Genomic DNA, 144,179 nt, shown 5'->3' with positions numbered 1-144,179 from the left:
AAAAAAAAAAAAAAGGGAACTTCCACTAAAAATAGGTTCTAGCAGGCAAAGTAGGCTATTTTTGGCATTATTCAATTTGATCAGTTACTACCTTTGCTAATGAAATGTTGACATTACATGTTCTCCCTGAAATGTATGCAAAGAAAAAATATTTTGACCAAAAATCTAGCGTTAGATACGTTAATTTATATAAAATCTGGAAAACAGGAGCTTATTCAGTGAGCCGTCTCCTGTATTTATCGCTAGTTTAATTAGTTTGTAACGGCAATATTATAACCATGGGACGTCAAACTTGTGTTGCGTTCTTCAAGGTTTAAAGTTTTTAACATCTTTCGAATTCTATCGAGAATCAAATTCGTATATTTCAAGGTGAAGTTTCCCTATCTATTCAAGAAACTTGTATTTTAGCATATAAGGTCAAATATTTTTGCTAGCTTCAAATACCCTGCATTTCATTGCACTTTATTTTATTATAAAGTATTGCTTATTTCTATTATAGAATTGTTCATAATATTTGTCATATTATCTTCGATACTTTCAAGTATAAATGTATTATTTCTTTTCATTTTTTTATATAACGAATGTAATGCCAGTGACGTTTGGCACTATGCTCTGTTTCGTTAAGAACTAAAGGTGAGTATTTTATATCACCTGAGATGATGGAAGCCAATGTGCTGATTACATACAAAACAACTGAAATCCATCTCCTTGATCATAGCTAATTATCGACTACAATTGAAGAGAATTCAATTTATTTTTGAGCTGCAAACTTATTCATAGTTTTTATTAATAGTAAAATCTAGAAGTTTCACGCTTGTAAAATTCTACTTCATCTTGTTCGCTTCACAATAAATATATAAATAAATACTTGCAGAATATCGAATAACACCTTAAACTGTAACCATATTTTCCCTTTTTACTGTAGTCCTACCTGATCAATGAAATAATAAAAATAAAAAAAGTAGTAGAAGGAAGATTCAAACACGGGTCGCGGGCAACGGCACTAACTTTCCACAATTTATGTAGGTGCAATGGCGGGACGTGTTAACTTATATGTTTTCAGGAAAGTCTCGATAGTTGATTGATTTATTTTTAGTTTAAATCTTTTATGAACACTGGCATAAAGGGCTGTGCTGTGATAAAATAAAATATACCGGTACTATAGGGATGGGTTGGGAATACCTTAGGTCAGTCGGTGCAAGAGAAATGGGAGTAGTAATTGCAGCACCTGACCACACTCTTAATAATCCAATTTTGGGGCCACATGGACCATAGTGAAGGAATCAGGGATGCTTTGGCCCGGGATTGCGTCACCTATTGAAATTTTGCTTATGCTTAATCAGGGGCCATGCACGCTGGTACGAGTCAGAGGTACCTTGGCCCTGCTATGACGTCATTGAATTGGGAGTTTTGGATCAGAGGTTATGATGATTCTTTAAAATTACTAAAAATATGGTCTTGATGATTCATTACGTTATGAAAGAGTACAGGTTTACGAATGCTTTTTTATTTTTCGTTCCCTTTTATGGCATAAAATTTGGAGATTGTTATCCCTTTGATGAGATGGTCCATTACCTTTCATAAGACATGGGTATATTAATGCACCCCTTGAAAAATTTGGGAGGGGTACCTTGGCCCACCCCTTAAATTTTGGAAATTGCCCATTTTACACATTTGGTATAATAGTATAGGACCCTAATATATATTACTATAAATTTGGGTGGTCCACCTCGTTCCCTTACATAGGTACGAAATTGCCAAATTTTAGTACAACCACGTGTTCCGTTTTTGACCTAATTTATTGCCTTTGATGAGGTGTTATTATCCTATATAGTTATATGGTCATGCATAGGGGTCCATTACCTATCATAAGACATAGGTACATTTGTGCACCCCTTTAAAAAATTGTTAGGGGTACCTTGGCTCACCCCTTTAATTTTGGAAATTACCCATTTTATATATTTGGTATAGTATAGGACCCTAATAGAGATTACTATAAATTTGGTGGTTCACCTCGTTCCCTTTCATGGGTACGAAATTGCCAAATTTTAATAAATCACGTGTTTGGTTTTTGGCTCAATTTATCCCCTTGGATGAGGTCCTATTACCTTATATGGTTATATGGTCATGTATATTGGTCCATTTCCTATTATAAGACATGGATATATTGATGCACCCCTTTAAATTTCGATTTAAGCATTCGGTATTATAGTACAGGACCTCAACATGTATCATGATAAATTTGGGTGGTCCACATCCTTCACTTTCATGGGTAAAAAAATTGCCAAAATATAAACATAAGCTATATGTTCTACCACGTGTTTGGTTTTGGCCCAATTTCTCCCCTTTGATGAGGTTTTATTACCTTATATGATTATATGGTCATGTATATGGGTTCATTTCCTATCATAAGACATGGGTACATTGATGCACCCTTTAAAAAATTGGGAGGGGTATCTTGGCTCATCCACTCAGTTTTAGAAATTGTTTAATATAAGCATTTGGTATCATAATACAGGTCTTCAATATGTACCACTATAAATTTGGATGGTCCATCTCGTTCCCTTTCATGGGTAAAGAACTTCGGAGGTTATTGACCCCGTTTGATAAGGATTTAACACGTTATATGGGTATGTACAGAGGTTTATTATCTTCATATGTTTATGTTCCCTTTTAAATTTGGGGATTATCAAATAACAAAATTCGGTAAACGTTTTCTAGGACCCATTGTAGATGTTGGTGTTCCTCTTATGGCCAAATATTCAAAATTTAAAGGTTATTGACCGGCTTTATTATTGAATAAGTACAGGATTTATTACTTTTTCATAAGACACAGGTGTATTTGTGTACCAATCTTAAATTTTGGGAGGGGTACATTTCTTATTGTCGTATCAATAATTGGTAATTGTTCTTAAAATTGGATAGTATCTCATTCATTGGGTAAATCATTGTCAAATGTGAGTATGATCACGTGATCAGTTATTGACCTATGATGGGATTAGGAATCCAGGACATTGGTACATTGAAATTTTGTAGGATAATTTGAGAATTGTCAAATGAAATTACGTCATTGGTTTTGATTATTCCAGCCTATGGACCAAATATAAACGTAAGTAATACGATGTACCACCTGATTGATCTTGATGAGGTAGTGTACAGGGATTCATTTCCTTTGTTGTGGTACTTCTTTAGTTTGAGTACACACACTTGCAGAAAACAGTAGGTTCTACTCAGGTAAACAATTGACGGATATTATTGCCCTTATTGAACATAATGATATGATTAATTCTAAGACTTAGGTATATCGAGAGAAGTATTCTTTAAATTTGGGACTTGTGGTAAACAGAACTTTAACATAAGGCGCGAAATTTGAAACAATACTTTGAACTTTAGTCACAGCTCATAGTCTAAGATCATTTGTGGTGATTGATTTGACCTTGAGCTTTATAAATCTGATAGCTAACCTTATTGAATCTTGACTCGTAGTCTTAAGGGAATAAATGCTACAACACTGAAATTTAGTCACAATGTGACGTAATCTGACACTAGCAAAGTTATTGTTGATGCAATTTGATTGGCTGATCACTATCTTTCATGCAATCTGATTGGTTGATCACTGTCTTTCGCGCAATCTGATTGGCTGATAATTTTCAAATCTTTGCTGCATTCAGTTTTAAGTTTTGTTTAAGATTTAAAAATCTTGGTTTCGTTCAACATTTTGCACTCACTGATGAATATGATCAAAACCGTTTATTTGTTAATCGAATAGTTAAAAACCGGATAAAGTTAGACGGTTAACCGTAAAACGTAAAATTTTTAGTTTGACATTTTTTTGTTTGAAACTTTTTTTTTGAAAATTCTTGTTTTAAATTTTTGTTTGAATTTTTTGTTTCAGAATTTTGTTTGAAATTTTTTTACTTTTGTTTCATTTTTTTTGAAATTTTTGTTTCAAAATTTTTTGTTTGAAACGTTGGTTTGAAATTTTTTCGTTTGAAATTTTTAGTTTGAAAATTTTTTGTTTCAAAATTTTGGTTACAATTATTTTTTATTTCAAATTTTTTTCGTTTCAAAAATATTGCTTCAAACTTTTTTTGAAAATTCTTTAGTTTGAAATTTTTTTCGTTTTAAAACTGAAAAAATTTTTGTTTGAAATTTGTTTTAAAAAATTATTCGACTTTTTGTTTGAAAATTTTTTGTTCGAACATTTTTATTTCGAAATCTTTGTAAAATTTTGGTTTCAAATTTTTAAGTTAGTGCACTCATTAGTGAAGAACCGGAACTGCTTAGAAGAAAATTTGGTTTGAAATTTTTTCGTTTGAATTTTTTTGTTTGAAAATTTTTGTTTCGAAATTTTTGTTTGAAAAATTTTTTGTTTGAATTTTTTTTCAAAGTTTGGTTTGACATTTTTAAAAGTTTGTGCACTCATCAGTAAAGAACCGGAACTGTTTAGAACAAAAACCTCTGGCCACATTGTTTATCATGGTGCAATAGTACACGTCAGAATATGATAATGCAACGTCATCAGTTTTGCATCATATATAAGTATCGTTCGAGTTAGTATTCATAATAACATCATCATGGCTACTTGTCTGCAGTTTCTAAACACACGTGATGTGATGAAATCATTTACCAAGATTACTGATTTACAACAGAATGTACTTTATAGAATCTTAGCTAGCCAAAAAATTCCTACAAAGTTTGTATTAAGAATTGTAGTGAAGCTTGAAAATGATAAGAATATAAGTTTACCAGCAAGATATTTACCCATGGAAGCATCAAAACAAGAAGAACTGCTGCGTTTCTTAAATACTGGATCTGTATCTTTGTTACAAAGGATTCTTGGGTCGAAGTCATCAATTTGAATTTAGTACACAGCAGGATCAGTGAATTTGGTTTCGTCAGCAATTGTGATGAGATCGTACATTCAAACGTCAGCACATTCCTTTGACATCAGACGTAGTTGTATGCTGAATGCAATCTATGAATTTGGTTGATCAGCATGACGTCAGCAACTGTGATGAAATCATGAATTCAAACGTCAGCACATTTCTTTCCAATGACGTCAGCAATAACTCTATGAAATCAGCAAATACAGTATCAGCCCATGAAATCATTTGAGCAAGTGCGTTTCAGGAGGAAAGATATGTACTTCTAACGATAAAGAATTCCTCTTCGCAAGCTATTATCCAATAAATATATTTAAAACAAAACATGTGATGATTGGTATCAGTGCTAGAACATTTGAACCAGTGATTCGATTGGGCAAAGCAGAACAATTTGGTGTACAACTGACCTGTGAAGAATGGCAAATATTATGTTTACGAATCGACCAAATGAATGATTATTTTCATGATGAGCTAAATGTGACCATAGTCAAATCATTAGGCTCAAATCATGAAGTGGTGTTGCGTACAGTCCTCGAAGAGAAGATGGTGCTGTTACGTAAAAAGAATACATTGCATGTCCCTCGCAACATGGTGTATCTAACGCAAACGGAATGGAACAAATTTATCAACGTATTCCAGTGTGTTAAAAATGCAGTGGAAGCGTGCAACAAAACAAGTATATTCCTAAAAAGTACTATTTTGAGAAATGTGTCATGCATATTGTGCAACATGTATCTAGATGTTGTGATGGTTGTCAACATCGTTCGTGGGTGCATACCTGTATTGATAAACGGTTTATTTGTGATCAAATGGACATTGAGTTTCCACCAATTGATATTGCAATAGACCTTAAAAGACTTCAATTGGAATTAAAATTATACGCTAACGACAAACTAGTGCAAGAAGTTCAAAATACATTGTATCGACAATATCCAGGTGCAATAAAATGATCCATTTCAATGAATTGTGTTTTTTTCATTTCAAGTACAGCCATAGGCGCCTGAGCCATGGGGCAAAAGGGGTCATTTGCCCCCCCCCCCCCACTTCCCAGACTGGGTGGGCAAACATAGCACTTTGCCCCCACTTTCGGGGCACCAAACAATACCCAAAAAGTCTTGCCTTTCAGGGAAAACTACCTCTCAAATACAAAGCACTGAAATAAATTGCTGTGTTTATCATTTTTAATTCTCTCTCTCTCTCTCTCTCTCTCTCTCTCTCTGTATATATAAATGTGTGTGTGTTTTAATGGTGTCAGGTTTTCATCTATAATGTTCAAGATGCATATGCTTGGGTCAAAATTAGTGAACCATACATAGGCAACAGCTGGAAAAGAAAAATTCAAGATTCTCAGATTTTGGTAAACCATGGATACAAAGAGCTAGATTCCAGCATTATTTTAATGCTAGGTCACTTTTAAAATGCGCATGTCCAAAACAATGTGGAGGATTAAAACAACTGCAGGTGGAAAAGTGGGTACAATAACCTGCCAATCACATCCTCAGGGTGTCCCGTGCCGCATTAGAAGAAAGAACATGGTAGAAAAGCGAGGTAAGGTCAACTTCTGCCGGCATCTGTGAAGCCAAAGAAAAGTATAGGAGGAGGGTGGGCACTTGTGCTATAAAGTGACAGTCCATGTTGATCTGTTGATCTTTTAACTTCCGAACAAAGCATGCTTTTAATGCTAGGTCAGTTTACGGTACGAGAGACTCTCACCAATCTTTGAACAGATGAACATTTTGACAGGGTTTGGACTAATGCAACGACAAAAAGAGAGTTGTTAGGCGTGGAAGAACCAATTCTGCCGCGTCAGCGAAAATTCCTAGACGACTGGACGATGGCTCTCCAAACCACACTTTTAATGATGTGAAACACTTATATAAAGTAGAAATCTGGTATAGACTATTGGATATAGTTTGTGGTGAGATCGAAAGACGGTTTGACCAACAGGACGTGAATACAGCGTTACACACAGAGAAACTTATTGTGAAAGCCGCATGTGGTATACAATATGAAGGAGAACGGAGATATGTACTTGATACATATAACGATGATTTGAACGAAAGTAGACTTCGAGTTCAGCTAAGAATGTTCCGTGATTTCGTTATAAACGATGCCAGAGATGTTGTTTCAGTGCAAGACGTCGTTGATATTTTAAGTAGCATGGGGAATATGTCATACCCCATGCTACTGTCTTCTCTAAAATTAAAACTTTGCTGGAACTACATTTACTTTTACCCGCCACAACGGCTACTGCTGAAAGATCGTTTTCATCTCTGCGTCGATTAAAGACCTATCTTAGAAGCACTATGACTCAGAGTAGACTTAATCATGTTGCTGTTCTTCAGATTCACCAGGAAAGACTTGACAAATTAAATGTGCGTGATACAGCATATGAATTCGTATTAAAGACAGAAATCCGCAGAAAAACATTTGGTTGTTTCTGAAGCCAAAACTATTGTGTATATGTGGTGTGTTGGAAACTGCGAGTGATAGTGATATAGTTTTTGACTTTTTTTATTGTATAAACAGCTTCTACTGTACCTTAAAGATTTCGAATATTTGGTGTTTATATATATTTTTACAAGACCAGGAAATGATCATTTTCAAGAAAGAAATCTTAAATTTACGTAAGTAAAAAACATATTACTTTTTCACCATGGTAGAGCAATGCAGTAATTTAGTATATAATTAGTTCGTTCTTGTATAATGCTTTCAAAAGGCAAAATTCATTTCTAATTTGATTAGCAATGGTTGTTCATATTGCTGTTCATAGTGAAAAATTGTTTTGACTTGTGGGCGAGTATTTTTTGTTGTGAAATTCATCGAATTATCGATGCCTTATGTAGTAAGAGAGTTCCGTGAGGATTTTTTTTCGGTGAAATCTCCCAATGTTTTCGGATAATGTTCCCATTAAGGTGTCGAAAATTTTAATCAACCGAAAACCACTAGTAATTGAGGTTAGCGCAATTTATTTGTTGATTGCACAATTTAATGTCATTGTTATCAGAACATTCATTTACAATAATGTGTTTTCTTCGTTGGGGTCTTATGTAGCGCAATTTGTAGTCTCCCTTCCCGATAGTCTTCAGCAGTGATCGTCTTCTCGTACGAACAGCAACCATGATTGCTGTAGACCACAAATAAAAATTGAAGCTATGCTTATCCTCAAAGCCAATGACAGAAAGAATTATTATTTTAATAATAATAATAATAATAATAATAATAATAATAATAATAATAATAATAATAATTATTATTATTATTATTATTATAAAATTCACTTAATCTTTATTGGCCAATTTTGCCCCCCCCACTATTTACATGTGTTAGGCGCCTATGAGTACAGCCCCATGTTCGGACGTGTACTATTGCACTATGATAAACAATGATGCCAGAGGTTTTTGTTCTAAACAGTGCCGGTTCTTTACTAATGAGTGCACCAACTTTTAAAAATGACAAACCAAACTTTGAAACAAAAATTTCAAACAAAAAATTTTCAAACAAAAATTTCGAAACAAAAATTTTCTAACAAAAATATTTCAAACCAAATTTTCTTCTAAACAGTTCCGGTTCTTTACTAATGAGTGCACAAATTTAAAAAATTGAAACTAAAACTTTCCAAACAAAAAATTTAAACAAAAAATTCGAACACTTTTTAAGCTAAAATTTCAAACAAAAAAATTTTCAGTTTTGAAACGAAAAAAATTTTAACAAAAAATTTCAAACGAAAGAATTTCAAAATTTTGAAACAAAAAATTTACAAAAAAAATTAAACAAAAATTTCAAACAAAAAATTTTGAAAAATTCAAAAAAATTTCGAAAAAAATTTTCAAACTAAAAATTTCAAACGAAAAATTTTGAAACAAAAATTTCAAAAAAAATTCAAAAAAATTTCGAAACAAAAATTTTTAAACTAAAAATATCAAACAAAAAATGTCAAACCAAAGTTTCAAACAAAAAATTTTCAAACAAAAATTTCAAAAACTTTTTAAATGTTAAAACAACTGAATGCATCAAAGATTTGAAACTCATCAGCCAATCAGATTGCACGAAAGATAGTGACCAACCAATCAAATTGCATCAACAATAACTTTGCCAGTGTCAGATTACATTACCTTGTGACTAAATTTCAGTGTTGTAGCATGTATTCCCTTAAGACTATGAGTCATAAAATTCAATAAGGTTAGCTATCAGATTTATAAAGCTCAAGGTCAAATCAATCACCACAAATGATCTTAAACTATGAGCTGTGACTAAAGTTCAAAGTATTGTTTCAAATTTCGCGCCTTATCTTAAAGTTCTGTTTATCACAATTCCCAAATTTAAAGAATACTTATACCCGTCTTAGAATTAATCATATCATTATATGTTCAATAAGTTCAATAATGTCCGTCATTTGTATACCTGACTAGAACCAACTGTTTAAGTGTGTACTCAAACTTAAGAAGTACCACAACAAAGGAAATGGATCCCTGTATGCACCACAACAAAGGAAATGAATCCCTATACACTACCTCATTAAGGTCAATCACGTGGTACATCGTATTGCTTACGTTTATATTTGGTCCATAGGCTGGAATAATCAAAACCAATGACGCAATTTCATTTGACAATTCTCAAATTATCCTACAAAATTTCAATGTACCAATGTCCTGGACTCCTATCCCATCGTAGGTCAATAACTGATCACGTGATCATACTCATATTTGACAATGATTTACCCAATGAATGAGATACTATCCAATTTTAAGAACAATTACCAATTATTGATACGACAATAAGAAATGTACCCCTCCCAAAATTTAAGATTGGTACACAAATACACCTGTGTCTTATGAAAAAGTAATAAATCCTGTACTTATTCAATAATAAAGCCGGTCAATAACCTTTAAATTTTGAATATTTGGCCATAAGAGGAACACCAACATCTACAATGGGTCCTAGAAAACGTTTACCGACTTTTGTTATTTGATAATCCCCAAATTTAAAAGGGAACATAAACATATGAAGATAATAAACCTCTGTACATACCCATATAACGTGTTAAATCCTTATCAAACGGGGTCAATAACCTCCGAAATTTGATTTTTGGTAGTTCTTTACCCATGAAAGGGACCGAGGTGGACCATCCACATTTATAGTGATACATATTGAAGTCCTGTACTATGATACCAAATGCTTATATTAAACAATTTCTAAAACCCAGTGGATGAGCCAAGATACCCCTCCCAATTTTTTAAAGGGTGCATCAATGTGCTCATGTCTTATGATAGGAAATGAACCCATATACATGACGATATAACCATATAAGGTTATAGAACCTCATCAAAGGGGAGAAATTGTGCCAAAAACCAAACACGTGGTAGAACATATAGCTTATGTTTATATTTTGGCAATTTTTTACCCATGAAAGTGAAGGATGTGGACCACCCAAATTTATCATGATACATGTTGAGGCATGTACTATGATACCGAATGCTTAAACTGGAAAATTTCCACAATTTAAGGGGGGTTGACTATGGTACCCCTCCCAAAAATTTAAAGGAGTGCATCAATGTACCCATGTCTTATAATAGAAAATGGACACCTATACATGATCATATAACCATATAAGGTAATAGAACCTCATCCAAGGGGATAAATTGAGCCAAAACCAAACACGTGGTTGTACTATAATTTGGCAATTTCGTACCCATGAAAGGGAACGAGGTGAACCACCCAAATTTATAGTAATCTATATTAGGGTCCTATACTATTATACCAAATGTGTAAAATGGGCAATTTCTAAAATTTAAGGAGTGGGCCAAGGTACCCCTCCCAAATTTGTAAATGGGTGCACAAATGTACCTATGTCTTATGATAGGGAATAGACCCCTATACATAACCATATAACCATATAAGGTAATAGAACCTCATCCAATGGAATAAATTAGGTAAAAAACGAAACACGTGGTACAACGTATTGCTTACGTTTATATTTTGGCAATTTTGTACCCCTAAAACGGAACGAGGTGGACCACCCAAATTTATCATAATACATGTTATTGTCCAGTACTATAATACCAAATGTTTAAATTGGGCAATTTCTAAAATTTAAGGGGTGGGCCAAGGTACCCCTCCCAAATTTTTAAAGGGGTGCACAAATATACCCATATCTTATGGAAGGGAATGGACCCCTGTACATGACCATATAACTATATAGAATAATAACACCTCATCAAAGGGGATAAAATCGACCAAAAACCAAACACGTGGTATAACGTATTGCTTACGTTTATATTTTGGCAATTTTGTACCCCTAGAAGTGAACGAGGTGGACCACCCAAATTTATCATAATACATATTAGGGTCCTGTACTATAATACCCAATGTTTAAATTGGTCAATTTCCAAAATTTAAGGGGTGGGCCAAGGTACCCCTCCCAAATTTTTCAAGGGGTGCATTAATATACCCATGTCTTATGAAAGGTAATGGACCATCTCATCAAAGGGATAACGATCTCCAAATTTTATGCCATAAAAGGGAACGAAAAATAAAAAAGCATTCGTAAACCTGTACTCTTTCATAACGTAATGAATCATCAAGACCATATTTTTAGTAATTTTAAAGAATCATCATAACCTCTGATCCAAAACTCCCAATTCAATGACGTCATAGCAGGGCCAAGGTACCTCTGACTCGTACCAGCGTGCATGGCCCCTGATTAAGCATAAGCAAAATTTCAATAGGTGACGCAATCCCGGGCCAAAGCATCCCTGATTCCTTCACTATGGTCCATGTGGCCCCAAAATTGGATTATTAAGAGTGCGGTCAGGTGCTGCAATTACTACTATGGGTTCAAACCCGGGTGCAAACTAAAACTCCTTTGGGTGCGCCGCGACTACAAGATTATTTGTGTTGGTGCCGGAGCCACGGAGCACCCACGTAGTCGGTGCTCATGGTCGCGGGAATGGGAATTCTACACGGATCCATCGAGCTACGGAACAAGATACACAAGTCAAGCACTCTATAAATATATGGCGATAACTGCAAGCTTCATGCTGTGAAAGAACTTTGTTATTTTTCCCTTTTTATTAAGTTTTACGGTATTTCTGTAGTGTCTTGTGTTAACTGCAAAGAGAGAGAGCATGCAGTTATCGATTTGGTTCGGGATTGAGCTTATAAAACCTTTAAAACATTTAATGAAATCGTGACGTGGTAGCAAGGAATGTGTACCGATTTCATTCTCATAGTAAGGGGCAAAAGATACTATCCCGAGGAAAATATGCATAAACTTCTGTGACAGAGAATACATCGGGATCATCACAAACCTTGGCCTGATGTTATCACGGATTGCCTCTCTGTAACTCACATCTGTACAAGAATCTGGCTTTTCCCTTTTATGACATCCAGGGAAAATAGCAAAACCGATGTCGTGGGCCAAAGCTTGGTTCAGTTCTCGCAGGGTTTCCTAGGTTTCTTGACGAAGGACTGCGCCAACATTCCTTAAAGAGTCTATTTATCATGAGGATTTGTCAATTGTTTGTTTCATGTTGTGCTGCATAAAACGAGGGCTTATGAGACATCTTATTACGTTTCGCTGCACACAACGAAAACTGGATATTTAAAATTGAGGAAGAAACTTAAGTAAAGATAGCCTCAAACGAATGACGCTGTCGAGTAGGTATAGCGCTACAGGGTGTAATTCTTAATCGCCAGACTTCCTTTACAAAAAGTGCTAATGCTAAGGCAGCCTCTAGCAGCACAATTGATAGCCTAACGTCAGGTAACGCTTGGCATGGATGAAATTGATAATTACAAAAGTAAAGTTGAAAAATGCGTTGTCTCAACGTAATTTAAAGTATATGTTGACCAATCAACAATACCCGTAGTTTATCCAACAGATTTAACCTCGCCCTTTTGCTTTGTTTTCAAATAGATTACTTCTGAGGTTGGTGGCAAGTGCTCGGCAAAATGACCGATTATGAAATAGAACCAGCTTCGGCAGGTTGACCTACATGTACACTTAGTGGTGCTTATATATATCTTATATATATATATATAGGGGCGGATCCAGGATATGATGAAGGGAGGGGCTAAAGCATATTTTGTCGTTTTATCCAGTGTACAGCAGGATTGAAGTCCCATTTTATCCAGTGTATACCTGAGCGTCAAGGGGGGGGCTATAGCCCCTATAACCCCCTCCTTGGATCCGCCACTATATATATATATATATATATATATTGAGAGAAAGAGAAAGAAAGAAAGTAAATTGATAGGTAGGTAGAAGGATATAACTGTTAGGAAGAAAAAAAACATAATCGGTAGAGAAAAGCAAGAAAAGCCCTAGAGAGCATCCGAACACAAGGTGGTGTGACGAAATTAGGTAGCACTGTGAATATTTTTGAAAGAACTTATCTAAGATAGATGCTTGTCCAAAAGTATTGAAAAGATCTTAATTCAAGAATGGATCAACAATTGTTGATAATGATATATATGCGTTTCAAATATAAATAACCATTATCACTGATCCTCCTTCTCGTTCTTGATACTCTCGTTCTGAGCATTTGAGATTAAGAAATAAAACTTATACCTTGTTCTGAGAGATCAAAGTTTAACCTTGTAGCTGTAAGGACTTCTAAAAACAAAGATACTTAAACTAAAATTCACTGATCGTGGGTATAACAGGGTAAAAAATACTGTTATCTGTGGGTATAACAAACGGGTCTGCGAACTCGAAATATTTTAACAACCGGCGCGAGCCGGCTGAATAGCACCACTGGTACATTACCACTTCTCCTTCATCCCCTTCTCTTTCATTTACTGTTTTCTTTCTACTATACCCCTGATATTAAAAGCGTGCTCTTACGTCATAACGGCTAGATATAAGCGACTGGTCTAAAGTATTAAGCTGCTGACTACAAAGCCAGTCTGTGGTAAGTTTGAACAGCGTTCAAGGCATGAGTTTTACGTAATGTCCTTCCTTCTTTCGTTTGATTATCATCATTCATTTCCCGTCGTCCTCCTTTGCTTAAAGAGCAAAAACGTGCGGTGTAAAACTCTTATATAAATAATTAAAACTTGGTATCAAATAAGAACAGTGATTAGCTCAGAGTTAAAAGCAAGGTACAAGTAAAGCTAACTCGATTGATGTTTTGCCTCTTCCTTTGGATAGCCTTGGTGGTGCTGAGTTAACTTAATACTTGAAGAAGCTTTCTCTCTATGTATGATATGCAAAGATTTGCAGATTTGTATCCTCAGGATCAATCGAGGATATTATAAGGGCCGAATTAGTTAAGAAATTTCACAACTTTTCCGTATCTTCTGTTCCGGCTAAAAAGGCAGAAATTGAACAATTTTACGTACTTTTACCCGTCTGAAAGAAACTGGCAAGCAAATCTTCTGCACCAAAAACATATCAAGAGAAGAGTTGCAAACTACGTAAAGATTGGAGTGCCTTGATGATGAAGAGTTTGCAGAAAACATTGTTTCTCTGACAAAAGATGTACGAAAATGAATGACAATAACTCCACAGATATTTCCAAAACCACACCTTTTCCCATCTCAGATATTATTTCAGATCTTTCACACGCTAACTCGTCCCCTCGTACAATCCTAGTCCTTCTAACAGCTGCAGACAGTGCAATGTTGTAATGCAGAATTTACCCTTGAGAGAAACAATCACACATCATTTGGAGCATACTTGATGTGTCCAGAAATACCAAAGTGTAAAAGTAAACGCTATGTTCAAAGATTTCCATTTGTTGTTAGTTCTAAACTATATCAACAGATGTTCCATGAGAAGGAAGCGAAGAAGCAACAACAAGAACGTGAAAAACTTGAGCGAAAGCGTAAACGGGAGGAGGTCAAGACTGCAAAAGAACTAACAAACCTTTGTAAGTATGGAAGGAAAAGTAACACGTTAGTAATGCGTCACGTACGCCAAAGCAGACTATTGAGAAAAAGAGACTACATGAGGAAAATAGTGATAAAATTGATTCTGGAACACTAAATCTTTGTTTTACATCCCTCGGTTATATCGTGTAGGCTAAAGGAGACGGTGATGAGAAATGAATGAAATGCTGGAATGAAAAAAAGTGTGAGGAAATGGGAGAACCCCGAGAAAACCCACCAACACGGTGTTTGTCCACCACAAAGTTCACTTGGCTTGAGCAGGTATAGAACCAAGGACCCTACGTACCAGAGGTAAACGCACTACCAATGAGCCACCGCAGCCCCTCGAGATGGCGAGACTATTCAAAATGTAGGCCTATTTGGAGATAAAACTGTGATCTCAGGACCTTACTGTTATCCGAAAATCATATGTTGTAGCACTTGTTTGCTCCTTGCACAATCTTCAACTTGTGCAAAAATAATTTCATCTATATTGTATTCCAAAAGAAAATAAGGGTCACATTCCCGACGACAACAGTGAGGATGTTTTGTTTATTCTATTTTGAGTATTGCTTACAAAATTAAACTAGGCTAATATGGAGAAATATCTTCATTTCCATATAAGATACTAGGTGTGATCAAAAAGTACGGTGAATGTAGCTGCACAGTGCCATCTATCGATGTTATCCATTTCAACTTGAAAGCCGGATAGCCTAAACCTTTAGTATAGTCATTGTCGAGTTTGAATGAGTTATGACATGTTAGTTGGCTTACAGAGGCAATAGAGAAATTACGTGTTAAGAGTGGCTGTCGTACGCCAATATTAAATTTTCTTCCAAGCTGCAAAAAATTGCCAAAGAAGCTCACGAAATGTCAAAATCAGTGTACTGCAATGAAGCGGTGGCATTGAAGACTGTTTACAGTGGTATTGATGATTCAAAAGCGGCAAGGAGTCGGTTGAAAACGAGTAACGATCAAGACGTCCTTCGACGTCAGAAACAGATGAAAACGTGCAAAAAGTGGCACAAAAAATTTGTTCAAACAGGCGAATGACTATTCGAGAGCTTTCCGAAGAACTAAACATCTTATAAGGGTCTGTGAAAAGTATTTTAACCGCCGATTAAATGGGAAAATTGCTTCCTTCTTCACCACGAAAACGTGCCATGCCGCACCTTGCTTTTAAATCCACGAGCTTTTGGCCGGAAAAAAGTGTTCCTGTCAGTCCACATCCATCTTTGTCATCAGATTCAGCACCATGCGACTTCTGGCTCTTGCCAAAAATTAAATCAGTGCTTAAAGGCAAATATTTTGACACCATTCTTGACATTGAGAGGGCCATGAGCTAAACGCCCTTCTAGAAATCTTCCAGTCATGGACTCAACGCTGGGATAAGTGCATTGATAGCCAAGGACAGTATTTTGAAGGAGATTAAATCAAATTTCTTATAAGTTTATTGCTTTGTTTCTTAAAAAATTACTCTACTTTTTGATCACCGTGTATATTTAAATTAAATATAGAATAACTACAAAATAATTAAATCTAAGTAACTGAAAGTAAAAATTTGTTTCTTATTGATATGTTGAACAAATATTTTTATCTACTCTTCAAATTAAATTGACCTGTATTAGAAGTTAAAGTAGAATACCAATTACTGTGTGTTGCAATGCCAATAACTGTGTAAAAAGTGTCAGTAACTCCAAATTTTCTCACTTTCAACAAAATTATTTTTCAAAAACATGATTCCAATTATTTCCAAAATTTGATGTTAGCATTGTAAAATGTATATTTCAATAAATATGTTGAGAAAAAATTTCATCTATTGAATTTTTCTTTATTTAGCGTCAAAAATAAAATTTTCGTTAAAGTGCCAACTATTGTTTATCCTATACAGAGATTTTAAACAAGCTGTAGAACGAAAGTTTTAATAGAGTATGTTATGAAAAAACATGCAATTTTAAGAGTTACCTCTTTTCAAAATTCGTGGCGACACTCCTGTTTTATCGCGAACACGAAGTTAAAAATACTCTCTGCATGCACAGAACAGGAGTAGTAGTCCCCGACGTATGGCTTAATGGCTCAAAGGTCAAAGGTCAATGACCTTGGCCCGGGGTCAATGACCTAGGGGTACCTAGGACCACCCCCTCTAAATTTTGGCAGGGGTACCTTGGCCCCCCCCTAAATTTTGGCAGGGGTACATAGGACCACCCCCCTTAAATTTTGGAAATTGCCCAATTTAAAAATTGGGTGTGGTAGCCTAGGACCATAGTATGTACCTCTATCAGTATTGGGTGTCTATGTCGTTCCCTTTTATAGGTAAAAAATTGCCAAAAATTTAAATTTCGGGGGTTTTTGACCTAATTTATCCACTTTGATGAGGTATTATTACCCTATATAGTTATATGGGCGTATACAGGGGTCCATTACCTTTCATAAGACATGGGTATATTAATGCACCCCTTGAAAAATTTGGGAGGGGGTACGTTGGCCCACCCCTTAAATTTTGGAAATTGCCCAATTTAAACATTGGGTATTATAGTACCGGACCCTAATATGTATCATGATAAATTTGGGTGGTTCACCTCGTCCCCTTCTAGGGGTACACAATTGCCAAAATATAAACGTAAGCAATACGTTGTACCACGTGTTTGGTTTTTTGGTTCACCCCTTTGATGAGGTGTTATTACCCTATATGGTTATATGGGCGTATACAGGAGTCCATTACCTTTCATAAGACATGGGAATATTAATGCACCCCTTTAAAAATTTGGGAGGGGTACCTTGGCCCACCCCTTCATTTTTAGAAATTGCCCAATTTAAACATTTGGTATTATAGTATAGGACGCTAATATGGATCACTATAAATTTGGGTGGTCCACCTCGTTCCCTTTTAGGGGTACAAAATTGCCAAAATATAAACGTAAGCAATACGTTGTACCACGTGTTTGGTTTTTGACCTAATTTATCTCCTTGGATGAGGTCCTATTACCTTATATGGTTATATTGTAATGTATAGGTGTTCATTTCCTATCATAAGACATAGGTACATTGGTGCATCCCTTTCAATTTTAGGAGAGGTACGTACCTTGGCCCACCCCTTCATTTTTAGAAATTGCCCAATTTAAACATTTGGTATTATAGTACAGGACCTTAATACGTATCATGATAAATTTGGATGGTCCACATCGTCCACTTTCATGGGTACGAAATTGCCAAAATATAAACGTAAGCAATACGTTGTACCACGTGTTTAACATTTTGACCCAATTTATCTCTTGGATGAGGTCCTATTACCTTATATGTTTATATGGTTATGTATAGGGGTCTATTCCCTATCATAAGACATAGGTACATTTGTGCACCCCTTTAAAATTTGTTAGGGGTACCTTGGCCCATCCCTTAAATTTTAGAAATTGTTCATTTTATATATTTGGTATTATAGTACTGGACCCTAACATGTATTATGATAAATTTGGGTGGTTTACCTCGTTTCTCTTTCATGGGTACATGTTATATGGGTATGTACAGAGGTTTATTACCTTTATATGTTTATGTTCCCTTTTAAATTTGGGGAATTATCAAATAACAAAATTCGGTAAACCTTTTTCTAGGACCCATTGTAGATGTTGGTGTTCCTCTTATGGCCAAATATTCAAAATTTAAAGGTTATTGACCGGCTTTATTATTGAATAAGTACAGGATTTATTACTTTTTCATAACACACAGGTGTATTTGTGTACCAATCTTAAATTTTGGGAGGGGTACATTTCTTATTGTCATATCAATAATTGGTAATGGTTCTTAAAATTGGATAGTATCTCATTCATTGGGTAAATCATTGTGATCACGTAATCAGTTATTGACCTATGATGGAATTAGGAGTCCAGGACATTGGAACATTGAAACTTTGTAGGATAATTTGAGAATTGCGTCATTGGTTTTGATTATTCCCGCCAAATATAAACGTAAGCAAGACGTTGTACCACGTGATTGTCCTTGATGAGGTAGTGTACAGGGATTCATTTCCTTTGTTGTGGTACTTCTTAAGTTTGAGTACACACACACTTCTAGAAAACAGCTGGTTCTACTCAGGTAAACAATTGACGGACATTATTGACATTATTGAACATATAATGATATGATTAACTCTAAGACTTAGGTATATCAAGAGAAGTATTCTTTAAATTTGGGAATGGTGATAAACAGAATTTTAACATAAGGTGCGAAATTTGAAACAATACATTGAACTTTAGTCACAGCTCATAGTCTAAGATCATTGGTGATGATTGATTTGAAATCTGATAGCTAACCTTATTGAATCTTATGACTCATAGACGAAAGGCAATACATGCTACAACACTGGCAAAGTTATTGTTAATGCAATTTGATTGGTTGATCACTATCTTTCCTGCAATCTGATTGGTTGATCACTATTTTTCGTGCAATCTGATTGGTTGATGATTTCCAAATCTTTGCTGTATTCAGTTTTAAGTTTTGTTTAACATTTAAAAATCTTGGTTTCGTTCAACATTTTGCACTCACTGATAAATATGATCAAAACCGTTTATTTGTTAATCGAATAGTTAAAAACCGGATAAAGTTTGACGGTTAACCGTGAAACGTAAAATTTTTTTAGTTTGAAATTTTTTTTGCTTGAAACTTTGGTTTGACATTTTTTCGTTTCCAAATTTTTTTGTTTCAAAATTTTTTGTTTCGAAATTTTTGTTTGAAATTTTTTTCGTTTGAAATTTTTTGTTTGAAACTTTTTGTTCGAAAATTTTGTTTAAAATTTTTTGTTTGAAATTTTTCGTTTCCAAATTTTTTGTTTGAAATTTTTTGTTTCAAAATTTTGTTTGAAATTTTTTTCGCTTCAATTTTTTTGTTTAAAATTTTTTGTTTGAATTTTTTTTTCGTTTCAAAATTTTGTTTCAAAGATTTTTGTTTGAAATTTTTGTTTCAAAGTTTGAGTTGACATTTTTAAAAGTTTGTGCACTTATTAGTAAAGAACTGGAACTGTTTAGAACAAAAACCTTTGACAACATTGTGGTGCAATAGTACACGTCAGAACCTGGGGTTGTACTTGAAATGAAAAAACACAATTCATTGAAATGGATCATTTTATTACACTCCACATACATCCATACCAGATAGTGGTTCTGGATATTGTCGATACAATGTATTTTGAACTTCTTGCACTAGTTTGTCTTTAGCGTATAATTTTAATTCCAGTTGAAGGCTTTTAAGGTCTATTGCAATATCAATTGATGGAAACTCAATGTCCATTTGATCACAAATAAACTGTTTATCAATACAGGTATGCACTAGCCGGAACTGTTTAGAACAAAAACATCTGGCAACGTTGTGGTGCAATAGTACACGTTAGAACATGATAATGCAACGTCATCAGTTTTGCATCATCGTTCGAGTTAGTATTCATGATAACGTCATTATGGCTACTTGTCTGCAGTTTCTAAACACACGTGATGTGATGAAATCATTTACCGATTTACAACAAAATGTACCTTATAGAATCTTAGCTAGCCAAATGATCCCTACAAAGTTTGGATTAAGAATCGTAGTGAAGCTTGAAAATGATAAGAATATAATTTTACCAGCAAGATATTTACCCATGGAAGCATCAAAACAAGAAGAACTGCTGCGTTTCTTAAATACTGGATCTGTATCTTTATGTTATAAAGGATTCTTGGGTCGAAGTCATCAACTTGAATTTAGTACACAGCCGGATTCGTCAGCCATTGTGATGAAATCATGAATCAGCACATTAGACATAGTTGTATGAATTTGGTTGGTCGGCATGACGTCAGCAACTGTGATGAAATCATGAATCAGCACATTCCTTACCAATGACGTCAGCAATAACTATAAACCAGCAAATACAGTGTCATCCCACGAAATCATTTGAGCAAGTGCTCTTCAGGAGGAAAGATGTGTACTTCTAACGATAAAGAGTTCATCTTCGCAAGCTATTATCCAATAAATATATTTCAAACAAAACATGTGATGATTGGTATTAGTGCTAAAACATTTGAACCTGTGATTCGATTGGGCAAAGCAGAACAATTTGGTGTACAACTGACCTGTGAAGAATGGCACGAATCGACCAAATGAACGATGAGCTAAATGTGACCATAGTCAAATCATTAGGCTCAAATCATGAAGTGGTGCTGCGTACAGTCCTCGAAGAGAAGATGGTGCTGTTACGTAAAAAGAGTACATTCCATGTCCCTCGCAACATGGTGTATCTAACACAAACGGAATGGAACAAATTTATCAGCGTATTTCAGTGTGTGAAACATGCAGTGGAAGTGTGCAACAAAACTAGTATATTCCTGAAAAAGTACTATTTTGAAAAATGTGTTATGCATATTGTACAACATGTATCTAGATATTGTGATGGTTGTCAACATCGTTCGTGGGTGCATACCTGTATTGATAAACAGTTTATTTGTGATCAAATGGACATTGAGTTTCCACCAATTGATATTGCATTAGACCTTAAAAGACTTCAACTGGAATTAAAATTATATGCTAAAGACAAACTAGTGCAAGAAGTTCAAAATACATTGTATCGACAATATCCAGAACCACTATCTGGTATGGATGTATGTGGAGTGTAATAAAATGATCCATTTCAATGAATTATGTTTTTTCATTTCAAGTACAACCCCAGGTTCTGACGTGTACTATTGCACCACAATGTTGTCAAAGGTTTTTGTTCTAAACAGTTCCAGTTCTTTACTAATAAGTGCACAAACTTTTAAAAATGTCAACTCAAACTTTGAAACAAAAATTTCAAACAAAAATCTTTAAAACAAAATTTTGAAACGAAAAAAAATTCAAACAAAAAATTTTAAACAAAAAAATTGAAGCGAAAAAAATTTCAAACAAAATTTTGAAACAAAAAATTTCAAACAAAAAATTTGGAAACGAAAAATTTCAAACAAAAAATTTTAAACAAAATTTTCGAACAAAAAGTTTCAAACAAAAAATTTCAAACGAAAAAAATTTCAAACAAAAATTTCGAAACAAAAAATTTTGAAACAAAAAAATTTGGAAACGAAAAAATGTCAAACCAAAGTTTCAAGCAAAAAAAATTTCAAACTAAAAAAATTTTACGTTTCACGGTTAACCGTCAAACTTTATCCGGTTTTTAACTATTCGATTAACAAATAAACGGTTTTGATCATATTTATCAGTGAGTGCAAAATGTTGAACGAAACCAAGATTTTTAAATGTTAAACAAAACTTAAAACTGAATACAGCAAAGATTTGGAAATCATCAACCAATCAGATTGCACGAAAAATAGTGATCAACCAATCAGATTGCAGGAAAGATAGTGATCAACCAATCAAATTGCATTAACAATAACTTTGCCAGTGTTGTAGCATGTATTGCCTTTCGTCTATGAGTCATAAGATTCAATAAGGTTAGCTATCAGATTTCAAATCAATCATCACCAATGATCTTAGACTATGAGCTGTGACTAAAGTTCAATGTATTGTTTCAAATTTCGCACCTTATGTTAAAATTCTGTTTATCACCATTCCCAAATTTAAAGAATACTTCTCTTGATATACCTAAGTCTTAGAGTTAATCATATCATTATATGTTCAATAATGTCAATAATGTCCGTCAATTGTTTACCTGAGTAGAACCAGCTGTTTTCTAGAAGTGTGTGTGTACTCAAACTTAAGAAGTACCACAACAAAGGAAATGAATCCCTGTACACTACCTCATCAAGGACAATCACGTGGTACAACGTCTTGCTTACGTTTATATTTGGCGGGAATAATCAAAACCAATGACGCAATTCTCAAATTATCCTACAAAGTTTCAATGTTCCAATGTCCTGGACTCCTAATTCCATCATAGGTCAATAACTGATTACGTGATCACAATGATTTACCCAATGAATGAGATACTATCCAATTTTAAGAACCATTACCAATTATTGATATGACAATAAGAAATGTACCCCTCCCAAAATTTAAGATTGGTACACAAATACACCTGTGTGTTATGAAAAAGTAATAAATCCTGTACTTATTCAATAATAAAGCCGGTCAATAACCTTTAAATTTTGAATATTTGGCCATAAGAGGAACACCAACATCTACAATGGGTCCTAGAAAAAGGTTTACCGAATTTTGTTATTTGATAATTCCCCAAATTTAAAAGGGAACATAAACATATAAAGGTAATAAACCTCTGTACATACCCATATAACATGTACCCATGAAAGAGAAACGAGGTAAACCACCCAAATTTATCATAATACATGTTAGGGTCCAGTACTATAATACCAAATATATAAAATGAGCAATTTCTAAAATTTAAGGGATGGGCCAAGGTACCCCTAACAAATTTTAAAGGGGTGCACAAATGTACCTATGTCTTATGATAGGGAATAGACCCCTATACATAACCATATAAACATATAAGGTAATAGGACCTCATCCAAGAGATAAATTGGGTCAAAATGTTAAACACGTGGTACAACGTATTGCTTACGTTTATATTTTGGCAATTTCGTACCCATGAAATTGGACGATGTGGACCATCCAAATTTATCATGATACGTATTAAGGTCCTGTACTATAATACCGAATGCTTAAATCAAAAAAATTCCAAAATTTAAGGGGCGGGCCAAGGTACGTACCTCTCCTAAAATTGAAAGGGATGCACCAATGTACCTATGTCTTATGATAGGAAATGAACACCTATACATTACAATATAACCATATAAGGTAATAGGACCTCATCCAAGGAGATAAATTAGGTCAAAAACCAAACACGTGGTACAACGTATTGCTTACGTTTATATTTTGGCAATTTTGTACCCCTAAAAGGGAACGAGGTGGACCACCCAAATTTATAGTGATCCATATTAGCGTCCTATACTATAATACCAAATGTTTAAATTGGGCAATTTCTAAAAATGAAGGGGTGGGCCAAGGTACCCCTCCCAAATTTTTAAAGGGTGCGTCAATGTACCCATGTCTTATGATAGGAAATGAACCCATATACATGACCATATAACCATATAAGGTAATAGAACCTCATCCAAGGGGTGAACCAAAAAACCAAACACGTGGTACAACGTATTGCTTACGTTTATATTTTGACAATTTTGTACCCCTAAAAGGGAACGAGGTGGACCACCTAAATTTATCATAATACATGTTAGGGTCCAGTACTATAATACCAAATATATAAAATGAGCAATTTCTAAAATTTAAGGGGTGGGCCAAAGTACCCCTCCCAAATTTTTAAAGGAGTGCACAAATGTACCTATGTCTTATGATAGGGAATAGACCCCTATACATAACCATATAACCATATAAGGTAATAGAACCTCATCCAAGAGGATAAATTGGGCCAAAAGACCAAACACGTGGTACAACGTATTGCTTACGTTTATATTTTGACAATTTTGTACCCCTAAAAGGGAACGAGGTGGACCACCCAAATTTATCATAATACATGTTAGGGTCCAGTACTATAATACCAAATATATAAAATGAGCAATTTCTAAAATTTAAGGGGTGGGCCAAAGTACCCCTCCTGGGGGTGCACAAATGTACCTATGTCTTATGATAGGGAATATACCCCTATACATAACCATATAACCATATAAGGTAATAGAACCTCATCCAAGAGGATAAATTGGGCCAAAAGACCAAACACGTGGTACAACGTATTGCTTACGTTTATATTTTGACAATTTTGTACCCCTAGAAGGAAACGAGGTGGACCATCCTAATTTATCATAATACATGTTAGGATCCGGTACTATAATACCAAATGTTTAAATTGGGCAATTTCCAAAATTTAAGGGGGTGGGCCAAAGTACCCCTCCCAAATTTTTAAAGGAGTGCACAAATATACCCATATCTTATGAAAGGTAATGGACCCCTATACATGACCATATAGGATAATAACACCTCATCAAAGGGGATAAATTGAGCCAAAAACCAAACACGTGGTATAACGTATTGCTTACGTTTATATTTTTGGCAATTTTGTACCCCTAGAAGGGAATGAGGTGGACCACGCAAATTTATCATAATAGATATTAGGGTCCTATACTATAATACCTAATGTTTAAATTGATCAATTTCCAAAATTTAAGGGGTGGGCCAAGGTACCCCTCCCAAATTTGTCAAGGGGTGCATTAATATACCCATGTCTTATGAAAGGTAATGGACCCCTGTATACGTCCATATAACTATATAGGGTAATAATACTTCATCAAAGGGGATAAATTAGGTCAAAAACCCCCGAAATTTGAATTTTTGGCAATTTTTTACCCATGAAAGGGAACGACATAGACACCCAATACTGATAGAGGTACATACTATGGTCCTAGGCTACCATACCAAATTTTTAGATTTGGCAATTTCCAAAATTTAAGGGGGGTGGTCCTATGTACCCCTGCCAAAATTTAGGGGGTGGTCCAAGGTACCCCTGCCAAAATTTAGAGGGGTTGGTCCTAGGTACCCCTAGGTCATTGACCCCGGGCCAAGGTCATTGACCTTTGACCTATGACGTCACAAAAATTTTTGCTGACTCGGCTCAATATACGTCGACCCCTACTACTACAGGCTTTCTTCCAGAAAATTTTGTCCAGGTGGCCAAAATCAAAGTTTGAGGAGGCTGTAGTGGGACACTATTTGCTAATGAGGAACTCTGCACAAGAGTGACAGGAATTCCAGTTTTATTTACCTTAGCTTAGCTTAGTTTACCTTGGTCAACTCCGATGGGCTTCAGGTTGTATGCTTGCAAGAAACTGTGCAGTAAAATAATTTGGTGACTGTCCCGTTCTTTTTATACTGTATATAGATACAGTAGGTGAACAAAAAATAGGTAGGTGAAATGCACATACTACCTTTCATTCTTGAAGTTGTATAATAATAATAATAATAATAATAATAATAATAATAATAATAATAATAATAATAATAATAATAATAATAACTTATTTTTACTCCATTCTTTAATTTCAATGTTGGGACTGAAAAGTTAATTCATTTGTACTCAAAATATTGTTTTCCTTTCACGGAGTTGAAATAAAGAAAATTTCTTCTATACAATAAAGAATGTGTACATAAAAAATCTAAAATTTGAATAAAATACTAAATTTTGAAAAAAAGGTTCCGGCCGGGAACCGAACTCTAGGTCCTTAGAGATGTCAAGCTGCCCAATCGCAGTAAATGAATTTAATTTAGGTTGGCACACACAGACACACATAGCAGTTTCTTGACTTTCAACTGATTGAAACCTAAAACATTAACACATCACAAATAGTTAAATAGAGAAATAATAATGCAATATTTAAATGTGTCTTCTTTTATCGTTTAAGCATGTAACTAAAGAATTTTACATTTCTGATAAAGCAACTTTCGTATTTTAAAAAAAAATTGCAGACAACAGCTATAGTCTCGCGGCGCTCACATCGAGTTAAAGAATTTTCTCCAGCAACATGGTCGATTTTATATACCAATTCACATTTGAAATGAACCTTATGAAACTTCACTTATTTTTCTTTCCTAGCAAGGAGTCGTATTACACAAGAAAGTACTTTGATGAATGCTGTTGTAATCAGTTGTCAGTTGCCAAAAGGGTTTTCGAATGCTTTGTATTCACATTTTAAATACAGAAAATAAAATATTCTATTATCACAGTTTCTGAAACACCAGCTCGTTGTACCATAAAGGTAGCGGGATACCTAAATTAACAAATTATCTCCCAAAATAAAATTTATGAATAAGAAATATTTAGCGTGTTGATTTATTATTTGTCCCTTTTATATGACAACACACACATGAAACAAAATACACTTTAAATAAAAAACAAATAGATCATAACCCCCTTTGAGAATAACAACTCTCACAAAAGCTTGGAACTTAAAATTACAATATAAAATTATCCAAAAATAAAGGGGGTACGTTCATACGCTACATCATACACATATATATAATCCACCAAAACATTGTAATATTTCATAGAGACTACCATGATATACTCAAATACGCTTTACACACTAAAGAGAATGAAATATATGGGAGAGTTAATCATTCAGTATCTTTATAAATTATCACTATAAGAGTGTAGTTAGACAGTCATGCAAATGGTGGAGGAAACTGTAATGCCAAAATTGATGCTACAATAGTTCAAAACAAAGGAGGATTTTAAAATACACACTTTAAAAAATCATAACTGGTGTTCTAAAAAATCAAATAAAGTTAAAACTTATAAAATTGTGTGTGCCTAGTTTTCCATAGTCACATGATGAGACAAGCAACAGAAGAAAACGAGATGGACCTAAAGCCGTATAAAATTTTGTTATGTGATGGAGCCCCCCTTAGGAGGGATAGCCAAGAGCTAATTTAAGACTCCATAATGTTTACTAAATTTACCACCATTAGAAAGAAGAGTTCCAAAAAAGAAAAGATCACATTTCTTGTGTCAACGCCCAATTCACTGAAGAATAGAGAAATTACAACATTACCTATTCTGCTGCGTTGAACATCAGAATACATACAGGTTACAGGTCATGTATTTCACTTCACTCACTGCCCAACTAATCACTTCCTTCTTCCTGTAAAATCCAGTATAGAGGAAAAAGGGAACACCACACACAAACAAATGAATCACCACGTGTCTCGGAGATTGAAATCCTAATAATTGTAGAAGTTTCTTGATACTTCATAGAAGTCCAAAATCTTCTTGAGGCGAGGATCGAACACCTTTTCCCAAAAGATTGTTAATGTTTTTTTCAGATTAGATTGAACGATAACAAAGACTTTCGTGAAGCATAGCTCAGTCGACTGGAAAACAGTTTACATCAGCCTACCTCCACATGGTGCTCCAAAAGATAATTAAATTTCAACCGTGCCGCTGAACTAAAATAGTAGATTTTACTAAACGTAGCGATTTACATATTCAAGTCCTATGAAGACATCTTCACCAAAGTCGCAATTTCGATTGCAATACACTGAACAGTTTTGGCTTATAAGTAATAGTTCGAACAACCTTCTCATACAATGTGGCTTTTCAGCAAGTGTGCCAGACATCGGTAGTGAATTCATGAACCCAGATAGCCTAACTGAGGAGTGGAGATTAAAATTCTGCATTCAAACAGCATTATAAATACGTAAGGCACCAAGAACAATTTAGAGTTTTACAAAGAACCTAATGAATTTATAGAAACAAATTTAGATATCCGATGACCATTTTATAGATCAATTACAGATTTGGCAATTAATTTCGAGAATTAGAGAGAGTAAAACTAGCTGAAGTTCCTTTTACGAGGGTTTGAGAGATTAGGCGGGAAAATAGTAAAAATATGCTCTCTATCTGGTCGAAAGAACGAATAAGGGCGACAATGATTTAGAAGTTTATGAAATGTGAGACTTATTGACAAAAGGAGGAAAATTTTCTCGGTTATCTTTTTTCTTTGGAAGAGGAAACAAGTTTGCTATTGAGCATTTTTCTGTTATGAAACTAAATATATATGTTGAATAAAATTTAAAAGCAGCCATGTTTGTTCCAAAGTAATAGAAAATATAGAATATAATAATCGATAATAAAACGAAAAAAATCAGAAAATTACGAAACAAAAACTATAATGTAAAATAGTAGAAATAAATAAATGTAACTATCCTGAAAAGGGTAGGGTACATCGCCCTGTTCATTAGACAAAAAACGAATGATGAATGGGAAAATATAAATGAAATTATTTTCTTAGGAACATGAGTTCTTTTAGCATATAAAGAAATATGTAATATAATATAATGAAAAGTAACCTAAAATAAATGCTTAAAAAGAAATCAAACGTAAAGTAAAATTGTGAATGAAATTAAATTTGAGTGACATAAATGAAATTAAATGAATACAAAAATACAGCTATTGTTGTCATACTGACTTAATAAGATACAAACTTATCAGCAATAACGTATAAAAATATGCTATCGTTCGCAGCATTCACCTGCAGAACGAAAAGCTGAAGAATAAACTACTATCGAAGATTTATAAACCAAGGATTAAGTAAATAAGATTTTTATGATAATAAAGGATATACCAAAGACAGTAAACAGAAATCTACAAAAGCAAACGACGAGGATAAACAATAACTTAAATAAAATAACCAATAATAAGAACAAAATGAATAGTGTATCCAACTATGATGCAGATGATAAAAAACAATAAGTTCTATGTACAAACATTCAATTGAAAGATACGTTGTTCTCATGTATGGAAATTCAAGGCCCCAGTAAATTTTCGCAATTTCGTGTCCCTCTTTTCTTCTGTAGGAATTGGAAGAATTATACTGAAGGTTGGTAATTTTGTAGCATTTCTTTTTCTTTTCTGTTCAATTGAACAAATTCAGATTCCTAAAGTTGTGGCATCCTATGGATTTTCCAGTTAGATCATGCAAAATGAAACTATTACGTGAAATGGTGTGAACTACATATGGACCTGTGTATATTTCCATAATTTTTTGAGTTAGTTGCTTGACTGCTGAAGAGAGGGAATGCGTCTTTACCATCACTAAGTCCAAAGGATGCAACTTTACCTCTTTCCCTATTAATTTCATGCGTTTCCTGTTTTTCTTGGTGGGCACATTGAGATCCATTTCCAAGTATCTGTCTTCTGATTTAACTTGCTCCAGCTCCTGCGGCTGACTGCTGTCGTTTAAAAGTGTCTATAGCAGAATGGGATAGTAAAATTGAGCAGACTCATATCCTATGGATTCACAATATGAAAAGTTTAACATTCTTTGAATTGCGTTAAACTGCTTTGACCATTTAGTATGATCATCTCGGCAACTGATAAGAAGGAAGCGGTTCAAATATTTGTTCCTCAATTCTACAGTACCGTTGGCCCGTGGGGAGTAAGGAGATGTGATGAAATGCTGAATGTCACTTTTAGCGCAATAAGATTTCCAAACGTGAGACGTAAATTGGGTCCCACAGTCGGAAATAATGGAAAAGGGATAGGGAAAAGAAACATAGTTTTGCAAGAACTGTAATTATTTCTTTGGTGTTGGCGTTTTGCAGAAGAAAGAACGACACAAATCTAGAGAACACGTCTATAACGGAAAGAATGTAACTGTAGTTCTCACTTCGTGGTAACTTTCCGGTAATGTCAATAGAAAGTCTGTCGTGGGCCTTCTTCGCCTGCGATCAAACGGTTCGAGAATCATGTTTCCGCACATCGTATGCAGTTTCTGATATCATCTATCACTTGCTGCTCCTTATGTTTCCACACAAAAGGTTTGTTAATAAAAATCATACACTTTTGAACTCCGATTTGTCCAGCTTCGTAAATCCTTTCTAATAATTTTGGAACTAATTTCTTAGGTACAATTAATTTGCAATCTTGAGTAACTGAACCATGAGTATAGAAAATACTATCCTGACAGCACAATCGATCATATTCGCCTGCAGCTGTTAGTGTTTTCTTCAAATTTTGACAAAATTCATCAGTACATTGTATTTCTTTCAATTCTTCAGGCTCAAAAAGATAGTTTTCATGGGAAATGAATTTATAAGGTGAAACTATGGTTTGCCATGATATCAGGATAACGACTAAAGGTATCTGCGGCAATCTTTGCCTTAGTGCTTAAATGGACGAATTATAAATCATAGCGCTGGAACTTTAATAGGATGCGCGTGGTGCGAGGGTCCAGATTTATTAACATAAGAGCATGCTGAACATCAGCATTGTTACACTGTACGGTTATTTTTCGACCTAGTACATAGCATGAAAAATGTTCACACAAGAAAAGAACAACATGAAACTCTAACTGGAAGATGTTGAAACTAAATTCATGGGATTTAATACGTCTACTAGCGTAGGCTATGACGTTAAGATCTTGCTGACCAGGAGGATGCTGTCCGAAATAATCTGCTAAGTTTTGGGCACTGGCATGCCTAAATAACTGAAATTTCCACTCAAAATTCGGTTGTTGAAGAGCTTCAGGTTCGCTCATAATACACAATTCTCGAAACAGGTCTTTGAGTTCAAGAGTGAAGATGAACTTGTGATCCTTCTTAAGTAGATCAATAAAGGGAGCAGTTAACTCAGAAAAATGAGGTAAATGACGGAGTCTCCAAAATATCAAGCCGAGGAAAGTTCGAAGTGCTTTCTTAGAAGACGGAAGAGGAAAATAACGAATAGATTCCGAGTGCTTAGGATTTACTTTAACTTCTTCGTTACTGAGAAGGCTTAGGAAATTCCAAAAGATTTTTTACGAACTTCTGAAAGATCCAATCGACTCTTCACTACATAAGGAAGGTCGGCCTCACTAATACAAGGATTCTGATCTGATAAATCTGAAGATTCAGTAGAGACAGACACTGAATGAACATGAGAATGTGATAGGTCTACAGTGGCAGATTTCGACAAATTGTCAGTTAAAACTACTTTAATTCGCACAATTTAAAATAGCCTGATGTTTAACAAAGGAAGGATATCCGAGTATAAGTTCATTTTTTAAATTCTTCATGATATACACAGGAAGGTCGAATAAGCCACCTTGTATCACAATATTTATAACAATGAATTCTCTCACTGTAAAGTTTTCGTTTCCCTCAAAGAAGGAAAGTTCACTGAGAAGAAGGGAAGTTGCTGGCCTAAATTTAGTCGACGGAAACTTTCGTATAATCTGAACCCAAATGAAAGAGCAATAAATTTAGATCAGATCCAGAATCTAATAAACATCGATGGGGAATGCCCCTAACAAGACAATCTAAAGATGGAGAGGGGTAAGTATCTAAAGATTTATTTGAATTTTCGTCATCTTCCTGAATAACAAAATAAACAGGTAACTAACTCTGTTTCTGATTCAGAAACGTTAATAAAATTCAAAGAATCCTTTTCAGCAGGAATTTTGATAGCGCAAGACTGAGAAGAGAATTTGTTATTTAAAATTAAGGGCGAGGGGTCCTTCTTCTCTTTATTGCAACTGCTTTCCCCTACATTTTCAAACAGTTGCACATTTAATTTTCCTGAGAGGTGTTCATAGTTTTAACCTCATTCTGTGAAGACGAATTAGATGCAGAGAAACTGTTCTTCTGAATAGTACTCCTGTTAGATTGAAAAGGCGGTCTAAAGGTGGTGGGTAGTTCGATCAGGTCAAAGGAGGAAAAGGAGGAACTATAGGACCGCCCAACTATTATTGTTTTTGCTTCTGTATCATTATTGTATTTTCCTTTAGAATGACTCTTATTTTTAGAGAACTGATATCAATTTCTATTTCGATTCTGATAGACATTGTTACTATTACAGCCATTAAGTTTGCAGCTTTCTTTTTCTTTATATCCCATCCTTTATCATTATTTCTGCCACTCGAGTCACTATTTCTGAACGTTTAGTATTCTGATTGCTATTATTGTTCTTTGAGACTGTATCCTCATCTCCACTTACATCTGTTTGGGACGAAGTGCCAACACGAACATTTTTTGTCTTGCCTTCAGAATAAACATTAGACACCAAAGCACGTTTTACGTTTGGTGGACTACATTCGATAGTTGTGTCATTGGCTTTAGTTATTTCTACGATTTTAGTAGTGAATTCCGATAGAGAGGAAATCGAAGCAACTCTTAACACATTAGAAATTGAATGAGGGAGAACATAAAAAAAGGTCGATGATTTTTGGTCAGATGGAGAGGAGACAACTGAATAATAATTCTCAACAATGTCGGAAGTATAATCAATTATAGAAGTATACTTGTATCTGTCATAACGGGAAGCTTGAAGTTTCCTAATATGAAGTTTTCCAATCTTTTCGTACAATATTGTGCACGGAACAAAAGTACAAAATCATCAAAGGTATGGATCGATTTATGCATGGTACGATACCATAAATCAGTCATACCAAAAAGTCTACGTCTTGCAATTGAACCCCGATCTGATTCAGGAACTTGAAACAAATCCATAGATTGGACCAGTTCTTTAATAATTTACTGGCTTGCTCATGAACTAGAGCCTTCAACTTTTGGAAATTCTTTATGATCACTAGGCCTAATCATGAACAGTAGTTTTGAACAAGATGAAGTATTAATGCAAGGCTTCTCACCCGAAGTCAAATTTGGCGCAAGTGAATTATAAATTAGATCCCCTGTGTCAGATGGATACAAAGTCTGAACTTTTGTCTGTTCTTTAATAACATTTGTGTTCGGAAAATAGGCCTATCGACATTACATAAGTCAAGACCAGTGGCAATTCTAGGGACTGAACCAGCAAAACTAGTACTGTATAGATGAGGTTCTTCTGATAACAATTAGTAGTTGTGACTGGAAGTGAAAGCAAATGGATTGGTACTCAACATTACAAATAAAAAATTGTTTTCATCATCGTTACTATCAGATTCAGTTTCATCATAAATCTAAAACATATTTATCTCTACGATTAGATTGTAAGTTTTACGCTTAATTCCTCGCGGACCACTAGGCAAGGGCACACGTTCATCAGTTTGCAATTCCTCAATGATCTGAACATGTCTAACAGGGACACTTTTCTCAAGGCAAGAAATCCTACTTCCTATAGTTTTGAAACTATTGAGCGACTCGAATTCAAAAAAATTAACTCATTAGCATTACATTTTAATATATCATCCGTAGCTGTCATTTCTTGTGATAATTTATTTAAATTTTCATTACCGGATGACGAACTCTCTACAGTAGTTTCCAATATTCATAACTTTTCTGTATATTGTGACATATCATTACTAGCAACACTGGCTTTAACAACAGTAATATCGGCATTCAAATTTAATATTTTTGTCTACATGAACTCTTAAATCTAAAATTTCTTCACTGACATTGTCAACCTTACTTGAAAGATCCTTATATTGCGCTTCTAAGTTATTTACACTAACAGTAAATTCCATATTTTGATTCTCAAATCTATCCTCGAAATTATTTTGATAAAGCTGCAAAACAGATAATCGGGAACCTAACTTACTCATTTTAGTTTCAAGATTTTCACTGACAGATTTGATTTGAGATTCTACATCTATTCTTTTGTTCAAGTTTTCAGTAACGCTCTGCATTTTCTGAGATAATTACTATAAATATTATTTATTTTCTGAGTCAGACTAGCATTAACATTTTTCAATTCAGTTTTCAAACTAGCATTATCGTTTTTCAATTCAGCTTACAAATTCTCATTGCTATTAGCCACCTGCTGAGATAAATCAGCTCTCCAACTACCATTGTTATTAGCCATCTGCTGAGATAAATCAGCTCTCAAATTATCGTTATTAGCCATCTGCTGTCACAAATAAGCTTTCAGGCTACCGAATTGTGCAATTAATAGAGACATATCCGTAGCTGGCAACACTGCTGAAGCAGTGGTAACACTTACTGAAGTGACATTCGAAGTTTGAACCAAGTCATCAGTTTCAATACCAGCAGCCTTAAAGCACCTAATGCTACCCCTACGTGTAAACCGCTTTGCTCATGAAGAATCATAAAGTCACTACTCGTTTCCACATTACGTTGATATGCGCTTACACATTCAGGACAAAATCATTTAAATTCATCTTGCCTATACTGTTCGGCTTTTCTGTCTCTGATATCTGACCACAGCACTCCTGATAGCCCTTCGAGCATGTAGCACACGTGATAACAGAACTGTCTTTTTGCTCTTTACAAAAGTTAGAATTATTGAAGGTAACTTAATCTTACGAGGTTTCAACATTTTGTGAATATCTTCGTACAATAACAACTACACGTACACTATATATATATAACATTCATTTCGGCTCTCCCCCCTTTCGGGAAAAGCTTCCACCACATAACACAGTTCATGTTTACGTCCTCTCGCTTAACCCATACGTATAACAGCGACTAAAATCTATACTGTAGAAAACTTCACATGCTCGCATTTTGGCTGGGTCGCCAATTTGAAATAAAAATCTATCCTATACAATAAAGAATGTGTACATAAAAAATCTAAAATTTGAATAAGATACTAAATTTTGAAAAAAAAAGGTTCCGATCGGGAACCGAACTCTAGGTCCTTGAGATGTCAAGCTGCCCAATTATAAACCAGTACAAAAACCCAGTTAATGAATTTAATTTAGGTTGGCACACACAGAAACACATATCAATTTCTTTACTTTCAACTGATTGAAACCTGAAACATTAACACATCACAAATAGTTAAATAGAGAAATAATAATGCAATATTTAAATGTCTTCTTTTATCGTTTAAGCATGTAACTAAAGAATTTTACATTTCTGATAAAGCAACTTTCGTATTTAAAAAATTGCAGACAACAGTTATAGACTCAAGACATTAATAATAATAATAATAATAATAATAATAATAATAATAATAATAATAATAATAATAATAATAATAATAATAATAATAACAAGAGTTATTTCGCTCACAGCGAGTTAAGGAATTTCCTTTAGCAACATGGTCGATTTTATAGTAATCAAAGGATGGTAAGCATTAAAATTATACATTTATCATTAAAATACACATAATTCATATAGTAGAGTTTTCTTCTGCCTCAGGAGGATAAGGCCAGACTGAGTTTGTAAAAACACATTTGTTTCCGCTCTAGAATACTAGGGGACTGGAACGAGTGAATTGAACTTAATACCTTTTGATCTGAAAGCTGATCTTAAAAGGCCTCGTATTGGGGTCTATTCTTTTATCTTCATTGAATCTATTCCTAGTTAATTTTGTTAGATAAAATCCCTTTTTCCGGGCCATTCTTCGCATAGGTATAGGTCAGATGCGGATAAGTGATGAAGGCACCTTTAGAATTGTTAATTAATTCACTTTATCAGCTTGAGAAAAAAAAACGCTTCCTGAGTGAACCCTGATAAGTGCATTAGTGAACATTTTTATGTATTTTGTCTTAATGACAGAGACAGGAAAAATTTAGGTCTACTATAGTAGGAACTAATTTCCTATATTTTGGGGGATTAGGATAGAGAAATTCTTAAGTCCTATTTAGTCTCCGGGAGGGAAAGTACAGACAGATTAATACTTTATCTAGATATCCTATACCTTCGAAGTTACTCATCTTCAGAGAGATTATCATTTTATTGCAATGAAGATATCTTGAAGAGGAAACCTGATGAGTTTTGATTTAAATTTGAGTCTGGTATGTAAGTAGAAGTAAGAACACCCCTAGGTTCTTCCAATTAAAGTAAATGATTACTTTAGAATTGGTTGATAAGAAAGATTGTTCGAGAATATTTATAAGAATTAGAAAATATTTAACTTAATTTCCTCTCTCTGCCTCCATTGTCTAAGTTGAAGGAAAAAGGGAGAGAGGAAGACCTTAAACCGTCTTGACTGAAAACAACCTTAGTGAAGTTAATTATTTGAAATTAGTGATTCTATTATTCTTCTCCAGAGGAATGTTGTTTTGGAATAATTGGTGTTATCTGATAGGTGTGATACTGTGAGAAATTACTTTAGATACTGTAAGACTTGTAATAGTACTCTCACGCAGAGAGGTTCGCCCGTAACAGCGAACCAAACAGTGAGGCGCGTTTATAGTCTTACAAAGAGGGGATCGTTTCTCGCTTTACACCGAATTTAGGAGTTGTCTGCTGTCGGGGTGGACTTTTTGGGGTTTGGAATACCCCACAGTCGAGTGGGGCTCCGGGAGTTTTCCCGCAGGAAATTAAAATCCTCATTCGGTTTTTGAGCATTTTCGTGTATAATTCTTTATAATACTACATAAGAGGGCATTTTTTATTTTCTCAGAACGTTGTTAGCGGAGGATCAAAGTCTCTTCTTGTGACTTCCCCCGTAACTACACAGAAGTTCTTCAATGGTTTTCAGTTATTATGTAAATAGAGATGCATTCTTTTAGGCAACATACCCTCACTGTATTTTAACATTTAGGTAGCCGGTATGTCGAGTCAAAATCGTAATAAAATATACTGTCTCTGTTTTTTTTCTTTCACTTCGAACACCCACCAATAGTACTAGTAAATTTCTACCACTTTCGGATTTAGTACAGTATTATGGGTGGACATGATATCTTTTCTTGAGACGCTGAATAACTTCTTTAAAAACCGCTTGCCGCTATCTGTGACCATTTTTTGCTCTATAGAGATCAATATCGAAAGAAAGTAGTAGAGCGCTCTTTCGGTTTCAGTAGAGCGTTATAAGTAGGCATGGTATGTTTTCTTGAGACTCGCAATCCGACTACAGAAAACTTCGTTGTCGCTATCTGTTACTGTTTTCGTTCTATGGTGATCAATGCTGAAACCTACCAGGATAACAGGGGATATGAAAGCTTTCCTTGGAACTCTGAATTGATTCCTCAAAGACCGCTTTACGATGTCTCTGACCGTTTTTTCTCTGAAACTTGTCGACAGACGGACGGATATAGAGCCGTTTTATAAAACTTTCCATATGTACTTATGCATATGATAGTATGAAATTCTGAAACTTTTTTTTTTTTTTTTTTTACTATCTTTGCATTACCGTTTATCCACCATGTCAACCATCACCATGACAATGAAAATAGAGCTGAAACTTATTCTTGGGACGATCGATGATTAATCCGTACCAAAAAGTTATTTCTTACTATCGTTTCGTTTACCATTTTCGTTCTATGGAGAAAACACATTGAAACCTAAAGTAGTAAATTTCTACCATTGCGATCTTAGTAGAGAGATACGAATGGCGATCGAATCTATTATTCGGGTGCTGAATCAATCCCCCCCCAAAAAAAACATTCTAGCTATATATTACTATCTTTTTAAATATACAGGGTGACCCAAAAGTAGGTAGGCTCTACACCTCTGCATTTATCAAGTATAACATTTAGTTTATGGGCTTATTTGCTTTGATCCTTCCAAGCTTAATATGTAAGTAAAAACATTAACAACAAATAATAAAGAAACCATGTCTACATGTTCGATAACAAAAATGCAATACTGATCAGTACGGTACTGTATACCTACTTTTGGGGCACCCTGTATATTACTATGTTGATCAACGTTAAAACTGAAATGGCTGTTTTTTCAAATAACTTCTGGTTTGAATACAGGTTAATGGAGAAGATAGAACCTACCCTTCGATCGCTGAATGGATTCCGAAAAACTGCTTCTATTTCTGCTCTGACACCTGTTGATGGACGGACAGAGCTGTTTATAAGAGTTTTCGTACATGAGCTCCCGCCGGGAATCGAACCCGTGTCTCCTACACAAAAGGCGCGTGCACTCGATAACCGCTTAACCACGAAGGAGTTCGAAAATAAATAAATAAATTGGTGTACAATGCACTGTCTACAGACTAAAATGTTTCATTGCGAAATTACTATGTCTAAAACGGCATGACGTTTGTAAGTGTTAATTAGTTGTGTGAAAATAAAAACCAACGCTCCAGACTTCACGATTCGTTTATGATGTATGAAATGGAAGTTCTGTATATTCATCCTCTTTGTCATCTATTTGTAAATGTCACGTCTAAAAATCTTGGTGGATGTATCGAAATAGTAATTGTTGTTGAAGTCATACCGAGAAATTTCAGCTTCATATCAAGGGCAATAGCTAAACAACGTTTCACTTTACAATCAACAGATCTCAGATTCGAATCTGACAACCGTATATTTTGACTGTTTTTTTTTTTATTTTCAGATTTTCATGCGTAAGGGGCGGCTTTAGGATATTAATTTTGGATAGGCCCACTCCTCGCTTATGGATACATATACACACTTGATTGATTAATGGCAGTAGGAAATTAATTTTACAGTAGTGGTTGATGCTATTTGTTGAATACTTATTTACCATTAATATAAATAGTGGAAAATATATTTACTGTTTATTGTATCTTTCAGCGTTTATACATATTTTTAAAATATTTTTCAGGTAGGCCCGTGCCTGCCTGGCCTACCCGCTAAAGCCGCCACTGTTCTGGGTTCCATCAAAAATATATCGGCCTTCTCCCAATTTTTTTCTTTCATTTTTAATGTTTTAAGAATTCATGTATTAGGATTAAACAATTCTTAAAATTCTATTCTAGAAATAAATAGAAAAAGAAAAAAAAACATGCGGCATTCGCTGCTTATATATAGATGGTTTTGGTCTTCCCAATGAAGATATCTTTCCTCTCTCACTCCCTCTTTTAACTATGTACAAAGTACAAATATTTTCTTAAAAACTCAAATCCCTCGAAAAAATTCTGTGCGCGTCCTTCGTTATTACCAAATTTATCTTTCATACCAAACGGTTGGAATGTTAACGTCTTTAAACAAGAGATACAAAAAAAAAAAAAAAAAAAAAAAACCGCCCGAGTCCCGAGTATCATCACTGTTATTATTTTCTAGATAGTTCGTTCTCTAATTAGCACAAACTTACTGTGGGGGCAAAATAAAACTACTACATATTTTTTTTTTCTAAAGAGCCTACGGCCAGAAGAGGAAGTTCAATTCTGATTTTTTTTTAAAAAAATTATCTAATATTGTCATTAAGATGTAATGATATGAATGGGGTAAAGAAGAAATCCTAAGTTGGGACATCGTACAATTATTGAATCTTTTGTCTGTGATTTGGGTTACACAAAATAGTACATAAGTTCAAGTCGAAATTTAAGAATTAAATATAGGTATGCTATTTTCAAACAGAGAAAAACTTGCTTCAAAGGAAACAAAAGAAAGGGATGTGAACTTTTTTCCAGCAGTGATTCCACATCGAGGATATGCCTTTATAATTTTTTTTAATACTATTGATAAATATTTAATCCAATTACGCTCTCCTCTGTTAGGTCGCTAATCGCTATTATCTTTGATGATCGTTTCTCCGTTATATATGCCAATGGCCGTAGTTAGTTATCAACATTTATCAACAGATGTCTCTAGTAAACAGTAATACGAAGGGCAGGTCTGTCTGGATTTTAGCACGACCAGGCTTACGTAGTTGGCCTAGGCTAAAGCCGTGGGCATTGGATATAGAAGTTGTTCAATCGAGTTTCTTTTTAACATGATTGCATTTAGCCAGTTGAGAAAATGCCATTATAAAACTTTATCATAATAATAAACACTGTGCTGTCAGGCGTTTTTGTTTTTTGTGTTGTGTGAGTGCTAGTGTTGACTTCTGTTGAATTGGAAGTAGAGAAGTTGTAAATGGCGACCATGTTGTCATGAAGATTCCTACTAGTTACGATTGTGGTGGCCCGACTATGGAAGAAAGCTCTCCATCTCAAAATCTTAACGGACAGCTGGGCCCTACAAGTAGTGGAATTGTTGGAAATAAACAAAATGATGAAGGGAACCAAAGAACACAGTATTCCATTCCTGGAATACTACACTTCATTCAACATGAATGGGCAAGGTTTGAGATGGAGAGGTCACAGTGGGAAGTGGAGAGAGCGGAATTGCAGGTAAAGTGATGCAAATAGTATCCAAATAGATAACTGTATCCTTGAAACGGTGACATGTAAAGGTGTGCAAAATTTAAATTGTTATGAATAATAGTAGAGTAGTGACGTTGATGAATCGTGCGTTTTGCATGACAATTGCCATTAGTAAAGGAACAATAATACTAAATTTATTTTTGCTAAGTTGTTTCGATAGTTCTTTGCATTCAGGTAGTAGATAAGTAACTTTAAGGTAGTTGTATTTAGCGTCATGTGTTTTATTAAAACAACTTTCTGTTCAGTATGCGCGTGCAGCAGCTGGCAGTTAATCGATGATCAGCTTTCGTAATTAATTACAGTACACTTATATCTGATAATCGACGACTAACACATCTGAAAGTATTTTTGTTCGTCTCCTATGTATACTTATTGACAAGACGTAAGCGTATACTAAAATTGGTTGGCATTTATTACATTAGGCCCCGCCAGCTTTTCAACATTTCAATAATTACTGGTGAAAAGGTTAGATTAGATTAGGTTTGGTTTCGTTCATTTACTTAGACATAGATTTGGCCAGGCAAGCTTACCAAAACTGAACGCGATTTATATAGTAATTTTAATCGATTAACTTCTCATGAAGTAAACGCTGTATAATCTGAATTATTTTATCAAATGTATGCTTCAATAAAGAATACGTAAGCTTTAATAAAGGACAACTTATTTAAAAGTTTAAAGAATTCATGCACAGTTTCTTACTTATTAGGTAGTTTGTAGTAACAGTCTTCAGTATTTTTTTTTTTTTTTGTATGTATGTATGTGTGTGTGTGTGTGTTTATTGTAGTTACTAACCTGTTTTCATAATATAGTTCAGTTTATTGGCAATGCGAAGATAATATGCACTAATTTTTTTTGAGAATTATTAATTGCAAATTGAAATTTTGAATTCGTTAATATTAATACTTGACAGTAGTTTCTACATTGTGTCGAGTTTGCCTTTATATCCTAGTAAAGTATATATATGTAATTAAGGACTACCACCCTAGCAACAGCCTTTTGTCTATATGGTACAAAACACCACAGGAAGCTTAATGATGCGTGTCATTGCATAAAACTTAGTCTGCGTCTACGCATAGGTAGAGAATGCAAAGTACGTAGGCTGAGCAATGGGTAGATGGACCGTGCTCTGATATAGGTTGTTTTCTTTTGCCAATCTGCTTGCTTTAAAGCAAATAACCTGTATAATGATGATTTATAATGCTGTTGTGCCTCGCTCTTCTTGCATAACATAGAGATTGTTTGATGATTTGTCTGCCGATATTATTTGATGCAGTGTCTCTTAGTTTGGATTCCCATTAATGCTATGATCTAATCTAAGTTATTAGGTCAACTAACCAGAAGTGTTTATAGTAGTCATTTCAGTTATGACAACACCCTTCAAATTTCACGGCTATTCCAGTTTAGGGGAACGTTAATATGTAAAATTTACAGTTTCAAAAGAGGAAAATATAAATACCGTAATCAAAATATATGAAGATCTTGTCTCTGACATATTTGAAAATGTTAAAACACGTAATTCAAAGTGTACACCTGCAACCACTTAATAATTCATACGGAAGCCATGATGAATTGGATTTGTATGTGAATCCAGTATATTAAGTCATGATCCGTAACAATAAAGCTGTCTAACACGTAAGGCATCTCTGCTTCCTAGGGACACGCTACGCACGGGTCCATCAGCTTCGCCCTGCACTGACTGAGGTGGAATTGGTGCTTTTAGTGGCCACCTAGCACAAGTTTGTTTTTGGGGGTGAACTTTACAATACACGCTCCAGCTGCGCACCGATAAGTAGGACCGTTTAGAAAGGTATAGTAGAGTAGGGTAGGGTAGAGTGAGATAGGGATAAGTAGGGTAGGGGTAGTAACGGGTTAGTTCAAGGTTACATAAGTTTTGACCAATTTTCATAAAATTAATAGGGTGTAATTTCTCGTTTCTGAGTGAGTATACCAGCTGGATCTGGCGTTGTAACGTTAACCTGTTTTTTGCGCTGCAGTTTTTATGGCATATGTCTGGAAGCTATGTTTATACCCACAACAGTTAAGCTCTTGTAAAGTAAATCAACACCGAGAATAGTGTTGTGAAGGCTTGGAAAGAAACGGTCAAAGACTTTTTTTTTCCCTCAAGCTTGAAAAAAGGGGGAAAATTTGGGAAAAATTGAAATCTTCGAATATTTTACTATATTATGCTTTTAAAGTGAAAGCTATTTTATATTTACTAGTTTAGGGTTAAAATAATTGAGTACTTAGTTTCATGTATTAGAATGGGGAAATTTTGTGGCAACAGATATATGTACACCACTTACCCAAACACTTTAAATATAGCACCGTGATAGAATGGAGTTATGGCTACAAAAGAAACTACAATATAATCCTAGTTATCTTTATTAGTATAGACGCTTTAAATTATCTTAAGCAGTCTTATGAAGGTCCCGCTTGATCGCAGTGTTAAAATAACGGCGCCAGAATCATTTTAGTTAATATGTTAAAATCAGGTATATATATTTTATAGAGATATCTTCCTTGTGCTGTGTAAAATTTCCGTAATTTTGAACCCATTATAAGAAATCGTTTGTTCGGAAATATTGACAAAAATCGGAAAGTATAATTTAAAAGCTATTTTTTCGCTTAATGCTAGAGGGGGAAATTTCTAGAACACAGGTCCCCCCCATATAGATTAATATCTAATTTATTTCTTTTCTGCACCAACGTAAAGAAATTAATTCACATAGTATTGCCGAGCGAGCGCTAGCGAGTGAAGGCGGGAGGGCACGTTATTTTTTGTCTTTATTACAGCTAAGTGGGAAGGAGGACCTGTGTTCTAGAACCTTGCCATGCTAGAGCGTTCCTATTTCAAGTATGTTCCTGCTGGCGCTACTGTCAATGTGTGTTTTCTTATACCTCCCTCTAAAGACGCGAGATGCAAACGGGGTTCTTTCTCCAAAGCAAAGAGAGGGTTTCCTCCGTAGGAGGTCGGAGAAGGTGAGGCCGAAGATTGTTTTACTTTTTCTCCGAGGATACGCTTGAAATAGAAAGACTCTAATCTTACTTGCTGTAACTTGTCTGCAGCATATATATTGTCTGCAGCTAATAGGAAAAATACTTAAAGCAACAGTTTTAATATTACTTTTTAGTTTTCTGATTTCTGATGAAATCCCTTTTTATTATTTGTATATTTTTCGAATAACTCAAAAAGAGACATGATATTATTTACACATACACCGCACAAGTGAGTACATTTGAGCAGCGAGATATATATTGAAGGGATGAAGATATGAAACTTCCGTTCGTTATTATTACAGACTAGCAGAATACCCGTTCTTCGCACGGAGAGGATGCGTTTCATTTTGGGCGTAAAGGGCACCAATACCGTTACCAATCAACTTACGAACCCCCAAAACTATGAATTCAACACTAATATCGGTCATTTCCAATTATCTTTACATGTTACCATCCCCCCTTAAAGGCTAAAGTTGGATTTTAAAGGCATCGGCAGTTCAATTTGAGCGACCCGGAAAACTATGGCTTCGACACTAATAACAGCTTTTTTCGATCTACCCGTATATGCATGCCATATATATATACCCCTCCCTCCAAGTTGCGGGGATGAGTTGGGATTTATCTCAGTGACCCCGGAACTTATGGATTCGATTCGACTGATACTGGAAATACTTGAATTTACTGGAATTTAATTTTGTTACTGGAAATAATGGAATTTTGATGCACATACTGGAAAAATGAAACTTAATTTGTCAACTATCTTTTTTTTTTTTTTTTTTAATTGTTTTAATGGTCTTAGAAACAATCTTGTATCCATTGAGATTGTAAATTTTTTCAAAGCAAGAGTTGTATACTTTTTGTAAGTAGACATTTAAAGCAGTGGGTGGACTGGAGGGCTGTGAGGGGAGTTGGGAGGCCCTTTAAAAATGTTGAAAGATCATTGTATTTCAAAAAATCAGGGCTAACTAAATTTATTAAAATTAAAATATTTTTTTGATGGTAAAACAAGTACAAACCTGAAATCATGAAGAGTGTGGTTATTCCTAAAGAAGTTTTAAAAGGTCATTATATTATGTATTGAAATTTTGCTGATAATTATACTGAAAATATGCTGGAATTTTGAAAATGAAATTCGATAGATACGTTAAATACTAATATCGGTCATATTTGATATATCTATCTCTTCCCCTTCCCGAAAGTAGCGCCTTCAAAGAAATAACTAAAACCATCCCAAACCTCATCTATGTTGGAAATTTTATTAAGGTCTGTCGGGTCGGTTGTATGGAACTATAAAAGTTCTGTAATTAATGCACATCCACGAATAAACGACTAAAATGTACATAACGGAAATGAGTACAGACTATTAATTTTCAAGAATAATTGCTACAGTTTTATTTCAGATTGCTATTTTTTTTAAATCGCAATATTGAAATTTCTAAATTTACATATTTCACGCATTCGAAAAAGAAACTGTTCCATTACTAGTAAAATTAACCTAATACAAGTATTTTTATTTTTCCCAATTTTTCCGGAAAGAAACCGGGAAAAAGTTGTTTTTTACCAAGGGGTTCAAAATTTCCGGAAATTTTGCAACTCACCCAAGGTATCGAGGAATGCAACCCCTTCGGCAATAAATAATTCATAAGGAATGATTTATGATTAATAGAATTTCACACACATTAATTTGCAGGAAATGCATTTTTATGTGAATGACTGAATTTTGCTGCAAATAGCTTTTGGGCGTTTTCTAAATCATGTACTGATATTTAAGTTTCCTGTATATACAATACCGGTATAAGAGGCATTTTATTATTATTACGTATATTATTGTGATTATAGCTGTATACAGGAGAATCATTTAATTTTGCAGTTCCCTATAATTGTTTCGAGTAATTGACAAGAACGAGGCTTACTTTGTGTTTTTAGTTTAATTAGCATTTATATCCTACAAGGTAATGAAGATAGGTGTAGTCGGGAACAAAATTCTTAGTAATTTTATTGCCAGTCATTCATATAAGAAAAGTTAGCAAGATAAACAGATTTATACCTAGCAAAGTTCAAAGGAAACTTATATGACATAATTGTAGATGAAGCAAGGAGATATAAGGTTTACTCATTTCCGGTGGCGATAAACAAAGAGATGTCATATCCCTGATTACTTAGTTTACATGAAAATTATAACATAAACATCTGATTGAGGATATGTAGTCTACCAAACAGGTTTACTGATACGTTTTAAGTAGTCAGAACTTATGCATATCAGAAGAATATTTCACTTCACCTATGTAAGTAAATGTTTGTAAAAGAAAATTAAATTTAGAAAAAGGACAACATAATAAGTGTTCTTGTATAGGTGATGTCCTTAGCATACTTTCCAGTATCTTCCCTTCATTTTGATTTTTTCAAGATATTACATAAACCACTTTATGATCGTTTCTCTGCGCAATTTTCTAGTAAATGCTTTTAGGATGGTAATTTTTTTTTTTTCTTGCTCAGTTCATCATTTAAGCAAGTGACATCATAATTGATTTGAAGACTTCTTCTTGGACGTTGAGAAATAAGTCGGCAGTACGACCCGTTTCGATAAAATAAGATAGATAATGCCTATTATGTAATGTTACTTCATTATGTATTGAAGAAATATTACATGTGAGTCAGTATTATTATTATTGTAGATGTGTTCCATGCGCTCAATAAGTAACTTAGATAGTGGCTTTGATCCTAATGGACGTGTTAAGCAATTTCATCATCTCCACTGTCGGTCTAGGTGCAGAGTTTCCACAGTCACATGGTCGGTCCTAAACAATGCATCTGGTAGATTCAACCGGCGTTTGTATCACTTTTTTTTTTATTGGAATACTAATCATTTACTCTTCAAAACTTCATTCTTGCGAAAATTTAACCAAAATTTACATTTCTGCATTTTGTTGTAATACAAGTCAACACATTGTAATTGCTTAATGATGCAAACATCGAAAATAGTATTAAACGGCAGTGACAGGTATCTTCCTTATGCATGCTTTTTTTTTTTTAAAAAAAATTAAAAAGTATGCTACTTGTAGAACTATATATTTTCGTTAATTTTCTCCATTATAGGGAAAATGTTAATGTTTCTTGAATCACTGCTAATTACAATTTCTTGTCAAACGTTTCTTCTCCCCCTTCCCACTTCTCCAAAAAGACAAACCGAGTAATATCTATCTATGTTGGAATAAATCGCTTACTATTTATTTTAGTAGTTTAACGTACCGCTTCGAGGTTTAGGTAAACTGCTGTAGTAATAATGACAGAGATAGTGGAATGAAGAAAGTGGAAGGGAACGAGAGAATCCTGAGAAAACCCCTCAAATTGTTTGTCCACCACAACTTACTTGGCGCGAGTTAGGATCGAACCAGGGACCCTGCGCCGCAGATGAGCGCCGTACTACTGACCTACCATGGCCCGAGATGTGAATCTTATTTTACGTTTTTGTATATAACCTTTAATACTACGGGCCGGTAAGACGTACATCTGTGCTCTATCCCTTCCACCTTCTTACCAGTTTCTCCAAACAGAACAAACCAAGAAACCCTGTGTCCCGCTAAAAAAAAGTTCTTCACATTCTGCGTTGTTTATCGGAGAAGAGCTTTTTGACAAGGGCAGTGATTCAAGAAATATTAACATTTTTTTCTGCAACAGTGGGGATGAAGAAGACTGGTAAAAATATGTAATCATACAAGCAGCGTACTTACTTAACAAAAACCACTTATTAAAGTGATCACAATTTGTAGTTAAAATGTAACATCAAATTGCCGTTTTACCATTTGGTAGCTCATGTCTTTTTAACCCACTGAAACAGATGTGGTTTGAGATACTGGTTGAAATAAGTCGTACTCACAAGCAAACGTGCTGGTGAGGCATATTAAAAAAAAAAAAAAAAAAAAAAAAAATCAGTATCTCAAAACTTTCGGATTCATTATGTCAAAATTAGTGCTTGTGCAAATTTTCGCAGCTTGACCGCCATTGGTTTCTCAGAAAAATATATTTAAAACTTACACTAAATGAATGTAACTCAAGCCCTAATTAAAGTAGAAATATGAGTTATACCTCATTTGAATTGTAATTATAAGTTTAGTTTGAATACTGTCTTAAACAATGAAATAACAGAGGGAAGTTTTGAAAACTTTTCCCACAAAAAAAGTCTGTTTTCTAATTTTATTAGCTTATGACTTGGAAACACTTCTTCAGGGACAATCAAAAAAGAATCGAAACACATCCCATTGCATTTCAAAGATCCTGTGAAAATGATGTGTTCATTGGTCTAATAATACCTGACACACACACACACACACACACACATATATATATGTATATATAAACTTTTACTGGCAATGAATAAGGTAGAAAATTGAAGTTAGTACAAAATAAAGATACTGAGTAATAATGTTCACTCAAACACGTTCTAATTAGAGTATAAGTACAATTTTTACCTTTTTTTGAATTGCAGTTGCGTGAGTTTTTTTAAAAAAGATATTCTATGCTCAGACACACATTTGAAAAAGAAGCAATAGAGGGATATTTTTAAAATTTCAGAAGGAAAATCCCACGTTCATAATTTATTCGGTTATTATTTTGCAGCCATGTCTCTATGACACGTAAAACAATTAGGGAATATCCCTCTTATATCACAAATGTATTCTTTTAAGTTTTGTGTTGATAGCTCTAATAGCGGAGGAAAATATATATAGATTATTCGCATTACATTGCTATTTTGGCACAAATTGTGTTGGTAGAGTAGGGAAAAGGTAGTGACTGTTAGTGGAACTCATTGGAACAACAATATAAAACGTAACATTTACGATTTTTTTACATAAATGTTAGATTTCCTATATATTTGCTAAAAAAATATCTCAAGTTGTAAGCGACTAATTTAGGAAACGAGAATTCTTGTGGGGAAAATTTTAAAAGTTCCCTCTCTCTTTTCCCATTTAATCCATGATATCACTGTGTTGCCATATGGCAACGCAAAACTCGTGCAGGGGAACATGGTTAAATATTAGCTCTGCGTTCAGTTTGACTCGGCAACATTGTAAAACAGTAGAAACTTGACACCGGATCTGCGTCCGTGTTGTAATCTGCATTGGGGTTATGAATGCCGTCACAGCAATTCTTTAGTTGCAGGTCTTGAACAATGTTCGAGTAGTTTTAAATAAATGGTTTCTAATATTCTAATTTATTTATTGTTGTAGTAGTCATATTGCTTCGTATTTGAATGTTATTTTTTGAAATGTAATATATTTCCTAACCTCTCATATTATGATGGGGTAATCCTGTAAATTTAGTTATTGCCATGTTGCAATGCGGGGCTATTCCACTACCATGATTTATGGAATTCATTACTATCTTTTTTTCCAAACGTGTGCTCACAATGTAGACACTATACATCGCATTTGCAGAAGCGTCGTATTAGTGGATAAAGACTCAGGTGACGAAGCTCAGGTTGCGGTGGGGTAACTTCTCATGAACAAAATTATTGACAAATGTGGAAATAAATTTAATATCGATTCTAGTGTATCATTGGAAGATATAATTATACTTATTGAAAGAAATAACGTAGACGAGAAATTTCAATCATTGACTATTCACTCTTGCACATGGAAAGCATGACTTTCACCAGTCACAGTTGTAACTTCTCCATTGATCTTTTACAATCTACAGGTTCTGCCAATACTAATGTTTGTTCAACCTATACTGAAGTGCAGGGCTCGTAGCAAGTCACTTTTTTATGTGTATATATATAACTAAGAGTTGCTTTTTGGGAGGTAAAGTGAATTTTCGTGTGATTTATGTTTTGCATTGTCAGTTTTCTAAGAAAAATATAAAAATAAATGGAAAAAGGCAGAAACTTGTTACTCATTACTCTTCTGAAAGCTTCAGTACTTGCTGCCACATGTGAAACAGTCAGCTTTATTCTCACTTCAGCTTTTATTCTTTCTAAAGCACAGTGGATGGTTGGTGGATGCTTTAGCTCTTAAAGTGGGGTTGAGAACCCTTTTGTCTATTCTTTCTTCTATCATAATCTTTTAGTTTTCTCTCGTAATAGTTAACGCTCCGTTCAACGTTGTGTGGGTGTGTTTGTGTGGTTCGTTTTGTGTTATGCTTCTTGTATGTTCTTCTTAAGAGTAGGTGATGAATTTGAATATTTTACGTTTTTGAGAACTCTTAATGCGAAGTTAAATATAATATCTGGGATGAAGAAATTCGGAAATAGGCTAGAACTGGTTCCACTTACTCAGAAGCTTTATACATCTGCTAAGTCTGCTTACCGCAATTACAAAGCATACTTTGAAAACCTAAGAAAGGAGGAAGCTCAAAAAGAAGTAGTAAAGAAGAGACAAAACAACAAACAAAGAGGGAGGTGATGGAGAAATTGACAAAGGAAAAAAGGGGCATGATGAGATTTTGTTGACTTTTTCGTGTGCTTTTGGTTACTTTTCAACTATTTACAAGAGACCAGATCATTATGAACCCTGGAAGACAAGCAATTATTAATAAAAATGGTGAATTACTCTCTAGTGAAGAATGGTAACCGCAGAAAAAAAAGTGAAAACGTGACGGATTGGTTTAAAAATTGAGTCATTTACGTCACATGATGTGTAGACAGTGGCGTCGTTTTAATTTATTACCAAGAAATTGAACCTGTGGATACTGTCAAGAAGTATTCTCAAAATTGAGAAAATAAAAAAATTTCAAATATCCCGACCTGCACTGGTTTCAGGGTGCAATGAATTTACGGACGAAACTGACAGTATACGAAAACCCTTCTTCCTACCGTATCATGAATAAGGAATGGTATTGACCGTTGATGACTTCGATAAACAATGCTAGCATCCATATTGCGTAGGTTCTAAGAAAGTCTCGTGTATGGGTTCAGTTGCAACTGTCATTTAGGCAAGAATTGGCTCTTATATTATGAACGTTTAGGAACAAGAAGAGTTGGTCTACAATTTCTAGCGAAGAGACCTCTATTCATAAAATAGAGTACTCAATGACCCAATATATCATGGCTGAAACTATCTGGTTAGCCCGGTTCCTCAGAAAAAGAAATGGAGGTGAGCGGGGAAGAATGCTAATCATTCATGTGCAGAAGGTGTAAAAACTGCAATATCGTCAGTTGTACATTGGATCTTTTTTTAAAATTATTATTATTCCCATTATATCACTTACTGAATGGGAGCGATTTGTCAGTGAAAATTGAGTGTAATTCATCACATGCAACGTTTTCTTAAAAATTATACATGCATTGGTATTTACTTAGTAATACCAAAAAGATGTATTACTATATATCTATTAAAATGCTACAATAGCAATAGAAACGCATGAGCCCCAACTTCTAACTTTTGATTTCAACCCTTTGATTTACGGTTATTTGTGATTTCACGTTTAACAAAGACGTGAATAAACTCAGTTTCACGTACTTTAAATAAATTATTTAAATACATCTTTTTCATAAAGTTTGTTTTAAAATTATTGTTCAGAGCCTTTGCATTTTAATAAGCCTTTTCCAAAATCAATGCAAATGATCTGTGCTGCCATCTTTGGAGTTCTTTTAGACTATATGTTTGTGCCCAATCCTTTCGACAATGGGATCTCGGAAACTACAGGCTCTAGAAAGTTGATGTTTTCACTGATCGATTGCAAATTTTGCGTAGATTGTCCAATTCTAATTGAATATTCAAAAAACATGGCCATTATTTCTTTATTACATTTTTACGGGTACGCTGGAAGTGTTGAAATTTGAAAAAACTAAAGCATATCCTACGCATTATACATTCCAATACCATATAGTTGTATATTGGGGTTGTATATGTCTCAGGCGTTTGTTACATAATGAAAAAGGAAGAACAATAATTTCTCCAGTCTAAAATGGGTCTTTACTTTTGGGATGTTTTGCCCAATGAACACCATATATAACTGACATTATAATTAATTGTGTATTGAATGTATTTGCTTATTACATACTGCATGCAAGAAGAAAGAAAACACTGGTCATACATATATTAGAAACTCCAACCGGGAGTAGGCTCAAATCTTGCAAACGGTGCGAGATATTGAGAAAAAAATCGAAAAAACTCCCCCTGTAAGACATATACAGATGTTGTGAGGAATGAGAAGGAAATTTATGCTCATATACGAATGATGCGCTGTGTACAGAGTGCAGGTTCAGCTTGTCTATCTATTAAAATGCTACAATAGCAATTAAAATCGCCTGAGCTCCAACGTATAACTTTGGCTGTCAAATCTTTCATTTACGGTTATATGCGATTTTACGTTTAGCAGAGATAAACATTTTGAATGTGTGTACTTTAAATATTAAATAAATTATTTAAATACTTCTTCTCCAAAAAGTTTGTTTTAAAATTATTGTTCAAAGCCTTTGCATTTTAATAAGCCTTTTCCAAAATCAGTGCAAATGAACTGTGTTGCCATCTTTGGAGTTCTTTTAGATTATATGTTTGTGGCCAATCCTTTCGACAGTGAGATCTCGGAAACTACAGGCTCTAGAAAGATGACTTTTTCACTGATCGATTGCAAATTTTGTGTAGATTGTTCAGTTCTAATTGAATATTTAAAAAACATGGCCATTATTTATTACATTTTTACGGGTACACTGGAAGTGTTGAAATTAACAAAAACTAAAGCATATCCTACGCATTATACATTCCAACACCACATAGTTGTATATTGGGGTTGTATATATATCTAAGGCGTTTTTTTCATGGCCAAATAATAATGAAAAAGGGAGGATAACCATTTCTCCAGCCTAAGATGGATCTTTATTTTTGGAGTGTTTTGCCCAATGAACATCATATATAACTGACATTGCAATTAATTGTGTATGTAATGTATTTGCTTATTACATACTGCATGCAAGAAGAAAGAATTCACTTATCATACATGAATTAGAAACTTCTGCCGGAAGTTGGCTCAAATCTTGCAAACGGTCCGAGATATTGAAAAAATAATCGAAAAAATTTCCCTTTTATAGTATCCTTTATGATTTTTATCACGACGTCTTTAACTTTTGTCTGTAAAGGGACATGTACAGATGTTGTGAGGAATGGCAAGGAGATTCATGCTCATATGCGAATGATGTGCTGTGTAGAAAGCGCAGGTTCAGCTAGTCTATATTAAAATGTTAGCTTTGTATATTTGTCTCCAGTCCTTTCGATAATGAGATCTCGAAAACCACAATTGCTAGAAACGTGCTGTTTTCACTGGTCGATTCCAGATTTTGTGTAGATTGTCCAGTTATAATTGAATATTAAAAAAAAAAAAAAACGCGGCATTTATTTCTTTCATTTTTAAGGGGTACACTGGAAGTGTTGAAATTTTAAAAAAGTAAAGCATCATACCCTATGAGTTATACATTCCAACATAACTTCGTTGTATGTAGGGGTTGTATATCTCAGGCGTTTGCTTTATGGCTAAATTATAATGAAAAACAAGGGATAACGATTTCTCCAGGCTAAGATGAATCTATTGTATGGAGTGTTTGCCAAGTGAACGCCATATATCACTGACATAATTAATTATGCATATAATGTATTTGCTTATTACTAGAGACCGGATGTTAGGCAAAATGCCTATTTTTTTATTATTAATGATATGATCAAAAATAACGTTTTAAAGTTTATATGGGGGTTTATACTTTCGATTTAAGCCAATTTTATTTTGCCTATTTTGACCTTTAGTGCCTAAATAATTGCTTTAGTGCCTAATATTGCCTATTCTATGCATTTTCTTCAAAATAAGCCTTCATTGGGAAAATATATAATTTATATAACATAAATAATACACACATATTAAGTGTTTGTAAACACAAGCACGTGGTACGTTACGATATATATACATGGTGAACTTCAAAGATGTGCACATACTTCGGGAGGTGATTAGTAATATCAAAAGAAGACAAAATGTTTTCTTGCATTTTGTCGAATTCTGTGTCTTGCTACGACTGACACAGTGCCAATTTGGTATTGAAAATTGAATCCTGACAATTGGAACAGAACCAAAGGATGTGCACATACTTTGAGAGGTGATTCGTGGCATGAAAAGAAGACAAAAAGTCCTCTTGGATGTCACGAATCACCTCCCGAAGTATGTGAACACCTATATGTCTCGTTCCAATTGTTAGGATTTGATTTTGGATTCCAAGTTGGCCCCCCTGTCACTCGTACACGACGCAGAATTCGACAACATGCAACAGGACTTTTTGTCTTCTTTTGATGTCACGAATCAGCTCCCAAAGTATGTGCACATCTTTCAGGTTCACCCAGTATGTATGAAATGCATAACAAGCTTCGTTTTTATATATACAATAAAATATTAACAAACAAGTATGTTTCTATATTCTTTGAACATTATCTATGACTTGAATCTATTTTTTAATGGTATTGAGTATTTATCTTCATTATTTCGAGTTACATTTTAGTGTCTATTTTACTGCCTATTTTTTAAATTTTTAGTGCCTATTTGCGTGCCTATTTTCCAGGTTTTTAGTGCCTAAACATCCGGTCTCTACTTATTACATACTGCATGCAAAAAGAAAGAAAACACTGACCATACATGGATTAAAGACTCCAACCGGAAGTAGGCTCAATCTTGCAAACGGTCCGAGATATTGAAAAAAATAATCGAAAAAAATCCCTTTTATGATACCTTTTGCTGATTTTTATCAAGACATCTTTCACTTGTGTCTGTAAAGGGACATGTGCAGATGTGAGGAATGACAAGGAGATACCTGCTCATATGTGAATGATGCACTATGTAGAGAGTTCAGGTTCAGCTTGTTTTTCATTAAAAATAAATTTTGTATTTTCATTATCCTAGAGAATCGTCAGTGTCATGAATATTTACAATCATGACAAACTGAAATAATTGCACTTTTAAAGTTATAAACACACTGAAAATAATAATATTGTTTTACGTTCCCATATTGTAGGATATATATATATATATATAATCACACAAAATTACGCTAATTTTAATTTTGTGAATGACAAGGTATGACTGGAAACCCTTTCTAGAGCCATTCTCCCGAAATCCAGCATAACCGAAGGAGAATAAGCTGCTCTTAAGTTGCTTCGTGATAACGCATACATAATAATACTGCGAAATGACAAGGATAATGCTACCACCCTACTAAGCGAGCTTTGTAAGTAGCTGGCTGACCTGCTAGACGAACTAGCTTACAGAAAACTAACCAAAGATCCGACATCAACCGTTGAGAAAATACAACCTGTTGCTGAAGATTTCCCGAAGATCTACTCAAGAGCCTATCCACATACGAAGGTTAACCACTTCGACTCTATGGTTTACCAAAACCTCAGGGCTAGGAGAGCCCGACCTATCGCCTCGCAAAGTACCTGACGTTAATTTTAAATCCGATAATTAGAAACTGTGAACATCACCTCAAAAACTCTCTTTTTGTTGATCCTGAAAAACTTCAAAGTGAAAAGCCAAACATAATTTCGACGTTCACATGAGTTCCTGTCAAGGAAGCTATGGAGCTGATAGGAAATCACTTCAGCCCTTAACTAACGGAACTTTCGCCGTACACTGGCCCTCACTTACATTTTTAATCAGGATGTTACTATGGAGTCCTCTCTCTCTCTCTCCAGCCATTCTTAACTTCTATATGGAATTCTTTGGACACGAAGCTCTTGGTGTAGCGGTTCAAGCCGTCCTATTTTTTTTCAGATACATTGACAATACTTTTGTGCTCTGGCCACATGGACCTGGAACGCTACAGGTTTTTTGGAAACTTTTCAACGGTTACCCTCTGATCAAATTCATCATGGAACTGGAGCGGAATTGAGGCATTCTTTTCTTCATATTCTTGTTCACCGTAAACCTGATGGAACATTACTACTAGTGCTGTCGAAATCGGTTTTTGAAAAAACCGAAAACCGGTTTTTCAAAAAGTGAAATTTCATAAAACCGAAATGTCGGTTTTGAAAACCACATTTTCGGTTTTCAGAAAACCGGTTTTCTCAAAAACCGAAAACCGCAAATGTCACAAAAATTCGACAGCACTAATATCAAGTAACGACGACAAACAGCAAATAATCTTTCCCCACTTCGGCTCACAGTTGCCAGAGAGGAAAATATGCTCAAAATTTGCAGAGGGGAAAGAAGGTATTTTTTCTTAATGTCTTAAAGTGTAGAGAAATTCTTGATGAGTATACTTTTACAATTGGCAGAATAAAAAAAAAAAAAATAAGTTGCAATTTCTCACAAAGAGGCATGGCTATAGTTATTGCGAAGTAAAAAGATACAGAATAAAACATGATCGGTGTTTCCTTCACGTATAAACTATTGCATGTGTCTGGGACTTACGATAAGAAACCAGTCAACACATGCAAAACCACAACATTCACAGTTATCGGAGTGGAAATAAATCAACAATAAAATTGTGTATTGCGATCTAGATTTTCTTTTTTTTTTTTTTTTTTTTTTAAGGGAGGTGGTGCTTTTTTGTTAACAAACGAGTGGCACTACTATTTTTAAAAACAAGGGGAAAGAGTATTAATAATATAAAAGATCTCAGTCTAAGTAGATGAGATTTCAAATTGAATTTCATGAGTTGAATGTGTAGTGATCTTAAATAGGGATATACCTTATTTTCTATTTAGCTTAGTGTTGCCATTTTAGCCGGTAAAACCCGATTTTCAGGTTCTATATTCGTCCCCCGCTTAAACATATCTTAATCACGAAAAACCACCCGCTTCGTGGGATTGGAGAAAAATCTGAGATGACTTAGTTGATAAAGTGTTTGTATATTAAACCGCTACACCTCTGACAATCTAAATCGCGATTGAGTTAAATTTGGACTCAGGCTCAGGCTGTGGACTATCTGAGCAGTGCGCGTATGCAAGGCTATTTGCTAATAAGAGATCTGCTTTAATGCACAATGGTTTTCTTTCTGTAGTTCATGTGTTTTTAATGTAATGTATTGAAGATTCTGTTCGAATGAATATTCGTTTGTAGATGTTGCGACAAACATACTTGAATTATTCATGTGGTTTAGCAAGTTTAAGGACGGTGACGAAACATTCACGAAAGACCCACCACGTGCCGGAAGACCAACACATGTACAAAATAAAGATCTTCAGGTAGCAATTGAGGCGAACAGTGGACAGACATGTGAGGAACTGGGGCTAACATTCAATGTGAGTGGAGGAACCATTCAGCATCACCTCCATCAACGTGGGAAGCACTACAAGTTGGGTCTTTGGTTCCCACATGATTTGACTCCGGGCCAGAAGGCTACGCGAGCAGACACCTGTGTTTCTTTGCTGTCTCGTCAGAGGAAGAAGCCATTTCTGGACAGGATGTTGACATGTGATGAGAAGTGGGTCCTGTACGAAGCTTTATGGCGTCATCATTGGTTAAAATTCCATGAACCGGTTCCAAAACAGCTGAAACCAGTAATGCAGCAGAAAGTCCTCCTGTGTGTTCGGTGGATTGCTTGCGACATCGTGCATCGGGAACTGCTACCGGCTTGTCAGAGCAGAACATCAATGCAACTGTCTACTGTCCGCAGTTGAGCCGTGTTCAAGAAAAACTCAAAACTCTGGAGCTAGCACTCCTCAATCGCTAAGGGGTTCTCCCGTTACCGGACAACGCTAAGCCCCACATGGCTAGAATTACCCGGGACACCATCCTACGCCTTGGATGGGAAATGCTATTGCATCCGCCATACTCCCTGGACATTGCACCGTCCGATTATCATCTGCTCCATTCCTTGGACACTCACCTTAGAGGACTCAGTTCAACTCCGTAGTAGAGGTGCAAAATGCACTTGATACCTTCTTCGCTTCACGGCAAACCAAGTTCTACCGCGAAGGAATCCATGCCCATCCCGAACGTTGGCAGAAGGTCGTTGATGTTGATGGGTACTATTTTTGATCTTCCAGGTACGTCTTAGGTGACATATCGATACTCAAAGATGATAGGTCAAAAACTGATAGAACTTTCTTCGTTACTTTAATACATACTATATAAAACTACTGTATAAGTTCTAATATCTCGAGTTCGGGAAGTCGGAATCTCAAAATTCCTTCACAGTATTGCTCATTATGGTCTAGTTTACAAAATATATAAAAATCAAATGGGGTCCCTTTCGCTTCCACAATTCCTTCAGATTCGTGTTCCTCGTGGTCTAATTTACAAAATATATAAAAATCAGTTGGGGTCTAGTTTGCTTCCATGGTCACTTTATGTTCGAATATCTCGAGTTCCGACATTTGAAATGTCAAAATTTCTTCAGATTTGTGTTCCTCGTGGTCTAATTTGCAAAATATATTAAAATCAGGTGGGGTCCAGTTTGCATCCCTGCAGCCGAAAGTTTGATTTGAAGAGTCATCAAAGAAATAACTATATATATTAAAAAAAAAAAAAAAGTGCGAGGGATCCCACGTCAGTACTTACGGTTTAGAACCTCCCACTTTTCTGATTTTAAAATATGGCAACCCTAATTTAGCTGTGACTTGTACAACCATCGAACTATTCCTTTCGCACAGTGCTGCACCTATTACCATAATAGTCTTAAAGCAAATAAATAAAGTTAAAACACATATAAATCAATACAATTGTCTCGATTAATAGATGCTGTTCACAATTATAATTAAAAACAGCAAACATTGTTTCTGCTTTGAAAAGGACGAAGATGGTTTCGCTTATAAAACTGCAAACACGGTTTCGGGCGGCTTTCGCTTTCGAAAAGAGCTTTTGCGGTTTCCGTTTGGAAATCCGCTTTTGCGGTTTCGGTTTTGAAAACCGCAAATGTCACAAAAATTCGACAGCACTAATTATTACACAGCGTATATAGAAACCTGACCCGACACACATGGATTTTTAGCTGATTGCGAGCAGCTGTCATCACAAGTTACAACGTCTTACACTTCCAAACATCTTGGCCCACAGAGACCTCCCCTTAAGAGACCAAGAAAGTTTAGAAAAGGAACGCAGTCATCTTCGTAGGACACTACAAGAGAATGGCTACAGTCTTAGATATCAACATGGTATTAAAAAAAAGTGCTGGTACTACGTAATGCAGAGCGATCGGAAAGTCAAGAGTAAGAATTCTGTCTCCATTATCGTATTAGCCATCTCATATGAAAGCAAGAATCTCAGAAGGAGACTTAAGGAAGTATCACTCTTCGATTTGAATGAAACTTTGCACATTTGTAAAACATCAAAAAATAATCGACATGTATTTTTTTTTTTTTTTTTTTTTTTTTCGGCAATGGTGCGGGTTTAAGGGTAGAAACCACACCTTGAACTGTTAGGGATGGTCTGGAAGCATATACAGAAAACGATCATTTAATGTAGAAGAAAACACAATGCCAGGGAGTTTTAAAACAGCTGATTCAGAATCTGACGTCAAATTTACGAAATACAAAATAGCGGATCCAATATGGCGATTACAATTACATAAAGTCTTCTGGTTTGAAATGCTGTACTAGCCAAAAACAGTTATAGTTGGCAGGGATTACTGCGAGGAGGTTGCAGACCGATTTGAAACGTCTTTCTGTACTTATTTTAACATGAAACTTTATTAAAGTGAGTCTCTGCACCTCTCACTATTCGGGGTGCTCATGTATAGTGAGGGACCACGGTGGCTCAGTGGTAGAACGTTCACCTCTGATACAAGGAGTCCCTGGTTCGGCCCCAGCTCGCGCCAAGTGAACTTTGTGGTGGACAAGCACCGTGTGCGTGGGTTTCCTCGGGGTTCTCCCGTTTCCTCCCAGTTTCTTCATTCCACCATTTCATTTAATTTTTCTTATCACCGTGTCCTTTACCGTAGCCGACATAACGGTGGGACGTAAACATCAAAGATTTCATTTCATTTCATTTATGTATAGTGAGTCCCCTCGCCTCTCACTGTCAGAACTTCATAGTCTATACTCAATTATTATAATTATGAATTTATCGAAAAAACGTTTGCAGTAATGATATTCCGTAAAAGCAAGTGTGTGATGTATAAACATTGTTTACATCACACACACCTTATTATGGCAATAACTGTGCCCAAATCGCAAAGTGCTGCACAATCTTTGAAACAACATTTTATGTGATTTTCAAATGCATTTTTTTTTTTTAACTCTTTTGTACCACGAATACCTAATAAGATTTGCAAATTTGGGAGAATAATACTGATTTTCAATCAGTGATTGGATCTTAGTTATATTGTTACGGAGATATAAAGTCATGTTATAGTTGTAGAGAAGGACAATATCAGGAAAGTGTCTCAAGAAGTTTTTTCTATCGCCTAAAGAACAACACATCAAGAGGCTGAATCTTACTAGTTATTCCTGCAGAAATGGTTTCTATTTTGTGGTCCTCTTTTGTTCTTAAAATAAGTTCAAAAGCTGATGAATTGTGACCACTCCACGTATCTAATAACAAAATCGACTTAGCATTAGACGCTGGAATAAGCATCTGGAATAGTAAGAGGAAAGGAGACTAACTTTGAATAAGCACGCGGAATAGTGAGAGGAGAGGGACTCACTTTAAATATGCACCCCGACTAGTGAGAGGGGAGGGAAGTCGCTTTCAATAAGAGCCCCGAATAGTGGTAGGCAACGGGACTCCCTTTAAATACGCATCCCCAATAGTGAAGGTAGAGAGACACACTTTAATCAAGCATCTCGTTAAAATAAGTACAGAAAGGGGTTTCAAATCGGTCTGCAACCTCCTCGCAGTAATCCCTGCCAACTATGATTGTTCTTGGTTAAAAGTACAGCATTTGAAACGAGAAGACTTTTTGTAATTGTAATCGCCATTTTGAATTTTGTAATTTTGACGTCATATTCTGAATTAGCTGTCCTAAAAACACCCTGGCAGTATGTTTTCTTCTATATTAAATGATTGTTTTCTGTATATGCTTCGATACCTCCCTAACGTTCAAAGTGTGGTTCCTACTTAAACCCGCACCATTGCCAAAATAAAAAAATACGTGTCGATTATTTTTCGATGTTCTACAAATGTGCAGTTTCATTCCAATCGGTGAGTGACACTTCCGTAAGTATCCTTCTCAATAGAGACAATGAGTTTCAACTTAGTCATATCTGGTCAACTCTGTTCAGGAACTAACAGGCGTTCAACAAAGGCACTTCTCGTAACCACAACAGCCAATCAGGAGTTAGCGCTTCTCAATCAATCACATGCCCCTATTCATAGCTTCGCCTCTACATAGTCACTATATATACACTACATAGTAAAATCACGTCGCCAGAAAAAAATTCAGTTCTTTTTTCGTTGGGTGTTTTATTACAATGTTATATGACTTGGACAATTTCTTTCTACTGGTAATGAGGTTTTCGTAATAAGCGTGACCTTTAACTTCTGTTTCCTTTTATAAGCCAGAAACCACAGAATCTTCTTTTATTTCAGTTCCTATATTCTTCTTAGTCATCCTATTAGATTAGGATTTTTGTACTAAAAACGTGATATACTATATCTGTTATTTGACTCGTGGCGGGAACAAATAATCTTGTATATGACGTCACGATTAAATCCTAAATGTACCTTTTGCTTGATCTTTTGCTGCCAGAGACCAGATGTTTAGGATTTTTTTTTTCATTTGTTTTTATTTATATGTTTCTTTTTCATTGACACGTGAGATAGAAGTCCTCTTTCGTTCAGTTATTCAAAAATATCGAAGTTCAAGAATATTTGATTGGCACTCATTTTTCATTTAAGAAATTAATTTATGTGAATCAACTACAATGGAGCAGTAATGAAAGCTTACCAAGTCAAATAAACATGTGTTTTTCTTTGTGCTTGCATGTATGCACTTCTGTAATAAATATTCCATGATACTTCAGAGTCGCTATATTTTTTTTTTAATCCTTCCCTGATATTCTATGCAAAAATGAGACTCTATTCGATTTTGCCAATGTTCAACCAAATGAAAGTTAATATTTGCAAGCTTATTCCATTAGGACTTAAATTAGATACAAACTAAAGATAATAATAATACATTCGTACAAAATATACTTACACAGTAACCTTAACGAAAATTGAATACTTACTTAAGCATCCAAATAGCAATCAAAATGTAAACTTTTCAGAAAGTTTTCTCAATCTTCAGTGCGTATGCTTTTTAAAATTGATGTTGCTTGAAGAATTACTATTTTTTTTCCAGCCTTCATCACTGGAAATAATATATTTGGTTCCTAAAGTATTACCGATAAATTTCCTTCTTAATGACTTTTTTTTTTTTCCTCATACCTTTATTCATGCTTGACGAGTATAAATATCCACTGTGTAGAAGTACAGTGGAGCCGCGATTCACGAACTCTCTCTTCGAAGACAAATCGGTTCATAAACAAGTTTTGTAAGTAATTTTTTCTTTTGCTTACGGACGGCATTTCGGGGTATGAATACACACATCCCCCCACAATCCCACACGCTCCGTATTTGCACATCTGCAAAGGAACCATGTGAAGAGAAGGAAAAGATTCCCGCTGTTTTTAAGAAATGGGTTTTTAAAGAGTAAATACAGTACTAACAACCAAGACAAGAGTAAATAGCTACAACATTGTTCAATTTAATTAATGTTAATTATTTGTCTTGAATTAAGGAGAATTTTATCTAGAATATACTAATTGTGTTTATATTAATTTGGTGGAGAAAAAAGTAACCCCGGTTTGCGAGTAGCGTTACGAAACTGATTAAATTCGCGATCCGATGGCCCATTTTAATTTAGTGATTATTAAAACATTGGTTTCAGGTTTCCGGATTTTGTAATCTGTGGTGTTTTTTCATAACTGCTATTCAAAATTTAAGTTTAATCCAATATCAACAAGTTATACATCTATGCAAAACAAATGTAACTATTCCGCATCTTTATCCTGATTACCTGAATTGTCTAGGTAGAACATCTACATGTACTATCAGTTTTACAGTGCTCAATGAGATTACAGTCAGGAGATAGTGGAGGAGTATGAAGTTGTTTCGCCACATTATACAATAACCACTCTTTCACTTTTCGTGCAGTATGTTTACGGTCGTTATCTGCTGGAATATAAGGGAGGCTCCCGTATTCAGTTTCTTTGTACTATCGTGGAGATTCTGTTTCAGAATGTTCAAGTAAACATGTTGGTCCATTGTACCTTCGATAAAATGCAAATTTCCTACTCCAGCTGCACTCATGTACCCCCAAACAAGCACACCACCACCTTCATGCTTCACAGTAGGACACAGATGCTTAAGTTCCATGTGCATATTTGTGTTCTTCCACACAATAATTCTTCCCGCGGATCCATAAATGTCGAACTTGCTCTAATCACTAAATAAAACAGAATTGCAGAAGCTAATTGACTTGTCTACCAGTCGACTTGTCCAAAAGTGGGTTGCTTTTGCAACTCGACACGTTTCTTGGCGTTTGCTTTACTAACATACGGTTTCTTTCTGGTTACGCGACCGTTGTAACCCGCTTTTCTGATGACAGTACGAACTGTTTCAGGAAACACTTATACACCATAGTCAATTTCAAGCATACTAGCTAATTTTGGAGCACTTGTTCATTTCTCATAGTTCTTAAAATAATACGTTTATGATTATCCTTCAGCTTTGTTGGACGACTACTGCGCGGTCGATCTTCACAACTATTTGTTGCAATATACCTATTTAGAATGTATTGTACTGTGATTTCTTTACTGTTTCTGCTATGTTGCTAAGAGACTTAACCTTCTTGTCTTAATTTTACTATTAGTTCACGTATTGGAATTGGCACTTCAATATTAACGCGTCGTTTTATTGCCTTTGTAGGTTTCTCTTGCCCAAACGAAACTGCAGTAGTACCTTACCACTGGTAGAGCACGCTACTGTCATCTGTAACCACTACAAACTCTGTTTGATGTGTGTTTTTGCTTCCTCTTTCGTATATTTGTGCCATGTGCGGAAACTTTCTTGACCTCAGTTTTCAGCAACTTAACTTAAATCGTCAGTTATCAGCACCATCACTATAATGTGTACAGACATTACAAATAATCACGAACAAGTTCAGCTAATGTAATTGCGTTGTATTATTTATTTTTAAGATATTATACAGTTTTGAAATTACTAATCTCCGATGTACGGAAACTTATTTGACCCCTGTATATGATTTGCAATCAAAGAAACTAGTTATTTCCCCAGGCTTTCCGCCCGTTGTACGATATAAGTTAAAATCGTACTTTATTATAAGTTCTAATTATTCACATTTTTTTTTTTTTTTAAACCTACCAACTAACTTACGGTTATACAAATATTAATGCCCAAGTTTGGTTTCTACCTTTCTCTTAATAAACAGCAAAGCACTTCCATTTTCAAATAATTAAATTGAAATAATACAGTTAAAATTAGAGTTATATCGTTACAGTATAGTACTGTGTACTAATACACAAAATATTAATGCTCAAATCTAAATATTGTTACTGCTCTAGGCAGCGCAGGTAGCAGCACCTATTTGTGTAACTATTAACGAGTAGGAATTAGCGTAACTCTCAAACTGAGATGGTTTTCTTTTACAATATGGATGCGTATAGTGAGGGCAGTTGATGGAAATAAAATAAAATGTAAAACTTTCATTATTTAAATTTAATTTCTCTAGCATCAAATAGTGAAATAGCAAGTTAAATCAGTTGAGCGTTATTGAATTGAAATGTCTCTCTGTAATAAGTACAAAGTTTTCCTGTAGAAAATATGTTTGTTCTTTAATACATGTAAATATACGTGTAAATGGGACAAATATGTTTGTTTATGCTACTACATTATGTGCTTAAAATTTTACTATGCATTACAATTGGCTTATATTATTTAATAGATTAGGGTGAATTAACTTTTGTTTCTCTCTTTTTTTTTCTTCCTTCCTTCCTTGAAGTTAAGAGCCTTCATTCTTTTTTTCTTTCTTACTCATCTTTTAAGATTGTATTAAGGTTTATAGTATTACACAAACATTCATATATATTTATTTCTGTTTTTCAGGCTAGAATAGCTTTCCTTCAGGGAGAAAGAAAAGGCCAAGAAAATCTAAAAAATGATTTAGTAAGGCGGATTAAGATGTTGGAATACGCTTTAAAGCAAGAGAGGTACGTAGTAAGATTTATCAGTTGTGTGTGAAAAGAAAAACAGGAATTCCTCTATGATGCTTTGAACATGTTATATGCTGATATATATGTAAGCATGTTAGTTGAGATATATGCTTAGTTTCTTATGTAGGTTTTTTTTCGGATTTACAAGTAGTATTCTTGACGGAACTATTTGGCGCCTTCAAAGATAGTATATTACCAGGTAGTGAAATTGTATCAGGTTTCCAATGTCAATATTTGCTGAATGTATTCAGGTCTAATGCAAATGGGTCATTTTGAGATTCAAACTCATGTGGCTCTTACATTATTTGTTTTCTCGTGGTGCAAAAGTCTCTATTTTTCCGAAAATAAATATACGAGTGGAACATTACAATTGTATCATGATCATGAATAAGCTAGATGTAAATCATTGTTGTTATTCGTAATCTGGCTTTTTAAAGATTTAATATTGTCACTAGAAGATACCGAATAGCTGTATACTGTTCTTTTTTCGTGGTAGTACGTACAGAATGCGACACATTGCTCCAGCTCTCAACAAGAGATTGGATAAATGAATTGGAATCGGCAGTTATACCCGATGATTATAAAACTATTTAAGAAGCTATGTAGCAACAATTCTGCATTCAATGTTAATGGATTATTACCGTATAATTGCTAGTGGAGTGTAGGGAACACATTTTAAAAGTAACCAAAATGATTAACCTTGTACTTACTTCCATGGCGAAATATTTTCTCATATGTTCAATATTTCTGATAAATTCTTCAATTACCCTTCATCAGGATTGGAAAGTTCCTGATTCGGTCACCAAATTTATCAAAGCTTAGAGTTGTCCAATTTATCAATTGGAGATTGGATCAAATTTAAATTCGAGTTCGGATTCGTATTCGCCAAAGGTTCGTTATAGCAGTGTATGCTAATTAACTTCTCATTTGGTCCTTCTTGTTACAATGTTATTAATGAGAGCGTGCACACCACTAATGTTATTGCAATGTGCACACCAATTTCGAACTCCTTTGCAACTTCTTGCTTCTAACTTGTCTGACTGCAGTACGTAGTTAGGTTCACGGGTTACTTCTTCGGGATATTGTAATTTTCGTTTTTTCTCATCTCAATCATGTTGAATTCCCCTGGATGGTGGGAAGATTCATTTCCATACTCTAACTTTAGTCATTTTCTTCTTTTTCACAATACTGAACGCTGTCACTAATAACATCATCGAGCACAGTGTATTTTTGTGTGTGGTGTTTATTGCTTGGTTTTTCTTTATTAAAAAATCCTGTTTAAATTCGTAGTAAGTCAGGTCCATAGCGGGAAAAAAGATATTTAAGCTAAACACAGGAATTTTCGATCAGTAAATGCGAATACTCAAGAGTAGTTCTAAGTGCTGCACTGCCTTGAGAGTGTTAGATGCCCATAGTCATGTAAGTTCACACTTTATAAAAATTGTTTTAACGTTGAAAGTGGGAGTGGGGTCTGTGGCGATGTTGTAGTATCCTAGCACTTGGGTGTTGTGTTTTGGCTAAAAGCCGCAATACAACTAATTATTTTTCGAGGTTCCTCTGCATATGCTGTGATTTTTCTTTATTTTGCTATTGAATTTCGAATCTGAATTTGGATTTGATGCAGAAGAAGGCTGACCTAATTGTCGAAACCATGGCGCACGCCGTAATACCGCGTGACATAGAGTGCGGCCAACAAAGCATTAGCCTTTAGCCCCAATTTAATCTCCCCATGAATTTGCTCGAACTTGAGTGCAAGCGATAGCGTCGATGCATAGAACACGACTCTGAAGGAACCAGAGTGGTCAGATGCACCGTTCCTGCATTATCGCGTTGCAAAATGTTGCATGCCACGAGATGGCGCTAGTATCGAGGCGCAGCTGCGAGATCGCCTGTTAACGCCTCGGAGGTATTTGTATAAAGTGTGAAGCCATCGATAGTCCAATGTTTCTCTTCTCATTGAAAATGCTTCCGATGATGAGGATGTTTTTGATTGAGTTTCATAAACTAAAGTGATATGTCAATCTCAACCTCGATGCCGGCGCCATCTCGTGGCATTCCTCACTTTTGGAACGCGATATCTCAGGAACGATGCATCTGACCCTCTGGTTCCTTCACAGTCGTGTTCTACGCATCAGAAGCTATCTATTGCAATTACGTTCGGGCAAATTCATGGGAAGATGAAATTGGGGCTAAACCTGGACGCACTCTTTCTGGAAGATGAGCGCCATCCTCTGTAAGTACGACTTTTTCGAGCTTTACGATACTCTGAAGATCACTGATAAGAATTTTGGAGTCGTAGAAACGCAAATCTGAGTTCAAACCTTTGAAGGTTAATAAAGAATTGTTTACTTAATCCTGATGACAGTAATAAGATGTATTAGCACGTCTGAATTTTGTCTTCGTGTGGTGAACGAGCAATAGTTACCTACGGTAGGGCGCTTTAGTTAAAATTTAGTTTCTTTTCTTACTTCCTATAAACATGACTTTCCGTGAATCAATAAATGTACAGAGATAGAAGAGTTAAAATGGAATGCTTATAACTGTAACGACTCAGCATACACCTTATCATTGATATGATCCGTAACCCTATCATAACACAACCAAGAATCCATATCAATAGCTCCATATCTAAAAGATTATAAATAACCCACATTATCCTATACAACAGTCAGCAAATTCTACCTAGATAAACTGTTGCGGAAACTTTGATTCATTTTCTATACTTTTATTTTGATAGGTGCAATACAGCCAATATTCATAGCAACAAGGAAAGTAAAGAACAGAAAACAAATTCGGTTCCTTCTCTTTTTCAGTTCTCGCAGTGCATATGCTTAATTCTTAGCACTTTCAGCCTCTACCCATACAATAACCAAGCAAAATATATTGAAAATGAGGATTTACATAAAATAAATGCATCTTTAATATAATATATAATTAATACGTAACATTACAACTGTTACACTCTGCCATCTATGCCAAATTTTAGTCACATGCTTGATGCTATAACTGCAATAGAAAGTTCCAGTTGTTTAAACTAATAGGTACACGTATTATGAATATGTAGCTATTAGTCTAAATAATAACAAGATTTCCACTGAAGTTACAGCGTCAAGCGTGTGATCAACTTTTTGCATAGGAGCTTGTTTCCTTATCTCGATAAAGGGTAATCGAGGAATTTACCCAAAATATTGAACATTTGAGAAAATATGTTCGCCATAGGAAATGCGTACAAGGTTTAATGATTTTGATTATGATACCGTACACTTTGTATTAAGATACCTATGTGTAGCTGGAGAGCCTAAGTTCTTCTTACTAGGTTAACATCTCTATGCTGCTCAATATTTTGCATCAGACGTTCCGAATACTGCAACACCAAGAAAAATACTGCAATTTTGATTGTGATGATGATTTAATATCCTGAGACAGTTCATTTTTTGCTCCATGAGTGTTCCAACTGTAAGTAGAATGGCAATATAAAAACTATGAGTGTTCAAACTCTAAGAGGATGATACGTGATGTTACCTTGAATTTTAACCCCAAGAAAAATATTTCGATAACCAAATCCTCACTTTAATGTACGTGCACCTCCTTAATTGTTAACTAAAAGCTGAGTTAATGGTGTTTGGTCCCTTTTAGCCTTTACTAGGTACCATCGTTGCTCAGTAATAACGCCTGTAACAGAAATCTCAAAAACTACTGACAAGTAAGCAAAGTATTTGCATAAACATGCCAGATTAGTTGTATGGTTTTTGTAATATTAATCGTTGATATTAGATCATAATATACTATCTCACAAATTCTGGAAGTATATTTATTGCTGTGAATTCTCTGAACTGTATCTTGTGCTTGTCCTGTTTGTTATGAATTCAATTACCAAATGTACGATGTTTTTACTTCTTGTAGAGCAAAGTACCATAAATTAAAATATGGAACGGAACTACAACAAGGCGATATGAAGCCACCAATCTTTGAGGAGCCTGGATCCGAAGCTCAGGTTGATGGTGAAGCTCCTTTTACATCAGTTAGTAATGTTAGTTGGAAGCAAGGACGACAACTTTTAAGGCAGTAAGTATTCATATTGTGTTCTTATAATAACTTTTTGTCAATAATTGTAGACTTGTACAGTAATGAAGAGTTCTTGAAAAGCTGGTATTTAGCTCGCCGAAATAGTAACAAACGTACTACGGTTGCGCAACTGCACGCACATTTTTGTCATCAGTAGTACGAATTCAGAGATTACAACACCATGGAGAGGAGAGAAGTGAAAATAGTACTAAGAATATACTGATAACACGCGTTAAGTGTGGTCAGAGATATGCATCAAGGAAAACTTCGTAGCTTCGGTAAGAATAGAATTTCCTCCCTAGGCAATCCCTTGAAACCATTACAAGTTCACACAACTCCGAAAATATAAAATAGGAAATCTAATATCGCATTGTGACCTGATGTATTGCTAACATCCTAAGTCAGTATGCACCACCGGGGATTAAATTAGGGATTACATGATGTTAACCATTTTGCTATATTAAAATAATAATAATAATAATAATAATAAATTGAGAACAAAGCTATAACAGGTTTTAAAATGTGTTGTATTTTTTAAAACGAGAGAATTTATTGCGTATTTCAACATACAATATTAATTTCAACATACAATACAATGTTGCAGGTTTTTTGCTGCGAACTGTACAAAACGAGACACTGAACAGAGAAACCAATGTGACATGAGTAGCATATCCAAGTGGCGATTAATGTATTAAAACTAACCTGACATTCGACGCCGTCCTGTTTTAGAACTGAAGAAAGCTTGAATAACTATTGAAAAGGGATTTCCCATTTAAAACTAGTGATATGATAGTTCTATACTAACGGGAACTTGCACTTTCCTATTACTATTCAGTATACACCGTGCAGTGACAAGCGTTTCATTTGGAATATTGTTTCGAAAAGTACTTCAGGTTGCATGCCTTCGTGTGACCGTTGTCATTGGTGGGGGCGCGGTGGCTCAGTGGTAGAGCGTTCACCTCTGGTGCTTGGGGTTCTAGGTTCGATCCCAGCTCGCGCCGTGTGGACTTTGTGCTGGATAAACACCGTGCTCGTGGGTTTTCTCGGGGTTCTCCCGTTTCCTCCCACTTTCTTCATTCCACCATTTCATTCATTTCTCATCATCACCGTCACCTTTAGCCTAACCGGCATAATTGTGAGACGTAAAACAAAGATTTCATGTCATTGGTAAAGAACAAATTTGTCCCGCCTAATTTTTTGTTAATTATCCGTCGAATGCTGGACCTGAAACACAATAAATAAATAAATAAATAAATAAATAAAAAAATAAAAAGAATAAACAAACAGGTTCCCAGGAATTTCCTGAGTAGGACTCATTCCCTCATAGATGCGAATCATACTAGTTATGTTAAGTATTTTTTCTCCTTCAGAAAAAGGCAGGTGGAAACCAGAAAGCATTTCCAGTATTTTATGTTAGGAGAAGTTTGTTTCGGATGTATACTAATTTATGTGAGTGCTGCTGAAATAGTGGCAGTAAATGTAGAGATTGAAATAGGCTTATCACGCAACTACAGTTGTATTTTTTAAACATATGAATTGGCAACACTACTTACAATTAGGTGGAAAAGAAAAGCTATCTGGTGACTATTTTCACGAGAGAAAAGTTCTTGGCAGATATGCAGAACGAAGTAAGATAGTTAACGTGGAAATATGCAAGAAGTAAGTACTAGAATCCTATAAATGAAATCTGTGGTTATATCTTTCATGATAAATGGAGGTAGATGAGAATTTTGTTTGAAACTGAGCTAACCATTAAAACCCAGAATCGAACTCTATTAATTGCAATATACCAACGTATCTCTTTGATATTTGTCCGTACTCTGGTGCCTTCTAGTGATTTTAAGTTGAATGTGTACAGCGCATCCAGTCCAGTTTTATAATTGAAGCGTTTAGAGGATAAAAGTGAGGTGTAACAAATTGTACGTTTCGGGAAAATTGACTTTCACAACGGTCTGTTAACATACACTGTTCATCGCTTCCAAATCTCTTCACTCGGATGAGGACTCACTAAATAATCTGTTATGTAGCATGACTAGTGTATAGCACGTGCATGAACCACCAGAATTAAACTTTTCGAAAAATGTAACATAAGACCTTTATCCTCAAAGCGCTTCAATTAAGAAACTTGCAAATTATTACGTGGATATTTTATTAATATCAATGCAGCAAACTTAAGTAGAAGAATACTATACTCAGCAGTTTCATATTGCAATTTCTGGCACTTGACCGAACTTGTAAATCAGTGAAGAATGATACGTACAAGGTAACGGTCGTAAACGTATGAAACCTATGCGAAGTGAAGGAGAGGGAACTTTCTTTCTCTCTCTCTCTCTCTCTCTCTCTCTCTCTCCTTAAAATGAAGAATGTTAAGGTTAATTTGTATACGTATTTATTTATTCTCTTCTCTTTCACTGTCTTAACGTTATCATAAGTTGTTGGAACAGTGATTTATTAAATTTATTAACTATTAATTTATTAATTTATAAAGTGTATCTATCAAGTGTAAGTTGATTGGAAAAAAGTTAAAATGTATTTCTAGTTTATAAATTATAATAGGGGGGGAAAATTGGTCCCGTCGCAGAATGAATGTTCATGTACTAGCAAACAAACCATCAAAGATTCCATAATTAATTGTTGGATTTTTAATTTGTATTATTGTCTTGTTTGTTGCAGATATCTTCAGGAAATCGGATATACAGATACAATAATAGATGTAAGGTCTAATCGTGTTCGTTCTTTGCTTGGCTTAAATAACAATACGGAAAATGAAGAAAATCTTAATAATGCACCAATGCAGTCTGTTAATAGTAATGAATCTTCTAATAAACGTGGAAGCGAGAATCAGGGGAGAAGGACACCAGCTAAAAAGGTTTGTGTTTGAGCAAAATAATGTAGGAAAGGTATTGTTTTATTTAGAGCAGTGGTCGCCAAACTTATGAAGCTTCTGAGATACCGTACCGTTTTTAAATTCTACTGTGAGCTAGCAGCCAAAAGAACTATCAACTTTTTAAAATAAAAATCTTACATTTATTTGTTGCCTATGAACTTACATTTCTAGTAAATATAAAATCAACTAGCCAATATGTAGCCAAACGGAGTGTTAATGCCATTTATCAAAAATGTTCCCGCGAGCTACTAGTAGCTTGCGATCGACAGTTTTTTCGATCACTGATTTAAAGGGTAAAACATAGAAACTCTGACCAGCTGTGTGATTGTGTTAGATCAGTAAAGTAAAATAAACTGCTTGAACCTACAATAATAAGTAGCTTTTGTTGGAATGGATAGATAACTTAAATATAAACAATCGATTTTTGATGTAATACAGGGTACACGTTTCATATCTTTTAGTAAATACATAACGTACTTACCTGTGTTGCACCTGTAATTTATTATTATTCAGATTTTCGGAACTCGATTGTTGAGACTTGCGTCTGTCCTTATTCTCAAGAAGCTAAACAGAAAAACTGCTATAACGGTTCGCTATCCAAAGCAACACGCATGAAATGAATTTCTAGGTCTTATGAATATTTTAATTCTTGTATTCCAATAAGACGTGTTTTGATTCCTCAATGAAGAAATTGTAGCTATAGGAAACATGATTCATTGAATCACATATGCATTAAAGCCGTTGTTTATTGGCTGCTGACGTTTGTTGGTTGCTGCAAGTCATGTAATTATTGCAGAATAACACTGCCAAAATTCAGGATTATTCAAAGACTGTAAAGTTCGACTAAACTTTGCACTTATTATTAGTGTTAGTTATTTTATTGTATTTTGTTTACTCGTCCGAGCAGTTCGTTGTGCGTTCACAAAATTTCAGCAAGCGTTCTCATTTATTCTTGTGTTACATTAATATTCCGTGCATTAATTCTTGCGTATTGCGTACGTGCATTTATGAAATAATGATAATAGTTCACCTGCCCCCGTTGTAACAATATGAGCGTATGAGCTAACTTCATAATAGAATCTTGGTAGCTGTTGTATAACTTGATAGACTATAATTCTTTCATTCAAAGGATATTAATGAAAAAGATTAAAATCAGAAGACTTGAAGAAATGCGAAAATATCGGTATTCCTGTTTAATGGTTTTTAGTTGTTGTTGTTGAACTATTTCTAGTCTAATAATAGCATATAACATTCACAGAATGAAGACAGCATATATATATATATATATTGATGATACATACCTAAAAGTTCAAATTATTATACGAATTTGGTTTTCCGTGTAAAATATACAATTAGTATTACAATCTTTATAGTACTAATTGCTCATTTTGTAAACAACCACCGATATCCAGTATTCAAACAAATCACAAAAGTTACAGAAACGGAAAAACCTTAAAAATGCTTTTGTGAAAATTAATAAATTAACTGTTATTAAAAATAAATAAAATTAATTGGTACAAGTCCTATGTAATATAATGTTGATTTTTGTTGTGATAAATTAAGGAAGTTGACAAAGTATGTATTAAATGTAAAAAGAAATAGTATCTTAGCCGAGTGAATACCTTACTACATTTACATGTGTAGAGTCAAAACAAGTCACTTATTACACATCTAGATTGATTAAAGGGTTACATTATTGTAAGCTAGCTGAGGAGACATTTTTTCGTATTAAATATAGTTTTTAAAAAATGTGACTTGTGGCATACTGTACAATCAAGAGGTATTAAGTGCTTGGAAATTAGTTCTGCTTAAATAACTGACCCACTTAAGTGAGAAATTAAAATGGCAGCGAAAGCGTTAGTGAAACAGTTTAGATGAAACAGAGCCTTGATCTCTCATCTTCAAGCCTTTATAACTGATTTTAAGGAAGTCGAATCCTCGCGTTTTATATGTTTGTTTACCAACAATGTCATCAAAATACTTTTTAAGCTTTGTTTACACGTTGAATTTGTATTTATTTATTTTAATTAATTGGAATTTTTTTTAATAGTTCTGTTCCACATTTTAAAAAAATATCAATTCATTTTTTAATCATTGTTCATTATATAAAGTGTTTGATTTTGTTTATCTCATACATTAGGAACCAAATTATCAGTAGATGATTTGTTTTACATTACAGAGTAATTCTTTTTTTTTTTTTTTTTTTTTTTTTTCCTGTACGCTTAAACTTTAGATTTTAGTATAAAGCGTTAATGAAATTTAAATACGTAATAATTACAGTAGTAACGATTTATGTATTATGATGATACCCATACATATATATAAAAAGTAACGCTCAATCCACTTGAGCTCGATAATAGTAAACATTAGAGGAATGAAATTTTGAAGACAGAGACCTTTGAAAATGTTTCTCAATGACCATTTACTTCACTGCGCTGCAACCATCGTTTTTTTCCATGACACGAATGGACATTCATCAAACTCTTATTGATCATCGCATTACTTTCTCACACACGCAATGAACTTGTCATGTTTAAAGTGTTTCTCACACAAGTGAGTCTTCATTCATCCAGATAGATAGAAATCCGATGGTGCTAGGTCGGAACTGTATGCGTTTTTTTTTTTCTAACTTTGCTCAGACCCGTCGTTTAGATCCGGCATCTGAAACTTTTGATCGGAACGGGTTATCATCATTGCCATTCATTTGATTTCTTATCTTTATTGGATATCCATGTTTGAAAGAAAAAGGTGAAAACGAAAAGGGAAAAAGGAAAGAAAAAAGGAACCACAGCACAAGAACAAAACAAACAAACAAACAAGAATAAACTATGAAAAAAATAACAACAATTTTCTTGCGAAGTGAAACTCAGCTTAACTCTATCTGCACCTATTCTGAACTATACTACTTAGTATTTCAATTCCTAATCCAACAACTATAATAGTATGAAAAACGATATAAAAATACTTAAATAATACATTGTATTGTTATTAATTCTTATCTATCTATATTATCTAACTAATCTACTCTTCTATTTTGTTATTATTTGTTTATTTTTATATATTATTTCCCTATAGTTCTTAACCATCTAATTCCTAGTGATTGATTTCTTTTCTTAATTATTAAGATCTCTTTTTAAGATTATAGTCTTAATTATTATGTTTTTTAATTACGTAGTTTCTAATTTTTATTTGTTTAATTGTAATTATGGTTTCCGCATTCTTATTTAATGGTTTACTATATTATTTATTATCATATAGTTTTATTAGTTAGGCTACAATTTATCCTTTTTTCCCCTCTTGTTATTCCACATGAGTGTTTAATGATGATGTTTAGTTAATTTTATATTTACTTTATTAATTATTTAAATTGTTATATTATTTAGTTAAGTTTTATTTAATTATGTGTTGCTTCATCTTCTTTCTTCGGTTTTCACCGTATGACAATGGTTCCTCCCCTGTATGCTGTATGATTGTTTATCAAACTGCACTCCTCTTCACTTTTCACAACAAAACAGATCACTACGGTTTTTCACTGTATGATTGATTCTCTCCTGTGGTCACGGAACACATTTGTACTAACGTACACCTTGTCTCAAAAAGGTTGAGCGCATTCTTTATTGGTGTTTTGAGGCAAAAATTTTCAAAGTCCAGCTTCGGGTATCTTCGGGAAAAAGTAAGCCAGGTTCGAACCTCCAAGCCAGCCTTTGCAAAAGGGTAAAAGTTTGCAGATGTGTTTTTCTTCTTTTAAATATAATAAGACTTGTTACCAAGTGTTTAAAAAAGCAACATTGATTGAAATACTAAATGATACAATATTTCGAAACGTTTTTATTAATGTGAGCACATGCTTGTTTGTCATTTAGCTCTCTATACGTAATGGAACATTTAAATACGTTAAAGAATCTTTCCATATGTAAAAGAATGCTCAAAATTAAGAAATAGAACATAATTATCGCCTGAGTACTAAAATAAAACTCAAAGTAGAACAGAAACTGCGTTTGTAATGGTTATGAATGTCATAATCATCTTGAGATCCGTTATACGTTGCTAGAAGCTTAGTTTTAGAAGTCCTTGTGTTAGCTCATTGGTAAGCTGTCGGATTTCAAATCATATGGTTGAGAGTTCGATTCTCGTCTGGGCCAATACTTTTTTTAAAATTGCATTTTCCGCAATGCATGAAAAATTATATAAAATAATTACATTAAAATACATAAGTTGTTTATATATAACATAATAATTGCAGAACATAGTAATTATTATGTTTAAAATATAACATCTGAGATAATTTTCACAGTAGGTCGGTATTATATATGAGGATGTAAATACAAGTTAAGAAACTCGTTCAATAGCAATAAATAAATCATGTAGTGTATTTATTTGCAGCTATTTGTCATATAGAGAGTAATTCTCAACATTCATAATACAGAATGTCATTTATGTTCTTGAAAAGTTATTCGATGCATAAACAGAGGGTATAAACAGAGAATCCAAAGTCGGAACGCTCGCAAAAAAAATTCATGAACCCCAATGGTCACGTGAGCAGACTGGAATTGTGCTTATGAAGCATGCCACAGCAGAAAGTCTTTACATAGATTTTCAATTCAATTCCTGATATATGCTTTTGCAATGTGGAAGTGGTGATGCCTTGAGTCGCCTCTCTCTCGCTCGCTCGCTCGCTCACTCTCTATTTATACAGAATATAAAAGTGGATTTATGTGTGTGTTTCAACATAATTCTAATATATCTAGAGCAATTTTAACTATATTTCTTACAGTCTGGAAAAAGAGTACTGTCGGGATACATATCAAAAATGCTAGAAACGGTTCGATATTAGTATCGAATCCATAGTTTCTTGGTCGCTTAGGTGAATAGCTCTACTTTCAATTCAAGTCCAATTAAGCTCCCATTAGCACCCAGGGTGGTTACGTAGCGACATAAAGATATCGAAATCAACCGATATTAGAATCGAATCGTAAGTTTTCAGCGCCGCTAACAGTGTAGCATTTCCCATTAGTCCACATTAGTCCCATTGCCTAGAGGGCAACATATTTGCAGAGTGCAAATTTTAAAACTTGAATAATATTTTAATTTTTTCCGTATGAAAAAGTTAAAAATCATGAGCAAATACTATTTCACGAACAATCCTCTTTTACTATTCTAATATGTTTAATAATTGCGTAAGAAATGTAATAGTAATTCAGAACATGTTTCACAGTTGTTATTTTTGTTACATAGTTGTAGCTATAGCATGTAGTGAGTGGAATTTAACTGTAATAAATTCAGTAATTAACCATATTCGAATTAAGTTTTATTTTTAAGTTCGGAATGAAGGGGCGGAGAAATATGCAGTTATTGGCGGCACCGAGCTTTTCTACATTTTACTTTCAAGATCTCCATTTTTCTTTTGTCATTTGTTCCTAATAAAAAAAGTTCAGTCACTTTTGGATTGTCATAGGATAGTAGGAGTTGGATTTTGGGATGCAGCCTGTGAGATTCTAGAGGAGCTAACTGCTTGAAAAAATATTTTTGAATCATCTGTAACATATGAAATAAGGATATGTATCATAAAAAATTGAAAGTAACTATGTCTGCGTAATCATCACGGTCAAATTGCAAAGTCAAATGAATTGACGTTTGGTATATAATCAGGCTCCAATCCCAACTGGGAAGTTATCATACGCGTGTCACTTTCATTATAATACATATCCTTAGGGGGAGTTGAAGTCCGAATTTTTGCGAAAAATTTGGTATCTCACAAGCCGTTCAACTGAGAGCTGAAATTCAGCATACAACTCTTTATTAAAAATAAAGAGAATATGCCCTGGCATTTTTTAAAATTGTCTTTTATGAGCGGGGGGACGGGGGTGCCTTTTCTATATAGTGGAAATTAATAGTGGGTTGATTTGTAAAAATAATCGAAAACGATTGATATTAGTTGAGAAAAAAATTGAGTAATGCAAACTAAAGTTCTTTTTGAATTTTATACCCACTGCTTTCTATTTATAATTGCTGAAGCTGGTGTTTAATATATGGAGCGTTCCGAGCATAAGGCAATCAAGCCATAAAGTTAGAGAAAATGGCCATAAAATTTGTATTCTAAACGTAATTACATGGGCATTTTCAATTTTTTTTTTTTTTTTTTTTTTTTTTTACGTTGGTCTACTTTTCCTTGATTCGAAACTTTTAAATTTCACCCTATTTTCTACTGAATGTGTCTGTAAGGCAACAAAGAAATAATTACATATGATAAATTTAAATTCATTTTAAATCGGAAAATGAGAAACACTTTGCCATTATATATCGTAAAGGTCAGACCCACCAGTATTGTAACAAAGAGGTGCTTGAGCCAATGACGGTAGAAATTCAAACTCCGATAAGTGATAATTTCACAGTCTTGTTTTATTACAAGTGTAATCTCTTTAGTCAATGGAGAGGAGGACGTGGGTCATCGGTCAGAGTTGATGTCGATGGGTTTTGGTGGGTCGGAGTTGGTCGCAATGGTTCAGAGTGGTTCATAGTTGGTGGTGGGTCAGAGTGGATCACGATGGTTGATGGGTCAGAGTGGGCCAATGGGTCATTTGGGTGGTGGGTGATAGTGGGTCATGGTGGGTCGTGGATCAAATTTTCATTGACCCACACCATCTCTGGTTAAAATTGTACTAAAGATAAGAGGCACCGAAGATGCATGTCGGCTATTATGCTCAAATTTTGCGCATGGATAGTACTTTACCAGAAAGCAATAAATCTGAAACGGTTCACGGTATCACCTCCTAGAACTCGAGATGTAGGGGTTTGTCTGATTGGCTAAATTAAGACGTCAATGATTTATCCTTCAACAACCAAGCTTTTTATAATCGTTTCCGTGGGGAAGTCAGAAGAACACGTGCCTAGTAATCGTAATATTGATAGTTCGCGTCCACCCCGGCGTATTTGTTTTGTGTTTTTTTGATTCACCTAAATATAAACAAATCACACATATAGGCATTTTAACATATTTTGGGAGAGTAATTTTTGTGGTTCGTTGGCGTTTCATCGCGTCTCTGCCGCTGGTAGTAAAGTTTTCAAAATTGAACTTGGGCCATCACGGATCGTCGCTGCGGGGCCACCAATTTCTGGCGAGAGGTTAATAGTTGACCATCTGTACTCCACCGACGCTTACAGCTTAGGGTAATGAACGATGTCCTTGCCTTGTAGACTTCATGACTACCGACGTCGGCAGTCAACTAGCTTTTAGTATTCCTTTATTAACCATCTATCGTTCATGTTTGTACACGGTGTTGTCATAATAATAATAATAATAATAATAATAATAATAATAATAATAATAATAATAATAATAATAATAATAATAATAATAATAATAATAATAATATATTATTATTATTATTATTATTATTATTATTATTATTATTATTATTATTATTATTATTATTATTATTATTATTATTATTATTATTATTATTATTATTATTATTATTATTTGTAGTAACAGTAGTATAATTGATGATAGAATAATTATTGTCTATGTATTGTCTAGGTAGGACTACACACAGGATTTGGCTCGTTTTGGTTCGACTTGACTCTAATCCGAGTCGAGTTGGAAGATATTTTTCGCGCCGAGTCCAAGAGTAGACCTCAAAGATGTCTGTTTCGAGTCGAGTCGAGTTTCAAAGAAAAGTCGTTCGTGCCCATCCCTACTAATGAGAGCTTAATCGGAGTTAAGCGAAATTGAAAGTCTCACTATTTATCTAAGCGACCCCGAAAACTATGAATCTAATATCGATCATTTTCTAGCAATCTTTTATATGTATCCCCCTCCCATTCACCATAGGTAACCCGACAGCACTCTTTTTGAAACTATAAGAAATGTGGTTAAAATTACTCTAGGCCAGTGGTTCTCAATCTAATTCCTATCACGATCCCCTTTTATCACACGCTCTTGCCAGCGACCCTTTTATAATTTGTTTTATAATAAGCTTGTGTGGGATTTTTAACATACCTACTTCTATAATAGTAGAATCCATTTTTTTGGTTTATAGTGAACAGTGCCATGGAAAATCATTGCCCGGGGCGAGAGTATAGTACGATGTCACCGTATATATGAGTGACGTCGACAGACTAGCTACGAAGCGCCACCATGGTTGGCACGAAGCTCAATAACATTTTCAAAATAAACCCTACCTTTCCTTAATTTTGAGCACATTTTATTACGTTTTCCTTCTATTTTACACATGTGCACATGCACTTTCCTAACATGAGTAACACACTTCCTCCGAAATGTGTGGCCCCTTTTTTAGGCGTCCGGCACTGACAGTGGATACAGTAACTGTAATATCTATATTCCCAACGACGAAGGTGATGGTTCAAGATGGATGTTAAACTCCTTCATTGAAGAGGCCATTAACGTATCCGATCTAAGCCCACAACTTCTTGACCAAATAATAGAATGATCATGCGACAAGTCTTTGCAACTGGTTTTCTGTAACGAAGACTTGGACAAGTTCTGCCTGATGAGGAGAGAAGAATATCCTGGTCTGGTGATTGCTGCTTTAAAAGTAATAATTCCATTTGCTATATCGTACTTGTGCGAAAGTGTTTTTTTTATGGTAAACATTAAAACAAAGATAAGAAATCGCTTATCAGTTGAAAATGGCTTGATAATGTTCGTCATGAAGATTGAACCGGGCATTGCTGCACTAGTGAAATTACACCATGCTTAGGTATCTCATTAGGTTTTAATTTTAATTGTATTTCAATGTGCAGGTTTTGTTTCATGTGTATTTTTCTAGTATTTCTATATACAGTTCTCATTAGTTTTATATCATACCTCTTTGATTTAAATTCATTTTTAAACAACTCTACTAACTAACTAACTCTATGGCCTATGGAACCCGGAGGTTCAATGCCGCGTTCACAAAAGCTCTATACTGACTTCTATCCTTAGCCAATTGGATCCAGTTTCTAATTTGTATTCTTATCTCAGCAAGATCCATCTTAATATTCTACTCCCATCTGCGCCTAGGTCTTCCTAATGGTCGTTTTCCGTTTGGTCTTCCTGTCAAGACTTTGAAAGCGTTTCTACTTTCTTCCATTCTAGCTACATGACCTGCCCACCTAAGCCTCCTAGACTTGACGACCCTAACAATGTTGGGTAACCGTATAAATTATGTAGTTCCTCGTTATGAAGTTTCCGCCATTCCCCATTCCCGTTCCTCTTGGGTCCGAATATTCGTCTAAGGATCTTGTTCTCAAATACTTTCAGTCTATGTTCTTCCCTCAGAGTAAGTGACCATGTTTCGCAACCATACAGAACAACAGGCATGATTATCGTTTTGTATATTTTAAGCTTCAAATTTCTCGACAGAATTCGCGACGACAAGATACTTTGAACCGAATAGTAACACGAATTCTACACCCTTTGAAAATGTTCAGTAGACTTATTTTTTATTGTTCTTTACAGTGTGTATAAAAAATAAAAGTATGCCTATCAGAACAAAATTAAAAATAATATTTAAAAATAATTTCTGGTATTAGATTCTAACTATATTTATCTCTTCCGCCTATCTTCGCGATCCCCTAGGGGCCGCGACTCCCAGGTTGAGAAACCCTGCTCTAGGCACACATGAGTTATGATGGAACATACATACATACACTTTTATATGTATAAATGCAGATAAGAGAGAGTTGAGAGAGAGCGATTAAGGAATTACCGCTCTCAATCTCTTCACTTTACTTTTGCGATTCGTGAATTTCTTACGTGACAGTTTGGGGCTAGCTAGTTTTTTTTGTCTTGAACCACGATCCGATTTTCGATATGCTCGACCTAAATGCTGTAATGCGAATATTGAGAAGTTATCTGCGATGAAAGTAGCTGCAAATAAATACATTACATAACTCATTTATTGCTATTACACGATTTTTTAAATTTGTATTCAATATTCACACATAACACACCGACGTTCTGTGAATACCTCAGATGTTATATTTTAAAGATAAGAATTACTTATGTCGTGAAATGATATGAATATATATATTCAACTCATATATACAAGTGATGGTATGAAAATATATATACAACTGATGAATTGTAATGTAACTATTTTACATAATTTTCATGCATTGAGGAAAGTAGAATATCATAAAATAATCTCACCTGAACGGGTATCGAACTCACGATTTAAACACTCGGTGGTGTACCACTGAGCTAACATGACCGCTTTTCGGAATCTGCTTCTGAAATATAACTGAGCTCATACGTAAATGCTCTTTTCCGTATGGAAATCACAATGACGAAACGAGAGTGTGAATACATAGTCTCGAAATATTGTATCATTAAGTATTTCAATCAATGTTACTTTTTTCTACACTTAATACCATTTCAACATGTCTTATTATATTTAACAGAAGGAAAAACATATCTGTACATCTTTTCCCGATTACTAAGGTTGGCTTTGGAGGTTCGAACCAACAGCTTTAGTTTACTGTTTTCCGAAGATACCCGAAGTTGGACTTCGAAAGTGTTCGTCTCAAAACAGCTATCATCATATCGCTCAATCTGTTTGGTATATGGTATATGTTTTTATACGTGTAAAGTCAGTATAACAATTCATTCTTTAAACAGCTTTTCGTATGTATTAATATTTCTTTATAAAAACTGTTTTTAATATTATTATTACGGCGCACCATTTTCAGATTTCTTTCGCGAGTCGTTGATCAAGTCGTTCGCCACCAGCGTTGCCAGACTCACAGCTCGGAATTATTCCAAAACCTGATCGAACTTATGCTAGATTCGGTCAAATTATGCTAGATCCTCATAATTACTAATTCAGGAGTTTTAAAAAAAGGAAGTTGAGATACGATAACGTAACTTAAAATACACAGAGAGCAAGAATGCATGGATAGAACTCAATACTTCACGCACCAAAATTTTAACTCAACTAAATTACTGCAGTCGTTGTCAGACTCAATGGCGTATATATCGTATAAATGAATGCAAAGTTTTTCTTTACATATTTTGAAAGAAAATTACTTCGCAGCATAAGCGGAGTTGGGAATCATCTGCTGGGGGGGGGGCAGATTTTTGGTCGGTCTCGGAGCTGTCATTTCAGGAATAAATATGATCATGAAGTCAGAAATAAAGATGGTGAAGTTGCCAAAAAGTTGGGGGGAGAATGGCCCCCATAGCTCCGCCCATGCCTCGGAGTTAAAGGATTAGAAAACCCTGGGTGGAGCCACAAAAAAAAAGCCCAAAGCCGTTCCGAACTTACTTCGGAAAATAAGACTGCCTGTATGGTTTACCGAGTGTATGAATCAATGGAAGAGGATACATTTCTGCCGTTCTTTTTCTTCCCACGACCAACTTCTTTCTCATCTCCAGGTTTTACGGCTTTTTGATAACTTGCTGAAATTGTGCTAGATTTGGGCAGGATGCTAAAAGCAAGATGCTAGATGCTAGAGACATGCAAATTATGCTAGATCTAGCATCATTATGCTAGATCTAGCATCATTATGCTAGATCTAGCATCATTATGCTAGATCTGGCAACGCTGTTCCCCACAATAGGCGTGTCGTGCAAGTAACCAATCACACGCCAGGTACTAGCTTTTACCTTATGCTTCCTTCTCACAGCTCAGAACATTAGTAACTATGGATAGACGTACAGCAGTAATTACTTTATGGGAGTTGGAAGGTTATTCTGCAACTGCAGCTAGCAGGCGAGTAGGTGTCCCGGCCTCTACAGGAAGGCGATGGATTCGGAAATATGGTGTTACAGGTCAGACTGGTAATTTACGATCTCCTGGTCGTCCGCATGTGTCAACCGAAGCCCAAGATGCGAGATTAGTAAACGAAGCCCGGTTAGACCCACTAAGGACGTCTGGACAGCTAAGGGAAGCTTCTCTCTTTCCTGGTAGTAAGCATACAGCTCTGCGAAGGCTTCGTCATGCTGGGTTACGTGGCCGTGTTGCTGCCGTGAAGGAAAAACTCTCAGACGACCACAAAATTTACCGTCTCGCGTTTGCACAGGCGAATGTGGGTCTCAATTGGGAAAACGTAGTTTTCTCAGATGAATCCATATTCACAACATCAAAGGAGGGACGCCGTTTTGTGTATCGTCCGAGAGGCACCCGATATGACCATGGATATGTGGCTGCTTGCAATCGCAGTGGCCATGTATCTATTTTATGTTGGGGTTGGATTTCCAGTCGCGGAGCAGGACAGCTTCATAGAATTGAAGGACATCTGGACAATGCTCAGTACTTAGACATTATCAGTAATATCATGGTGCCATCTGTACGAGTATTTCAGCCTGATGGTGTAATTCAGTTCCAGCAATACCAGTCGCCAATACATACTTCCCATGTGGTTCATGAATGGTTCGCAGGGCACCCTGAGATTGATTTAATCGACTGGCCGCCTCGTGGAGCAGACCTCAATCTCATGGAAAATATGTGGGCAGAAGTGAAGCGTACTCTAAGGGAAAGTTGGCCTGAGGCAGATCCACCAAGAACTCAGGATGACCTGTGGCATCTTGTTTCCGAAGCATGGCTGGAGGTAGGGGAAGGAGATAGATTTGTCACCCATGTAATAGATTCCATGCCCAGAAGAATGGGGCGTGTAATAAATTCAGAAGGGTCTTGGACACAATATTAATGCCCCCCCCCCTTAACTCGCGAAAAAAGCCCTTTTCAGGGCTACCTAAACGCTTCTGAAAATATTTCTAGAAGTAAACCACTCCTTGTATCCGATTTCTGTGCAATCCTACTAACAAAAGAATGATAATTAGCTGTAGGCTTTGAACTCAATACCTCTTCAGTGGCAAGTCCGTACTCTACCAGTGAACTAACATGAACACGCAAACCCAACCTGAAGAAACACGACTTTCAATTTCTGGTATTCGATGACAATGATGCTCATATACTTTGCAAATGTTGTATTCAACTTGGGATATTCCGCAACACACACACACACATAAACAAAGCGAAAGAGAGAGAGAGAGAGAGAGATGAATACACAAAAGCATATTCAACGTATTCGAATGAGACTCTAAGTAACGACATTCCGTTCTAAAGAGAATTTGTGTTTCTTACCGTGACGTTAAGGGGATCGGGAAAAGTTGTGTCTTGAAGCAGGATACGACTTTGGATACTCTGTTTATACACTTTCTATATCCGTAGGAATATACTGTATTTCACGAATATAAATAACATACTGTAATGAGAATATTGAGAAGTTAAATCTGTATGACAAATAGCTGCAAATAAATACACTACATAACTTATTTATTGCTATTAAACGATTTTCCTAACTTGTATTTAACATTATCATATATAATACCGACCTACTGTGAAAATTATCTCAGATGTTATATTTTAAACATAATACTTACTATGTTCTGCAATTATTATGTTATATATAAACAACTTGTGTATTTTAATGTAATTATTTTATATAATTTTTCATGCATTGCGGAAAATATAATTTTAAAAAAAAGTATTGGCCCAGACGAGAATCGAACTCTCAACCGTATGATTTGAAAGCCGACAGCTTACCAATGAGCTAACACAAGGACTTCTAGAACTAAGCTTCTAGCGATGTATAACGGATCTCATGATAATTATGACATTCATATCCATTACAAACGCAGTTTCTGTTCTACTTTGAGTTTTATTTTAGTACTCAGGCGATAATTATGTTCTATTTCTTAATTTTGAGCATTCTTTTACATATGGAAAGATTCTTTAACGTATTTAAATGTTCCATTACGTATAGAGAGCTAAATGACAAACAAGCATGTGCTCACATTAATAAAAACGTTTCGAAATATTGTATCATTTAGTATTTCAATCAATGTTGCTTTTTTAAACACTTGGTAACAAGTCTTATTATATTTAAAAGAAGAAAAACACATCTGCAAACTTTTACCCTTTTGCAAAGGCTGGCTTGGAGGTTCGAACCTGGCTTACTTTTTCCCGAAGATACCCGAAGCTGGACTTTGAAAATTTTTGCCTCAAAACACCAATAAAGAATGCGCTCAACCTTTTTGAGACAAGGTGTACCAAAAATTTACACTAACATTTTACTTCACTAATAACTTCCACTCTTATATGATCTAAATTTTAATGGTTATTCATGAAGTATTCTGAGAGTGTTCTCAGTTTCATGTCCATGCCATATCACAGTCCTGTATGTGCTGACTTGAGGTCCAGGACCCACTCAGAGCACTTAGTGTAGGTCCTGGTCCGTTGTGTCCTTCCGCCCGCACACCCAAACTGGGACCGTCATTTCGGCTGAGGTCGACTCAACGGTCACTAAGTTCACTATCTCTGAGACACTCCTCTTCACTTATCGTCCATGACGCAATGAGGTACACCCGAAAACCGAAAACCCGGAAACCACGAACACGAAAGCTCACATACGACGCACACACACAAAACCATACGCATCCGGAGTTCCATCCGGTGTAAACCGGAGATGCGATGATCCACTCGCTCCTCTCTCCCGGGAGGCACGGAAAATCAGTGCCATCCTGAAGATTTCTTCGGTACGGAAGATTTCATTCATTCAAAAAAACTCAGACACATCCACTCTAATTCTGTTTACATTTATGCAATGCTTATTCGTTTTCATTGTAATAAGTTCTTCTTATTATTTCAGAATAGCTGTTTGCAATTCGTTTTAAAATCTTAAAATCATTTTCGTTTTCGATTATTTGTATTAGATTTTTACGTCTGATATTTTCCCTCTCTGGTATTACATCTTCTGTCAGAGGGCACCTAAAGATGTGGTGCTCTGGTGTTCCTATTTCGCCGCATTCACAGATTGTATTCTCTTTGGCCTTTATTCTATACAAGTAAGTTTCATAAGGCCGTGTCCACTTTGAAAGTGAATGACTCTTGGACTTGAATCTAGTTGTTTTAACTTTTTCCTTTTATTAATTGTTGGAATAATATCCCATAATCTTCTTGATTTATTTGAGTTTGTCCATTCTAAGTTCCATATGCCTTCTATAGTTTCTTCGATCTCCTTCTTTGTTGTTACTGCCTTACCTAGAAGATCTATTAGTTTTTCGTTTTCTTTCTTTTATAGCCAGTAGAATGCTGCTCTTTGTAGTATTACCAGATGTAGTGGTTTTATATGTAGTAGTATACATAATGCATCATTTGGCACTGTGTTAAAGGCTCCACTTAGTCTTATAAGTAAATTTCTTTGAGGTCTGTTTATTGAATCTCTAATTTTTTTTGTTCTCGAAAATTCGATGTACCCATAGACTTTAAGCGTATGCCATAGTCGCACATAATATTGTATCATGGTATAGCTTTCATGTTTTATTTAGTAACTTGTATGTATTTTTGCCGATTGTCATTAGTTTGTTGGTAATTTTATTACTCTTTTCAACTATATATTGTACATGTTTCCCAAAGTTTAAATTTTCATCAATTGTTACGCCTAAGTATGCAAATTCTGTTACTCTTTCTATTTTTTAATTTAATATTTTTATTTCTGGTTCCCTAGTTAATTTAGTTCCAAAAAGCATAAACTTAGTTTTTTTTTTTTCACTGATAGCTTTAATTTATTTTCAAAGCGCCAATTATATAGACTTTCCACTACTTGGTGATGCATTTGTCTCTTTTTTTTTTTCTTTTTTAATGAGTTCTTCAATGACATGCGTTTTTATCGGCTGTGACGATTGACGATCTACCTGACCGTGGCTGGTTTTGGGTGTCGCAATTATCATGCAGAAACTTCTGAAGGTATCGATCGACACATGTTACTTCGATTCATTGTGTTCTCACTATAGACTTGCAACAGCTTACTGTGAATTGATGTTACTACTGAACTTGTGGAGGAATCAGATTACTGCACGTTGGCATAGTAGGATGTCACGTTGATCATCCATGGGGGCTTACCTGCAACAACAGGAAATATAAAAAATAGGTATAGATTAGATAAAGGACCGTCGCTAACGCTCTTGCCTTCGGTGCGAGCGGTCCTGGGTTCGATTTCCGGTGGGCCCACTCGGTCGAAAAAGTGAATGAGGTTTTCCTGGGTTTTCCTCATTCACACCAGACAAATGCCAGGGTGGTACCTAACTTATAGGTCCCAGGCCTCTTGCTTCCTTCCCTTTCCCCGGATTATGTGCTCGTCTAGAGAAGTGATCCCTCAAAAACATGAAGGGCTAAGGGCTAAAGGGCCTTAGATGCCGAAAGCCCAGAAATCTAAATCCTAAATCCTAGATAAAGGACCAATGCTTCTATCTACAACATTCCTGTCATCTGGTGCTTATCGTTACCGAGCTGCATTGAGTTTTGGACCCTGATCAGAATGAGATTGTTAGTAATGGGCAATGTTTTGGCTCTTCATTTAGCCGATTCCCGGCGGGAACTCATGTGGTTCGAATTCTACGGTAAGATGTAGGTCTACGTCTCCTATAGTCTCGCTGCTGAATATGAACCCTAAACTCATAATAAAATCGAATCTTCATTTAACCAATATTATGAGCAGTTTGAAAACAAAATTTTTAGTTTTTATTAATTAAAATATGCCAGTTACGCTATGTTGACCTTTTATTTATTTATACGAATATGACCATCAATTGGAGTTCCGTCTTGACCTACTTAATGAAATGTAAAAGGATAGAACCAGTAGTTTCGTAGGAAAGTTCAGTGGCTAAATTCATGTATTGGATATTTAGACAAAAGGGATACTTAGTTCATAATGTCTTAATTTTAGATTCTCACATTCGCACACATTTAAGCCGATTTTTTTAAGTTTGTCTAGAAGGGTATAAGTTTTTAATTTTGGAGAAGAACCCTTATACACTTAGGTTCTAACAGTCATAGTATATCAGTATGGAACTTATTGAAGTCGAAGGAACACCTGGTAAAACCGGTCGAACGAACCGAAACATTTCGTGCTGCCAGTTGGACTTTTGTGGGTAAAGTGAAACGTCGTGTACCGTGGTGATTGCAGCCCGATGGAAATTATCGACGTTTGAGTGCAGGATGATGGTTGGTGTTAGATGAATGGGACATTTGATTTCGGAAGTAGTCCAGATATTGAACTTTTCTCGCTCCATAGTGTCAAAGGTGGAGGATTACGACCCATCAGGAACAGTGCAGTGGCTGCCCACGTGTGCTGATTAACCGCGACCGGCGACGTCTGGCCCGACTCGTTCTGGCAAACAGACAAGCAATGGTGCATGAACTGACAGCTCAAATTAATATAGGGACGTCCCAGCAACATGTCTCAGGTGTCTCAGTGCAGTTTGTTACCTACGGGGTATCGCATCCACAAACTGGTACGAGTGCCGCTGTTAATAGCTAACTGCCGGTATTGGCGACTCACATTCCCTCGGAAACACGTGAATTGGGCCTTAGATGACTAGCAGTGCACAGCGGGGACAAATGAATCACGTTTCCAGTTGGTACGTTCAGATAGTAGGATCCGGGTGTACGCAGACCCCATGAAACCATGGACCTAAGTTGTTTACATGGCATGGTTTGGGTCCATTTTAGTCGGACATTGGTCATCGCTATTATTCAGCTGCTAGGTGAGCATCTCCAGTCCCTTATGTACCCTCCCAACAATGGCATTTTTCAAGATGACAACACGCTATGTCACTGGGCCGCAGTGGTTTTCGACTATTCTGGCCACTTCAAACACATGGTCCCTAGACCTCTGGACATAGACCCTCACATTTGAGATATAATCGAGCGGACTATTCGTGCCCAGAATCCGTCACCTGGAACAACCACCGAATTGTGGACGACAATTGAATCTACACGGCTGCATATCTCTCCAGCGAGCTACTAGCGACTTGTCGCATCCCTACCAGGTCTAATTGCTACACTTACGAGGAAACCGATTCAAGTGTGACACGAAATTTTGGACGAGTTTATGCGCAAACTAAGTGTTTTTGTGTACAATTAAACCCATTAGAAGGAAAAACCCTCGATCTCAACCGTTCCGGAAATATAGAGGAATATGGGGAAGGATGCTGCTCCGATATTTTGCGAATTTACGGCTATGTTGCTAGTGAATATGTTTGAAAACTGCATTGAAACGTTAAGAAAGATGCACCAGGGTGGAATAAAAGTGGTGTTGAATGTTGAGATGAGTGGCCGGAAAAAGAAGGAGCTTAAGAATAACAAACGCCATTGACACGAAGAACAAAATTGTATGATATTATATGCTAATATATCATTCGTTAGTTCGTAGAAAATGAGAAAATGTGATATAAAAATGTATTAATTAGATTGCCAAAGGAAAAGAGACGTCATTGTGTGAACAAAAATACAATTGTTATATTCTGTGCAAAAAAAGCAAATTAAGTAATATGAATCAAGAACACATATTGTTGCAAACGTAAGAACGACAGTATGTAGTTCTGCGACATACATTAAAACGCAATGTATGGATCAATAAGCAAAAATAGTGTCTTCAACTTAAAAAACGAAAACCGGTACGCCTTATATACTGTATATCACATACAGTTCCGATCGGTTAATAATTGTAGAAATTATAAATGTTTGGAAAGTTCGTACGGCCACCATTTTTTACATTTTTCATCCTATTTGATTGATAATACTTTTATTCGATTCAGCGTATCAAGAACCTGAACATAGATACCTGACACGCCTATTTCAGGCAACATTGCAACTCCGGTATTTTCATCTTCCCAGCCCAAAACATTCTTCCCCTAGAATTTTTTTATGGGTTCTTCGGTTTTGTAACCCTCATGTCTAAGGCGATGTATTACTACAATTTCCTGGATAAAGGAATTATTCATTTTTAAAAGACTGTTTTACTTGTAATAACACTACATATTCAAAAATTCGCAAAATATCGGCGCACCAGCCTTCCCCTTATTCCTCTATATCTCCGGAACGGTTGAGATCGAGGGTTTTTCCCTTTAATGGGTTTAATTGTACACAAAAACACTTCGTTTTGCGCATAAACTCGTCCAAAATTTCGTGTCACACTTGAATCGGTTTCCTCGTTAGTCGTGCTCGAGGAGGTCCCACACATTACTAAGTATTCCATGAATCTTGGGACTTAAAGAGTACTCGTATATACCTTCTGGCACATTTTTCTGAACTAAATATGATGACTAACCTTCAGTGCCAGTGTGTGTTTCCCACTGATATTAATTCAAGATGCATCCTCAGTCACTCATTCATCTTCGACTGATTCCCTGCCATCATTGTATGTATTGTACCAAATTAAAGCATTTGATGGGCTCGTCAGACATTTATTTCCGAAAATTGAGTTTAAGGATTCTTAAGTCTCCGAAGCTGATTTCTCGGTTTTAGCACAGACTTTCACACACACACGCTGTGCCGTTTTTTCCATCCGTTTTATGAAATCACTAGTCTTCCGAGCACCGAATACAGTCTTCTCTCGCCAAAGTACCATTCTCTGTTGTACAGAGATATCACGGTGATTCTTTTACGTAATGTTTCAAGGACGAAACAAGCTTCCCCTTCCACACCCGCTGGTAAACCTAACTCTTCTTATTGAGCAATGGCGACACCTTGCTTAAAACTTTCCAAATCAAACTGTATATTCTTAACACACCGTTAGTGTCAGACATTCAGGGTAAAATGTGAAAATTTACTTCTCGTACATTATTATTATTATTATTATTATTAGTGTTATTATTAGTGTTATTAGTGTTATAGACTTGTTTCATTTGACTGCATACTTCTCTCCTAGGCTCATCCTTCGTCTCTTACTGAAGCAATGATTCTTGATACTGAAGCAGCTGTGATGGCAAACTTTGAATTTTTAACTCAGACCGATGTTGATATGGATGACGATGATGATATTATGAGCGATGAACTTGATGAGGCTCCCGACGATGATCAGGATGACGTCAAACAAGCGAAAAGGAAAGGAAAGGTAATACTTGATCAGGTAAAAACTTAACTAAGGTTTCTGGCACGAAAAAATAAAAAGATCAGGTTTGGGCCGGTGGAGGGGAAGATCATAAAATAGTTGGACTTTTTTTTTTCTAATAAGGAAGATCTTAATGACCTAATTCCGTCGTTCAGTCTATTCATATGGTAATCTCTCTCTCAAACTAGGAAGGGCAACATTTTTGAAATACAAGTTTATTCTTCATTTTTGGAAATTTTTCGTGTAAGAATCGTGTACAATCAGCAGCTCTTACATATGAATGGTGGTATTAAATAAAAGTATTCCAGCAACCATTCTTTCTTTAGTTTTTCTGTCTTGTGCTTGACAGAATGTGGTATTTGCATGAAGACTTTAAGAAACGTCAAAGTGGGCTTCACTCCGAAAGTAAAATGACATTCTTGAATATCTTTCAACATAGGAGTGAGAAATACTGAAAGTAAATTTATCTTTCTTCAGATGCGTTATAGCTAAATTTTCGGTAGTTACCTGCTACAATCGACTTAATATCTGATACGATATATAGGTAAGGTGAGAATACGATTTTTGCTATATGAAAACCCCTTACTTAGTATTATATCCATCGGCAGTATTAAGAAAGTATAATGAAAAGTATATCTGGTATAGCTAATGGTAAATAGAATACCCACTGATGCTGCGTCTTCAAAATTTATTTAGAAATATTTTAGGAATGTACAGTTTCCTTCGTCAATCGCAACGTCGAAAAACAAAGGGGTATTAATGAATTCACACAACTTGAGCTTAAGGAAATTGTCAGTAAGCTGAACAGCAGATATCATCATAAAGAGTATTTCAAAACACGAAACTGGTTTTTAGAAATTTCAAAATTGATTATATATGGCTCATAAAAATTATTTACACAGAATTATTTACTGAGATGTGTTCACTCTATAAATAAATACGCTTGAAATTGCGTCACCACCATCAACCTACCTTTTGTCAGTGTTGCCAGATCAGAAACTAAAATTGAATGTTTGTTTTAGGTAGAGAGAGGGAGAGAAAAACGTGAAATTTCCATATTATAAACCTCTAGAGGCACAATCGGCGCTACTATCTATATGATTCCAGTTACTACCGCGTTGCCAATTGAACAGTGATTTGCTTTCCACTTGAATGGCAAAAAGCAGTCGCCTGCTATTTGTTTCAATGTATAAACGAGGTTATCAAGTTAAAATTGAAACAAGACTTCTGACTAGAATTTTCTAAAAACATATCAGTTACTAGTATCAATTTTAGTTAAATTTTTGAGTTAATTTTTTTTAAAGTAATATGTTCCGTTAGTCAGTTACTTTTTACTATTACCAAAGTTTTGTCTGATATCGGTCACTTTCGATCATTTTTATATTTCTCCCCCATGCTGCGTGGCTGAATTTTGATTTAAACGGCATCAGAAGTGTCATTGTTCATCTCAGTAACCCCGAAAACTGGATTCGATATTAATATCGGTCATTTTCGATCATTTTTAAATATCTCCCCTCCTCCCCCTCCACCAAGTTGCACCGTCGAAGTGATATCATAAAAACCATGCCAGGTCCGAACCTCATCTATGTTGAAAATTTGATCGAGATCGGTCGGTAATTCGAGAATGATGAAGTCACTTTCATTGTCAATTTCTCTCTCTCTTTCTCTTTCTTTCTCTCTCTCTCTCTCTCTCTCTCTCTCTCTCTCTCTCTCTCTATATATATATATATATATATATATATATATAATATCTTCCCTTTCCATCCCCTACGTTGCACCATCAAAGTGAAATGATGTAAACATCCCAGGCCCGAATCTTATCTATGTTGAAAGTTTAATTTAGATCTATCGTGTACTTCAAGAGTTATTAAGTTTTATTCATTATTAGATATCCCCCCTCCCCTAAATTCTACCGTCAAAGTGAAATGATAAAAAAAAAAAAAAAAAAAAAACCCTTTCCTGGTTCGAACCTCATCTATGCTGAAAATTTGATTGAGATCGGTCGGATGGTTCAAAAGATTAAGAGTCTCAAACATAGTCACTTTCAGTTTTATAATATACTTAGTCTAGCCATAAATATTGTCACAAGGCTTTGGCTTTGACTGTAGAACCTGTTGTGCAGGTGGCAAGATACAATTTAGCTCAAGGTCAACCCTGGCCAGGGTGTGTCGAACAGGGAAAGAGAACGGGTGGATCTGCTTCGCTTAAGCATGCAATGGAGTGAGTACAAAAATAGAGTTGCAGTGTTTGCCTTGCATAAGGATGGAAATTCACCAAGTGAGATTTTCAAACTGCTGAAACTTCTGAAAATCAACAAAAGATTTGTTTACCGGACAATCCAGCGGTTTACTGAGACCGGCAGTGTACGTGGCCGGCGAAGGGATGGTCGTCCTCGCAGTGTGAGAACAATGGCAGCTGTTAAAGCAGTGGCTGCTCGTGTGCGGCGAAATCCACTCCGGAAGCAGAAGATCATGGCACGGGAGCTCAACATGGCCCCAAGATCAATGTCCAGGTTACTTTCTGAAGACCTGAAGGTCAGAGCTTATCGGCGGAGCACGGAGCATTTCTTGACACCACAGCTGAAGCAGCAGAGGAAACTGAAGCAAGACAGCTCCTTACAGCGGTACGCCAACAATGGACATCGGCAAATCCTCTTTGCCGACGAGAAAATCTTTACCATTGAAGAGAGCTTTAACCGCCAAAATGATAGGATATATGCAGCAAGCTCTCGCGAAGCTCGTGGGAGAGTTCCTAAGGTTCAGAGAGGTCATCACCCCTCCTCAGTCATGGTTTGGTGGAGGGTGAGCTACGAAGGCCACACCAGACTTCACTTTTGTGAGCAAGGTGTTAACACAAGTGCCAGGGTATATTTGGAAACTGTTCTGGAGCCTATTGTGAAGGACTTGAGTGACACCATGTTTAACAATGATCACTGGACCTTCCAGCAGGATTCTGCGCCAGCTCATAAGGCAAGGATGACACAAGAGTGGTTGGAGGCCAATGTATCAGATTTCATCTCCAGTGCTGAGTAGCCTTCTGGTAGCCCCGATTTAAACCCTCTGGACTACAAACTGTGGGCAGTGTTAGAAGACATGGTCTGCAAGAAGAGACCCTTTACTTAAAAGTTTGAAGCGTTCCTTGGTGGCAGCAGTGGCGGATTTTCCGATTGATACTTTCCGTACTGCAATAGAAGACTGGCCCAAGAGACTCAAAGCCTGTGCACGTGCCAATGGTGGACATTTTGAAGTTTGATATGTGCCAATTGTAAAGAATACATGTGGTTATAACATATTAAAAGCAGATTGAAAAATCTCAAATCGTATTTCATATATTCACAAAAAAGTGTGTGACAGAATTTATGGCTAGACTAAGTAGATTTAAAAAACGCAATATTATTACTAATAAATTAAAAGAGATATAGACTAATAGATATTCTCGGGGCATAAAATAATGCAATGTTTTCATTATTTTTATAAATTCACTCAACTATCTGAAAGTGGATCAAGAACAGCTATACACGTAAACACAGTACAAATGATATAAAGACATAATAAATATTTCAAGCTTCTGTATACCTCATACTATGCACGTTGCAACCTGCATATTAAAATAAACTATTCATATTTAATTTCAGTTGCGCGGTTAACTTGATGAAACAAAGAAATAATATATTTCATTGTGCCTAAGCGAAATGTGTTAATTTGTGAATTAATTAATTACAAGAGCATCATTTTACATATGTTTTAACTGTTACGAATATTCTAACAAGGAAAAGACATGAACGTGTCATCCGGACATTCGAATCAAATCTAGTCCATTCATAAAACATAACAAAGATATGTTCAAAGAATTAGGTGCTATGGACAACGGAGTAAATCCCTGGGGCCCATTAAACTGTTAGTATAAAGAAAATCGTAGACTCGCAGTGAAATAGCTATTTCATCAACACTGTTCATTGGAAAGTCATGGTTTATAGTTCATTTTCTTCAGCATGAAACAAGTTTTCCAGAGATGCTATGTATTGGGGCCCATAGCTTACCTGAACAGAGAAAATCGGGATAATGTCAGGAAAATTCCCTCCTATGAAGTTTGGTCTCCTTCTGGAGTGGCCCCGGGTAAAAGCACATAATCCAAATGTATCTCGAAAAATACTATAGGGGTTAGGAAATGAGTGTACCAAGTTTGTTTTTGATAGACGTAATAGGTAGGAGAAAGGTTGTATACCAATACGCTCTGTACATATGAAACCGTACCTATGACTTGACCTATAAAGAGAACATAATAAAAAAAATGTAAAGGCAGTCCTATTTATTCTGATATCAAGATTTGTACCACATTCTCTGTAGAATGTTGCAAGTCTTTTAACTTCAACTGTGGTACAGTTGTATTGGGATAAACCCACGTTATCCACCAATACCCCCCACCCATGCTCTTTCATTCTCTATTCCGTTCTTACCGTGTCATACTATATCTTCTCTCGTGTTTTAAGGATGTGCCTCCTAGTATTTTTCAAGGTACATTTTATTTGTGTACTCCTACCAGTGTATGACTTACCAGGGAAAAATCACTCTCTGAAGAACTGGATGTCTCCCACATGTTTTGAACTTCCTCATGTTTAATTTCTCGGATGTGCACTTTATGCCCATGTAAAATGTCCTTTAATTCACACACTGACTTCCACTGGCTCCGGTGTCGCTTTAGGGGACACACAACTTGACAATAGAGCTATTTTGGAAGACATTTTTGCGACTTATCCCAATTTTCCTCTCCATAAACCACGGAACAATATGGGTGATGACTATTGAAACGCTTGCTTCATTCTACAGAAAATGTGGTACAATTCTTGATAGAATAAATAGTATTGCCTTTATATTTTTTTCTATTATGTTCTCTCTATAGGTCAGGTCATAGGTTCGCTTTTGTATGTACAGAGCGTATTGGTATACAATCTTTTTCTTCATACCTATTTCGTCTATCAAAACGAAACCTCTATAGTATTTTTTGAGATACATTTGGATTGTTTGTTTTTACCCGGGCTACTTCAGAGGAGAACAAAGTTGATGGGATGAATTTTTGGAGGAAATTTTCCCGACATTCTTCCAATTTTCCCTGTCCAAGTACGTTAGGGGCACCAACACACAACACCTCTGGAAAGCTTGCTTCCCGCTGAAGAGAATGAATTATAAACCATGACTTTCCAGTGAACAGTACTGATACAATAGCTATTTCACTGCGAGTCTGCGATTTTCGTTATACTAATAGGGTTAATGGGTCCCAAGACTTACTCCGTTGTCCATGGCTCCTAATTTTTTGTGCATGAACGTATCTTTATGTTGATCGACTGGACTAGGTTTCATTGGGACGTCCGGATGACACGTTCATGTCCGTTCCTTGTAAGCTTAATGTGCAACTTATCTGGAGGATGAGTGGTAATCTCCCTTTGTAATTAAATAAGAATAATAATATAGTCTCGGAGCTCAAGAAGTAGTAGTTCAAGTAAGTTGAAAATGCATATATCAAAGACTCTTTTTGATGCATATTTTTAGTGCGTATTATTTTATGCAGAATGATTAATGGATAGACATATTTTACTTAAGAATTTCTGCGGATGACAAAACAAACAAACAAACAAGTTCGAGAATCGAACTTGAATTCCATCCAGCGCCCGTGGATTGACAGCTTTACCGATAGCAACATGAATGCATAAAAATATGCGCACACAAATGCTGTTACAATGCCAATTGTGATGTGATTCAAACAAAACGAAGTTTTGTTCCGTTCTCACCACAAACAACCGCAATAAATTACAGTATTAAGGGTTAGCCAATAGACTTAATATTGGCCAGCTGTTGAATGACTTGGAAGTAATTTTTTCGTCACAAAACCGAAACAATTATGCACATTGAACAGTACAGTCGGTTTAATGTGCAGCTCATGCCAAAGCCGTGTATTTTGATTCAAAATGTCACTCATAGCCGAATCTACTTTCGCTATGGCGCTTATAGCGCCATTTATTAACACTTAGGATTAACACTTTGGAACTTTTTTCTTATGCCATACCGTTTCCTCCTCCTTCAACTATATTCAGTTCAAATTTGAAGTCATTCTGACCAGTGGATCTTTTCTGACAGCATTTTGAAAATGGGACTTTGATTATAATCACTCTGTATATACATATAATTCATCTTTCAGAAAGTATATAATTAAACTATATATTTCGTATTTTCGATTGTTAATTTTGATATTTTTGTTATTTTTTTCTTCATACTTTGCCTGTAGTGATAAGGTAAAAATTAACCATGGAAATGCCATGTCTTACTCCAGTTGCCCTATTACTATATGATGGTGGTCGCCATTAAAATATTTTTTTTCTTTGTTTGTTTCTTGGTGCCAACTGAAGATTTCATATACTAAACAGTGTTAGTTTCCATTTTTTACTGTAATATCTATGACGCAGGGAAGATATATTAACCATTTTTTCTTTCTTTCGTCGTAGAATTAGACTAAGGACAAATGGGGAAAGAAACAAAGGATTAGTATGTATTTTTCGGATTCTTAGTTAAACGTGTTATAAATACCGAGGCCCTAGGATAGTAGAGAACGCACTGCTTTCGGAAATAAATATCCATTTTCTTTAGTAGTGCCGTAATCTTGTGTTTAAAGTAGTTGTATAAATTGTGCGATAGAAATTCCGGAAATAAATATGTTTATAAAAGAACGGATTAATTAATGTTTAGTAAGATCACATTCAAAATTTATTTACAAATTTTTTTGCTTAAAGAGTATTTATAAAGGGGACAGAACTTCAGTACAAATTTGTATTATAATAATAATAGTTATTGATGATTGTGTATCTTTGCGTACAGGGCTTATTACTTCATGAAGGCGTAGCAGACGATGTAGATGCGGAAGCGGAGGAAGTTCTCAATGAATTAAACCTTTTAACTGAGTCAGAGGATGCTGCCGGGGATGTAAGGCAACAAGGTGATCCTTCTGAGTGGAGTAAGTTGTAGGGAAGAGAACATTTATAGGAACACAGGTTTCCTTGGTTAGAAAATTAAGAGTAATAATAGTATGTTAATGAAAGATACATTGAAAGGGGTACTGATGTTTAGTTCAGTAGTAGTTTTTAATAAAGACAGCAAGGTAGAACGGTAAAGCATACGTTTGTTTGTTGTACTGCTATGGGATTGTGACTTTCGGAAATCAGTCTTGAGGAATATTTGATATGAAAAATAGACAAAAAAACTTAAGATGGGAAATCACCTAACGAAGAATATCAATATTTCACCGTTAACTGCAGATGTTAAGATCTAGACGTCTAAAATAACCTGAATACGTTACTGCATTGAAAATAAAGAAACTTTTCGGTACGGTAAAATAATATTAGGATTAACTATAGATCTCAAAAAATGGGTAGTACGTAAAAATCCTGTCCGGATCGACTTAGGACTAGGTAGAATCCCATAGTTTGCTTCTGTTCCTGAGGTGGTAAATCTGTGGGTTCCTTAAACAATTGAGCGAGTTGAAATACGTGAATAATGTGATATCATTAAGGATAAAGACAGTCATTCAAATCTGAGTACCACACAGTAGACTTTACTCTCGTATAAACTCGAGCTAAAACCGAATCAAATTACAAGTAAAAAATGTCATGGTACATATTTTGTTCGGATACTCAGTTTTGATCACTAATGGCGTTTATTTAAGCGTACTAGTATACGTAGATCAAGCATGTTCAGACGTGCAGTACTCGAAAATTACTGAAAAGTTTGAAAGAGTTCTTAATTTTATGTCCAACTAATTTTAACAGTAATGATGGAACAGAAATTTAAAAGTACATGCGAGATCCTAAAACAAATACCGGGTTTGAGGTCTTTCGAAATATTTAAAAGAAAACACAATACAGACTCAATAATTTTATTTGTAGCAAAAAATGAAGACGAGTGGGAGATTTTAAAAAATAATTAATAATAAAAAAAACAATATTGGTACAGTATTAGTTGCCGTAAATGAAAAGAAATATCTGCACGAGTTGCAATTTTGCCTTCTCTAACAAAACTGGATAACTTGACCCCGCCATTTCACAATGTGCCACACTTGCACGTAACGAGCGATAAGCAACAAGTGGCAAAGTTTTTTTGTGCATACTTACCTTTAGCTTACAACGTTCAAGTGTGTCTTCAAATCTTGCAGCCTTAGTTCAACTCATTTCCCAACGTCATACAATGATGATATTTTGCACAGCGACGTAAGTCGGATGATGATACAATATCAGTATTCCATTGTTACTTTTATATTTTTCTCTACTTTGTTAAAGTTAGATCTCTTGTTTGACTTGAGATGGAAATCAGCCTTTTCGTATGCAGCCAACTTTAGTCTTGAGTAAAGCGGAACTATCTGCTACACAGGAGTTAACATTCACAAGTTCGAACAAAATGTCAGCATATTTGAAATAAAATATGTACCAATGTTACGCTCAACCCAGTGATCTATTCTTAGGTGAAGACACTATTTCATCCCAGAGAGGAATACAACAAGGTGATCCCCTGGGCCCAGCACTTTTTGCTATAACCATTCATTCCTTAGTGAAATCGATCAACACTGAATTAAACATTTGTTATTTGGATGATGGAACTATCGCTGATGAACCTGAAGTAGTTCTTTCAACTCTAGCACAAATAAATGAGAAGGCATCTGCACTTGGCCTATATTTAAATTTTTCAAAGTGTGAAGTTGGTTTTCTTGGGTCAGACGAAGCCAAGTTCGACCTATTATTTAAAAAAATTGACGAAACTGCCCCAGGAATACGTCTCCTAACTAACCAGGATGCTTGTCTTCTAGGCGCCGCTCTCACAAAGGAAGCTTTTACCAATGTCCTGTTAAGCAAAATATCGAAGTTAGAATATTTTTTGTCTCGACTCGCCTCGATTTCTGTCCATGCAACTTTTTCTTCTACGTGCCTCTTTGTCGATCCCTCGTTTAAACTACTTCTTACTATGTTTTCCTTCTTGGAATGAGACTCCATTACTGGAGAAATACGATCGTATCCTTAAAATGGGTCTGGAGTCAATTTTAAACTGCTCCTTAAGCGACGAATCTTGGCTTCAAGCATCCTTACCTGTGAGATTAGGGGGTCTTGGTATTCGACGATCCGTGGATATGGCGACTCCTTCCATTTTAGCGTCCTACCACGGATCTCTTCGTTTAGTCGAGGCTCTTCTTCCGCAAGGTTACCACCTAGACCCAGATGGAACAGTTCAAGAAGGCTCTACCAAATGGAAAAATTTAACAGATACAGATTTTCCAGAGATTAACAAAATAGGTTCTCAGGCATCTTGGTACACACCAATTGCAGCGCATTTTCATGAACTTCTCTTACAGTCAGTTATTGCTCCAGAGGATAAAGCCAGGATTCGTGCTGCCTCATCCCTACATGCTGGGGCATGGTTGAATGCATTACCCTCCCCACCATTAGGTCTTCATATGACTAATGAGGCATTTCGAATCTCTGTCGCCTTAAGATTAGGTGCAGATATTTGTGAGCCACATCGCTGTCCAGCTTGCGGGGATCAAGTTAACCAACGTGGCCTGCATGGCCTGTCATGCATGAAGAGCATGGGTAGACACGCTAGACACTCCTCTGTGAATGATATCATTTCACGAGCCCTTACCACAGCTGGAATTCCTTCAATACGTGAACCTTCAGGATGTTGTCGTTCAGATGGTAAACGACCTGATGGCATGACATTAGTTCCTTGATTGAAAGGCAAATCACTAGTATGGGACTTTACGTGTTCAGATACATTTGCCCATTCAAGTCTCCCTTTAGCTGTTATGAATGCTGGGGCTGTTGCTAGTCGTAGAGAAGTAGAAAAGCAAAGGAAATATAACAGCCTCCTTGATAAATTTATTTTTGCTCCAATTGCCATCGAGACTAGTGGTGCTTGGGATCTGCAAGCCTTGATTTTATTAGAGAAGTAGGCAGACGCATTTCTATCGTTACTGGAGATATTCGTTCAACATCTTTCTTAATACAACGCATATCTATTGCTATCCAACGTGGCAACGTGTCGTCGGTTCTTGGCACCTTACCACATGGAAAAGAATTAGATGAGATATTTCTTCTCTAACACAGAGGACAATACTGAACATTTGTACAACTGGACGACGTGCTATGCAAGTAGGGTGTGGTGTCATTGGATGGTGTGGAAAGGCAGGCAGTGACACTGGATGTGATGCCGTTGATAGGTGGTTTTCTACCCCTTCCTTTGGTTCGACTATCGAAATATGTTTCCTGTTGACTTAGTTATTTTTTCTTAATTGTTTCATAAATTTATTTAATAAATGTGCCATATTATTTAAAACATTTCATATATTATGTTTGAGCACTGTTGCAAATAAATTGAAATAAAATAATATTAAAAACATGCTTTCTTTTAAAAAATGTTAACAACCGAAATAAAACGAATCGTACTAAAAAGTAAAAATACTTGTTTTCAAGAAAATAGTATATAAATCAAGTGATTATGTGCGAGAGCGCTCCCCATGGTTTTCCTTTTAGTCATACATAAATAGAAAAATTTTAGAAAGTAATTTTCTTGAAATGTTTTGTTAAATTGTGTAGTTCGATTTATTTTATTTTGTTTGTTAATTTAGTACAACATTAATACAATCGCACTATTTAAGAGTATTTTAGTCAAAAAAAAAAAAAAATTCCATGCAAATTCAGCAAGGTGTAAGTATAAATTAAACAAAATCGTTAATAACCGACCAGCTCTCCTTGCCATGGTAACAATAGAAACAATACATTTAAAAGCTGCAACAAAGTCAAGAGTAGCAACAATGAAAATTGCAGAAATTCCTATGTATAATGCATATAGTAATAGGATATTATGCACATACTCAGCTGTGACCCTACACCATTTTCACCAAACCGAATTTCGTATCACAGACAGATGTGAATATGAGGACTAAAAGAAGCTCATTGTCGTATAATTCGCTCCGTAAAAAAAGTTTCCACTTTATTAATTCACTTTTATTACAATGTTTTCCTAAACAAATTATTTCACAATTAGTGTGCAGTCCTTGGCTTTTCGATGTAAAGATGAACAAATAGCGGAGCAACAATATATTCTAAATCATATATATATGTAACATAACAGAAAGAGAACATCATATCATTTGTTGTAAGAAGTACTTTTGAAAGTAGATAGCATATCCTTGACAAAAGCCCAGAACTTACAAAATTCTAACGCTTTTCTGGTTATTTGCCCCGTAGAAGATGACAACACAACTCTCCGAAAATTTAGCAGTACAACACATTAATAATAATAATAAAAAAACGTAAAGTATAAAAATATTTAATTGTCCTGAATACTTTCCAAGAAGCTCTGAAATAAACTTAGTGAAGAATTCACTTAACAGTACAGAAATTTCGGATTCCTATCAGCTATGATACACATTACATTACGTGTTACGTTACATGTGCTTATTTACAGGTATACAGATATGAAGTATAGTGATAACTAGTACATTCTTTTGATTATGTAAAAGAGAGAAACTCATCTTTCTAAATAGTACCCTCTTAAAGTAGATTGTAATCTTATTCTTTTCCTTTGTGCACTAACTGGGTCACCTGGCTCAGTTCACACTCAGCTGTAATCAGACTGAATAAGTTCCAAATTAAATTCGAAATATCCAAAAGATTGTCGAATCAACAGTCGATTAGATCGCACTGGTCTCCATTGGGTTGTTACTAAGAAAATGATTTAAAATTGAAAAGGTGTAATGTGTCGAGAAGTTCTGTAAATTAAGGTTTTTTAAGTTGCAGAGAAAAAATGTTTCTGACTTCTGAGTGTGAACCTCACATTTTCACAATGAGATATTAGTGGTTGGACACCAACGTTGTGAGGTGCTTACCAGTGTTGTGTGTCAAACAAAATACGAAGTATTTGTTAAGCGTAGTTGTCGAAAACAACTTTTTGTGCTGATCATTTTTCGCAGAGACTCGAATGCGAAAATTACCTGCAATGGCATTTTTCTTTAGAACGTAATCAGTAAATCTACCCTGTTACAATTCCTTACATATATTAATGCTAAGAGATCTTAAGATTTTTAGAAAGAAAAGCCTGGACCTTATAAAATCACCTTCTATAATGTGTTTACTTCTGATTTTTCTTCCTTTGTCTTGAAACTCATGTGTTATGGTAAAGAACAAGATTGAGGTCGCACCTCACTAAGTTAGCTTACCTTCAGCTGATACCTGCATTTTTTATTAGACATTGAAAAAAAAGCCTTTATATATACATACCTAGGTATATCAGTATATAAGTCAGATTGATAAAAATGTTAGTTTTCCTTTGATCATAATTGATTAGCTCCGAAATTAGCAGCCATTTTGTCTTAATCTTAGTTTAGTAATGAATACGAAATGATACAGAAGTTTTGAGTGGGGATTTTTCTGTATTACTATATTTGCTCTTGTTAAATTAAACTACTATGTAGAACTATATATACAATATGCGCTTTATTTTGACAGGGCTTCCTGCAGGAACGGGTCTGCCATTTGCACCAGGTGCACGGCAACAACTTGGAGGCTTGGGTGAAGAAGAGGGTCTCGATTCTACTTTGGGACTCGGAGAATTGGCTCAACTTACAGTTAACAATGAAGAAGAGACTGCTTACGATGTAAGTTAGTTTCTATGTAGTATCATTGAACGACGGTATTTAGAAGGTTACATGTGTGACATCTATATCAAGTAGTCACTGGCTACCAACAAGTGTGCTTTTTAACAGAAATGCACAATCTATGTGGTGTGCAATACAGTTACAATCAATAGGAACATATAGAGTTGTATCCAACGCTAGTCTCCGACTTAGCGTTATTCAGAAGAGGGAAGATTACATATAACATTTATTACACGAAGCTGAAATTTCTTTAAAATAATATAACAATCGAAGTGGCGGATAGCAAATAGTTACTAAGTGCCCGCCCAGAAAGACTGAGAGTTAATTAATACGACATAAATTAGGGCAATTTTATGGGTCAACCGTAGCAAATATTGCATCTTTTGTTACGGATAGATAAATACTTTATCTTCAGTTACTTTTATTTTAAATATATATATAATATTAATTTTACAACAATGCTATCAACAACAGTGCAAATAACAAAACCGATGGAGATTAATATCTGAGTGAATTTAGAATTAAACTTTAAGAGTGATTTCTAAATGGAATTATCATGAGGTTAAGCCTCAACTTCAGTGGTGGCGTTATTTCTCACAAACTCTGGATTTAATTTCACAACAAATTGAATAAATCAAACAGTTAGTTACTTGAGTCAATAGTTCCGATACAGAATGAACTGAGGTGCAGATATGAGTACCTACAGTATTATTTTCCCACTCGTTCACATATATTTAAACATTACAAATTAAAAAAGTATACACCTGCATAGACAAGGACTTCGTGGTTGAATTACAGTTAAATTTCTTTCTAGCTAGTCAAATACCACTGATAAACATCATACCTTTTTGTCGTATTAATATGACCAGAACTACCAGTTATTTTATTCACCCAGAAATTTGTGTATAGTATGTATGTATGGTGAAAAATGGAGCCATCATCGGTACTACTGTAAGAACGGTGATTATATCAACACAAGGTAACAATGTAAAAACTACTCAAACCTTCTGATGTTTCAAAAATGTTCGTATACAATATTCAGTTTGCTGTTCCGATCATTCTTCTATTTGAAGACTGTGCAGAATGGCAAAATAGCTGAAAGGGTAATCTTCTTAACACTCATCATGAATTTTACGCTTTTGTCTTCCTCCCTTTTTGTTTCTTTTCTTTCTTGCTTGCGAAAGAGTGTAGAAACGAAAGCAAAATGTGGATATCTCTAGTTGGTGTTTCTGGAAAAAAAGGAAAAGTTATTTTAGCCTCTGACTTATACTTTTCCAGGAAGAGAAACGTTCAAATTACGATAAATTCAGAGGAAACATTGGAGAGAACTAACTATTCTCTTTAATTTCTTTTGAATTACGTGAATTCCGTCAATCTTTGCTGTGATCTGTTAATACATAAAAGTTGAGATGTACGAGTCACTAGTCACATCAGCTGTAAAATTAGAGCTGTATTTTTAAAAATGTATAGTTGCCAACCTAAGTTACGATAGATGTAAAGATTGAGCTAAAACATACTTTTGTGTGGCATTGATTTTACGTATTTGTAGTGCTGTTAACAGTAATCTATTAATGTTAGTTACGTGATATGCATGTAATTAATGATTGTTTTAATGCTGGTGATGTATTTTCAGGTATCAACAACTAAGGAAGCATTTCGGAAAACATGGAATGCCAAATACACCTTACGGAGTCATTTCGATGCTGTGCGTGCTTTAGCATTCCATCCAGTTGAACCTGTTCTCATAACCGCCAGTGAAGACCATACATTGAAATTATGGAATTTGCAGAAAACTGTGCCTGCAAAAAAGTACGTTATATTTATTCGTAGATTTTCGAATAGTTCTTTTTAAACTACAGAACATTATTTGCTCTGTCGAGTAATTTCTTGTCATGTGCATAGAGAATTAATTAAGTTTTTATCTTCAATACAGTTTCTAAAAGCTGGACTGTTATTAACATGAAATTCTATGTGATGCTTTTACTTAAGGATGTTTTCAGTGCTATTGTGAATAAGTAATGTTCCAAACATTACGTCATTGAGATTATTAGTATGCCATTCAAGATGCATCATGTATATCAGAGGTTCATATAGTGAGAGTAAATGGCGACCACGAGGATATCACAGACTAAACTAAAGGATTACTTGGTTCTTAAGGCTAAGTGATCTGCGAGTAGGGGGGGGGGGGGTTCTGTAATCATTTAATTAGAGCTGAATGTGATATTCCTAGATGGATACATTGTCCGAGCTTCGAGTCTTAGACCAGACAGTAGTGAAATTTCGTTATTTATCTTTACGTCATACAGTTTTGTTTGATGAGGATTCGTAGAGTTACCCACAAGGAACGGATATGAACCTGTCATTTGGACATCCGAATCAGACCAAGTTCATTCGATAAACGTAACAAAAATATGTTCATGCACAAAAAATTACGTGCCATGGAAAAAGAGTAAGTCCCTGGGGCCCATTAAACTGTTAGTATAAAGAAAATCATACATCACTTTCGTATTGATAGACGGAATAGATATGAGGGAAAAGCTTGTACACCAATACACGCTTTCCCCTGATACCTATGTTGTCTATCAACACAAAATTTGGTACACACATTTCTTATCTCCTACAGTATTTTCCGATATACATTTGGATTGTGTGCTTTTACCCAGGGATACTCCAGATGGTGTCAAAGTTGATGAAAGGGATTTTTCTAGGTAATTTTCCCGACATTCTCCCAATTTTCCCTGTTCATGTACGTTATGGGCCTCAATACATAGCGCCTCTGGAAAGCTTGTTTCATGCTGAAGAGAATGAACTATAAACCATGACTTTCCAATGAACAGTGTTGATGCAATAGCTATTTCACTGCAAGTCTACGATTTTCGTTATATTAACAGGGTTAATAGGCCCCAGGGACTTACTCCGTTGTCCCCGCACCTAATATTTTGCTGGCTGTGACAGTCTTCAGCAAAACTATCAACAGAGAACAATACTTACCATCTTCTTTCCTAAACTTTAAATATTACGTTTCAAGTTGAAGTGTTAACTCATCTTTTGGTATGTTCAGAAAAGTGCATAGAGGGTAAGAATAATTACATGTAAAAGCATACCAAGTCCTAAGTATGAATTCTTTGAAATGCAGTACAGTAATTACACTAGGGTACGCCCAATATGTTTATAGATATGTTCTTCCTGTCATATACTGCGTGGAATCAGAGTGGCTAGTCAATAAATTATCAGCATACTTCTTCATTTTGTAAATGTATGTAAGGGCAGTTCGGTTTTTATGTTTATACAGGCAATGAGAAAGAGAGAATTTGTTTTTCCAGCAACAGTAAATAGATTTGAAGGTGTTAATGGAAAACTGACTTGAAAAGACGATGGAGGAAAGCATTTGATATTCCACTATTGTTGCGCGTAACGTTTACGAGAATATGTAACAATTGTGAGGCTAAAGTTATTGTAAGTGATGTGAAGAAAAGACGGTGCGACGGCAATGTGCGATTGAAGTATGAAAGCGTATTTATTATAAACTTTTTGACATTCTCGAAGAAGTCCATACAGTACTATTGGCAAAAATCGTGTGCAAGTAAAACAGTCCGTCGCATTTTAGTGTAAAGTGAAGGTCGTGCATTCCGAGGGTGCTTCGCACTTCAATGAAGACAACCCAAGAAGCGTCTTGAATTTTATAAGTGAATTGTGAATATGTGCAACAGTAATAAAGATTTTACTGATTCAGTTATGAGGTCTGATGGGGCAACTCGCGATAACTGTGTATACTGGGTGAATTGAATTATTCGTGTTATGCAAGATTGAGCAGTTAATCTTCTGAGTTAACAGTGTATCACCACTCACACGAGGATTGTTTTAGATACAAGGGCTTTGGTAGTATGTTGTTTTCAATATAACGCTTCGTTATATACAAGGAATGGATGAAAACAAATGGCAACATTGTTTTAATTCGTACCTGGTTTTATGCAAATATAGGCACACACCCAGAAGTCCAAAGTTGGGGGGAAGGAAGGGCTAGGTGTCCAATACGTTTACATTCTATTAAACCGGTGTTATTTTGCACCCGAAGAGACGATAAGTAGTTAAATATATTTGGGTAAATAGATTTAGAAAGAAAAGGGGGGGAAAAAAGCTGTACCAAAAACGGACGGGAAAGAAGAAAAGGGACTGGCATCCACCTAGGTTTAGTCATTGCTCTGTCGTTATTCATCCCAGTGAAGACGCAGTCTCTAGCTCTTCAAAATAATTTGATTTTTATTTATTTTACCTTACTCTAATTTTAATTTTTATGTTACATTTGAACATTTACAGGAATCAGGATTAGGGGCATTTATTGTCTCCTGAATGCATATATTTTGATCACTAAATATTGTGCATGTCCTTCCTTCAAACCACTGTTGTAGTCCATACAAGAAATTACTAGTGCACTACATATTTACGAGACAAAAAAAGGAGAGAGATTAGGTATAAGTTGAAATCTTTAGTCTACATAAATAATTTTTATTTTGAAAAGTATAGTTTTATTTAAGAAATTGTGCAAATGTGTACATTATTGAGATTTTTTTTTTTGGGGGGGGGGGCTCCGGACCCGATGGATCCCTCGCATGGGTACATCCTTGCTTCAGTGTAATCACCTCCTATCTCTATCGCTTTCTGCCACACGTGTGGAAGGCATTGTACACGGTCAGCGTGTCAATCTTTGTCAATGACCCGTAGGAAGCGCCATGTGGTAAGGATGATGATTTCTCTTCTCTTTTGACTGAATAACACAGTTGTTACCATTCGCCACACTTAATAGAGCTCCTCCGTGGCTAAGCGGTTAGCGTACGCGCCTTTGGCGTGGGAGACCCGGGTTCGATTCCCGGCGGGAGCTCATGTGGTTCGAATTCCACGTTAATCAGTAGGTCCACGTCTCATATAGCCTCGCTGCTGAAAGGGACGCTAAACGAAAATCAACTCAACTCGCCACACTTAATCTATCACATTCTTTTATCAGCTACAAAACTCTTGTAGTGCTAAGAGACAGTCCTCTGACATGAGAGCATTGCTACCACTACTTTTTATCCAATCTGTGTATAAATATTACCTCTTTATTGTCATTACACTACCTTTCACATATTAACCGTAATATTCCCCATTTATTTTCTTTGAACGCATGTCGAGTTTCTATATATCACGCTCCATCAATACCTGTTTACCAGCTTTCATCTTTATTTATCTACACACACAACGCGTCTTGATTTGCCAATTCACTAATACCCTACAGCGTTACAGCAACATTTATCAACGACGTGTCAAAAAAAAAAAAAAAAAAACCTTGAAAATAGATACACGGTGTCGAATGTCCACCCAGTTCTTTAAATTTTACACCGTTAGATTTCTTTTCAGCGTGGAGTACCTTTGAAGAATAGTGTGTACGCCACTAGTCTGGTGACCTTCGGTGACGAAATATGTGATGACGACCTCTCTGTTTTCCTTCCTGTGGAGAGCTCCTTGTGGCCAAGCGTTTAGCGTATGCGTCTGAGGCGTGGAAGGTCAGAGTTCGATTTCCGACGGGAGCTCATGTGGTTCGGATTCTATGTTAAGCTGTAGATATGTCTCATATAGCCTCGCTACTGAAACAGTAAATTCCAAATCAAATCAACTTTCCTATGGAAACTACATTTGCCGTTCGTCGACCTATAGTACAATATTATATTGGTGGCAATGGCGGACATAGTAAACATCTCTGTGCGGTATGAAACACACACACACACACACAAATCATATTTGTAATTGTTAGTGTTCCTATTGTTACGATTAGAGAATCAATAGACTATTTTGAGATTCCAATTATGTATTTATTTTTATTTATTTATTTATTTATTTATTTATTTATTTATTTATTTATTTATTGAACAAATTCCCAGATACAGCATAACTTCGCCATTTTACACAGGGAAATGTTAACAAAAGAAAAAAACAATACAACAATAACAACAACACAGAACAATGTCAAAAAAAGAGTGTAAAAGTAATATTCCGTCAAAACTCGTTTAATTGCTCTTTCAAACACCAGGTAGCTTGAAAAAAATTCCAAATCAGTTGTTACTTAACAGTTTGGTATTCTGTAAGAAAGAGAAATTCTGTATAATTGCCAACCTAGGACGGGCAAGATGGAATAGGTGGGTATTCCGGGTGATGCGGGAAGGGATACGTAAGGATAGTTCCTGAAGTAATATTTCCGATCTTAAGTTTTCATTAACTATTTTATGAAGATATTTCAAGTCAGAAATAATTCTGCGTACTTCCGGAGTCTGGATATTAAGATGTCGCAAGAGTTCCTTCTTAAATAATATTCGAAGTGCTGGAACACGAAAACGGACTATAGCGATAAAGAAATTAAGAATAGAATCAAGTCTGGAGAGATGTGTAGGTGCTGTCATGGCCCATATGGGAGAGCAGTATTCGATCTTGGGCGCTATTAAAGTTCTATAAAAAGTTGCTAATGACGAAACTGCGTATCTTCCCAAGATCGATAAAGAAGTCCCAACATGCACATTGAATTCTTAAGTATTGAGGAGATGTGGTCAGAGAATGAGAGTTTTGAATCAAAGATGACACCAAGATTATTATGACTTAGCAGAATTTGTGATAGGGGAATCATTGACATGGTATGTGGAGGGAACAGGAGACTTTTTCAAAGTAATAGTAATACTGTCACATTTCTTACTGTTGAGTTTCAAGTGCCACATTTCACACCAGCTTATGAGGTAATTTATGTCTTCCTGTAGAGCAATTGTGTCATGGAGACACGATATTTCTCTGTATAACTTAAAACCGTCAGCAAAAAGCAGAAGACCACTAGGTTGAGCTGATAAGTGCGTGTAGAGATCATCCATATACAGGACAAATAGTAGAGGCCCAAGTACACTCCCCTGAGGCACCCCTGAAATCACGGGTTGGGAGTTAGAAGTCGCCCCTGAAAGAACAACTCTCTGTTTACGGTCCTTCAAGTAGCTGGTGATTAAAGAGAGAAATTTGTCGTGTACATTGAATCTATTGGAGAGCTTATGAAGAAGATGAATGTGACTGACAGAATCAAGGGCCTTCGAGAAATCAAAGTAGATAACATCTAATTGAGTATTGTTATTCATACATTTGACTGCACAGGAAAGAAGAGTACTTAAGTTTGTGAGACTTGAGCTTCTCGGTAGAAAGCCGTGGAGAGAACTGTGGATGTAAGGTGAGGTGAATTTAAATAGCCTGTCTTTATTTTTTCGCAGATAATTGATATTTCAGAAAGAAGAGATATTGGCCTATAGGAGTAAACAAGCAAACTAACTCTATGGCCTATGGAACCCGAGGGTTCAATTGCGCATTCACAAAAGCTCTCTGTTGACTTCTATCCTTAGCCAATTGGATCCAGTTTCTACTCTGTATTTCTGTTTGTGCGAGATCTTAATATTGTCTTTCCATCTGCACTTAGGTCTTCCTAATGGTCTTTTTCCGATTGGGTTTCCAGTTAAAATATTGAAAATGTTCCTACTTTCTTCAGTTCTTTCTACATTACCTGCCTACCTGAGCCTCCTACACTTAACGACCCTAACAATATTAAGTAAACCGTATAAATTATGCATTTCCTCGTTATTAAGTTTTCGCCGTTCGCGTCCCTCTTGAATCTGAATATTCGCCTCAGGATTTTGTTTTGTACACTTTTAATCTGTGTTGTTCTTCCCTCAAAGTAAGCGATCATGTTCCGCAGCCATACAGCACAACAAGTATAATTATCGATTTGTATATTTTAAGCTTCAAATTTCTACAGAATCCACGAGGATGAACGAGTTTGGAGTGAATAACAACACGAATTCCCTACTTTCTGTTGACATCTAATTTCTTCTTGGATGTGGTTTTGGTCTGTTAATATTGGTCCCAGGTATTGGAAAATGTCTACTTTATCCAAAGTATTGATTGATATTTTAATGTATGCACAGTTTGCAGTATTACGGTAACGACGAAATTCCATTTATTTCGACAACGAATAAACCAACAAAAATAAAGAGTGCCTTATGGCGAGTCTACAATATACTAAAAATATTTACTCTTCTTTTTTTATATATGTTCATTTGGGATAGAAAGGGAAAAAATATTCTGCAATTTTGTCTGCCACAATCAATGTGAAAGTAGGTAGTTCAGTATTTATAGTGTCACTATTGTTTCTTCTTCATTGGTTTATATTAATGGTAAAATAATTCAGCTGACTGAAGTAACTAATAATGTGGGTTTTTAATATAGAAACACTAATTTTGTTACAGATCTGCCTCATTAGATGTGGAACCCTTGTACACATTTCGATCACATTCAGGTCCTGTGTTTTGTCTAGCGATGAGTGCAAGTGGAGAACAGTGTTATAGTGGTGGTATGGATGGAGCTATACACTGCTGGAATCTACCCAGTGCCAACATAGATCCGTACGATTCGTTCGGTGAGTCAGACATTAACTTTATTTGCCTAAAAAATAAAAAAGTTCGAATAAAATTATTTTATGAAAGCATATTCTGTGACACCTGGCGTGTGATAACATAATAGGATTAGGATCCAAATTGCCAAATTCACACTTACCTTTGTGACTCATGTGTTCTTCTGAAGTCTAAGTATCTTCTTCTAGAGGTTATAAGTGTGCGACAATACATAGAAACATTTACATATGTCAGTCAAATGCTTGCCATTTGTAATGAATGTTCAGTTCAGTATCCTCTATGCATTTCACATACATCCTTGATTGATTGATGTGTTTACTCGGGACAGCAGCGCCGAGACTGTTTATTTCCGTCACGACAAAACCAGTGACCGACATAGGTTCGAATTAAAAGGACTAACAAATTAAAAATTAATCAAAAGTAGACTTGAAGAAAATGTAAATCGAATAAAATCTTCATAAAAAGATAGAATAAAACAAAATAATTAAAAAAAATAGACAGAAGTCATGAAAAAACTAATAGAATAAAACATACGAAACCTGTAACAAGAAAAATGTAAATAAAAGAATACTAATCATAATAATAATAAAACAGATAAAGACAAAAAAGAAAAGCCTCAGAGAACATTAACTTTTTCCTCACCAATAAAAATGAGAATAAGATCATTAAAAACAGTTATTCTCCAAAACCTGACTAACATTATCAGCCAGTCCTAAATGTTTCCTGTAGTCTCAATATTCCGGCACGTCTCCCAGAATGTGCTGAATACTCAGTGGAACGATATATTCTTTGCAATATTGAAAGTTACCTCTACGCACTAAATATAGATGTCTGAGATAAGTGTCCGATGCGCAAGCACGCAAGAATCTCTTCACCTTCAAAAATATGTCAAGTACGAGAGCATGCAGAGCGGAGTAAGAATTGTGAGGTGCTCGTATCTTTTATAAGCCCTTGTATATTTCTGTTATTTCGTTGTTTTAAAACTTAAATTGATAGTGTTATTATAGAGTTTTTTGATGTATGTACTCCCAAGTGTTAATTTTAAACATCTTTTGTCGTTCCAGTTTCTCAGTTTTAAAATTCAGAAACGGATAGTTAGCGTTCCTTTTCTAATCTGAATATTAGATAATAGATGTAAATGTAATCTTCAGCCCCTTTGTGACTAACGCGTCATTCTTTTATTAATTACTAGCTGTAAGCACCCGTTGTATCCGGGTCTTAATTCAGAACCTGGATAAAAAGAGACAAAAGAATATCCTTAAAGGATTTCCTCACTACCATTCCGTTCCCTGGTATTTAGCCTCTGCTATTTATGTAAGCCCACACAACCGAAAGGAACTCCTGTGAGTTGCGTACAGGCAAGTCGTTCTCAGAAACCTGATAAACTTGCATACATTTTCACACACATATATATCCCGACCGAAAATCGAATAAAACTACTTTGTACGTACTTATACCTGTGGTGAATATCCATCTTGTACAAAAGAGTTCACGGTGGCTCAATGGTAGAGCGCTAACCTCCAGTGCGTGGAGTCTTTGGTTCGATCCCCGGCCAAGTAAGTTTGTGATGGACAACATCGTGTCCGTGGGTTTTCTCGGGGTACTTCCATTTCCTCCCACTTCCTCATTCCACCAATTATTCCATCATTCACTTGCCTTAACCCTTTTAAATTCTTGCCTTTTTCGGCGTTTTTCTTGAGTCTCAGATAAACAGCGACAGTGTCATCCCTATTTATCCTAGGATCATGGTTTATACCTCGTTTTTCTCAGAATGGAACAACCTTTCAAACGGTACCACTTACATGTCCCTATAATATGCCAGAAGGGAATTATTTGAGGGAAAATCGGGATTTTTTTACAAAAAAAAAAAAAAAACTTCTTCAAAGTTTGAGACCCCTGAGGCCCTACCGGGTCTGCGCACAAACCTCCAAAAATTTGGAAAAATACTACGTAGTGTACTGATTACTTGTGACAAATTCGAAATTCCTGTCTTCAATAGTAAGGGCGGGAAAATTTTTTACCCATTTTGAGAAAGCATCAAAAAACGCCCAAAATTTTCCTAACATGCACCCTACAAATTTAAAAAAAAATTCTGACACGCCCCTAATGATCGTAAAATTATGGTTCATACGTCGTTTTCTTCAGAATGGAGTAGCCTTTCAGATGGTATCACCCGCATGTCCCTTGGACATCCTTAAGGAGGGAAAAATTGAGGAAAATAGGGATTTTTGCTGAAAAAATCCCTTTTTCCCCGGTTTCGAGCCCTCTGGCGCGACCCTGGGTAAACATAGAGATCCAGAAATCACTTTCAAAATACTACGTAGTATACTAACTGCTTGTGCCAAATACCAATCTCCTATCTTCAACACTAAGGACGGGAAAATTATTTTCCTCTTCTGCGAATATTCCCAGAATGTCCCAGAATACCCTATATAAATTTCAAAAATTTCTTGACACTTCTCTAATTATCGTAAGATCACGATTCATACACCATTCTCTTCAGAATAGAGCCATCTTCCAGATTGTATTAACCTCATGTCCCTCGGACGTCCCGAAAGAAGGACAAATTGAGTAAATAGGGATTTTTGCCGAAAAATCCTTTTTTTTCGTTTTCGGGCCCTCTGGTGCGGCCCTGGGTAAACATAGAGATCTGGAAATAACTTTCAAAAATACTACGTAGTGTACTAATTACTTGTGCTAAACACCAATTTCCTATCTTCAATACTAAGGACGGGGCGGGAAAAATATTTTCCTCTTCTGTGAATATTTCCGAAATTTCCCAAGGATACTATACAAACTTAAAAAATTTCCTGACACGTCCCTAATTATCGTACGATGATGATTCATACGTCATTCTCTTCAGAATCGAGTAGGCTTTCAGAAAGTACCACTCAAACGTCCCTATTATGTAGCTGAGCGGAGCAAGAATCGCGAAAGTGGGATTTTTGGTCAAAAAATATCCCTTATTTACCCTTTTGTCTCTTTGACCCCCCCCCCTTCTGTGCTGACGAAGAGATCTGAAAAAATTCTCATAAAAACTAATGGTCCACTGATTGTTTAGAGAAAATGTTAGGATTCTAGGATTAAAGAGAAGCTCACCAAAAAATGTTGAAGTTAAACCTCAGTAAAAAAAAAAGGGAATTTGTAAATTGATGACGTCATACCCCCTATGTTCTGACGCTCGGAAGCGTATAGACCCTTTCAAGGCTTTCTTGAATGCCTCCTGTCTTGGAAAATAGAAAAAACCGGAACTAAATAGCATTCTTAGTTCTCTTTTAATCGAATCTTTAAGACACTACAATATCGGTCGAAAACGACCGAAAAAACTTAAAAGGGTTAATCATTGTGTCCCCGAGCCTAAAGGGCATAATCGTGGGACGTTACACTGAAAGATTTCATTTCTATTCATCTTGTATAAAATTTGATGGCTTTAGACGACTCCTTTCTCTATGAAGAGCTACTGATACATTATTTTATTGTTGAAGATAGATTGTTTTCTTCTATTAGTATTGATTTAGCAAAAAATATTGTGAATAATTTTATCATGCGTTCATTACATGCAATGAGGATGCAAAAGAAATGTCCTCTATATAAAAAACAAATGTCCTTTATAAGTAATTAGCATAATTACGAGGGTAAGTCAACTGAAAACCATAAAAGTAGAAATAAAAATCCGCATATGGCGCCAGTGAGCTGTAAGTTGGCATGCCTCTTTACGATAGTATGCCGGATGTCTCCTAGGTGGCAGCAGCCGGCAGATGCACAAACACCGGCGCAACAACAGTTCCAAAATGGCAGCCCCACTAGCCACATGCACCAGCGAGGAGCAGCGTTCTGTGATTCGGTTTTTTCGAAGTAAAGGTGTGAAACCGATTGACATTTTTAGGCGAATGAAGGTTCAGGATGGAGATGCGTGTTTGTCACAGCCACAAATCTATGAATGGTGCCGGAAATTTGCAAATGGTGTTACGTCTGTGGCCGATGCTCCACGCCCCGGCCAGGCTCGGCGCGTAGTGACTCCAGAGACCATTGCAGCCGTTGAAGCCATCGTTTTGGAAAACCGCCGTGTGACAATAGACGAAATTGCAGCATGTGTACACATGAGTCATGGATCGGCACATCATATTGTGAATGATGTTCTCCAGTTTCATAAGGTGTCTGCAAGATGGGTGCCCCGACAACTGACGCCTGAACTGAAACAGCGACGTGTTGATGCGTGCGAAGACCTTTTGTGGCGTGCTGAACGTGACGGTAATGCCTTCCTGTCACGAATCGTCACTGGTTTGGTTTCGAATTTCCATCTGTTTGGTCCGCTCAAAGAAGCAATGGGCGGCAGGAAGTTCCACTCCGATGAAGAGGTACGCAACGCGGTGCACGAGTGGTTGTGCCGTCGCCCAAAAGACTTTTTTCTGTAGGTATTCAGGCTCTTCCGAAGCGCTGGCGGACTTGCATTGAACGAGGAGGGGACTATGTTGAAAAGTGATTTACTTCTGTACCCTGTGTGACCAATAAATAATATTTAAAAAAATAATTATGGTTTTCATTTGACTCCCCTCGTACTTCAATGTTTCGCCTGTTTAGCATAGTTTCAAATCTTGATCAGGAAAATAGAATCAGTTATTTGAAGGTTTTGAGAAGCCGAGTTGATAAGTAGACTGTAAAATTGCATTTTTGAAATTATTGTAATCCAGATCAGGACAGTCCTACAAAGTATTCGGTGGACGCTTGTCAGGCAAAATGTTGAAGAAATTACATTCACTCATTTACAGAGGACATACTGAAACAGACACTTACTGGTAAATATATATATTTTTTCAGATCCCGGAGTTTTGGCAGGTACACTAGAAGGACATACAGATGCTGTATGGGGTCTCAGCATTCATAGTCAGCGCCTTCAAATTCTGTCATGCTCAGCGGATGGAACGGTTCGATTATGGGCACCACAGAACAAAATTCCTTTACTTTCCACGTATGCATCAGAGCAAGGTAAGCTATTAAGTTGAAGTTATTTTTTAGTATTTACGAAGTTACCACCGATATGGAAAATGGGGGAAAACGATAGACTAGTCAATGATAGTCTTTTTCTTACATCCAACTAACGTACTATACTTGAATTCAAATCAATGTTTAGAACAGATCGCGTTCTTTGATGTTACTTTGTTGTTTATTGTACTTACTCCTAGCATTTAAAATATTCAGTTTATTGATTAACTATTATATTAAAAGTTATACTGGCTGAGATACAGAGTGAGCCAGAAGTTTTCTAATTTTATTTTTAAAAAATGTCGTTCAAGTGTCCCCCTTCTGAATTCCACTAATCTAGTTCTTTCCACTGCTTCTTCCCATGTCTTTTAACAACACTTCAGGTGCTAAATTGTGAATTTCGTTAAATTGATGCAGTTTGTCCGACCTGTTAATATAGACCCTCCTCTTTAATTAAAAAAAAAAAAAAAAAATCAAAGATAACTGGAGGCCGTGATGATCAATTGGTGTGGAGACAGTCGTAAAAATATCAATGTTTCTCTAAACTTGTATAGTAAGACTATCCATGGCTTTGGATTAACTGTTTTAACAAAAGAGACACTGACCAAAGCTTAAAACCCACTTTATTTTAAATTATAATTTGTAACTGTTTCGGATATCTAGCATATCCGAAACAGTTACAAATTATAATTTAAAATAAAGTGGGTTTTAAGCTTTGGTCAGTGTCTCTTTTGTTAAACTTGTATGATGAGATACAATCTTCCAAAAATTATGATGCGTAATTCTGGACATGGGAGTGTCAAAGTATGTATAATTGTGCTGTATAGTTTTCCGCTGACAGTAACTATAACCTAGTCATCGAAAAATTAGTAGTAATGGAAACCACACTGTCACTTTGGGTGCATCAACAAGCCGTTCGTGAAGTGGGTTTCATCAGACAAATAAATTCCTGGGAAAAGATTAACATCAGCCAGATTTCCAATGCAGGATGATTGTCATGATCTCGTAAGTGCAGCGTCTGCACAGTTTGGATTTTGTATTGTAAGGGAAACAGGTCAATTGTCAAAATTTGTCGTAACAACGCTCCCCCCCCCCTCCCTAATCTAGTTCTTTCCCTGCGATAAATCCGTAATTGTCATCCTCATACTGTAAGAAAAATCAACACAGTATATGATTATTTCATTATGGAACATTCACGAAGAGAACACTTGAAAAATATTTTCCATACATAAAATACAAAATTCTACATAAACAGAATTCGCAAATTACTGAACCATGCGTTGTATTCCGTTGTAGTTTCATTAAATATTTCATATACAATATTACGATTAAATTAGAAATTTTGTTTCCGTTTCTCTGAATTTTGAAGGAAACGGCCTAAAGGTATCATCGAGTTAGGTTACTTGTAAATTAGCATTATATAATGTCTTTTTCCATTTTATAATGCCTGTATAATGTCTTTTTTCCTAGATGGCAGCCCAACATCTGTTGATTTCGTTCGTGACGAACCAAATCATATGGTGACAGCGTATAATTCTTCGCATTGTGTAATGTATGATTTAGAGTCAGGGAAACCCATCGTCCGATTGGAAACAAATCAGGTAAGTGGACTGTAATGTATAATGACTGTTCAGATAGCTTCATCTTATGAATGTTTTCGATTTCAGGTAGTTTAATAGAACTTTCATATAAGCAGATAACAGTAATGAAAGTTAGTTTCTGTAATAGAACGAGTGCAGAGAAGGAATATTTGTTAATGTAGCTCACTTGAGTGCTATCTTATGAAAAATAAAATTTAAAAAGCACTCACTTTGTTCTCTGTTGTTACAGATTTATTGTATAGCATTCCGTTTCACTGAAATTTCATCTTCGTTTCTTGTCTGATAATGCTTTTGAAAAATTCAACAGTTGATAATTAGGTATTTTTTGAGTCTATTTATTAGCAGATACCATATTTACCTCATTTGTTATTACCTTTTTTCCCTATTTACCTAGTGCCTACCGTATTTTTTCTTTGTTCAAGAAATGTTTCTCGACCTGGAATTGGTATCGTTAACACAGCCGGTAAAGTAGACATCCTTTATTTACGTAATAGGAAGAAATTCTGTAAAATACCGCCAGTTTGCCATTGTGTAAACTCCGCTACCAAGCCAGCGGATTTTCATGTAATTCTGGTGTTTTTTTAATCGAGAAAGAAGTGCAAATTTTATATTGGTCATGTTTGGATTTGCATGTACCTTACATATGCACAGCAAGTTTTTTAATTTATATATATATATATAGCATTTAGCAAAAAAATCACTTCGTATGCTTCATTAATAAATTACTCTTTTATTCTTTTTTTTTTTTATTATCGGGAAAGGAGGGAGGGAGAGGCGTCAACTTATAATCGAATAAATACGGTAATCCATCCAGAAGCATGAAAAAGTTGAGACTGAGACGAGCCATCCTTCAGCGTCTTCTACCTGGTCTCGGACTTGAACTTCGCAGGCCTGGTGTGGGATGGCGAGAGTCAGCGAAAACATTCAAACTAGAATACTTAAAATGAATAACTATACTAATAAATTTAACACCTACTTCAAATGAAACATGAGAATGAGCATGCACACAATTTACAGTCATGTCAGCATCGATTTGATGAATTATGAGCAACAAAATATTGGGTACATCCAGAGAAGTAGGAGGATACAAGTATTTACGGTGTTTGAAGACTTTCATAGTATAAGAGAGCAACACAGTGGTACATTACATAGTGCAAATACATCATGGACACAACCGTTATATATGACATTAAACTATTAAATTAAATATAAGACGCTGGTTTCCATCCAACCATAAGCAGCACTTATCCGTGCTATCATCATTTAATACACAAATTCAGAGAAAACCACATATCGTAATCTTGTATTACACACATATCGGGGAGCTTTTTATAGCTAAACCTTTTATTGCAATTTATAACTGTTAATATTTGTGGCTTCTTTTTATATTATTGCCGCAGAAACATTGTAATTATCACTGTTCAAAGGTATAAGAGGCTCTGTTCAATGGTACACGACTATAATGTACCTGTGAACAAAACGGATTTGTTTTTATTTTATCTTATAAAAGCTATTGTAATTATGTAACACGTTTAAAAATCATCCTATCTGATAGCAAAGAGATGACACTTCAAATGTACGACAAAAATTGGGGAAAAAGTAGTGAATATTAGCAGCAAAATTTCGAAGACTCTAAAAGTGTTCACAGGTACAACGCCTTCCCCTAATATTTTTTCTTTACGAAATTTCATGTCTGGATCGATTGCATTAGTATAGTATTGCTGCACGTAATCCTCGAAAGATTCAGCTCCTGGAAGAATATCTGTTCAGCTATTATGTAATTTAAAGGTATTAACATTAGAGAAAAAAGATTACATGGCGGATTCAAGAATCCACGGAGATTTGAATTATTCTTTCGTATTTAACATTGTGCACTCCTGACAACAAACTAAAGAAACAATCTTCTAGTACTAGCGATATTCGAATCTTCTCTTGCTAGCCCATTCACAGAAAAACTAAAATTAACTGTTCTTTTTCTTGTTTGAAATAATTTTTACCAGAAGAGACTGAAGAAAAGTGAACAGTTTAGAGCAAAAATCTCAACATTAAGATAAAAGAAAATGATAGACCCTTAAATCTAAATCAGTAGAACTAGATTAAATTTAACAAAGACATTCTAGCGTTTAGCAAGATGCTTCAGTAACGGATGTCCGCCATTTTGTGGATAAAATCGCATAATATTAAGTGGATACATATCATTACATAGTGTTCTATACAAACAAATCGAGCCTGTAACATATTTCCAACATAATTACCTACTCTGCCTGGTACAAATCTAGTTTTAGTTTGCCAACATAATACTTCAGGCTAAATTCAGCTGTTTTACAGATGTAGAAATAATTACGAGGAAAAACATCTACACCAAACTAAATATGTTCTAGAACAATATTTTGGAATTGATACAGAATACATCGCAGCATTTCGAACACGAGGAACCGTGGAGCTGGTGGGTCAATCCATCTGAAGTGTTCCAAAAATGGTTGCTCAACCAGTTCCGAAAATTATAAAAATTTGAGTGCGATGAACCTTGTGTATGAGAAGGTCAATAACACTATTCACGTTGTCATATGTACAAGTGTTCCTGAATGGCGGCCAATTTTTGCATTTGCAAACATGTACGAAAACTACAGTTGCTCAGGACGTACGAATCAGACGAACACCAAACGAAAACGAATGTTTACAGGAGACACTGAGGTACACGAAGAATATATACTCTTGCTTCTAAATAAATACGCAGCGTTGCAAACCAATACATTAAATCACCAGAAAAGTACAGAAAATTACACTTTTAAAGAGACTGTTTGTTGGAATGGCAAAAAGTGGGGGCAGGGGGGGGGGATTCATAAGTTTTGTGCTGAATACTATTGCATGTAAAGAGTCTGCAGAAATATCCACAGCTATGATACTACTGGCACCGTATATTTATGGATGACAGTGTGATCCATACACAAGGGATTCGCACCTATCCTATACTCCTGCTGTTCGATGACAATCAAACCAATAATAGCATGACTACTACAGGCACAGATTCTGTGGTTTCGAATATGTAATATATATATATATATATATATATATATATATATATATATATATATATATATATATATATATATATATATATATATATATATATATATATATATACAGTTTGTATATATAAAATATGCAGATACGGGGAAGAAATAGGTGAAAAAGTAACTGTTAAGCTTTTAGGTGGACACTGTGTTGTGTTAGCATTCCAGAATGCCTCTCGCCTATTGTGCGAGCGGTCCCGGATTCGATTTCCGGTGGGGATATCCGGTCGAAAAGGTGTAACAGCTTTTTCAGGCCAACCATGCTAAGTTAGGTTTTCGTGGGTTTTCCTCATTCACACCTGGCGAGTGTCGGAATAGTACCTTAAATACAGGTCTAAGGCCAACTCCTTCCTTCCTCATTACTTTCTTTTCCTTTCCATTTCCTCGGATAGTGTGCTCTCCGAGGGACATGATCCCTTATAGTGACGAGTTTAAAGACTGTGCCTGATAAAACATCAGAGAAATGTTTATTGTTTACGTTGTCTATGCTTTGTTTTTATCTGATAAGTAACAGTAAATTTAACGTATCGGCACGGTAAGCCGGAAACCGGAGTTTGATTCATGAGCTAGTTGTGCATTTTTTCACTTTTTATGTAATTGTTTATGTCCCTTTGAAATTCTTTCTTCTTACCATATATTTGTAATTATTGTTTTCGAATGATTTTCTTATCACACTAGTAATTACGTAATGTTTATACTGGTGTACCGCTGTAGTGTAGAAAAATATTTAAAGAAAAGAATGAATGCATTTCTAGTACTATTTTAGTAGTGGCAGTATGGTCTACCTTGCTTATTAATGCGTCTGTCAGCCTTCCTGAACTTTCAGTCACTTATATGACATGGTCTTACTCTTTAATGTTTTCGAATTTGAGAAAGATCACTGATTGGACCATTCAGGAAGACTGTTAAAGATGCATTGAACAAGATAGATTCTACTACTACTTTTTAAATACAGAAAAAATAGTATCGTCTTCTATATACTTAGTAGCATCGAAAGTGACTCTTTCCTATGATAACAATTTCTCTGTTAAACATTTGTAACTTAAACTGATAGCGTTGTATTCCTATATTCACAGCAAACCTTTTGCTCATCCGATCGTGAGTTATTAGTGAAATTATTTGTATGGAGAACATACACTGGTGCTCACAGGAATGTTGTATTTTTTAATACTAGTCAATGTTTAACTATTTAAAAAAAAAAAAAAAAATTAACGTAATTTTTGTGATGTTGCATGTAAGCGTTAGTTAAGTACCTTCTCCAGATTGAATTCAGTAAGTTAAATGGTTTTCTTTCTTTTTTAGGAGGTGGATAACAATATCATTGGTCATCAGATCAATCGAGTAGTAACACATCCCACACTGCCTCTTACGATAACAGCACATGAAGACCGACATATACGTTTCTTCGATAATTCAACTGGCAAACTGGTTCACTCGATGGTAGCTCATCTAGATGCAGTCACAAGTTTAGCGGTTGATCCAAATGGATTATATCTCCTATCAGGAAGTAAGTATTGTAGATTCATAAATCGCCATTAGGATTAGTAATAACTTGAGATTTAAGATGCTACCGTATCTTCTACTTCGGTAGTAATTTTACTTCATATGTACCCAGTGTTTCAGATAATAGGTGCACCACGGGTTCGTTCGAAAATTTTAAATAGCAAGTGTAAGTTTTGACATCATTGAAAATATCATGGAAAAATAGACAACTGCTGTAGGAAAACTTCTTTCGTGTGGGGCATCGATTAAAAGATGACCAATATTTCATTTTGTTCTTTCACGCTCAAATAAAACGTCCAGTGCTTATAAATCACAAATTATTGGAGATAAAAGATGAAACAAAAAAATGAGATAGGAAAATAACAAGGTGCCGCATCCAATGGATCGCTCTGTTTGCCCTACAAGGTCCCTTACCATGGGACCCCGGAGGGTCGTCCGAAAACTGATATATATATATATATACCGTTGAAAGAAGCATGGGAAAACAACTTCTATAAGAAAAAGTTTGTCGTGTTATGTCGTGGTAGCCATCGTTTATGAAATGGCTACCATTGAATTGTAAATTCTTGCATAGTCAGATAAAAGTGTTAAACGATGGCCATTTTGTAAACAGTGTTCCACACAAAAATCTTTTTCCCACAAAAGTTGTTTGTTTTTCCATGATACAATGGTATATTAAATTAGATACCTTACCATCTAAAAATTATGTGAGACCCCTGGAGCCACATAATGGACCCAGTAGGGCAAGCAAAGCGCTCCATTCGATGCACCCTCGTGAGGTTTTTCTGTCTCACATTTTGTTTCATCTTTTTATCTGCAGCCGTTTGTGATTCATAGGCACTGGACATTTTGTCTGAAACACCCGGTATATAAATGGTTGATAGAATTGGAGTATACCATCCCGTTCAGCACCGAGGGTGATTAAACATGAACCTAGAACTTAATGTGGAAGCCGAATCACATGAGCTTCCACCGACAATCGAACTCAGGTCTCTGCATCGAAGGCGCATACGCTAACCATATAACTACGAAGGAGTTCGTATGTGTACAGAGTACTCTATAAAATGGTTAGCATATAAGTAATAATAAATTTTTCAATACATACATGAACATGTACAATATAACTACAATGTGGTATTGTGCCTTATCAAACTAGATATGAGCATTTTACTCCGAACCTGGTCTAATTCAAACCTCATATTCAACCTTAGCAGAGATAGATACGACATTGATGCTCATAAATCTGAACAACATCATTCACCTTCATAATCAATGATACACAACCAATTTATTTTTATTTTTTCAAGTTGAAGGGTCATTTAGTTGAGGTGAGATGGTTCAGCACTAAGGTTATATGAGACTAGACCTACTATTTAAAGTAAGGCTATTCGGGTTTACATCCGAGACAATCATCCTACCGGGATCGAACTAGGAATAACGCGTTCATATTAAATGTTCGAAAAAAAAAAAAAAGAACGTGGGAGGGGAGGATGTAGACAATTTCTGTAATTAAAAATACGATAATAAACATTAAACAACTACCCTAACTTGATATTGTAGCTCTTTTATGAGTTAGTTTTTTAGATGTTGGACTGACGATTTTATGCAATTTTCTATATTTACATTTATTACTAACGCTCGAATTTCAATGACTTGTCATATTTTTATCCTGATGTCTTCCTAAGTGTCTAATTAAATAACATCTCTGACTCCTGTGAGCAGGAAAACACGATTTATATTGGTCATAAAACGTACATTTGAATATTATTTTAACTGCAGGTCATATTTGAGCGCGAAGTGATATAAGGCCTTATTATTGGTCATCTTCGAGTTTCACTCATTTCTCGTGCCAACATTGGCAGCGAGGTTATTTGGAACTTCGTTTCTTAGAAATATTTGGCCTTTGTGTATGGGATTTGAAGGAATGCTATACAGTGTGAGAGGTGACAGTTCTGTATCTGCCCAGAAAAATCTCACCCCTCAGCATCTGGCTGTTTCTATCTTACCCTCTGCAGTGATACGTGAGGTTCAGTTTCTTTATTGTATATTGTACCATACCGTATTAATCGCTTTACGGTACCATACTAAATTTTTAGGTAGGTGTACATCTTCCACCTATAACTATTAGTAATTACACTTTACCTTTTATGCTCGGGTTTGCATTGTGCTGTGATGGATGCTTCACGGCTTAAGGACATTTATTCAAGAAAAAATAACTTTATAAACTTTTTAACGAAACCCCATTCAGCTTTTCTCTTTATGGAGTAAATGTGCTGGAATCGCTGCTTCAGATTGTAAATATTTCTTCAGGACAAAATAACTTGGTAAACTTCATAATAGAATTACTATTCTTAAGAATTAGGAATTTTTGTTAAGTGTGTATATTTTTGTGGGCCATTCTGTAATTTTTAAAGCATAAATGCAGGCATATTTTTAGTTTTTAGGTCTTACAAATTCGAGCCGTAGTCATTATCATTGTTCGTTTTTCTTCTTTTCTTCAGATGCCGTTTTTATTCTGAGATTCCTTTACATGTATTTTTAAGATTTTTCCTACTCTTAGTACTTTGTGTCGTTGTGGTTATCCACCAGATTTTTCATCTACTATCCACCAGAATTGTCATTCAATAGCTTCTAAATTATCTATATCTTTCTTCGGTGCGAACATGGGGGCTGCGGTGACTTAGTGGTGGAGATTCACCTTTGGTGCTATCCCTGGTTCGATTCCAGCTCGTGCCAAGTGAGCATTGTGGTGGACAAACGCCGTGTGCGTGGGTTTTCTCGAGGTTTTTCTGTTTCCGCTCACTTTCTTCATTCCATCATTTCATTCATTTCTCATCACCACGGTCTCTTTTAGCCTTCACGGCATAACTGTGAAACGTAAAAGATTTCATTTCATTTTCTAGTGCGATCAAACGGTTCTAAAGATCCATTAAAGTAGTAAGACTACCCTTTCTGTTGCTCTACAAGCTTTCTTCTTTCCAGTTCGGACTTCAGGTGCAGTTTATACGTTTAACATTCGAAGATTGGTTTCCGTATGGAATCTGATCATACCATTGTATTTTCGAATCTTCATTATAAGCCATAGTTAATCAATTTCTTCTGCTCTTCCATTTGAATGTCGCCGTGTCTATCTGCTGTTAAACCTTTCCTTAAAGAAGGAATGCACGACTTACTTCATCTCAGCTTTGGTAAATTCTGTTAAAAGCACTTCGTCGCTGGTCGTATTGAAAATTACTTCATAATATAAAACCTAGCGAAATCTATGTTGTTCGCTGTTTTCATTGAAAAGTAGGCATTTTTGAAAAATGCCTTCTTCATCAAAGTTATTGTAAACAATTACTAAATATTTGCAGAAATGCCTATACTTCACACAAGAAGAGTAAAGTGTAATAAGTATAAAGCCAGAAATTTGAATATTAAAGAAATAATCTCCTTTCACCTTAAGAAATGAAATTTTCGAGAAAACATTGAAACACGTGTTTACAATAATAAATATAAGAAAATTTGAATGTTACAAAAAAGGCTTCCTTCCGCGCTTAGGAGCAGTATTTTCAAAAACTGTAAAAAGTGTATTTTATTTTAATTAAGAGTTTACGCACCAAATTTAAGGGAATACTCAAATTCAGCACTTCTTAAATTTCAATATTATATGTTGAAAGGGAAATTTCGATATTATTGAAATTAACGTCCTTCCCCTCTTAGGAGCGAAATTTTAGAGAACACTGAAACATGTGCCTTGTTGGCCTAGTGGATAGCGCGTATACCTCTGGTACTCGTTATCCCGGGTTCGATTACCGGTGATTTTCAAATAATTTTATCAGTCGCATTCGTTAATCTGTCTCTAGCCTAAAAGTCATAACTATGGGACGTTAAACTTATAATAATAAGCGAAACATCTATTTCTTTACTTTTAATTAAAGAGTTTATGTACCCAATTTCACCTCAAAAATAAGCAGACTCCACATTAGACACTTCTGAATAAAGAAAGGAAAACCCCAGTATTTTAGAAACCATCTTCGAGGGGAATCTTTGAAATCTCTGAACAACTTGTTCCCTTATTTTTAAAAGTTTATACACCGAATTTCACATCTTAGACTTGAGCCAGTTCTCAAATTCAGTACTTTCTGAATAAAAGGAAATTTCAACGTTATAGAAATACCCCCCCCCCCTTTTTTTTCTTTCTTTTTCTTAGGAACGGAATTTCATAAAACGCATAAACATGCATTCCTTATTTTATAATTTGTATGGCAAATTTCACAGCTACGACTTCAGCGAATCCTCACATTAAGCACTTTCTGAATAAATAAAATGAATTTGGATATTGTAGAAATGGCTTTCCTTTGTTCGTTAGAATCAGAATTTTCGAAATTGCTGAAACTTGTATCCCCTTATTTTAAAATAAGTCTGTATTCCGAATTTGATACTTCCAATTAAAGTGAATTCTCATATTAGCCACTTCGAGTAAAAAATGCCCTCCCTCGTAGGGGATTTTCGAATACTGAAGTTTCTTATTTTTAATGGAGAGTATATATACTGAATTTCGCACTTCCAGTCTCAAGCATATCCTCACTTTCTGAATAAAATTGATTTTTTTTTAAATGTCCCATGGAAAAAACAAAAATGAATTTTCTGTCCGAATTTCATGCACATAAACCTGTAGTAGTATGACTTGGACGGTGAAGAGTTACTCACTTCTACTCTTGTTTACGTATAAGGGTATAGGTTATTTTGCGTTTCATAAATAGTGTGTATAGTGAAAATCATTTTTGACTATCTTTGTAATCCATATTTTCATTATAATTTAGCGTGCCCAAAATTCTCATTCCACCTTTCATTAATCATCCGTCTCGTGTACCGTAAAAATCATAATCGTGGGACGTAAAACTAAAAATTGCATTTCAAAATTATTATTAAATACGATAAGAAAACTGTGAAAACGGTCATCCATACCCCAATAAATCCATACAGGCGTCTGGATGGGATTCAATTAGTGCAATTGACTTGGGAATTATAGATAATAAATGAAGAAAGCGTCATTGAGAAAATGACTCTTATTATAGTGACAATATTAATGAAAAGCAATGAGAAGCAATGAACAACACTCCTGTGCTTATTTTTTGGACGTCTTGTCTCATTGGTACATTCACTATGATGTTAATCGACGTTATGAAACAACAATAATTAGGGATGTTTTGGGAATTCATTTCTGTTCACAGTAAATAATATAAATACATACACTGGTGAATATTGATTTAGGCAGCGTACAAAAGTTCAACTAGAGCATAAGAATAAAAGTGTGGTAATGAGGTCAAGCCAAAAGATTGCCCAAGTTTAACAAGTATTACAGAGAGGGAAACATATTTTATAATACACCTACTTCGATCTATTTTACTTATAAAACGCGTAGTTGATATTGAAATTAACCTTTAAAGTGTTGTTCTGCTTGAATTAGCGGATTCAGTCATCCTAACAGTAATAAGTTTCTTTCTGTCAGACATAACTAATGTTTTTGGTATCTGTCTTAGAGCCGTTTTTCACTTATAGGATCCACAGTTATGTAGCTTGTAAACTTCGGAATATACTGAATAATGCTTTATTTACAGGTCATGATTGCAGCATTCGATTATGGAACTTAGACAACAAGACGTGTGTACAAGAAATCACAGCCCACAGAAAGAAGTTTGACGAAAGTATATTTGATGTGGCCTTCCACCCATCCAAACCCTACATTGCAAGTGCTGGCGCAGATGCCCAGGCAAAAGTGTTCGTTTGAAGAAGTGAAAATGCATGAAAAGGGAAAATTGCATGAAGCAGTACACGTAATAAAAGACGGCGCATTGGGGTGACGTGGAAGAGACCACAAAGAAACAACGCAGAGGTGGTGGGGAAGAGGGACTGAGTCAATGTGTGTGTGAACCAGCCTATCGTCTCTCAAACAGAATTATTTGTTTGTCTCCACAGCAACCATATACACACAAAACACACAATACACATAGTCCCTCGTCCCGCTGCTCGCTGGTTTCTTATCCGTATTTAAAAAGTTTCCTTCGTGAAACTAGTGTATTTTTGTAAAGCGTAGAAGAAAGCAGAAACAATCACAGGCTGGTGAAAATAAGGCTGGAACAAATAAAGACATACCTAGGCAGAGTGAAAAAACTGTGTGTTTAACTGTAAAAATGTATTTAAGTAGAACTACTATGTAGCTCCGTTATTATTATTATATTATTATTATTATTATTCATTTTTATGCAATTTACGATGATCCATGAACTATCTGCAGAACTTGAAAAGAACCTCTTGTTACAACATAGTCGAAAAAGACTAAATATGAATATCCTCTGCCATACGATATAGTGCTTCGGAATCTCTCACACACAAACACATAGGTACACATACATATATACATACACTATCTTTGAACCAAAAAAGAAAAAAAAAACTTATAGTGGGATCCATGGTGAGAAACTGAACCATCCTTTAGAAATAATTGTCGAAAAAAGAAAACGAAGTGTTAAAAAATTGTAAATTATATATATATATATATACATATACATAATAATTATTATATTATATTGTATTAATCTCCCAGTCAATAGAATTATTACCCAGCGTACCCAGTAATGTGCCATGATGATGTTAAAACAAAGAAAAAGAAACAAGTTTGAAAGTAAATGCGAGAGTGCTATTTTAAAAATGGTGATAGACAGCAAAATAGGGAGGGTGGGATATTTGGAGTGTGCTTTCATACATCGGGAGGGGGGAAGGGGGAACAAGAAGAGAATGTATGTTTTTGTTTACTTTTTAGAGAACTGTATTTCTCTGTTAGGCAGTAAAGTATTCCAACTGTTTGAATTTCCATAGAAATTTTCGAGTTGGTGATTAGAAGAACTCTTAATTCCATTGTTGTTATTATTTTTCATAAACTAGTGAATGTAATTATGCAATCACTTCCATAGACTGCATTGTATTTAAAAAAAATACAGGAATGAGTGTTAGACACTGTGTACTGTGTAATATAATTTTGCTCATCAACACCAGATTCATGTGACAAAAAACTTCATAAATCCATAGCCAATTAGTGCAATACATATATGCAAATGAAACAGATCATTGGCTTTATAACATAAATTGTAAATGGTATTCTTTAGTTAAGTGTCTTTTTAAATCTACATTCATTTCTTTTTAAAAGATCAGTTCTGTATTATAAGACATGTATAATGAAAGCATTGATATTATTTTATTCTTCTTTCTTGTGGGGGAATAAAGATACCCACCCAAAAGGAATTCCTTATAAATATAAATGTAATTGATAATGAATACGAAATGGTTATCACCGGGTTCGTTATTTATCCATATATTACATGTACCTTATACGGGCAATAAATTCCTACCACCTCAGTGGAAATTCTTACTGATGATGCACATGTGGTGATGCAGATCAAAACAGGGATATTATATATATATAGTTTTTTCTCCAATCGTGTTTATTTTGTTTTTATTTTTTCAGGGTGCAAAAAACTGCATTCATATTTTCCATGGTACTGACAAATTTTGCAAAGAACTGCTTGTATATACATATATCTTTAATTTGTGACATGTCAAATATGAATTGGAAATAAATCAGGTGATATCTTAGCCGTAGTATGTTGCTTTTTAAAGATGATTTAAAAAATACATATATGCAAAAGAATGTACAAAGTAAATTCCGATAGTTTGTGATTTTAAAAGGGGCTAACTCCTTGTAGATCTAGTTCGGCCTTTTATAGTGGTTTAGTACTTCCCATGAATTGATGTTTTATACTTGAAAAACTATGTACTATTGACCTAAGAAACAAAGAAAAAATCCAGCACTGTGTTTCTTGTTAATTTGTAGTGTATTATTTTTCAAGTACATGTTTTGCATTTCTGTTTATTACTTGAATTCTTACTCTCTCTGTGTCTATCTCTGTCTGTGTCTGTACCCTTTATTTCCTTTTGCTATTTTCACTGAAAAATTAATATGTTGAATACGTGGGGCTGAAAGATAGTAATATTGGCAGTGCAATCGAAAACGTTAATACTATTCCTTGTAATTAACAGTTTTCGGGTTTTCCAGCCAATGTGAAAAGGGAAAGAAATAAAACACGCATATTTGTGTGAAAAAGAGGCAGTGTGGAAATTTCTGAAATAGAACATTATACGAGGGTTGGCTGATAAGTTCTCGGCCCGACCCCCTTCCGAATGTACTACCCTGATATAATTGATGTCATGTGAAATGTTGATCTTTTATATGTTTAAGTACCAAATTTCACGATTGTACCATGAACAGTTTTTATTTTACAGGTAATTGAATGAACCATCATGACGGAGCCAGATATCAAATTCACCAAAGAGGAGTTGCGAGGTGTAATGAAGTTGTTCTTCCTGCAACAGAAGTCGCCCAAGGAAATCCATGGTTGCATGCTAGACACATTGGATGAACAGTGCCCTTCATACTCCACTGTGAAGAAATAGTGTGGGAACTTCAAGCATGGTGAATTTTCAACGGAAGATGGTGACAGGTGTGGCAGGCCAGTGTCAGTATCAACTCCGGAAAAAGTGGACCTGATTTTGAGCAACAGACGGATTTTGCTTCAGAAGATAGCTGACAAAGTGCACATATCCAAAGAACGTGTTGGGTCAATAATCCATGATCAGTTGGACATGCGCAAGCTTTCTGCGAAATGGATTCCGAAATGTTTGAACGCGGATCAGAAACGCGAACGTGTGAGATCATCGCAGTGATTTTACGGCATTTTGCGAACTCCAAGGACGATTTTTTGAATGGGCTTGTTACCCAGGATGAAACGTGGTTGCATTACTTTGATCCGGAAACCAAACAGCAGTAATGCGAGTGGTGCCACTCAGGATCTCCAAGGCCCAAAAAATTCAAAGCACAGAAGTCCACAGGCAAGGTGCTTGCCTCAATATTCTGCTGTTTTGCTTAAGGGCCAAACTATAACTGCAGAGTATTACTGCAGTCTGCTGGCTAAGGTAAAGGACACTATTAATGAAAAGCGCCGGGGAAAGTTGACACGAGGTGTCTTGTTCTTGCAGGACAATGCTCCCGTCCACAAGGCTGGCAGAACAATAGATTTTCTGAGGGATCTAGGGTTTCAGTGCATTGGTCACCCACCTTACTCGCCAGATCTTGCCCCTTCTGATTATTATCTGTTTCCTAAACTCAAAACAGCACTGAAAGGACAGAAATTTCAATAATGAAGAGGTGATAACAGCTGCGGAACAGTTTTTTTTGCAGACCTTGAGTTTTTTTGAGGGGTTGGAGAAGTTGTAGCATCGAAGTGCCAAGTGTGTTGACCTTCGAGGGGACTATGTTGAATAGCCTCACACTTTCATGCCTGCGGCGCAAGTCCTTCTAGGTCGGGCCGAGAACTTATCAGCCCACCCTCGTATTTAAACTACATTCGCCTGTTCTGTAACTGTATTACAGAATCAGCGTCCATAAATTATATAATGATTATAGCTAACAGCAATAGGGATGGTTTTATGATCATGTACATAGATGTGCCATAGTTCCTATACACAGACTGTGTGTTGTAGGGAGAACGGCAAAAAATTCTGGTGTGTCTAGTTTTTGTGAGTGTATATTGCCAATATAGACATACGATCATAAACTTAATACAGTTCACCCACCTTTCTATTGGAACCCTTCTACTTACGTCTGTGTCTGTTCTTTACATGAATTTGCATGAAATACCTCAAATGGGGATGAATATACGTGTATATATAAGCTGGTAGACTTTCAAACAGAAGAAATGATGCGAAGGACACGGTCCGATGTACGAGCAGCCCAGAAACGTGAAAGTTGCACCACTAAGGCAGTAATGTCTACAAGCAAAGTAGTCGTTTTGTGTGAAATCTAATGGTGCCGTGGTGGCTCTAGTAGAGCGTTCACCTCCGGTGCGTGGGCTTTGTAGTGAACAAATACTATGTGCGAAGGTTTTCTCGGGGTTCTCGCGTTTCTTCTTGCATTTTTCATTCCACCATTTAATTCATTCTTATGATCGTCTCTTTTATGCAACACAGCATAAGCGTGGAACGTAAAACTGAGAGTTCATTACATTTGTAATGGTGCCGAAAGTGAATATATTCTGAGAAGACTGCATTGAGTATTATCAGATGTATACTTCAGTTCCCGCTTAGTTTAACAGTGCCACGAACACGGACTTGTTGAACTCTCCATTGGGCATATAGTGCGACAACATGCAGCGCGACCGCGCACAGACTCTGTATCACGGACGAAATTTACTCTATTGAAGGTGATACCACCGTTGTTACGGGGAATTAATACATGAATAACGTCAGAGAATCTAGCGTCACACCGTGTTATAGCCCATGTGGCCTAATCAACCATCCACTATGCCATTCTCCAAAAGTTTACGTCCCAACGTGGTCCATAAGGGAAATGTTCATGCACTGAAGGCTAGGCATGTACTGTAACAGAAGACCAACTGCAGAAAGCTGTACAAGCACCACCTGGGAGAGATCGGTAGAAATTTGTAGTCACCATAGACGAGATATATCTGAACGATTGTGAAAAGGTTCGAACAATCACGTATGGAAGTGACGATGCAAACGAACGAAACACTTTCGTCCGTCAATGTATCGAAAGTTATTGACGCAGTTTCACGCAATTCATAATTGTGAATGGATTTTACTTAGGAAAAGAAAAATTACGTCGCGCAGCTGGCAGGCAGTGTAAAAATAAATGCTGCATATTACCAGGAACATGTTTTGACGGCTATGTACAACGAAATTTCCATGCTGTATGGAGCGGACACTAACCAGGTGAAATTGCATCAGGGTAAAATGTTCAGTCACACAGCCATATTATCGATGGCATTTTAGAGACGGATGGAACTAAGACCAGGATTCGTGCTATTCTTTTCACTGACATCCCAGTGAAGTGTCCCGATACAGGCTCAGTTGACTATTGTCTGGACTTCCGAAGCATTCCCTTTCTTCTCGTAAGGTGCGAACAGTTTCCGGCCTCTGGAAAGCGTCCTAACAATGTAATAAATTACGCCTTGTATACATGCAAAGAAGTAGAATGCTGAAACAGAACGCTAAATTTCAATTAACAATTAATATTCTTCGGTGGGAAGTGCGTTGTCGGGCAATCGTTAAGTCTCACAGAACACAGCTGATGATGGAACGACGAATTATCATAATTTAGAGAGCACTTCAGTCATCTATGTGGAAGCCCATCAGCGTGTGTTGGTGTGCTGTTGTCATCCCTGCATGTATAATATATGAAGCATCTCAAAGAGGGTAATGTTAAGAAAAAGTATCTCCGGGAATATATTTTTTTCCTAACATTCCGCTGCAAGGGTCTGGTAGGCCAGTCTCTTTTGACTTCATCTTCTATGACAGCTTACAAATGTGAATCCGTTTGGATAATTATACTATGGTATTTCGGTTTTTTGTAGTATGCAAATATTTCAACTTTACTTCATTTAAATTCATCGTATTTCTACAAGGGTCCCCGTAGCCGGAAAGAGCAATTGGCTTCCTTGAACATAGTAGCAGATGAAACCCTGCTAGATGTGCAACGCTTTGGTTAAAACACGAGTGGTGGTTCTTATTCTTCGAGATCTAGGTCTTACATAAAGATAAGATTGATAACACTGGTATACAAAATTTTGCTTATTATTATTTCTTGATGAATTTTTATGTATTTTGACCCCCTGAACACGAATCTGGCACTTATTTTTATGTAGTGTCAATATTTTCAGTGATATAAGCATGTTTTATTTTTCTCCTATACTGATTTATGCATAGCAATTTGCGTGCTTTTATTTCGATACTCGCTAGTGGTATCGCATTTGTTATTAAAGATATTTGTTCGGAGTAGGAAACAGAGAATATAGATTCTAAAGATACATAGCAGAATTGTAAATTGATTAAATAGAGTTATTCAAGTGTGAAGCTGATGTTGGAGAAAACTAAATATGAGGAACATCAAAGGGATGTGTGTGGGGATTTCAAAATTATTGGTTTTCTTCTTGGGTTGCAAAGTGGTTATATTAAATATTCCTGCTTTCTATGTCTGTGTGACAGTCGGACAACTAACCAGCATTATGATCAAACCGTGTGGCCTGAAAGAACGGAGCTTATTCCAGGAACACATAATGTGATAAATGAAGCATTACTGCCCAGGGAGAAGATTCTCATGCGAACATTACATATTAAGTTGGGATTGGCAAAACAATTTGTGAAAGTTCTGGGCCTGCCCTATAATGAATCAAACAAATGTTTCCAGCTTTAGCAGAGGCAAAAGTTCTGGCTGGCATTTTCACAGGGCCTCAGATTCATGTCATGTTTAATAGTGCTATACTTAAACAAAAAACGACGGAGTTGGAAAGAAACGCATGGGAGGCCTTTCATAAATTGGTGATGGGATTTCTGGTGCATAACCGAAGTGAAGCGTTTGATCACCAAGTTAAAACACTCATTGATCAATATCGAGCAATGGGATGTAGAATGTCTTTAAAATTACATATGCTTTATTCACACTTGGATTTCTTTAGGGAGAATTAAGGAGATGTTAGCGAAAATCAGGGGAACGTTTCCATAAGGACATTCAAGTAATGGAAAGCAGATACCAAGGAAGGTGGGACTGTGCAATGATGGGTGATATATTTGGAGGTTAATCCGTGACGAAGTGAACGTTTCCCACAAAAGAAAGAGAACCACTAACCTTGACTTTTGATTACGGAATTCCAGTACTTGATGAACACTTTCCTCCAATCTCAAGTACTTTTGTATACATTTTTTTATAAATGTAATATTCATATATTTTGGTATTTAGGTATTATGCAGATTTTTGTTACCCAAAAAGTTGATGTCCAAAATGTGTGTGTTATGTTTCTAGTTCAATGTTCCTCTAAGACACAATTGTATAATATATTACTGTTTGAGTAAAATCTAATATGCTTATATCATTACAAATTTTGACATTACGGAAAAATAACTGCCATGCTCGTGTTCAGCGGGTGCAAATCATTAAGAAAACAATGAAAAATCAACAGAAGCACGACTACAATGTTTGTGTTATGCTTGTAATTCAATGTTCTCATAAGATACAATTGTATAATATGTTACTGTTTTAATAAAATCTGATATGCTTATATCATCATAAATTTTGACATTACGGGGAAATAACTGCCATATCCGTGTTCAGCGGGTGCAAATCATTAAGAAACCAACGAAAAACCAACATAAGCACTACCTTGATCAAAATTTGTATACCAGTGTAATATATGAGGCGTTCCAGGTAATAAGGGCGAACTCAACATCGGATCATTTGTTTATTTACCCAAAGTAATATGTGGCAGCAACCATATTTACACTGGGTAAATGGTGTGAAGTTCGACCTTTCACAATAACAATAACTTGATAGAGGAACGTTTTATTGAGTTATCTCTTGTGAAAGGAAGCTTAAAACGCATTTTTCTCAACAAGGCTTTGTTCAGCTCGGCTTTGCTAACCGGAGCTCGTAATATAATTTTTATGAATGGCTGGATGGAGTGAATGATTGATTGATTGGAAGTAAGAAAAAAAAATCACGATTAAGTACATATGCCTCACCATGTTAATTTAATTGCATGGATGTTTTTCATCCAAAAATATTTAATATAGTTCCCATGCTTGTGCACCATCTAGTGAAAGATACTGAACGTTTTGAAGAAATGAAGACATTTGTTCAGTTTCTTCTGATTATTATGTACAACAAAACGTGTGCATAAAAAGCAGCTAAATTTCGTTGGTAAATAAGTGCTAAATGCAATTAAGTTTCTTCAACTTGTAACTGGCATCATTAACTCCATAAATTCAATGCTTTACTAAAATAATATATATTATCCATACCATGTGTACTAAATGCGTCAAAATATACTACATCAGTTTAGGTTCTGTGTGTTGGGTAGTGATTTCCATCATGTTCCTTGATTCAGAGGTTTAGTAAAAAGTTGTTACTTTCTCTATGTTAGTAATTGGGAAATGCTCCAGTCAGTATAATGGAGAAAGAAGAACGTAATTTTCAGTCTGCACTATTATTAATTACTATTACTAATAAGTTTAGGGTTAGTGTAAACACCTACTAATCAGCAGTAAATAAATGTATCGAAGTTTTCTGGAACTATTAATGTAAGAAATTTCTTGTAGGTAGGAACAGCTGAACAAATGTTTTCAGAAAAAAAAAATCCGTGGAGTAAAATGAAAATATAGGGTGATAAGCGGTTCTTTGAGAAATTTGAACTGTGATTGTGTAAAACTAAGTTACACACAAGTTCACCAAACAGTCTGGTCTGAGGCTATAGGTAGACGATTCTGAAACCTGTCTCTGGCGGTACAAATCCCGCTCAGGGCACTGATCTCATATATTGTTCTTTCACTATGATTATAACTTCTTAGTTTATTTAGTCGAAAGAAAGAACGTAGGACGTAAGACTACAAAATGCAAATACAAGAAATATATAATAATGCAGTAGTAAATTTCCTCACCATTCAGAATGAAATTTCCAAGGTACATTCAAGTGAACATGATCACCCTTGTGTGTTAAGAAACTCCAGAATAAACAGAAAATATGTATAAAAAGTATACGTACCACATATCACGTCTTCGCAGGCCAACAGTTAGAGATTTTGATTTTCCCAATATCGAGTAGACTGATAAAATGATATATATATCAGTCTCCTTTAGCCTAGCCGGCATAACCGTTTTCTGAAGAGAGATTTAACTGTACTTTCACGTAACATTTAGCCTCGATGCTCAAGCAGGGCGTTAAAGTTCCTCATATCTAAATGCTGCAACAATATCCACTAATACCGGTATGTCTAGTAGGTAAACTGAGGGGGGTCTGTTTTAATATATTCATAATCTTCATATGGGAAAAAAATAAGTTAGAGAGTGATCCATTTCATCTGTGACAACTATATGATTTCTTTGGTGAGCTATTCTTACTATTTTCCTTGTTGTGAATAGAAGTCCCGTTGTATACAAATAAAATAATTCTGCTTTTGATAATGTGGGTTTAATATGGCAAGTAGTTATATTTCGAAAAATAAGATCATACAAACAATCCGTTTTCTGGGATCTGGCTTGAGTTTGAAATTTACAGATTTCCATCATACGATGTATTTGGCAAAGTGAAACATCGAATTCAAAGATCCCTGATGTCCATATTGCGAATTCGGGTATTTGTAAGCGAAGATATGAAGAATCCGTCAGAAATCCTTTATTTTATAAAGAAAGTGGTAATTACCATCCCTTATGATAGGGGTTTGTAATATAATATCTAAATTTGCTTTGTTTGAATCAAATGATACAAAATATGCCTTGGAACATTGATTTAAAAAAAGCCCTAAGTCTTGTTCCATTAAAGTGCCTCTTAAATTTGCGTTACCCTATATAATATTTTTAGCAAGTGTTGGCTTTATAAGTGCATCATTGATTCTATTATCTAATATACTTTGTATTATTAAGTCAAAATACTGCTCTATGAGCTGAAAGTTTAAAAAAGTTATCAAAAATCGCTCATTTGTTGCTGTAGTACATATTGTAAAATCTCATGTCTGAGAAACCAATTTTTCGATTGCTACTGTGAAATTAGAGACAATATGGGTTAGTCGAAAATTACTTTCTTTGATTTCCTGAATCTGAGTATTAAGATATTCTGCTGGTCTTTAAGAAGGTTTATAGAGTTCTTTAATTTATGTACCTCATATAGCGAAAAACCACTAAATGCCAAATTCGTGAGTTCCATTAGAAGGCTGAATATCATTCTTTTATGCCTATGAGAACATCCTTGCCTAAAATCACATGGAATTATAGTATTAATTTTAGAAATAAATTGCACCTCTTTTTCATGTAATAGATTAATCAAATGTTCATATCCAGAACATGATTCATTTATGAGTCGGACTGCGGAAAAGTCGAAGTGTAGACGATAAGGTACGAATTAGGTGTCACCATAATTGATGGTTAGTTTGTATCTCAACAATTTACTTCGACAATTAAGATTTGAATTCTCTTGACTATTGTTTCTACATAACACTTTCTATTTTATTATGACCGAAATAAGAGTTTTACAACATTGAAATTGTAAAAGTGTGCAATTTGCTGAAGTCACTTCGCGCCAAGTTTTTCATCCCTTAATAAACAGCGATAGAAATATTATTGTTCTAAGCAATTCACCATTTCAGATGCATTCCATATCAACAAAAAGACTTGAATAATCAAAAACTTCATATAATATAATATGTAGCAAAGTCTCGACTTTCCAATAATAATAAAGAAATAACGGACTTACAATACCAATTACCTAAAATCTTCGAATAAAAAATAATTGCCATGATGGGATTCGAACCCGGGTCTCTGCCACAGGAGTTTCATGTTCTGCCAATCTTTTCTTCTTTAAAAAATCGTCCCAACCGTGGTATTGTTCGTCATTGGTACCTCAAGTCCTTTCAACTTATTCTAAACAAGACAGGGACACGAACACAGAAATGTCGAAGACAGTTAAAATTCCGACCTTGCTCTTCAGAGTAACTCGAACCCCCAATGGGTTTCACCTCACAATTGTCAGTAATATGTCCCAAATTCCTCATACAAAGGTAAGAAAATAAACTAGTAACGAAAGATATAAGCAGAAATTTCTATTTCTACATGTGTTGATACAATTCAAATAATGAGAATATAATGTCTGCCGCCTTTTCTTTGGAAATTAGAAGTTAGAGTGAGGAAGAATAGTAATGTAAATCGGGACCATCGTTAAAAATTGACGTAGCCTCAACTTGAACATTTTGTGATATTTTCTTCATTGACGGTCTATATAATTTTTTGAGTTAAAAAGGGAACTTCGATTAAGTCATTGTGACGTCTTATACGATTATTAGTATCTTGTTTATAGCCTTACATGGAACGATTTTAACTAGCTAAGAGTGAAAGCTGAAGTGACGCCGTAGGTAAGTGGTTAGCGCATTGAACTTCTATTCGGCGTGTTCAAATCCCGGACAGGTTGAAACTTTCAAATGTTTCAATTTCAGTACATATCCAGTGTGGCAAGCAAGATCTCTCCAGAAAGAAAAAGATGTTGGAATGAGAATGGTAGAGGGTCTGTCAATGGAAACAACGATTTACAAACTTATTTCTAGCAGTTGTTTTAGATTTGATATTTTCATCTACTTTCAAGCATTTCCTGATTCATGCGTGTCAGTGTTTTTATTTCTTTGAACATACAGTATGAAATAATACCTTACACAGCAATATTGTTATTAATACATGGTGTTCATTGAAAAAAAAAAAAAAACGCCCTGAAGCAGAGAGATCTATCTCAGAATGGAGAAATGTTTTGTGCGTCATTTACTTAAAATTTTACATGCATGAAGACCTCTCAGTGCTATGAACTGCTGTCAGTGAGAAGAAAAGTTTCGTGTAAGTTGGGTTGCATCTACCCAGGCGTTTTACAATGCAAATTATCTGGACCCCAAGTAATGGAATTAGAGCACTTAGAGGGATGATACTTTTGCTGGTGGCTGTACATACTATATGAATGAATAACTGCTGAAGGTCAAATGAGAAATTATTGTTGGAAGTCCTCTGGGTAGGCATCAATCAGCTTTTGAAGCACTGAGTATACCTTTAGTAGATGGTGAAGTTAGGGTTGTGTGACAGATCCCTTAGAAAGAAATATATATTTGCTGTTTCTATATCTCTCCTCTTCATTTCAATTTAAAGTTTGTCATCAATTGTGTAGTGCCTCCTCCCCTTGATGCTCTAAAGTATGTGCTTAATGGTTAACCCACTCTGGCTGGAACACAAAAATGCGATATATTTTCATTGCCTACTAGAGCCACTTTTCAAATCCATTATGATATAATTTAGATGCCACCGATGCTACATTAGCAAATAGTAGTTTGTAAGTACTATAAAATTACAGAGAGAAATAGAGATTTTGTTCTTGCAGAATTTTGAAAAACTTGATCAACGGAGGAAAGCGGTGCTCATGCTCCCCTAATGCTTGAGTGCTCTCGAATAGCATAGCTGGAATTATTTTCGGGAGGGGCCATTCGTGTTTAACCCTTAGTTTACGATGCCCGAACACCCACAATGCTTCACGGTACGGCGGGATATTTAAATTATTTTTAATAGTCAGTAGTATATGAAACAAAAGCGTATAGCATCACTTCTGTTGTGCACAGACATGAAGTAAAAAGTATTTTGTTGCTCAGGGTCTCTACTATAATTTTTGGTGACATTTGAGACACTGAACGAATTCAGGGGGCCCAAAGCCCAATTGTAAAAAAAAATCATAAATTTGGGGGGAAAGCCCCCAAACCCACCATTTTCCATTCGGTTTGCAGAAAATTATCATGTCACTAGAAATGTAACTACGACCTTCTCAATGCAAAATCAGTTTCAGGTCGAAATATGAAATAGTATTGTTACTATATTTTTTTCCTGACTCCTTGCAAATTAAAAAAAAAATAAACCCACCCGTTTTCGATTTGGTTTGTAAAAAATTGTCACTAGAAATGTAAAGATCCCGAAAACCAGGAAGAGAGGGAAGAAAACACAGGCCTCTTTGTGTTCTGTTGCACCCACGCTAAAAACAGGCTTGGCGCAGAACTCATATCGTTTAATTTACAGGACAAAGAAACAGCCCCTACCTACTAACGTCGGGTGACCGAATTTTTTCATGGGTTTTCCCTTCTGGTGCGTGCACATGTGTCTGCTATCAAGACACACACATACACAAAAAACGCGCTTAAGATTTCTTTCTGCGTTTTAATTTAAAAAAAAAATATATGGAGCCGCAAATTGATAATTGATGCGTATCTTGAAGGCATGGCTGTTTCGTAGCACGAAGAACATTTTTTCTGCAAAGCTTTTTTTTTTAAAAAAAAAAAAACTTCTCGAACGAAGAAACGCGAGTGCTTTCTTTCTGCGTTTGAATTTTTTTTTAAATGAGCCTTTATTATTATTATTATTATTATTATTATTATTATTATTATTATTATTATTATTATTATTATTATTATTATTATTATTATATGGAGACGCAAATTGTTAATTGACGCTTATCTTTAGACATGCGTGTTTCGAAGTATGAAGAACATTTTTTTCTACGAAACATCAAAAACCAGCGATTCTCAAATGAAGAAACGCGAGTATGAAGGACCCACGTGGCGGAATGTCATATCACGTTAACCGTACCTTGTGCGATATTCATTTTTTCCGTGATATGACGTCCCCCGGTTTCTAAGGGTTAATGCACTTTGCGAAAAAAAAATGCAAAATAACTTGATATGAACACAAACTATATCGCTTGATCGTTGTCAATACTTCATTTGGACAATGAGCGAAATGGTGGAATGAAGAAACTGGGATTAGAGAAAACCTGCACACAGTATTTGTTCACCACAGTCACCCAATATAATTTAAACTATATTCCAGGCTTTTATAATATATGTTTTGTAAGTGACTCAACTCAAAGGCTGGATTAACCATAGTGACGAGTGTGTTAAAAATAGTTTTTGATCTTTGAAAGCATAAAGTAATTATCAACTGGGGGTCTATTTCAAAATACTGGTCTTGTAATGTGTTTTTTTTTACAGGGCGTAAAACGTGAAGTAGAAATAGCATAATAATAATAAAAGCCAGTTTTAAATACTAATGCTAGCACTTCTAATTGGTCATAATTTTATGGTATATATGCCTACAATTGTAAAATATTTGATGTTGAAAAGTTTAGCAGTAGTATTACAAGACTAGTAGGATTAAAAAATAGGCCTCAGTTGTAGATCAACGGAAGGCGTCGCCTCCGTCCTCTCTCCAAAACTACCCTAAGGGCAGTGTTGGGTAAGTTACTTGTAAAAATGTAACGCGTTACAAGTTACTTTACTTTCTTTTAAAATGTAACGCGTTAATAACGCGTTACTTGCCCCCACAAAGTAACTGTTACTTTACTTCGAAAGTAACGCGTTACTTTTAGGTCCGAAATTTTAAAAATGTGAAAAAGATTATGCCTTCAATTTTCTGTACTACTACTACTACTACCGCTATTATTATTATTATTATTATTATTATTATTATTATTATTATTATTATTATTATTATTGCACGTTCTGAATCGCTTTATGTAAATGCATGGACAAATTTTTACTTGATATATGAACATTTTCATATAATGTAACATTGATAAAATGCCATACTGCGTTACTCGTAGGGATGGACACGAGCGAGTTTTCTTTGACACTCGATTCGACTAGAAACAAACATCTTTTGAGCTCGACCCGAGAACTCGACTCGAAAAATTTCCTCCAATTCGACTCGAGTCGGCTCGAGCCAAATTCGCTGTGTAGTTTCGAGTACATTCTTCAAGTATATTACACAGACAGTATAATTATTATCAATGACACTACTACTACTACAAATTATTATTATTATTATTATTATTATTATTATTATAACAACACTGTATATAAAAAGAAAGATAGGCGGTTTGTATTTGAATACTAAAAACTAGTTGATTGCCAACCTCAGTAGCCGTGAAGTCTAGTAGTCAAGGACATTGTTCACGAGTTTCTGAGTTTGGGTTGAGGGTGTAGGTTGAGTATTCGGGCTCGAGCCAAACACTGTTAAAAGTTAGAGGGCACTG

General features: G+C 35.5%; 1 protein-coding gene across 2 annotated transcripts; it reads left to right on the top strand.

Annotated features, from left to right (window-relative positions):
• Positions 1-39,646: 39,646 nt before the first annotated feature.
• Cka (Connector of kinase to AP-1) lies at positions 39,647-131,389 on the top strand. 2 transcript variants are annotated; one of them, XM_081758974.1, is made up of 13 exons: positions 39,647-40,152; positions 64,204-64,307; positions 68,214-68,375; positions 71,049-71,244; positions 90,979-91,164; positions 98,028-98,145; positions 103,703-103,851; positions 105,485-105,660; positions 112,152-112,321; positions 117,135-117,302; positions 118,770-118,900; positions 123,277-123,481; positions 129,081-131,389. In XM_081758974.1, the coding sequence occupies exons 1-13, from the start codon at positions 39,913-39,915 to the stop codon at positions 129,248-129,250; spliced, it is 2,175 nt and encodes a 724-aa protein (XP_081615100.1). In that variant the 5' UTR covers positions 39,647-39,912; the 3' UTR covers positions 129,251-131,389. The 2 variants fall into 2 exon arrangements, with proteins under 2 accessions (XP_081615100.1, XP_081615099.1); XM_081758973.1 differs by having other exon boundaries at positions 98,028-98,163.
• The last annotated feature ends 12,790 nt before the right edge of the window (positions 131,390-144,179 follow it).

This window comes from Thermobia domestica, chromosome 5, assembly GCF_964235325.1.
Source record: "Thermobia domestica chromosome 5, izTheDome1.hap1.1, whole genome shotgun sequence".
Taxonomy (NCBI): Eukaryota; Metazoa; Arthropoda; class Insecta; order Zygentoma; family Lepismatidae; genus Thermobia; species Thermobia domestica.
This window is presented reverse-complemented; position numbering and strand designations above follow the sequence as displayed.

Excerpts from the sequence above, each read along its gene's own strand:
- Cka (XM_081758973.1), top strand. The coding sequence starts at position 39,913 with ATGAAGATTCCTACTAGTTACGATTGTGGTGGCCCGACTATGGAAGAA. Across the intron at positions 68,376-71,048 it reads GGACGACAACTTTTAAGGCA|ATATCTTCAGGAAATCGGAT; the intron begins GTAAGTATTCAT and ends TGTTTGTTGCAG. Across the intron at positions 91,165-98,027 it reads AAGCGAAAAGGAAAGGAAAG|GGCTTATTACTTCATGAAGG; the intron begins GTAATACTTGAT and ends CTTTGCGTACAG.